General features: G+C 37.1%; 10 protein-coding genes across 25 annotated transcripts in view; 3 read left to right on the top strand and 7 right to left on the bottom strand.

Moving 5' to 3' along the window:
- Window positions 1-2,292, bottom strand: part of gabpb2b (GA binding protein transcription factor subunit beta 2b) — a 6,439-nt gene extending 4,147 nt beyond the window's left edge. The window contains exons 1-5 of the mRNA XM_084087954.1: window positions 2,119-2,292; window positions 1,225-1,332; window positions 950-1,117; window positions 656-850; window positions 357-510 (exon numbers count right to left, since the gene is read on the bottom strand). Of these exons, the coding sequence (XP_083944080.1) occupies window positions 357-510; window positions 656-850; window positions 950-1,117; window positions 1,225-1,332 (625 nt within the window). The 5' untranslated portion in view covers window positions 2,119-2,292. The remainder of the gene's footprint in view (window positions 1-356; window positions 511-655; window positions 851-949; window positions 1,118-1,224; window positions 1,333-2,118) is intronic.
- Window positions 2,293-3,877: 1,585 nt separating this feature from the next.
- cdc42se1 (CDC42 small effector 1) lies at window positions 3,878-16,237 on the top strand. The gene is made up of 5 exons (XM_084087958.1): window positions 3,878-4,015; window positions 5,511-5,841; window positions 10,811-10,915; window positions 15,427-15,506; window positions 15,594-16,237. Exons 2-4 carry the CDS (start codon window positions 5,788-5,790, stop codon window positions 15,493-15,495), a joined length of 228 nt encoding a protein of 75 aa, XP_083944084.1. The 5' UTR covers window positions 3,878-4,015; window positions 5,511-5,787; the 3' UTR covers window positions 15,496-15,506; window positions 15,594-16,237.
- Window positions 16,238-19,166: 2,929 nt separating this feature from the next.
- On the bottom strand, window positions 19,167-29,970 carry bnipl (BCL2 interacting protein like). The gene is made up of 11 exons (XM_084087955.1): window positions 29,868-29,970; window positions 29,676-29,728; window positions 26,017-26,097; window positions 25,865-25,935; window positions 25,420-25,671; window positions 25,100-25,291; window positions 24,929-25,031; window positions 24,684-24,815; window positions 20,544-20,630; window positions 20,330-20,428; window positions 19,167-20,171 (listed from the first exon to the last, which is right to left on the bottom strand). The coding sequence occupies exons 2-11, from the start codon at window positions 29,717-29,719 to the stop codon at window positions 20,147-20,149; spliced, it is 1,086 nt and encodes a 361-aa protein (XP_083944081.1). The 5' UTR covers window positions 29,720-29,728; window positions 29,868-29,970; the 3' UTR covers window positions 19,167-20,146.
- Window positions 29,971-30,560: 590 nt separating this feature from the next.
- On the bottom strand, window positions 30,561-42,159 carry prune (prune exopolyphosphatase). The gene is made up of 8 exons (XM_084087953.1): window positions 41,985-42,159; window positions 38,487-38,591; window positions 38,135-38,337; window positions 37,420-37,604; window positions 37,039-37,197; window positions 36,834-36,928; window positions 33,758-33,916; window positions 30,561-33,338 (listed from the first exon to the last, which is right to left on the bottom strand). Exons 1-8 carry the CDS (start codon window positions 42,021-42,023, stop codon window positions 32,928-32,930), a joined length of 1,356 nt encoding a protein of 451 aa, XP_083944079.1. The 5' UTR covers window positions 42,024-42,159; the 3' UTR covers window positions 30,561-32,927.
- Window positions 42,160-46,279: 4,120 nt separating this feature from the next.
- myo1eb (myosin IEb) lies at window positions 46,280-61,058 on the bottom strand. The gene is made up of 27 exons (XM_084089324.1): window positions 60,702-61,058; window positions 59,301-59,438; window positions 58,056-58,145; window positions 57,628-57,722; window positions 57,435-57,522; window positions 56,674-56,763; window positions 55,628-55,759; window positions 55,241-55,375; window positions 55,005-55,137; window positions 54,674-54,870; window positions 54,255-54,335; window positions 54,065-54,151; window positions 53,894-53,980; window positions 53,627-53,794; window positions 51,865-51,950; window positions 51,460-51,541; window positions 50,989-51,194; window positions 50,743-50,887; window positions 49,780-49,894; window positions 49,439-49,608; window positions 49,110-49,255; window positions 48,756-48,902; window positions 48,483-48,640; window positions 47,809-47,883; window positions 47,526-47,718; window positions 46,860-47,035; window positions 46,280-46,765 (listed from the first exon to the last, which is right to left on the bottom strand). Exons 1-27 carry the CDS (start codon window positions 60,702-60,704, stop codon window positions 46,689-46,691), a joined length of 3,300 nt encoding a protein of 1,099 aa, XP_083945450.1. The 5' UTR covers window positions 60,705-61,058; the 3' UTR covers window positions 46,280-46,688.
- Window positions 61,059-61,513: 455 nt separating this feature from the next.
- pi4kb (phosphatidylinositol 4-kinase, catalytic, beta) lies at window positions 61,514-83,597 on the bottom strand. 3 transcript variants are annotated; one of them, XM_084089141.1, is made up of 13 exons: window positions 83,285-83,430; window positions 79,876-80,900; window positions 73,932-73,976; window positions 72,273-72,344; window positions 71,867-72,094; window positions 71,493-71,720; window positions 71,290-71,399; window positions 70,915-71,019; window positions 70,707-70,830; window positions 68,329-68,594; window positions 68,109-68,241; window positions 63,514-63,634; window positions 61,514-63,397 (listed from the first exon to the last, which is right to left on the bottom strand). In XM_084089141.1, the coding sequence occupies exons 2-13, from the start codon at window positions 80,893-80,895 to the stop codon at window positions 63,216-63,218; spliced, it is 2,634 nt and encodes an 877-aa protein (XP_083945267.1). In that variant the 5' UTR covers window positions 80,896-80,900; window positions 83,285-83,430; the 3' UTR covers window positions 61,514-63,215. The 3 variants fall into 3 exon arrangements, with proteins under 3 accessions (XP_083945267.1, XP_083945268.1, XP_083945269.1); XM_084089142.1 differs by lacking the exon at window positions 72,273-72,344; XM_084089143.1 differs by lacking the exons at window positions 72,273-72,344; window positions 73,932-73,976 and having other exon boundaries at window positions 83,285-83,597.
- A 756-nt stretch (window positions 83,598-84,353) lies between these two features.
- selenbp1 (selenium binding protein 1) lies at window positions 84,354-92,021 on the bottom strand. 3 transcript variants are annotated; one of them, XM_084089037.1, is made up of 12 exons: window positions 91,749-92,021; window positions 90,615-90,671; window positions 89,770-89,882; window positions 89,456-89,641; window positions 88,055-88,175; window positions 87,799-87,981; window positions 87,546-87,727; window positions 87,318-87,396; window positions 86,208-86,329; window positions 85,995-86,087; window positions 85,663-85,781; window positions 84,354-84,797 (listed from the first exon to the last, which is right to left on the bottom strand). In XM_084089037.1, the coding sequence occupies exons 1-12, from the start codon at window positions 91,750-91,752 to the stop codon at window positions 84,635-84,637; spliced, it is 1,422 nt and encodes a 473-aa protein (XP_083945163.1). In that variant the 5' UTR covers window positions 91,753-92,021; the 3' UTR covers window positions 84,354-84,634. The 3 variants fall into 3 exon arrangements, with proteins under 3 accessions (XP_083945163.1, XP_083945162.1, XP_083945164.1); XM_084089036.1 differs by having other exon boundaries at window positions 87,318-87,392; window positions 87,542-87,727; window positions 91,749-91,965; XM_084089038.1 differs by lacking the exon at window positions 91,749-92,021 and adding an exon at window positions 91,025-91,111.
- A 1,499-nt stretch (window positions 92,022-93,520) lies between these two features.
- pogzb (pogo transposable element derived with ZNF domain b) lies at window positions 93,521-105,508 on the bottom strand. 3 transcript variants are annotated; one of them, XM_084089033.1, is made up of 21 exons: window positions 105,367-105,508; window positions 104,792-104,872; window positions 104,495-104,607; window positions 104,211-104,330; window positions 103,705-103,889; window positions 103,507-103,615; window positions 103,162-103,413; window positions 102,691-102,870; window positions 102,497-102,597; window positions 102,123-102,415; window positions 101,825-101,979; window positions 100,582-100,682; window positions 100,342-100,488; window positions 99,945-100,079; window positions 99,634-99,830; window positions 99,400-99,540; window positions 99,201-99,251; window positions 99,014-99,126; window positions 96,075-97,727; window positions 95,810-95,843; window positions 93,521-95,627 (listed from the first exon to the last, which is right to left on the bottom strand). In XM_084089033.1, the coding sequence occupies exons 3-21, from the start codon at window positions 104,601-104,603 to the stop codon at window positions 93,794-93,796; spliced, it is 5,910 nt and encodes a 1,969-aa protein (XP_083945159.1). In that variant the 5' UTR covers window positions 104,604-104,607; window positions 104,792-104,872; window positions 105,367-105,508; the 3' UTR covers window positions 93,521-93,793. The 3 variants fall into 3 exon arrangements, with proteins under 3 accessions (XP_083945159.1, XP_083945161.1, XP_083945160.1); XM_084089035.1 differs by having other exon boundaries at window positions 93,521-95,594; XM_084089034.1 differs by having other exon boundaries at window positions 104,801-104,872.
- A 615-nt stretch (window positions 105,509-106,123) lies between these two features.
- Window positions 106,124-112,414, top strand: LOC311067137 (retinol dehydrogenase 13). Of its 7 annotated transcripts, none has more exons than XM_084088764.1 (8): window positions 106,124-106,473; window positions 106,572-106,642; window positions 107,025-107,159; window positions 107,244-107,435; window positions 109,014-109,175; window positions 109,653-109,772; window positions 110,018-110,189; window positions 110,395-112,414. In XM_084088764.1, the coding sequence occupies exons 2-8, from the start codon at window positions 106,576-106,578 to the stop codon at window positions 110,498-110,500; spliced, it is 954 nt and encodes a 317-aa protein (XP_083944890.1). In that variant the 5' UTR covers window positions 106,124-106,473; window positions 106,572-106,575; the 3' UTR covers window positions 110,501-112,414. The 7 variants fall into 7 exon arrangements, with proteins under 7 accessions (XP_083944890.1, XP_083944887.1, XP_083944885.1 ...); XM_084088761.1 differs by having other exon boundaries at window positions 106,180-106,473; window positions 109,985-110,189; XM_084088759.1 differs by having other exon boundaries at window positions 106,187-106,473; window positions 108,999-109,175; window positions 109,985-110,189.
- Window positions 112,415-127,558: 15,144 nt separating this feature from the next.
- Window positions 127,559-144,179, top strand: part of plekho1b (pleckstrin homology domain containing, family O member 1b) — a 24,638-nt gene continuing 8,017 nt past the window's right edge. For 2 of the 4 annotated variants that reach the window (XR_014603147.1, XM_084088267.1), the window contains exons 1-5: window positions 127,559-128,006; window positions 129,224-129,370; window positions 129,525-129,629; window positions 140,543-140,683; window positions 143,184-143,288. Coding sequence is in view for 2 of the 4 variants with exons in the window: in XM_084088267.1 (XP_083944393.1) it covers window positions 127,980-128,006; window positions 129,224-129,370; window positions 129,525-129,629; window positions 140,543-140,683; window positions 143,184-143,288 (525 nt within the window). In the remaining 2 variants the exon portion in view is untranslated. The remainder of the gene's footprint in view (window positions 128,007-129,223; window positions 129,371-129,524; window positions 129,630-140,542; window positions 140,684-143,183; window positions 143,289-144,179) is intronic. The other 2 variants (XR_014603146.1, XM_084088268.1) reach the window with 1 other exon arrangement.

Here is a 144,179-nt window from a genome sequence, read left to right as displayed (position 1 = left end):
GGTTGAGGTTGATATGTGATTTAGATAGTAATTATTAATAAGTAATGCAATACTTTTTAGACACAGTGATTAGTACAGTAATCTTATTACACTGTTAAAGATGTAATTAGTAGTTAGTAATTAATTACTATTTTTATATTAACTTACCCAACACTGACTAATTTAAAAGAACACTTTTTGTATTTTAACATATTTAAAAATTAAATTTATTCCTTTGATGAATTCCTCATTATAATATGCTGATTTGGTGCATAAGAAACATTTCTTATTATTGTCAATGTTGAAAACAGTTGGGCTGCTTAATATTTTTCTGGAAACAGTGATACTTTTTTTTTAGGATTAGAAAGTTCAAATACCTGTTTTAGCCTTAGAATTGGTGAGAACAATATCAGAGAGATTGACCACTCCAGAGGAGGATATGATGAACTGAGGAGGACTGGCGGTGGCGGGTGACGTGCTGCTTAGGATAGTCCTCTCTGGATTCATGTTCACTTGGTTCTGCATTCCCTCCTAGAATAACAAACAATAAAGTCAAGTTAAGATACTGCAGCTTGATTTCACCCAAGACCATTGTTAAATACACAGCAGCTGGTGACTTTTAGATCGTGCCTTAATATCTAATAGCACAACACATCATTAAAAAGCAAATTTTCACCTGTAACAAGAGCATCAGCTCAGTGTTTCCTCGGTCCACTGCAATGTTAAAAGGCGTCTTGTCAAACTTGCTGAGGGCGTGAGTATCAGCGCTGTATTTGACCAACAGCTCCACGACTCCCCTGTGCCCATGTTCTGTAGCCCAGTGCAAGGCTGTCATTTTCAGCATGTCTTTGGCATTGATGTCTGCTCCACTCTGTCCCAGGTAAGAGCAAAATCAGATATAACAACAATAAAAATTCAGAATGTTAAAATTCAAACAATCCAATACTTTTCTGAGATCATCTGTTCTTACCTTGACCAATAATTCAACGATGCTCGAGTGGCCCTCAGCCGCAGCCATGTGAAGGGGGGTCCGATCGACTTTAGTGCGGGCATCTCTACTCACGCCGGCACGGAGAAGCACCTCAGCGGTGGAGTAGTGCCCATATTGTGCTGCTAAATGAAGCGGCGAGGTTCCCAGCTAAAACATATTCCCATTGTCATAACTGTTATAGTGAAATGCAGATTATAAATAGCAGACAATAGGTCTGCATTTGTAGTATCCTTTGAGCAGCAAATACAACTCACCCAGTCTGTAGTAAAAGGCGCTCCATTGGCCATAAGTGACCTCACTTCATCATCCTGTCCTTTCCGCGCTGCCTCCAACAAACGCTTTCCCAAATCCACAAGCGACATCTAATGATGCAAATATTGATACTGAAAAATTGCTTTATATCTGGACAACCACCTGTTTACAGTCATGGGGTGTTTAACCAGATGTAGTGTTTCAAGAAAATGTCCAAAAGATGTTAATGAAACGGTTTTCCATATTAATCATAAGACTTTATTCCACAGGGATTTCCACAGTGCCAGGAAGCGGGTGTGTACATTAATGTAAGACATAATTCATCATCAATGACAGGACGGGAAATAGTCATCATTTTATAATATGGCAAGTTCCGGGGGAAGTTGATTTCATGCTGGACACTTTTGTTTACAATACCCGTGTGTGGCTGGATGGACATTTTCACACACTTTAAAAAGTCAGGTTAACCGTCAATTATATAGTGTTATTATTTATAACATTATAATAATATAATAACATTATTATAACAAGTTAGATTTCTATCAAATCAAGTCCAACAATGACTATTGTTGCCATATTGGTTGTCTTCAACGTGATTTAATCTACAGTCAATTTTCCGAGATATTAAACTAAGAAATTGGTTTTATGCGCACGCTAATAATCTGACAAGTTTGAAAGTGCACATTTATCCTCTTCAACAAGTTGAGTAAGTTAAGTTACGCTTAAAAGTTTTTAAGTTAGAAAATAGCTGTCCGTATTGACAGGAGATCGTCTGCAGTTACTATATCACCAAAACCATGTCAAATATGTAATTAAAATCTCTTTTAATGACAGTTCATCAAACTCCTGCAGGCAGTTTTTAGTAAACAGAATAAAGCAAAACTTCAGCTGCTCACCTCACCGAAATGTTTCCCGAAGACTATTCCTTTATTATAACACGTTAGACACGGTAAAAACCAGGCGTATGCTTCGGTTATTTAATGCGATTTAGTGTTCTATCATACTTTTCGATACTTTTTGAAAACAAAAATAACATAGATTGACTATTTATCATCAAAGATGGCGCACGAAAGGTACCGGAAGTAGAAATATTTGATTGGTTCTTCTGTGGTAGTGTTTAAAAGTTGAGACGTCTGTAGCGCACCCTACTGCATAACTTTAGATGTTCGTTACACCAGTAGAAAAATGTATATAATCTATTCTCCTTTTTTGGAAGTGAAGAGGTTTATGGAAATTAATTTCCTCCAACTTGTTATTTTACTATTTAAATCTCTCTTTAGGATTGGACTGCTGAGATTGCTATGTTTTTCAATTTAAAAGATTTAAAAGCACTAATTCGGGGTCACGTGCACGTTTGCATTGAAATAAAGTGTGTATTAATCATAATGCATTGTTACATTATGAAAATTTATATATATTTTTTGCCAATGTAGTATTGGCAAACAGCTCGTGCTGTTCATATTTTTTAATAAATATTTTAGATATATGTTTAATTAAAAATACATGTTATGCTATTGTTTAATATCAATAAACACTAATGCATAAAAAAATATTTAATGTGACACTGCATTATGTTTAATACACAATTTAATGCAAAAGCGCACACTGATTTACTGCTTTTAAATAGTGAGAATTGGCAAACTGGGGAATCTCAGCAGTTCTATCCTAAAGACTATGAGAGATTTAAACGCAGTAAATTAACAAGTTGGAGGAAATTAATCTAAATAAACCTCTCAAATTTCACAAGATAATCGACAAATCAGATGAAAAAAAAAATCTATAGATTAAAGAAAGACATGTTTATGTGTTTCTTAAATTGTATGTTTACATACATCAGATATATACAGGAATATACTTTTGTCCTCTGTAGTGGACATTATATTTGAATGAATTTCTCTGACAACTTACATGTCAGTTTTAAGTCTGGGTGTCCTGTAAAGAGCACATTCAGGGCTTTTCAGAGATACCAAATGTTTGGAGGTTTCACCATTACAATAACGTCTTGGTCTTTAAATATAACTGACATCAAATTTAGCACTCTTATGGAATTATGATAATATTTTGTAATTACCATTTAAATCTGACTCATTTTCAATGTATTTGTCATAAATCAACATCTCAGAAAAATGTTATGTGGTTTCTAATCAAAATATGTCTTTCTGTTACAAAACAGGCCATTGATTTTATACATTTCCACTGTAGAGGACACCAGGACTTAAAGCATATTTATCAGCAGCATGTGTACCCACATTTTGCACAAAGTAAAAATATTTCAATTATATATTTCATAAAATAGTTGAGAATCATTTTTATACAAAGTTTGGTTTAAAAAAAATCCTGAAACCTAAAAATTGATTGGTGAATGAAAGAACATTCACCTTTTTATATTTTAAACGAGTCCTGGTGTCCACTACACAGTGGTAGTCCACTACACTAAACTTACACAGCATAATGACATATGAAAAAAAAAAAAAAAAAAAAAAAAAAATATATATATATATATATATATATATATATATATATATATATTAATGTTTCTTTTTCATTTGTTTCTTATGCTCTAACAATGTAATGACATGAAGAAAAAAAATACTAAATTCAACAACTTTTGTCTTCTGGGTCTATATAGTAGCCCATTGGTGGCGCTGATGGTCTCCGTTTTGAAGTATTTCCTCATATTAATGGGGGAAACTTCAACCACACCTCAGTGATCTGGGAAACACAGAGTCATTTGGTCATTTCCACCCTCGGCTCTCCACACAAGAGGCGCTTCACTGGGACTCTCTTTTACATGTAAGGAAGTAAGCATATTTCTTTATATTTTATATCGTATGAGGAAAAATAACTTTTCCCAATACTCTGTTGAACTTTTTTAATTCATTTGAGCCGCTACCATGGCCCGGTGTCGAGCTGGATTGTTGTGCCAAACTTTCAGTAACAGTTCGGTTTGAATAAGAACAGCGCTGGTGTGCTCGAGTAAGAAAGACGAGAAAGATAATTTAGTCAAATTAACTTTAGTCGGATTACTCTCTGACAACTTAATCATCGAGGTGCTGCGAGTTAAAACTTGTCGGGGAAAAAAACCTTTTTTAAACGTTTAGACACTGCGTTAGTGTTTGTCTTAACTTCCACCGGGCTGTTTGTTTTTTCTGCTTGCGGCTGAGTGGTTTGTGACGTTTGTAAACCGTTGTTCCTCGTTTACTGAACTCATTCTAGGTGTGTTTAGTAGCTGTCTGTTTAACAGGTTTTTGCTCATTGTTACACCGATTTTTCCGTGTATTTCGCTTAGTTGTAACGGTTTTGCACTTTAAAGTGTCAGTGCACAAGAAAGCGGTTGTGTGTCTTTAAAAAAAAAAAAATAGTGAACTGCCTTCCTAGACAGCATAAAGGGCCCTATCTATCTAGACAGCACAGCTCAACGTTTAAGACGGTTACAAAGTTTGGATTTATACTATTGTTTGTTTATTAACTAATTCATTAATTTATTATAAACTACCATGGTACTACTGCCATGTGTTTTTTTGTTTGTTTTTTTGTTTTTGTTTTTTTAACATCCACCATACCATGCTATTTTTTTAAATGAATTGGAGTACCATGAAATATTCAGTACAATTGTAGCAAAGTAGGCCTACCATGGTATTACCAAATTATATGTTTGGAAATGTCATGATATTACTGCATGATGGGTGGTACTGCCATACTACTTCATTTTATTTTATGCAAATAGTAGGACCATTCAGATTTTTTAAAGGTTATTTGGATTACTAACACTGCCCGGCCAAAAAAAATGCTTATGAGTCTTTTATTGGTCATTATTGCATTGTGATTAATCAGTGATTACTGATTATTATGTTTCTAGCATGTTAAATATGTTTGGCAACAGTTCTTCTAACCCTAATTGATGGATAGCTTTTCATTTCTTAAAAAGGAAGGAGCATGAAGAATCATTTTCACACATGAATTGGTACCTGTGACTCCAGACCTTAAATTCATTGAAAGTCTTTGGGATGTGCTGGAGTAGACTTTACAGAGTGCTGGACTCTTGCATTGTCAATACAAGGTCTTGATACACCTCTTGATTGAAATAACATCACAATATTTATTTCCGTCAAGAGGTTCATACATTTTTGGTCAAGATCTTGTATTTGTTTTACTGGTTTTATGTGCTTCATTTGTAATCGGTCTTTTTTTATGTGGTATGCTAAATTTATGGTGTGCTTGTATGATGGATCATGTCTACTTCATTAAAATCGTTTCTTTTTTCTTTTTTTTTTCTTTCATTAAACAGATTTGTTTGCAACATCACTGCCTGGCATAAACACCACAGTCCTACAGAATCAACTGGAAATTAGGGCCCCAGAATAACTGAGGGAATTAAGGGGTCTTATATATACTTAAAGCACAGACATCAACAAGGATTCTGTCGGTGATCAGGACAGAGGTTTTTGGGCGTGTCACGGCTTATATCGCTGAGTTTTGAGGATTAGATTCTCTCTCTATCTCGTCTCTAAACGGCCTGCAGGGTGGCGAGAGAGAGGGGGGAATCCAACCGGTGCGCGCCGGAGATGAGTGCGTTCTGGCATAAGATCGGCTGCTGTGTGGTAGCCAAACCTACTCCGGTAAGTGCCTCATTTGGAGAGATTTATAGTTTTTTTTCCCCAGACTTTCATCATAAACCATTTTAATGCAATAAAACCTAGTTTTCAAGAATCTGCATGAGTCACAGGTATTGATACCAGGCTCCTCTTGAGATCAACATCTGGACTAATTTCGTCAATTTGGCCTTCCCCGTGGCTCATGCAATTTTTGTTCACTAATCACGCGAAGAATGACTCATGCTGGTCTAGGACAGAAAAGAAACCTTTCAGCTGATGTGAATGTGACCCAGATAGTCTCAGGAGTTTGTCAGGAGTGCAAATGTGTTTTGGAGAGTGAAGCCAGACGTGAAACCTAGATGGACAAAGAATGCTCTGTCATTGGACGGGTGGATGTGTAGAGGTAGCTTCATGGATCCGAACCACTTCGCATGTGAAGGAAGTCTGATAAATGTGCCCATACATGCATATTTATTATTAGGATTTATGACCAAGAGTTTGGGGTCAGTAAGAGTTTTTAAAGAAATAATACTTTTATTTAGCAATTATGTATTAATTTGATCAAAAGTGACTTTAAAGACATTTACAAATGTTAAAAATGTTTATAATAAATGCTGTTCTTTTGAACTTTTTGTTCATTAAAAATGTAAAAGAAAAATGGATCACAGGTTTCCACAAAAATATTAAAGGGTTAGTTCACCCAAAAATTAAAATTATGTCATTAATGAATCGCCCTCATGTCGTTCCAAGCCCGTAAGACCTCCGTTCATCTTCGGAACACAGCTTAAGATTGAGCCACTGTAGTCACTCGGACTACTTTGATGATGTCTGTATTACCTTTTCTGGACATGGACAGTATACCGTACATACATTTTCAATGGAGGGACAGAAAGCTCTCGGACTAAATCTAAAATTAGCTTAAACTGTGTTCCGAAGATGAACGGAGGTCTTACGGGCTTGGAACGACTGGGTGAACTAACTTTTGGGTGAACTAACCCTTTAAGCAACACAACTGGTTTAAAAATGTATTAAGAAATGTTTCTTGAAGCAAATCAGCATATTAGAATGATTTCTGAAGGATCATGTGACACTGAAGACTGTAATGATAGTAATAATGCTGAAAATTCAGCTTTGCGATAACATAAATTAAGTACAAAACAGCTATTTTAAATTGTAGTAATATTTCACAACATTCCTTTTTTTAACTCTGTTTTTCTGTTTGATTAAATGAATGCTGCCATGGTGAGCTTACCGACCCCAAAATCTTGAACGGTAGTGTATGATGCATCCAATGTATTTTTTTGTTAAATTCGTCATGTGTTCTTAAGTTCACCCAAAAATTTAACTTGTTGTCATTCTCTCACCCTAAGTTTAACATAATGTTGATGCTGCTATTTTTCATACAGTGACCACCATCTGTCAGATTCCAAAATGAACAAAAAGCACCATAAAAGTATTGCATGACTCGCATACTATATTCCAAGTCTTCTAAAGCCATATAGTTTGATGTTACTTTTTATCTAAAAAATGTATTTTCCACTTTAGCTCTAAAATCTCATTTGTGCTTGTGCATATTCAAATGTGGTGGCTCAAAAGATGTGTTGTACCAGGTGTGACCTCAAACGTTATTGATCATGACCTCAAACGTTATTGCTGTGAACAATGACTATATTATCAGTCTGTTCCTCACACAAAATAATCATATGGCTTTAAAAGACTTTGAAAATAGAGCATGAGTTATGCAATATGGATCTCTTTTATGGCGCTTTTATGACAGTCCCTGGCTGTCTACTTTCATTTCATTGGAAAAAGAGAAAGTTTGGACATTCTGCTAAACTTCTCCTTTTGTGTTGCTTGAACAAAACAAAGTAAAGAGTTTGGGAAAAGTGAGTAAATGATGACAGTAATTACATTTTTGGCTGGACTATCCCTTTAACATTCCTGGAAGTAAAAGAATTCCTGTTTTTCTAGTATTCCTGTATTTCTAGAATAGCTATGCATTTGACAAATTATTTGGCTCCATTCAATCTTTGTTAGTCAGTTTGTTTTATCTGGATTGGGGTTCTGAGCCAATGATGAGTGACCCAGGTTTACCATGGTCTCCTGTAACAATGACAGGGGGTTCTGAAGGGAAGCTGGCTCCTCCGAGCTGGGAGTGCTCATTCTTTTCCTCCCTCCTTCCTCTTTTTATTTTTAGGTTCTTGTTTGTTCTATTGTTGGGTGGGGGGGTGGGGTTGGACATCAGTGGGCATCTGTAATACAGACCAGTTCTACTTCCCAGTGCAAGAGCAATTTTCTTAAACTGATTTGGATAAAATGATTACTTTAAGTGTCTCCTTACAACAGATAAGGACATGTGCTATGGGCCATTGGCTATACAGGTTATGAAAGTAAACACCTTTGAAGGATGTCTGGAGTTACACAAGAGTTTTGCATTTATGGAGTTATAACTTTAGGCTGGATGGTTCGTTCTTTCTTAAAACTAATAATTGTATTCTTTCTTATTAAATAATAATTAACAGCAATATGCCTAGTCTAATTAGCACTTTGAGGTAAAAAAATTAATAAAAGGGATCTAGTTTAAAAATAACAATAATAATGCATTTGTTATTATTTATTATTGTAATTGTTGTACATAAACTAAAAGGAAATATCTATAATCATGTTTTATTCATAAGTACCTTCAAGTGCTCGTTGAATTTGTCATATTGACTAATTATTTTAAAGGGGTCATGACATGGATTTTTTTTTTTTTATGTTTCTTGAGGTTCACTTATGTTAATAGTTTTTTTTTTGCACAAAAGCAAACAAACAAATATGTGGATTGTTTTTAACCCTCATTCTGACACTGTCTGAAATGATCTGTTTTTAAGGGGCGACTCCTTTAAGATTTGTCAGTAAACTGCCACTGTTATGATTGGCTAACATCATTGCATAGGAAACAGTCTCAACATCCACTCCATTTGCTAATGCACGTGTGTAAGTGAAGTCAATAGTGAAGCGTAAGTGTTTTGAAAACACCCATAAAAAAGCCTTATGAAATCATTTACTTGCAGATTGCGTTGCAGCTGCTGTCAGATCCAATACATTTGGCTTCTTCATCTTTCAACTAGAGTTAATTTTGTCAGCTTTTTTTATTTATTTAGTCTTAGTCCTGTGTCAAATGTAGTTTTTAGAGGGTTGTACAGCAGTCTGTAATTTTTATTTATTTTTATTTTATTTTTTTTGGACAAAGAGATTTTGGTAAAGTTTTTTTATCTACATTTTAGTCTGGTCTTCTTTCGTCAACGATATTGCATGTTGCACCTTATTGTCATCATCATTGTCTCGTCATGGGGAAAAAAGCTTTTCGACAAACATTTTTCTTGATAGTTTTCATTAACAAAATGAACTCCACTTTCAACAAAAGTTTATTTGCGAGCTCTCCATTACACTCCCCAGTTTACAAAACAAAATGCTCTGAACAAACATATAATTATCTGATGTGATCTGGGACAGCATTAATATAAACCATCCATTTGTTCCTGATGCTGGGATCCTTCTTAAGTCTGTACAGAGATGCAAAATGAGCTGTTTAAACGGGACACGTCAAAGTGAACGTTCTTCACTCTTCTGTTGTCGACAGACTCAAGTGTGTGAATATGTCTGAAACTGAACGTGCATCTGTGTACTATATCCATTGTAGACAGCGTCAGTGATTATAATGGGTTCTATTTGATTTTGATGTGACGCAAAGCTCACTTCAGATGTAGCCAAATGTCAGCCATTAAGCAACTCAATGCCAGTGGGCGGGGCATATGATGCGATTATAACTATTCGTCGAAGTCTGGAGGCAGTCAATTGCAAATGTATTTTCCCTTGTAATGTCACAGATCCTGCAGTATCATTACGAGTCGTTTTTGGAGCCTGATTAAATAAATGCTTTGTTTATAATGAGGAGGACGTTTTAAGCTATGGAACTTGCAGGATGTATAATGTACAAAGATCTCTCATATGTCAGAAGATCAAGGCCATTTTGATTTCTCATGTCATGACCCTTTCTTTAATTACTATTTAGAAATAAATATTTATATTATAAAATAATATTAATAATTACCATTAAAAATAAATATTTATAGCCCTATTTTAGTCAAAATTGTACTTCAAAGTATTTATTACATTTGTCATAGTAAGGATTGTTTAATTAGAATATTACTGTTATTTAGAAAGCACTATTTATGTAATGATAAAAATAATGTTAATGCATTATTATTACTATTATTATTATTATTATTAACATGCATTGCAAATGTATAAATATGTAATCAAAAGCGACTCACTTCTGTGAGTTAGGATGGTTCATACCAATTGTGAATTGTACCAGAGTTTACATGAACCATACACTGACCACCTTTTCAAACAGACTCTGGTGCGGCTTACTTGTACACTTTTTACATCAGTCAAATGAACTGAACACTGACATCAAATGATCTCTGGCCTGTTTCAAAACTATAGTGTGAGTTTTCAGATGAGTCTAGAAGATATATTTGATACTTGACAATATAAATCCAGTGTCATGTGTTGTTAAACGCACTTTCTTCACTGTGGCCAGACAAGTAATGGCATGTATGCCAACACCCCTACTATGGCACATGATCTCATCAAATAATTATTCCGGTTGTTGATACAAGGTTTTGTTTTTAGGTTTACTTATATAATCTCTCTGTAACTTTACCACATGGGCGAGATCTGGGAAACAAAGCAAAGAGAAACTGTTGAGTAAATGGTATAACGTTTGGGGATTTTTAGGATCTTCCGGATGTATCCAGGAATAGATTCCATAGGGAAAATTTAGTGTAATATCATCCAGGCACTGGTGTGGTCACATGACGGGCTTCATTGAGATCACTCACTACACTTATATTTTGAACACCTGTGGCTTAAGTTGTCTGCCAATCATGTGCTTTGTATCTTTCTGCTGGACTTTCTTTAATATAAGCCTTTATGTTCACAGAAGAAGAAACGGAGGAGAATTGACCGTAGCATGATCGGAGAGCCCACAAATTTCGTTCATCTGACACACATAGGCTCTGGTGAAATGGCAGATGGCATGCAGCCGGTAAGACATGTTTTATTGTGTTGGTACAGTGGGACTCACTCATTTGAATGTTTATGACATGGCTATAACACATTTACAATGACAGAATGAATGCTTCTGCATGGATTATTTACTAAACCTCTGGGTCATACCGGGATGTCACAGGCAAATGGGGTTGCTGGAGATTTTTGTACAAATACACCCGCCACCCACTGTCAAACCTTTTGAAAATCCCTGTGGTTTTTCTTTTGCCCTCTTTCCCTGCCAGTTGTCTGAGCATGTCATGTTTAACTCCTTGACATGGATGTTGGACGTTTCCCAATAAAGTGGTCCTCCTGTGCTGCCAAGACTTTCAGTTTTTCTTTAATAAAATTTTTTTACAAATTTTTTTATATACATGTATATTAGTGTTAGTTTTTATTATCATTATCATCTATTATTATTATTATTATTATTATTATTATGTAAAGACATCATAAATATTAAGACATCTAAAAAGCATGGGATCAATAATTTATTTTATGTTTGTAAAAAAACATGACAAAAATATTTTTATTATAATGCAAAGACATCATAAATGTTAATACTTTAAATGTAATGCGATTAGAACCACTACTCTTTCTGTTTAGTTTTTTTTAGGTTGTCTATTATTATTATTATTATTATTATTATTATTATTATTATTATTATTTTAAATGTAAAGGCATCATAAATTTAATGAGCTAGGGGGTAATATATTTGTATTTAGTTTAAGTTTGTAAATATAAATAAATAAATAAAATGATTATTCTGTCTAATAAATCTAATTGACAAAGCATGTGTGGCTGAAAAAAGTAGACATGGTGCTTGTGTAAGATGTGAACCGGAAGTGGGACTCGTGTGAGATCTTAGCTTGTGTTCATTGGGCTGTTGTGTTGTCAAATCAGAAAGTGATGAGTTACCTAATCCTGCAGTTCACAGAGGGACTGAATGTGAATACCTGGGCAGAATCAAGCAGACTGCAACTTGCTCAGAGGAATGTTGGCGGGCGGCCCGTCGGAGCCAGAAAAGAGCTCTTTAAACGAGGAAATGTTCGTCAAGGTCTTTGCAGTGGTCATTGATTGATTTTTAAGTGGTGATCTTTAGCTTCATGCGTGGTTTGCAAAATGTACAGCTCTTAGTTTACTCCACACCTCTTAAGAAATGAGCAGTTTATTCAATGGCAGCTTTAATAGTTTTATCAAAGCAAAGACTGGACCTGTTAACAATACTGTGCTGATAGCTGAATCTTTCAGTGATAAGCGGTATTAGTTGATATCAGCCTTTCATAGTCCATGTGATGCACCGAGTGTTGAACAGGTGATTGACTCGCTGGGTTTTCCCCTTGTGTCTCTGTTCTTTTGTGTTGTGCTGGGAACTTGTGTATAGAATGACCCAGTGAAATGGACTTCCTCCTCGTTCTGCTGTAAGATTCAGTGTTCCTGAGACACATGATGTAACAATGGGTGTGACGCTGTGAAGAGCTCTGTGTGTGAAACAGGCTTGTTGTTGCATGAAGGATGTAGGTTTCTTTTTCAACTCCGCCTTTAGAAGTGTGAACTTCTTTTAGTTTATGCAGCATTTATTGTGCAACAGTATGCCTTATAAACAAAAGCTTCATTTAAAAAGACGGCACAGGGTCATTAGAATAATAATAATAATCATCATCTTTGTTATTAAATATCTTTTTTTCAGATATTAGTGTTTAATGTAGCTGTTTGTGAATGTAAAAAGTCTGCAAAGTTTTAAAGATCAAAGTGCACGACAAATAGGGGTGTGACGGTTAGTATATAACCGTGAGACCGACGGTTATAGTTGAACACCGTCATTACAACTCTATAACCGCCAAAACCGTGTTATTAAAATATTTTTTACAAACATTTTTTATCATAGAGAATGTTTAAATACTAATTAAAAACAATTGTTAACAGTCTGTGTTATTAATGGTCTACGTCGTTTCCAACTGTATTTGATTCTTTGCCAAGTACCCCCTGACCGACCGACCGCCAATCATTTGAGATAGAAATAAAAGCTATGATATAGTGATGTGCCATCATTATGAGATTTATTAAACAAATGAAAAACATTTGCAATAATAAACATTAGCAATGAACATTTGCAATCGGGAGACATGGTTTTTAGCACTTAATGAAGTTTTGTTTTGTAAATCGTCAGACATGATTTTTACCACTTCATTAAGTTTTGCTTTGTAGAAAACCTTTCTTTAAAGCGAATTTCGTTTTGTACAAATTGTATCTTAATTTTAATAAATGTTTCATCAACCAATTGCATGTATTTAATAAATAAAAAGGAGACAAATATAGGAGACAATATAATAACCGTGACATTGAGGCGACGGCGCGCCGCGTTCACTTGCATTGCATTGTGAAGTAGAGCGCATCTCATCGTAAATGAATGAAACTCAGCGTATGCCTATGGCTCATACATTAGCATTAAATATCTTTGCTGCATCCTTTCTAGAACAGACAAGGGCTTTCTTGCGGCTCGCATCAGCAGAGCATTGCATCGTCCATAGACCGCAACACGGATGGCGGGCGGGTGCGGCTTTGAAATCTGGTTAAAAAATGTTGGTGCGGATGATGAGTTATGTGATGCGGTTGCGGAAGAACTAATACCCCATCCGCGTATCTCTATTGATAACAACATTGAACACTACACAAATATTAATTTTATTCAAACTAAGTTGTCCTATAACAGACGAACGTCGCAACCCCCCCCCCCCCGACGGTTATGTTACGAACCGTCACATTTGACTCACGTCATAACCGTCATCACCAATTCTGAAACCGGCACACCCCTAACGACAAATAAAGTTATTGTCTCCTAAAAGAAAGAATCGCTTCTGAACTGCTGAAACAAGTCGTCAACTTTCCTTTACATGCCTACGTAATGATGTAACAAGTTTGCATAAAGCCAGCCAATGGTCTTCATTGGGTCCTCGTGAACAACATCATCTTTGACAGACTCAATGTGTATCGTATTTTCCGGACTATAAGTCGCACTTTTTTTCATAGTTTGGCTGGTCCTGCGACTTATATTCAGGTGCGACTTGTATATCAAAATTAATTCAGACTGAGATGAACAAAGATAAAACATTACCGTCTACAGCCGCGAGAGGGCGCTCTAGTTGGCGGAGTTATTCAGAAGCGACACCATATGAAGAAAATTCAATGGATTCAGTGATGTGGAATGAGATCGCGGGAGCTTGGTGAACTTGTTTACTGGTAACTTGCTTGTTGGACTCCCTGGCTTATGTTAATTTAGCCTATTCAGCCTCCCAGGTATATGTTCTTTATGCTATTGTGTAGCTGAATAACTGTTAATGTGTTGCGTTAACATACCGGACACCTACTCAGCCTGTTGTTCTGTGTGCTACTGTGTAGTTGAATAACTTGCCTTTCCAGATTAAATGTATGTTCTTGGTCTTGGATTTTGTGAAATAAATTTCTAAATAAATGCGACTTATACTCCAGTGTGACTTATATATGTTTTTTTTCTCTTCATGACGCATTTTTTGACTGATGCGACTTATACTCCGGAGCGACTTATAGTCCGGAAAATACGGTAGTTGTTGCTGAAGCATTGAAGAGTTTGGTTTGTGAAGGATGAAGACTTGCACTGGAATTGATACTAGAAACCGAGCACTGAGGAAGCCTCTGGAGCTGAAATTCAGATATGGGCGCTTTGGGCGTTTCATTTATGACACACGCTGTAAGCAGTAGACCAATCACAACAGACTGGGCCGTCTGACCAATCAGAGCAGAGTAGGCTCTTGGAAAGGCAGGGTTTAGAAAGACTGAATCTTCGAACGAAATGTTTTTAGACTTTTTGAGAAATGAGGTGATGTGTACACACATAGGCTCATTATGAAAAAAAACTTTTTTTTTGACATTGGATGCATATTATATCAGACCTCCAAAAAAAAATTAGGAACCTTTAAAACAGCATAATATGGCACTTTAATGTTGGGATCCTTTGGAAGGACTCTTTTATTTGACACAGAATAAGGTTTTGCATTCTGAAATTTACTCTTATTTTCCTAGTACGTCAGACTCTTTTACCTGTTACCTGAGTGTTAAAAATATTCTGTTGAACTGTCATTTTTATGATACTGCTAGAAAACGCTTTTATTCAGAAACATTTTTACATGGAATATTTCCGAATGTTTCACCAGAATGTATTTTAGATTTTCTATCTTAAGTCAAGTTGAAATGTTTTATGTTTTAATATTTCAAATTTTATGGACTGTGATATTGACCTTGTTTGCCATGTATATTGCCTCAATGCTAACATGGCATTAAAAAATAAACCTCAAAACATCATGAGGAATCAAATGGTGCTTTATGACTACTTTAAGACTTTCAATGAAAAATTACTTTACTACTAAAAGAATAGTTGTGTTTATTAAAGTGAACTTCTGTTTGTGGACTTTTCGTTAATAATTATGCATGTTTTCCATGCCGATAACCTAATTGTGTCACTTCCTCTTGCAGTCTGGCCCGATGCAGCAACAAATGAGATCCAAAGTTCCTCACGCTAATGGACGAAACAGCTTGTTATAGCCTTTTGACCTGTGAGTATGAACGCGCACACCTTCCTCTTCCTCTCCATACTCTCGCGTTCACTCAATTTTAACCATGGACCCTAATCTGTTCCCCAGGGTTTTTTTTTTTTGTTTTTTGTTTTTGTTTTTACCCCAAGCTCCTTAAAGTGTCCTCAGCAGAACCTGTCCAGCTAGCTGCACTGAACCAATAAAGAGGAGATACAGAGTGGATTTTGATCACAAAAACAACAGCCTCAGATTGCTGCAGCTACAAACATGGACTCTGCAGGTTTTTTATGTTTTGGATCCTCTGGAATGTTTCACAGGAGACATTTGTTATTAAATTTGGACCGGATTGAATGAGAGCGCCTGACAAAGAGTGTGAATGTGTGACGTGTGCATTTGAGACACTGGCTGTGCTTGCAGTGGAAGAGGAAAGGCTCTTATCGCTTTGACACAGGAGACTATTTGACTGCCTTCCCAAAGTTAGAACTGGCATGTTTGTCATAGTCTGTCATTGATAAGAATGTGCTTTTGTTTTGTAATGGGAATATATGTGCACCTATACCTTTACAGTGTCTCCAGCTGCTTGTCATTAACAGATGCACAAATTGTTGCTGATTAGTGTATGATTAAAAAAAGCCCTTCTGGTATGTGTATAGTAGATGGATATGTAATGAAAATAAGGATTTTTTTTCCTGCAAGTCTGGTATTGCATTTACAAAAGCCAATATGACTGGGTTGTTCCAACCTAACCTTTCTTTTTTGCTGTGGAATTTTTTTTGTTATAAATCTTCATGCACGACAACATCAACACCTAATGACATCATGACTGTTGAGAAAAAAGGCCTGTATGACCTATATTTCCAAGTTTTCTGAAGTTATACATTTGCTTCATGAGATGAACGGACCAAATCATTATTCGCTGATAATAGTCACTTCAAGTGAGCTGTTAAAGGGATAGTTCACCCAAAAAACAATTTGTCATAATTTACTCACCCTCAAGTTGCACCAAACCTGTATGAGTTTCTTTCTTTTGTTGAAGACAAAATATATTTTAAAAAATATAGGTAACCAAACAGTTGATGGACCCCATTGACTTTTTTTTTTCACATACTATGGAAGTCAATGGTGCCCATCAACTGTTTGGTTACCTATATTCTTCAAAATATCTTCTTTTGTCATACAGGTTTGGAGCAACTTAAGGGTGAGTAAATGATAGAATTACATTTTTTGGGTAAACTTTTCCTTTTTACCTGATAATTACTGTTTTCAGAGTCAATAATTTGAGATCATATGGCTTCAGATGACTTGGAATATAAAGCGAGTATTACATTGGGTTTGTGCACCATATTTGTTTTTGGAGGGAAAAAACATGAAAATTCACCACTGTAAAAAAACAAAACAGCAGCAGCATTTGAGTTTGGATTGATGGGAGTGCGAGTAAATATATATATATATATATATATATATATATATATTTTTTTTTTAGGTGAATTATTCCTGATCCCTGTGTATTAGTAAAAGGCTATTACCTGATTATCTGAGTTGAGACTTTGAATGGCAGATACGTTCAGGCTTCCTGCCAATAGAGAGCCACTGCCCTTTGTTATTTAAACATCACATGTAGTCTCACTTTCACACAACAAGCTCCACCTCGCACAAGCTTGAACACACCCTCTCTGTTTCCAGTACTCACACGGCACCTGAATAAATCACTGATTTACACACACACACTTTGAATACTTTCTCGACTTTGTTTTGAATACCGCTCAGTGTAGCACAATGTTGGGCTGAAATGTTAAACGAGATGTTTTTGCTTGTAATTGTGATGTTGTATTTTAAATGCATTGCTTTGCAAGATCCCAGACTGTAATTTACTTTTAGTGTTTGCTGCAATTTGTTTGGAAACTGTGCGTAGCGAAAGCTTTCAGAATGTGCATGCTGCTTTAGAAATCCGATGTTTTGCTGTAATTTTAGTGTGGAGATGCCTGGGCGCTCTAGAAATGCATTTCATTCTTATAAAGTGTAGAGAAACATGCAGAGTTTTGCATCTCAGCCAAAGACCTCAACAGCTCCCTTAACTTAATTATGCATGTTGCTTGCAGGCCTTTTTGCTTTTTGGTTTTGTTTGTATCGTGTGACTGTTTGAAAGCCATGGTGTTTGTGCAAAGCACTCATTATGCCTTTATTGTCCCTTGATACTTTTCCTTTTGTTGTTCCTTCCTCTTTTATTTTATTTTTTAGAAATATCTTTTAGTTTATTAGTCCAGCTGATTGATTGTGATCAAATGGGAGCAGAAATAGTGTTCTGTTTATATGGTATGGTGTCAATGCATCCTTTTGTTGTGCTTTGATATGTAACAATACAGTTGTACAAAGAGCGTTCTGTTGGGTTTTTTTTTTTTTTTTTTTTTTGACACACATAATAATAATAATCCTACTGTCTAAAGGGTATTTTAAAAATAATCTTTGGATAGCTTGAGAGAGGCGGATTAACATTTAAGGAACTGATTTTTATTTTTTACTTATGTAAATAATTGTATAATTTTACTTTGATCTTTGCTTTCTGTCTGCTTGACTTTAATAGAAAATCCAATTTTACATTGTCACATTTGTTCATTTGCAGCCATACTCTGCTCAGATACTTTATCACAAGTTGTATCTGTTCTATTAAACCGTACACTTTAAACATGTCCATGGCTGCAAAAAGGTACACATGCTCGCTTGCAGTTAAACGCTCATAACTAATGCAATAAAAATGGATTCTAACAGGATTTTCTTAATACTACACCGGGTTGTTCCTTGACATTGGTGTTTTCAGCCTTAAATTTATGGGCGAAGAAATCAAAGCTGATCCCTAAAGCGTGTTTTAACATCTACTGTAACTTTCATTAGCAAAGCAGCCTGTGTGAAAGATTGCGCAAAACGCCTACAAAAATCAAACAATGGACCTTTGGCACAAAGAACGGACCACATTGCATTTTAATTTCCCTTTTCTAACAATGGCTTGAAAAACTGTAAAATAGGCTGTCATGGACTGATTGGTGCTGACGTTTTATTGATGAGATATTTCCCTTGGTAAACATGCCTCATTCAATGCATTGTCCCATTTTCACCATTATATTGAATTGATAGTATACAAAATTGAAATAGATACCACAGATTCTTGAGAGTTCAATAAGGTTTCACAGCAGTCATTTAAAAACTGCTTATATTTCATGATTGCAGCTCTCTCACAAAATGGAAAAAAAAAGTTTGCCTAATTATTATTTGGCTATTAAATTCCATTTTTTGTGGCAACAATTTTTTATATGTGGTCTAAAAACGATTGAAACCTTTCAATAGTTCATTCATTCATTGAAATGATTTATTTGCTTTGAGTAATCCAAAACATGAACTTTCTACTAAACATTATTGACTGGTTTATAACATCTGGCACAAAGTGTTACAACAGGAATCTTGTTATTTAACCTTCCAGCACTCTCTCTGTTCCTGTTTGTGATTTCAATGCATAAAGAAAAATGTTTCACCTCTCGGCTACCTCACTTCCTCTCACTGCCAGTCCCGGTTTCCTGAAAGGCGCAAAAACTTTTCCATAGCGACTCAAAAAAAAAAAAAAAAAAATTCCAAACCACTATTTTCTCATTACAATTAATAGTGAATCACAACAGTAAATCACAACAGGTATTTAATATAACCCTTTATTTCCTTAAATATCGTAGAAAAGACATGCATGTAGTATATGTGTGCAGTTTGAAAGCTCAGGTTGTTCAAGTGTGGCCTTGTATAAATATTTGCACATAGGAGTCTATTAAATGAAAGCACATTCAATGGGCCACTTTACAGGCAGCAGCAGCAGCTGAACATTAGAGAACATTTCCTTATTTCAGAAGAAAACCAAGACCGATTATATATGGAACGCGTATAAACTGAACAACGGGTTTCTTACAGCAATATTATACACTTAGTTTGTATTGTAATAGCTCTCTGATTTTGCATTAAAAGTTTGCTAGATTTGCACTGATAACATTTTACAGAATAAAAACAAGTTCAATAAAACAGTCAATACCACTTTACAGAAAAGACGAAAACCTGGACGCTGGATGAAAACAGACAGTAGTTTGAAGTACATATACGAATAATGGTTCATACCGGTTTCAAATAACATACAATGAGATTTTGTAACCATTTAGTGCAAATATTAAAATAGAGCCATTAAACAACCTTATTTAATCTAATATTTACCCTTATACAAGTCAAAAAGGGAATTGTTTTTATTACAATATATTTCTATGGTTGTGTATATTTAACTTTTCACGCTTAAATATAAAAGCTTTTATGAAAGGTGTATTGTGTCATTTTGTATAGTCTGGGAAAACACTGCATGTTTGTTAAATGCGATGACGTAAAGCAGGCTTTCGTGTTGTTGGCGGATCTCTCCTGACCCACCTTGAGGTTTGACACAGCTGTGTCCCTCTGAAGGACAACACGTCTTTGTGTTTCATCAAAGAGTCGTCTGGTAGGAAGCAGTGTTTCTGTCATTAGGGCTTTTGCCCATAAAGCTTGACCTTTAACCTCAGCCAGCTCCCGAGTCCCCAGTGTGTATGTACAGTATAACATAAGTATGTACAGTATGTTCACCCCTCCTGTCTTCCCATCAGACACTTTCACCTGTTCATCTGCTCATCATACCTACAGAACAAAACAAATCACTTACACCAATATCATTTCATTCAGTTAAAACAAACTATTTATTATCAAGAATTAATTTTTATTTATGGATTTATCTAAATTATTTAGACTGGGGTAGAAGCTCAGGAAAATGTATCCGGTGTGATGTGGACACTCACTCTCTGATGCAGTCTGGGATTTGCAACTGGTCCACAGGAACAAACTCTGCCAGTTCATGCAAGCTGTGGATGAAGCGCATCTTCCTGCTAAACTTCTCACTGCAAGCGAGAGAGAAACGGTTCAGGCTGAGGGGTTTCGATATTAATACGAAACGTCTAATAATGATTATGACATCTTGTCCTGTTAGCTGAACGAATGATCATCCGTGCTCACCTGATGAACGGTTTGATGACGGTGATTACCGCTCTCACGTACCAGGCCGGGTGAACCACGAAAAGCCCTTTCAAGTCTTTCCTTAACCTGCAGAGGAAAAGAAAGGAAAGAAAATAAAATATATGTAAGACCTCACTCAGGAAAGCAAAGGAAAATACTTTGTATTACCACATAAAACTATTTTGTTTCCAACATCTGCTTTGGTTCTCCCACTAGAGGAGCTGGTAAAATTCCCTGGATTCATGCGGAACATGAGGACACAAAGGAGCAAACGCTGAGCGTCACCCGGACCCGTGTGAAACCACGAGAGGCAGGCCGTTGAATCATGGGACACGGGCAGAAACTTGGAGACGGCAATTTGTTATTCCACTGGTCTACTAGCCCAAAAAAAAAAAATCACCCACAAATAGAACCAGTTCCACTTTTGTTTTGTTTCTTACATGTTATTTAAGTGTTAGGACTTGTAAGACATTATTCTGAATACTACAAAATACTTTATTCTAGTGCTGTCAAATCGATTAATCGCGATTAAACGCATCTAACATAAAAGTCTTTGTTTGTGTGTGTGTATATATATTATTATACAGTTGTGGTCAGAATTAATGGCACCCCTGGTAAATATGATCAAAAATGGCTGCAAAAAAATAAATCTGAATTGACTATCCTTTTGATCTTTCATTCAAAAAATAATTGAAGGGGGGGGGGGGGGGGGGGGGGGGTCCATTTTTTAGCACACCGGGTTGACTAGGAACATGAAATTGTCCAGCTATGACTTCTTGTTTAAATATGAGGAAACACAAAGGCAAAATTCCCTTAATCATCCATCACAATGAGTAAAACCAAAGAATAAAACAATAAAAGATTGTTGAGCATCACAAAATAGAAAGTGGCTGTAAGAGAATAGCTAAAGAATTGAAAATCCCCATTCTGACCATCAGGATAATAATTAAGAAGTTCCAATCAACTAAAGATGTTACGAATCTGCCAGGAAGAGGACGTGTGTCTATATTGTCTTAATAAACGGTGAGGAGGAAAGTTTGAGTGGCCAAAGACTCTACAAGGATCACAGATGGAGAATTGCAGAGATTACTTGAGTCTTGGGGTCTGAAAGCCTAAAAATATATATCAAACAACCCCTACATCCCCACATGTTGTTTGGGAGGGTTTCAAGAAAAATCCTCCTCGCTCCTCCAGAAATAAACTCCAGCATATTCAGTTGTCAGACACGACTGGATCTTCAAAAGGGTCCGGATTCTGTGGTCAGATGAAACAAAAAAAAAAAGGCTTTTTGGCAGCAAACCCACCAGATGTGTTTGGTGCAAACAGGGATAAAAAGTACCCCATGCCTACGGTTAAATATACTGCTGGATCTTATATGTTGTGGGCCTATTTTTTTGCTGGAGGTCCTGGACTTCTTGTTCAGATACATGGTATTATGGAGTCTAGCAAATACCAACAGATAAAAAATCAAAACCTGTCTGCCTCTGCTAAAATCTTATAATGGGCTGTGGTTGGATCTTCCAGCCGGACAATGATCCAAAACAAACATCAAAATCAACACAAAAATGGGTCACTGAGCACAAAATTAAGCTTCTGCCATGACCGTCCCAGTCCCCTAAACTGAACCCTATAGAAAATGAGTGGGCAAAAAAAAAATCACATTTTTTGAATGAAAGATTTATTTTTTACAGCCATTTTTTATCATATTTACCAGGGGTGCCATTAATTCTGACCACCACTGTATATAGTGTGTTTGTGCGTGTCTGTGCATATACAGTATACATACACACACATGACACATACATATACATATATAAAAATTATAATATATATACACATAATATGTAAACAAAGACTTTTATTCTGATCTATATCTGAGTCCAAAAGTCTGAGACTGTCAGCAAAAATCTGTCCATTTTGCATTTTCAAATTTGAATACAATTAAATTAATTACAATTATCTACTACTAACTACAATTTAATTACAATTAAATACATTTTCTAACTTTAAACTTGTTATATATATATATATATATATATATATATATATATATATATATATATATATATATATATATATATATATATATAAAGTGAATTTCAAGAATTTCACACTTTTTTAAATATTTGGTTGGTCCCCCTTCAAACCAAAGTGCTTTTTGTGCTTCAATGGAAGCAAGAATTTCTGACCTATTATACAAAGGAGCTGACATGGTCAATCAGATTCACTTATTGATAAATATTTTGTATTCTTATTTATCAGCATTTTAGCTTTAAATGCCAGAATTTGAATGCGGTCTCAGAATTTTAGAAGGTCAGTGTTTGCACTAAAACTAGAATCAGAGAGCTAAAATTACAGAACTGTATCACAGGGGTTTCCCTTTAGTTTCCGTGGTATTTACATGGACTTCTTTCAGTTATTTTTTCCTCCTCGATTCTGTGAAGTCATGATTGCTGGTGTTTGTTTGTGTTGTTTTCTGTTGCTGTCTGTACAGCAACGAATGAGTGATCTCAGAGGAAACTTCATGCAATGACGCAATGGAGCCAGTAGGAATGACAAATCGGACTTTCAAGAGCATCCCACACTCCTTAGTTCCTCATTTCCCAAACTGATCTCACATGATAAGCCATAACGACCCTGAATTTCCAGAGCATACAATTTCCTCAAATCAAACATTTATAAGAATGACCTTTACCTGGGAGAGTGAAATACGGCTTTGAAATGGCTATGCCAGAATATAGAGAATTTAAACATGAATTTACAATGGTATTTCTTCGACTGGTCAATAATCACAAAACAACCCCTTTTAGGATCTTGACCCGATCCTGACCACCCTTGTTGATTTTGGGATAATGACTGGCTGACTGTACGTTATCCCTTACATAACCACACAGTGATTTAAAAAAAAATAACATTTCCATTTGCGTGACGTCCATTGAGAACAGCTACACTTGCCATGGAGAGCCGACACAAGAGTTATAAACCTTAAGGAACTAATCCTAAATGAAGTATGCAATCTAAAAATGTCTAAATATAGCAGCAAAAAACAAAAAAAAACATGACAGCTGAGAACAGGTCAAAGGTTATCTTAGGAATGTCTGGTAGAACTCTGATAACATGGCCCTGTACGTACGAGTCCACAGCATTCCTATCATATTTCATACAAGGGGCATTAAGAAAGAGAGAGCAGAGGTGGGATCTCATGTTGAACAGGAACTAAACTAAAGGAAGATGACCACAGTCAGAGCTAAGACACAGACGCCCTCTTCTGGAACTGATGGAAATTTACACTGTAGTTCAGTAGGAGTTTGGTGGATTTCAAAATATACAGGAAAATACAGGAATGTTGTGAAGTATTATTACAATTTAAAATAACTGGTTTCTATTTGAATATATTTTAAAATGTAATTTATTGTGATGCGAAGTTGAATTTTCAATCCAGTCTTCAGTGTCACATGATCGTTCAGAAATCTTTCTAATGTGCTGAGTTATCAACAATGTTGAAAACAATTGTGTTGCTTAATATTTTTGTGCTTGTATAAAACATGTATAATGTGACCAAAGATTTCTGTGATATTAAGGTGTATAATCAAATATACAAGCTTAAAAATTAGTCTTTCTCTTCTGGGAAAACGAACCAAAAATATTGATTTTCATCTCCTGTTCAGGGGAGTATACATATTTTTGTCCAATCAAATGATCTTTAGAATGAGGATGTCCCTTCCCCTAATGCCAATAGCAGTATCAAGATGATTTGTTTTGTTTTTCCAGGCTGTCTCAACCTAAATTCTACTGACTCTCTGTTCTGCCACAACTTCCTGTTTCAAAAGAAAACGTTCATTTCTTGATCAGAAAAACAAGTTTTCATTTCATAATCATAATCAAAATTATAATGTAATAATGTTCTCCACCAGACTTTTTTGTTAGCCACATGAGTGGAGAAAAATAGTATAAACCAATAATATCACTAACAGAAATGGAATCCTGATGCATAAAATCAAGTCCCTCCATTCATAACTTTTGGAAAATTCTAAAAACTACGGAAATTGCATGTCTTATGATGTCGTTTCCTGTTGTCTTTAAGCATAAAATTGTTCAACTTGATGATAAATCACAGTAACTACACAGCGACTAGCTCACCTTCTGTCAATGGACATGTAACACTGTCGGAGCCACTTCATGCCAGGCATCTTATTGCGAGGGGCCATTCCACACAGATACACCAATATGTAATTCTCAGACACCATCAAGTCCAACGTGCCAATAATGTACCTAAAGTACCAAAAAATCATTAAATATGCATTTTCCCAGAATAAACATTCAAGTTCCAAAAAATGATCATTGCTTGTAGAGAAAATCCATACCAAATCATCATCAAGTTTTACCTGAACAGATTTTCCATCACATACTCATAATGTTCTATTGTATTTTCTGGTAGGTAGCAGGCAGTAAAGATGATGATGGCTGTCGATCCGTCCCCATAATACCCTATAAAAGAAGGTCAATTTAGTTTGTAATTAACCATGTTCATCCCATCTTGTCCCACAAAAACTCACCTCCATGGGAGAGAACTTGGAGATACGGCTCCAGAACGCTCATGTTGACTTGGTATTCTTGGCCGCCAATATGGAATCGTCTCCATCGCCGCCCATTGCTGTCCACCTGATCCAAGTCCAAGTGTCCCATCTCTGCGTGCTCCAGTAAACTGGCTTTTCTAATCGCTGCTTTACCCATCCTAGGAAGATCATCTGCAATGACCACAGTACTAATGGTAAACCAGTGCGCTCTGAAGATTGGCCTATCCCATACTTCAGCATGTGATCTCAAAGGAAACAATAAACAACACAACCCTAATGAGAGTCAAAATAATTAATACCTTCCCACTCCAAGTCGTGCATGCTGTCTGGGAAGTTGCAAGACTCGCTGTCTGAGGGGGTCTCTAAGGCCTCTAGGTTAATGTCCATCTCTAGGTCATCCTCAGCGGATGGTGAAAGGGCGGAAGCGTCAAACTCATCTGATTTCATGCTCCGGTCCATAGAGGTTTTGTCCAGTGTTAAACTAAGCGCCGGGGCAACTAGTCGCTTCTTCCTCACAGTATTACCTGTCAGGGCCAGGCTGGTTGGTGGGACTAGTGGAAAAAAAGGAAAAGAGCGGTCAGCCCTGGCAATGGCAAATACTATATATACACATTACTGTTCAAAAGTTTGTGGTCAGTCAGTAAACCTGTTCAAAAGTTTTGAACAGTAGCGTGTATACATACAAGTCCTAAATAATTTAAGAGACATATTTTGGCCAGTAACTAAATGGAAAAATGAAGTTACCAGGCCTGTTTCCCTCAGCTCCAGGGCTTTCCGGTTCATCATCAGGACTCTGTGTGTCCTCAGGAAGGGGCCTACAAAGATCACATTATTTAATCCCATTTGCACTCGAGATGAACATAGATAAGGTGCATGTACCTGTTAGTGCAGATTACCTGGGAAACTCCTCATCCTGCCATTCCTCACGGAGCTCCATGTCGGGGATAAAGGCCGATGTCTTGCCTTTTTCCAAATGTCTGCATGCATGAATTGAAAATGTAAAGTAAGGCACAGGGGCTTCATGATCCATACGCTACAATTTGATTAATTATTAACCATTAAATTCTAAGCATACCAACTTACTCCGCAATTTTGTCAAGATAAAATTCCAGGTTTGTTTGTTTTAATTACAAAACAGGTCAGCACAAGATCCATGTATATAAAGTATTTAATATGCAGCCACTTGCAAATGTTTCAAATTGAATTCCTGCAGTGAATGACAGAACCCGATTTAATCGTTGATGATATATAAATGCGTATATTTGCATCTCATGCAATCATTTTAGCTGCAAAACAAAATATTCAACACCAAATCTGTCTCTCCCAATTCCCTAATCGCTTTATGTTAAAATATAGCATTTGTTTTTTAAACGTTTGGTGAAATAAACCTTTCTAAAGTTATAAAAATAATTATGTTTCTAAAGTTTTCTAAAATAATTAGTTTAAAGTCTGGGTCTTTAAAAACCCATTTTTAAATCCCAATATCTAGATTTCACTTATTCTTTGCTACTCAATGAAATGCAAAACCTGCCTTTTAACAGCATACACTCTCAGAAAAAAAGGTACAAAAGCTGTCACTGTGGCGGTACCACAGCACATTAAAAATAATAATGATAAAAAACCCTCAGTGTATTCATTTCCAAAGTCTAGCAGTACATAAAGTTTTGAAATCTGGACTCATTTTGTCCTGTCTTTGAATAACACTGACATCTGATTGTTGTCAATGATCAATTGATAGTTCACCCAAAATTGTCTGAAAAGGTATGTCATTATTTACTTACCCCCTAAAGTTGTTCCAAACCTGTATGGATTTCTTTCTTCTGCTGAACACAAAATAAGATATTTTGACGAATATGGGTTAGAGTTGATGGGCCCCATGGACTTACATAGTAGGCTATTTTACGGAAGTCAATGGGGCCCATCAACTGTTTAGTTACAGACATTCTTCAAAATATCTTCTTTTGTGTTCAGCAGAAGAAAGAAATTCAAACAAGAACAGGAACATCTTAAATGTGAGTAAATGATGACAGAATTTTTATTTTTGGATGAACTATCCCTTTAAGAGCAGAAGTTACGAATTTTTTTGGAAACAATTTTGAAAAGAGACGGACGGACGGTCAGACCGATAGATGTAAAACTGTAAATGAACATTAAACCGTGTTGGATCAAAACAGCACGTAATAACAGGGCAGTGTAGCCTACACTTGAAACCTCGTTAACGCCCATCACATCGCTCTTTATGGACATATGTAAATAATGACAATGTAAACATGCTGAACTCACCTTTTCAACAAGCACGTAGATGCGTATCAAAAACAAATCCCTTCTTCATTTGACAAAAAAACAAAAAAAGCATTGCCTAAAAACATTAGCCTAAGTGCTATATTTAATGGATGTATTAGGCTATAGGATACTGATGTAAAACTTCGCTATTTACCTTTCCTTTACAACGACAAGGGCGATTCTCTACCCAACTGAAGCAAGCACCTTCATGCCAAACTCAGAATTCAGCCAATCAGAGCGCGTCACACCTGATGACGCAGCCTCCGCACCTGAGAGAGCTGTTAAACGCCCCGCCCACAAATCTACAACACCGTACACCAAGACATCATACCTCACACCTCATGCATCACACCTGTGGCTGTTGAGATTTACGCTGCCTTCACGTTCTATCGGAATTATTGTAAATATCATTTAAAAAATTGGACATGAACAAAATTTCATAATTTAAAAAATTATAAAAGTTAGGAGCTTGCCATAAATGGCTGCATTTAATACATGTGTGATGTGCAAAATTTGGTTTTGTCAACACTGAAAAATGTGACGTTTGAAACCATCATGTATCAAGTTTTTATTTAGGCCTACTCAATATTTCTCAATATTTTAAATAAATATTTGACCTTCATTTTTGTGTCTGTCAGTGTTATTTAGAGGTTATCCGTGAAAATATATCGAGCAATTTTGTAAGACAACGGAAGTAGTAGGAGATGCGCCATATGAATACCTCTAAACTGATCAGATTCATCCCAAATATATACTATTAAATATGTTATATTAATTTTTTTTTCTTCTGGTTCTACTATCCGAAATACTAGGCCTATATATACTGAAAATAGCAGTAGTGAACTGATTTGAACTGAAATGTTCCTGATTTTACCTCAAGCATTTCTTTACGTCACACATGTGGTAATTACACGTGGCATTAATGACCAGAAAATCTAGTTTTGTTTTCAGCTGATTCCAGGCAGTCAGTGAGCCGGTGTGCTCCTGTTGTCAGCAACATAAGAGCTTCTGCTGTAACTGAACCGGTTTCTGATAGCCACTAGCCAGTAACACCAAATTCATTCAGATCTTGATGATAATGTCTTTGCTTCAAACCTGTAATCTTTATACATACACTATTGTCCAGCAAGATTGCTCAGAGATTATACATTATTTCAAACATTACCTGCTCTAACATAATAGGCTGTGCCTCACTGTGTTGTGTGTAATCTCAAATCCAGTGTTGTCAGGCATTATCAGATGGAATTTTAAGAAATATGTAAGGCATTTTTAGGACAATGACTATGACAACTGTGGCAGACAACATGTTACATCCAATGAAGCATGACAGTGTATAGGCTACTGTTTCAGCAATTGTTGTAACTCTTACAAGATTTAGTAAAGTAATCGCCTGTTGTGAAAACCTTTTTGTACCGGCTTGTAAGATGCTTTAGCAACTCATTCTGGAACTTACTGTATTAAGGATACAGGCATTATTAGATTTAGTCATATCACATAAACACTGAGGGCTTTTAATGACACTAAGTTTCATGCATTCTCGTCTTGTCCGGACATGAACATGGAATTCAGTATGGAAATTAACAAGTCAAAAGACCTATTCTGTGAATGACAGAAGCATTATTATTGCATAAAAGCTTTCATATCATCTCCATTTTACACTCTAAAAATGACTGTTTTTTTTTGTTTTTTTTGAAGTGGTGCTGGTGAAAATCAATCATTACAGATTGTTGTAAAAGTACTTTCTGCGTTAACATTATAATATTATAACACTTTACTAAACTGGCATTTTTAACTCATAAAAGCAGCGAAACCCTTGTTATTATAGTGTAAATGTCAGAAAATCTGATGATCCGTCAGGTGACAGGATATGAGAGGTGATGTCTTTCTGTGTGGTTATTAGGTCTCAAATATTAGTCAAGAAGTTTGGCAAAAGTGCCGGAAATCAGTTCAACTGCAACTTCCTTTTTTCTAAAATCCTCTTTTCTAAATAAACAGATACAGAAGTTGTACAAGGATTTCTCTCGTGTCTTACTACTGTCCACTTCACAGCGCAACAGAACAACCAACGACTCGTAAACTCATCTCTGGTTTATCCAGTATGTGCTTATGACCTCTTCTGATGCTTGTTTTGATCTTATAAATGTGTTTGACCATGTAACTGAAACCTTGAGGCCATGTTATCATTATATTGTGTACGAATCCATTACTTTATTAATGTTACTTCAGTATTTAGGGACAGATTTGACAACAGGCAATCTAAATTTTGACTTACCCATTTTGCAGGTATCCTTCCTTCTGGTCTGAGTAAGTCCCCATGTCTAAAGTCTTTAAAAGCAAGTGTCTAGATTAGAAATGCATTCAGTGTACTCAGTTGATGAGCATGACATGAGGTGGTTTATGAGCTTCGCCACAATGGCAGCCAGTTTCAGTGACTGTATCTTGTGTCTTGTGTTAAGGAACTCACCCTGACTGTCAGTACAGGTTTTTCAACATTTCTGACTTCTGCTGACTGAATTGTCTGTCTCCCATTGGTTCAGCTGCTTTGAGCACTTCTGCTCCCCCACAGGGAAGGCTGGGAAGGTGGAGGAAGAAGCCACAAAAAGGCATAACTTCATGGTCCTAATACCCTTGAAGTTACAAGCTTCTCCAAAGGAAAACTGTCTACATATCATTTGATTATTTTATTATTAGGTACATACACTACTTTTCGAAAGTTTGGGGTCAGTAAGATCTTTGTTTTTGAAAAAAATTAAGACTTTTATTCTGTAAGGGTGGATTAAATCAACGAAAAGTGAAAGTAAAGACAATTACATTGTTACAAAAACATTCTGTTTAAAATAAATTCTGTTCTTTAAGGGCTTTCTAATCATCAAAGAATCCTGAAAAAAAGTATCACGGTTTCCACAAAGATATTACACAACACAACTGTTTTTAACATTCATAATAAAAATAAACGTTACTCTGAAGGATCATGTGACTGAAGATTGGAGTAATGGCTGGTGAAAATTCAGCTTTGCCATCACAGGAATAAATTACAAGTAGAAAACTACATTGTTTTTACTCTATTTTTGATCAAATAAATGCAGCCTTGGTGACGATAAAAAATGAGATTGTAATGTAACTACCTTTTTTATAGATAAACCTCACAAACCAAATATGGAGCAATATGAAAATGTTTTATTGATATTGAGTCCAGGAATATTTTGCCTTGGCAATAAAATACGGCACAGAGGATGCGCTCTTGAATATCCTGCTATACAACCCTAGCACATTAATACATTGACATTGAATCAACATTGAATACAACATTATTATGATATTGGCATTATTCAGTGTGCATGCAGCAATCTTCTGCTGTCACCATGTCAAATCTCACCAAACTAACAGTCAGGGTTAATTCACACAGGATACACGACACCTCAAAATACCAACAAACCATCTAATATGTTTCAAGTCCAATATAAACTGATTATTTTGTGTGTGTGAAATCATGACTAAACTAGTAATTTTACTTCTATGAACAAAAAAAAAAAACGCCTTTATATAACTGTCCAATAAAATGCGTCATCATATAAGATTCATCCAATTAGGCCTTTTTAATACCTTAGATTGAGCTTTTGTATTTACTAATATAATGAATACTATCATTATAATGATAGCCCAGTATGAAACGATACTGATTATGAGTGCCAGATGGTGACTGATCTCTAATAACTGTTAATAAGCTGAAGGCCATATGTGACCCTGTACCACAAAACCAGTCACATGGGTAATTTTTTTTAAATTGAGATTTATACATCATCTGAAAGCTGAATAAATAAGCTTTCCATTGATGTTTGTTAGGATAGGACAATATTTGGCCGAGATACAACTATTTGAAAACCTGGAATCTGAGGGAGCAAAAAAATGGAAACATTGAGAAAATCACTTTTAAAGTTGTCCATTTATGGACGAGATTGTGCTGCATTCACTCAAAAATAAATGTTTTATATATTTACGGTAGGGAATTTTCAAAATATCTTCATGAAACATGATCTTTACTTAATATCCTAATGATTTTTGGCATAAAAGAAAAATCGATAATTTTGACCCATACAATGTATTGTTGGCTATTGCCACAAATATACCCGTGCGACTTGTGACTGGTTTTGTGATCCAGGGTCACATATAACAAATCAAAAGGACAGTTCATGATAGCAACCCTTTTTTTAACCCCTACTTTTAAAACCTAAATCATCTAGTAATAGCTTACTAGAAATCAACAAAATACTGAACTTATACATTTTAAAACTCAAGTGATCAAATGCTTAACATGCCTCACACACAAATACAACTGAGGTCTTTGGTTGAATTTGGTAAAATTTAATAGAGTAAAATGCAGGTGCCCTGATTCTAACCAGGAGCAGGTCAGTTAACACCTATAACATGCAAAAGGCCACAGAGGGGTTACACTCACTTTTCATTTACCAACAATCACTCTTTTACAATATTAATGGGGAATCATGACAAGATGTACTAATCCGATGCATCTTCATTTACATCCGCTGTTGCGTGAGATCAATTTAAGATCTATCATTTTGATTTGCTTGTATATGCTTATATACGCACACTGGAAGCCTAGCAGACAAGCAGGCAGCACTGTCAAAACATTTATTTATTATACATGTATATTATATATTTTTATGTATGTGTATATGCAACTAACTTTCAAAGTTTGACACAAATTACAGCCAGCTAAAAAGTAAAACAGTGCATATCGGTATCCAGATGAGATTAAAACTTCTCTTGCCTGCTAGGCTAACACTGTACGAGTACTGTAAATGCCTTTTCCACTCACTTTTACAAATCAAGGAACAAGTCCAAATTATTTTAATGCGGGTTTCAATGCCATGCAACAGATGTGGGTCTGCAGACAAGCTAAAAATAACTTCTATAATACTACAAAGAATGTTAGTGGCAACAAAAGCTGTGATAAATACCACCTTATAATTACTTGTATAATAACGGAAATTAATTCGGAATTAGTTAATTCTATCAATTGTCAGTCGCTAGCTTGCACTGGGTGCATATTGTCGATATTAGATCTGAATAAGTTCACGTTTACCTGGAAATAGATTGGACCACACACCAAAAAAAGAAAAAGGTGTGGGGGAGTCAAAGCCCCAAATTACTCAATCAAAGAGTAATTTAGAAGATCGAATATGAATACTACTGAGACCAATAAATAAATGGGCTAAACCTGAAATTTTACAGTCCTTTTTATGACACCCAAACTTTAAACATCTTATATATGATGCATTTATGTAATGCTCCATTTGAATCATCCTGTACCAGTCCTTAGAAAGTCAACAGAATGGTCTCTTCAGACCGTATCGTACCTTTGTGAGTTAACCAGATCAAAAAAGTGCCATTACATTCTCCTGCCCTGATGCACCACTGCTGTATGTCCACTGCATCCTGAAGACGCAGAGGGACTTCACTTCTCCAGCTCTTAACCAAGACTCTCTTGGACAACAGGTCTTCATCATTGTCCTTCAGGAGACGAGTCCTCCATGCTGGCCATCTTGCTAACTTTCTCCACCAAAACCTCTGGGCTGATTTTTGGTAGGCCATTGTCCAATGGACAACCCTCAACCAGACTGTTCATTGGCGTTGGAGGAAACTGAGTATCGTCCTCAATCCCAGCGTCCTCAGGACATTGCTGTGAGTCACTCTGGTCCTGATAAGAATAATAGTCCAGATCTAGGTCTTCGATGTTCCCACTTTGAGCCACTTTCCTTTCCCTCTCCTTCAGGAAGTCTGTGATTATGGGCATAACCTTCTTACGGGACGCCAGTGTGTTACCCTGTATATAGGCCTTCACGTCCGGATATGGACTGCTCATTGGCTTAAGGTCCAGACTGGGGGTTTTGGCTTTTTCTAGTGCTTTACTCATCTATGAAAAACAATATAGATATCAATTAGAACAGATTAGAACTTATTTTATACACTACATTTCAAAAGTTTGGGGTCGGTAAGATTTTGTCATTTTTTGAATGAAGGCTGCAATTTAGAAAAACTGTTTTCTATTTTAATATATTTTAAAATGTAATTTATTCCTGTGATGGTAAAGCTTTTCAGCATCATTACTCCAGTCTTCAGTGTCACATGATCCTTCAGCAATCATTCTCATATGCTGATTTGGTGCTAAAGAAACTTTTCTCCTTATTATCAGTGTTGAAGACTGCTTAATTATTATTATTTTTTGTGGTAAACAATTTTTTTCAGGATTCTTTGATAAATAGAAAGACTATGATGAATTTATTAGACATCTGTAGGCTCATTTCCCTAATAAGTGTAAAGTGTACTGAGTACCTCTTCTCGGTAGACAGTGCTGGAACTGTAGACGGCGAGCTGTCGGAAGGGCTCCTTGTTGTCTTTGAAAAAGATTGTCATTGCAACCAGCAGGTTGTAGCTGTGTTTGTGGCAGAACTCACAGAGGTCCTGCTGTAGGCCATGCCTCTGAAGAAAATCCTAAAGACAGAACAGCTCTTTTAACATATGAGCATTACATTCACAAACTGATCTGGAGACACACATTTCCAACGCCCAATATTGTTCTTCTGCCGTTTACTGTTTTGACTCCTTTGAATTCCAACATATATCTTTTTTTTTCTGCTGTTAGTAAAATTTTATTATGACTGTATGGTATTTTAAAGAAATAATTTATGACTGAAAACTATAATTTTTAAAATATGCATATCAAACATAATTTCTTTTTATAACACCTCTGATTCTTGTCAATCAATTGGACAAATGTTTCTACATATCTTTAATGGCCACTCACATTATTCCTGACAGTTAAAATAATAAAATAATAAACATTAAATAGATGGAATTATTACTTTGAAGTAATAAAGTGAGATTCTGTGGGTAATGTTTATTTACAAGAGTCATAACTTCTGATTCAGCAACATTCTGTCTTATTATTGTATGTGTACCAACAAGAGGACAGGAGAGTCTGTCACGGAGGTTAACGTCTGGTGTAATCAGTGGGTGTGTGAGACGAGCCGCCCAGCCCTGCGGTGAGTCTGGGTGTGTCTGAATTGGATTCGTTGTGCTCCAGTATTAATGAGGAATTCATGTCATGAGTCATGAGGATGGGCACATGAGCACATGTGCCCACAACAAGAGCTTCTTACTTTTCTGAATCTACATTCCCTCTTTGAGGAACCAAGTACTGAGGCTAAATGCATAGCACAAACACAAGATTCACTTCATTCAAGAGGAAACATGTAATTTGCATGAGATCTTCTAAATTTAAAGTCCTGCCAGAGTGTTTCAGAAAGGCTGCAATTATGCAATGAGATTCCATACATAACTTAAAGGTTACAGAGATTATAGAGATGCACCAATACAATCACCAATGTTTAATTATTGATCAAAATATAAGCTATTGCAATTAGCCACAAGCATGAAACAGCGGATCTTTTGTTTTTGGCCATGAATCAAATGTCACTGTTTACTTGCGCTGTAAGTATTATTAAATATCAAGATGAAATCCAAAGATATTTTTAAGAACACAAGAATACATCCTGCAGGTGCAGCGAACAATTATTATTATTATTTTTTATTTAGGGTTTGACAAGGCAGGACAAAACCCTGAAAAGTATCAAACATAACACATCCTCAAGACAATCTTATGTACCTAATTTAAAAAATGTTTTTTATTAAAACAACAAAAACAAACAAATGGAGTAAAACAGATGCACAGAAAACTGATGAACTGTCCTTGAGTAGTTTAGTAAAAGTACGTATTGTGGCCTCGTCGCGCCTCTCACTCAGTGATGGGAGAGTGGAAGTTGGAACACCTATTATCCGACAGCAACAGTTTTGGACCCTCTCTAACTCATCAGAGACCTTTAGGTAGTCCACCCCATGCTGGGCTAGCGTACTCAAGAACTGGCCATATAAAAGTCAAATATACTTTCATTAAAAACATCACAAGGGAGACCTGCATTTTTAGCAACACGGAGATACTGGATTCTAGGACGCACCTTCGAAATCATGAACTTAAAGGGGACATATCATGCCAAATGCACTTTTTTAGCCCTTAAATGCATTTTGTTGTATATTTGGAGTGTTTAGAAGTACAGAAAATATGAAATTATTCTCTTCAGGTGCTTCGTTGATATCTTTATATTCTGTTTTGGTCATATTTTTCAACCTGTTCCGATTTTTCTGTTATCTATGACGTTTTTTGAACTATTACGTCACAGTATTTGCAGCGGAACTGCCAAATAAGGACATTGACTTCCGGCCCACCACTTCCAGCAATTCGCCATTTTTATTTCTCGCTGCAATTTTGTAGTCCAAGCTAAAGGATGCAGAAGTTACGAGAGGGTAAGTTAAAATGTTCGGTTGTTGGATGTAGTAACCCACACGCTTCATTACACCGTCTAATGTAGATGAACTGCTGCGCTTGTGACAGGGCGCATGTTTAACTGAAAGAACTAACAGAGAGAGAGACCCGGTCGCGCGCACGCTCACTCTCTCTTCAGAGCCAGGCGAAAGTGTAAACAAGACATCACCGTCTCCAAACTAGGCGCTGTCTTGCTCTCTCTCCCTCGCACATATTAATCAAAATAAATCGACACGGTGGTAAAAGGTCGGAAGACCAAAGTTTCATGTGTAAATACAGTACACACCATTGCGATACATCCATATGAAGACGTTGTTCTACAGGTTCGTCGTCTTCATTTTCATCTCGCTCCGGCTCCGACTCTGGCTCGAACATGTAAGGCTGGCTGGACAAGTCTTCCGTTGTTGACATTTTGTTAATAACGTGTGAATAAAAAGTTTCTGTGCCGCTAGATAATCGTATCTCTGCTATCAAACTACAAAAATGGCCGAACGGGGTGGAGTTGAATCACTGCAACCTGGAGAGGGGGCGGGGTATGAAGTGTCTCAATTGTATTTAAAGAGACCGCACCAAAACGAGTTGCTCTCAGACGCACATCAGAAAAGGGGTAGAAAAGGGGCCTGTGGAGCTATAATAATGAGGAATTCAGACCCAAGCATTGCAGTTCCGCTTTATATAGACTACAAATGTATGATTTATATGTAAAAAGGAACAATTTAAAAGCATGATATGTCTCCTTTAATGTGGGCGTCCCACGACAAATCAGAAGAAATTTGAACTCCAACTAATTTGTAATGTTCCATCATAACTTCTTTGTAGGGGTGTAATTAAATCCTTTAAAACATCATTCAAATACAAAACAGCAATTTGATGACATAATTTCAAGAAATATGCAAAGAAAGTGGCAAAATATCAGAATCTGAATATATCTACATAAATATCTGCATAAATATCAGTTTTTGTTAAAAGCTGTATCAACCAAAAACATCCAAATCACCATGAAGTGAAAGATGTCATAACAGTACTGACCTCTAGTGTCATGTAAATGACACTGACAGCCAAGTTCAGATCCCCAGTGGATGCAGCTTTCATGTCTTTCAACAGCATCTGCTCCGTGGAGAGGCCTGAAGTACAGAGCAGTATTGCGAAATTTCTTTTGAACACATGCTTTAAAGTTTTAATGCGTCGACAAGCAGTTTGATTCATTAGCCTACACAATAAAAGATTCTCTCACCTGACACGTCAAACATGGCATTCTGCAGCGACTGAAACAGAGCGCCCCTCGGAGGCAGCTTTGGAAAATGCTTCTCCAAAAAGATGGCGTACTGGCTGTCCTTAGGGGTGACTTTACCTGCCTCAGGTGCCATGTTAACACAGTCTAGGATAATGCTACCTGTCAACACAAGGCAGAAATACATTCTGCAAGTTAACAAGATTTTATCTTTCTGCTGACATCTCACATCTTTATCATATTGCATGTACAAGTCAATCTGCTCCAGCTAAATGCCACTGAAGACCATGCTGAGCCCATCTGATGTCTAACAGTGTCTAGCAGATTGAACAGCAGTCATGCTGACATTCCTCGCTGTGTTTATCATGTCGCCATGACACTCACCGTATAAAAGCTGAGCCACTTGTTGGTCGAGTACCTCAGGTGCTTTTTGGGCAATGAGTTCTGTCACCAACGTGGCACAGGAGCCCACGGTCTCCACGGTGACGGGGCAGGAGGGAGATGAGGGCCTCTGAAGGAGATGATGGTCAATCACTTGTACAACTGCATCCTCCAGCTCACTGTCAGCACTACAGAATAAAACAGATTTATTATAAAAGAACAGACAGACCTAAATCATTTCAGAACTTGGTTGGCATTTGGAGGTAGATATAAATAACCATTATTGTAACAATATTCTGATATTTATTTTTTGTTGCCATTTATTTACATACAATTAGCCATATATTTGTGGTTATTATTATTATTATAGTACATATATGGATATATACATACATATACGGTTTTTCAATGTTTTTGAAAGATGTTTCTTGCAGCATTTGTATTTTATTTTAATTTAATTTAAATTTTTTATTTTTTTTTAATCTTACTGACCACAAACCTTTGAACAGTATATATATATGTATATATATATATATATATATATATATATATATATATATATATATTAAAATGAAAATTCACTATAGAGTTCAAATTCATTAATTAGTTCAAATTTGACTCATTTATCATTTCTTTTTTTTATGTGATTGTGAAGATGGAAGATGAAGCATGGTGCAATATAGCCTATGTATTGAACTGAACAGAACAGAACACTGACCTGGGCAGAACATTATGGTCAACCAGGGTCAGCGTTAGCTGTTTGTTCTTGTGCAGGCCGTGGAGGTCCACCTCGTCCCTGAAAAGCAGGTAGTCCTGCGACAGACCGGTTTCTCTCAGCAGAAAGATGCTGTCAGAGCGCAAGGGAAACTCAGCCCGTGGGATGTTGAGTACAGGCACCGGTAACCTCTTACAATCAAGACTCTACAACAGGTCAACAATAATGATGAACAAAACAATAATCCTCAACCTCCAGTACAGAATTATCACGTCTATTATCTCCAGCACAATTTAAAGCTTTCCAAGAACAACACAGCAGATATGGTTGGCTTATTAGATTGGACATTGCATACCTTTGAAAGAAAGTAGGCGAAGGTCAGGGCCGATACCATGGAGTCCACATCACAAGCTTCATTTCCCATGACGACATGCAGCCCTGGGCTGTTCTTACTACAACCCTGAGAATGAAGGAGAATAATGTCAAAGGCTATTGGACTAATATAGGACAATAATTCATTACGTACAACTGCAAGCCTAGTTCTTCATAACAAGGCTTTGGTGGCCTCTATTAAACTGCAGGCTGAAATACAAAACTAAAATGTCTGTGGTTTTTGTGTATGCACACATATTTACAGCAAGTAAACTACATGACAAGCTGAAAATGTATCCAATAGGCCTTCATCTGACAAACAATGTTTGACTTATAATCAACCAGTCACTCTATATCACTGACAGCCAGTGTGAGGAGTGGTGCAATGTGTCAAAGATAAAACACATTCTGAGGCTTCTCAACAAACATAGACCAGCAGTGTATTCCTTAACAGATGACAACAAAACAGATTTTCTTTTATGTTTAATATTTGTTTTTAAAGTTGTTCTTATAGTACACCCAAAAATGACAATTCTACCATACTATACTCAACTTCTTGTGTTCGAAACCTGTATGACTTTCTTTTATCCATGGAACATAAAAGGAGATGTTGACTGCTTTTTTACATACAATAAAACCATTTAGTGATGAGGGGTTATCAATAAAAGACTAAAAGAAGCTCCATATAAGTAGTGTGTACAACCTACGTACCATGTAGTCAAATGGTATATTTGTGTGAGGAACAGACCTGAAATGTCTTTCTTCCAAGTCAAATCTCATTCGCATATCCACATTTTTAAACTTGCCATGTGAAGACATTTTAATGTCAAATGGCTTTAAATTTTGCATGTCTTGTAACCGATTACATAGCAAGTATGATTAAAGGCCACGTTCACATCACAGTTCAGTTATTTTCAGAAATCACAACCGCATTCTTGGAAAACCTGCGCTGTGTGAACGCAACCGGACTGGACAGCTAGTTGTCTGCCACATCATCCAGTGCGAGAAGGCCGCTCTGCACTGCACAACCACAGCACAGTCTATGTTGAATTTAAATTTCATTTAAATAAAAATTGAAATTGAAATAAAACAAAATCTAAAAACTTACTGTATAGGCAAAATTTCTTATTTTCATTTAGTTTAACTTTACGTGCTAAAACTAAAACTGAAATAAAAAATAATAAAAAACTAGACATATTATAAAAAAATAATAAAAATGTATTACAAAATTACTAAAACTTGAGCTAAAATGAAAAATATCAAAATAAAAATGTATTACAAAATTACTAAAACTTGAGCTAAAATGAAAAATATCAAAATAGAAATTAATTCAAAATATTAATAAAAACTCTAATAAATACTCTAATAATGATAACACTAATAAAATAACACCGGCTTCAGAAGACAGAAGGAATTTACACTACCGTATAAAAGTTTGGGGTCTGTTAGATTTAATGTTTTTGAAAAAAGTTTCTCATGCTCACTAAGGTTGCATTTATTTATTTATTATATTATACATTTATATGAAAATACAGAAGAAAAAAAACTGTAAAATCGTGAAATATTACTACAATTCAAAATAACGGTTTTGTATTTTAATATATTTTAAAATATTATTTATTTCTGTGATGCAAAGCTGAATTTTCAGCATCATTACTCCAGTCTTCAATGTCCCATGATCCTTCAGATACAATATGCTGATTTCATGCTCAAGAATTTTTTTTTATTATAATCAATGTTGAAAACAGTTGTGCTGCTTAATATTTTTAGGGAAACCAAACTTTGTAATACCTCTTTTTCAAGATTTTTTGAGGAATATAAAGTAAACATTTTTTTGCATCATTGCAAACAAAAGGATTAGGCTACTTTCTAAAATAAAAAATACTGACCCCACAATTTTGAACAATAGTGTAGTTATGGACTAGATTTATGTTACTTAAAATACGCTTTCTTTTTTTGGAGCTTGAGAACCCACAACTCCATATCAAAGCCAATTTGCTGAACCACTTGTGAGACGAAGAGCACTTTTAATAGAATTACACTGAATGCATCACCCTGGATTCAACAAAGCCTTTTATATCTCCCCATGATGACTCCTCATCCAGCGTTAATTAGCATTTGGCCTTCTCCATTACTCCAGCCGAATACAGAAGGCATCTGTGACGTCAGCATTAGGCTAAATGATGTACTCTGATCTGGGCAACCAGCTGGGGTTTGTTTTAAATACTGAATGATGGACTGTCAACACAGACTGACTGAGCTCACAGCTGGCACAGACCAGGGGTGAGGCTTGTTTAGGGTGAGCTTTTGGCAAACTCTCTCTCTTCTCATGTGATAATCATCACCAAAAACCTTGTTAGATGGGGAAGTGCAGGGAAAAAAAGGCTTATTCATGCCCATATGTGCACGGCCGGTGGGACAGCACAGGAAGTTAGTCACTGCAATGTGAAATGGACCACGGGATGGTGAGTAAACAGTACAGAACCTGTGGGTCTTGGGTCAGTGTGGAAAGAACTCTAGTGTGCACTCTCTATTTGCAATCTCATGCTTCAGTGCAGACAAAAAGCACTTTAACCACAAGTGCAACAGTATCATTTTTTCAATCATTGACTAAATTAGTTAAAGAACCCATTTCTGCTTACTTCCTTGAGCTGAGAGTCTCAAAGTAAACACACAGGACTTCATACTATCGGCCCAGCAGTTGGTGAGCGCCGGTGTCAGGGTGTTTGGGTTTAAAACAACAGTGTTTAAGGTACAGAGACGCACTGCTGTTGGACAGATGCTGTCAGGAAGGATCATATGCAAAGGACAGTCACAGCAGGTGTTATTGTCTCTGCAAATAGGGCCACCTTCAGTCTTGAAACTGAGCACATTAAGCTGTAAAACTAGAAAAGTGGGAATTTTTCTTATTGACTAAACACACTGGCAGAAAATAGTAAACATATTCTAGATGGATTTGCACCAAACAGCTGAACAAACTGACCTTCTCAAACTGCTAAGCATGGCAAAGCTGTGTGTGTATATATATATATATATACGTGTGTGTGTGTGTATGTCATTGCCTGGTACATGAAATGGTGATATAAAAACACGACAGTTAACTCTTTTTGTATAAAAAATATTATAATAAAACGTGTAATTAATATTGTGTAACAAATGTAAACAAACAAACTTGTGTGCTTTTTCTCTCAATGCATGTGATGTGGTCGTTTCTGTCATTGGCGCATGCGGCCAGGGTCTGTGCACGCGCGTCATACCATATGACTTGTTATGTCAATATCAAGTGTACATCAAACAAAGCATGCATTATTTTTCACACCAAGCTATCATATACGGCAAACATGTTTATGAATGTCTCTCAACATACAGAAAGTGCAAGAACTGGCCACTGGCCATATTTTAAGTGGGTAAAATGGTAGTAGCCAAGCCAGCATACCACGAGCACTACCCACTCTTTAAGCGTACAGTACCATAATCTTACCTTAATCACATCACAACAGCTCCGTAAATATGCCTCCATTGTTACACGGAGCCCGAAGGTTTTTATGTAACGAAAAATCCTGAAGGAGTGTAAAATGTCCTTCAGTGCCTCTGAAATGTGAAGTGTCTCGGCGGTTGACTGTGTGCAAGTTGCCACTCGGAATTCAGAGGTTTGAGCAAGGGACGTTACGTACGCCTCCTCGAGTTACGTCCTGACGTCACATTACGTGCTGAAAAATGTAGTTCTGCGGAGTTACGAAAGCTGAGTGAGTTTGTAGTTTTTAGTCCACGTGTGTTACCTTTAAGACCAACGATACGCTAGTGTACTGACAAAATTGTTTTGATCACTTTTGAAAATGTTTTGAAAACCAAAAATATTTATCACTGAGGATTCATCCTGCACTAAACAGATTTTTGTCCAATCAAATGCTTACTAGAATGATAAGTCCCTCGCTCTAATTACACCTGCTACTGACTAGCTAGTAGACTTGTAGTCAAGACCGCCTAAACCGAGACCAAGACACTACCAAGACCAGAGGGTATCGAGACCAAGACAAGACCAAGACACTACCAAGACCAGAGGGTATCAAGACCAAGACCGAGACCAAGTCGAGACCGGAGGGCAAAAAAAACAGACTAATGTTGAAGCTAAGCAATAACTTGTATGAATTCAAGAACAGCAGCATAGGGTTCAGCCGCAGTTTACATTCAATACATATTAGACGGTATTACTTCAACTACACAGGCAGAACAATACAGAGACAGACCATGTCATGTGTTTGACTGTGAGCGCACTGTAAATGTTTTTGCAGACTGGGTGAGATCAACTATGTGTAGCAATTCACGGCTGTTACTGCACTATTAGAGGACTGAGACTCCCTTAACTTTTGTGTACTGTTGAGGACTGAAATGACTGGTACTGACTGGTTCATCTGACAAAACATCAAACACCTCCAACACCATCTTGCTCCTCCAACAACTGTCTAAAGAATGAGAAATATGTAACCAATTGAAATTATACTTAATGTGTAGATGAAATTGTAACATCAAATTAAAGATACACAGTTATAAACTTGGATTAGGCCTAATGTTTAGTCAACACAATGGAGATATGCAGATGATATTTAAAAGACCATTTATTTAGTCTAACACCATCTTAAATATACTGTAATCAAACAACACACACACGCACGCACACACACACACAGAGATTTCAAAGACACAAATTCATCTAAGCAAATGCCTGCCTATCTCTGCCGATTTCAGAGTCTCCAAATGAATCCATTCTGCAACTTTTAAATACATAATAAAATGTTTAAAAACGAAATTATAGGCTTAAGTGCAGGATCCGAAATTTGGTCGTTTTGTCGCTGTGGTTACACACACACACACACACACACACACCGTTGGCGGTGCGCTCAAAGTCATCTGTCAGTTGTGCAGTTACCCAAAATCTCCTGAATGAAGTTAAAACCCATCATGTCACTGATATGTGTTTTTTAAACCAAGTGATCAAAGTGCTCGTAGCCGCTGCGATCAGTGGCGCGGATAGTGTTTTCTCGTGTGGTTCGCGCACACGCCACACTGTCTTCACTCGGACGCGCGCTACTTGTTCCGTTGCGGATAATAATGTTGCATTATCGAACGTTGTGTCGTCGTGGATATTGTAGTATTGTATTATTGCTAAATCCCCCGACCACTATGTCGGTCTGAGACAGCGAGACAAGACCAAGACCAAAGACTGTCAAGGCCGTGACAAGACCGAGACCACGTAAAAGTGGCCTCGAGACATACATCACTACTAGCAAGTAACTTAGCACATTATGGCTCACGGATGTGATGCAACTAAAAAGCAAAATACATAATAAAATAAAAAAAATAAAAAGGCAATGAACCCTTTAATATGTCCCACTCCATCTTTCTGCGTCATTAGGGCCCAAGCCCTGAAAGGGCGAAGGCCCTATTGCAGGGATAGGCAACTCCGGTCCTGGAGGGCCACTGTCCTGCAGAGTTTAGCTCCAACCCCAATTAAACACACCTGAACAAGGCAATCAGTGTTTTCAGGATTACTAGATAGATACAGGCAGGTGAGTTTTTATCAGGGCTGAAGCTAAACTCTGCAGGACAGTGGCCCTCCAGGACCGGAGTTGCCTATCCCTGCCCTATTGTTTTCGTAAGGATTATATATTTTTTTCTTTTTCTTTTTCTTTTTCTTCATTATTTTTTTTTGTGCCTTTTTGCCACTTTTGGGGCCCTTAACATGCTCAAAAACTCTTGAAACTTTGCACACAGGTCAGAACTCGCGGCCATCAGGGCCGGACTGAAGCTGGTACCCGGGCGTGGCAGGGGGGCTCGACAGCGCCCCCTGGAATGGGGTCCGAAATCTTGGTCCATATATCAAACACGCTTGCATGTAATAATATGAAACTCAGTACACATATAGATCTCATCGGGCCGGACAACTTTCGTGCTCTAAGTTTTACAAAAGCCCAACAGGAAGTCGGTTATTATACGTTGTTTGGAAAACGCATACAATGGAATGTGAAATACTCCTCCTAGGGAATTCATCCGATCGCCGCAAAACTCGGTGTGAATGAAGTCAAGACATTGAGGATGAATTCTTGCGAACAGATTTTTGATATCTCAAACGGTTTGGCCGTGGCGAGGAAACGAATTTATGGCGAATAATGGGACACAGGAAGTGTGTTATAACTTCTGCATACATTATCTGATCTTGCTGAAACTTCAGCAGTGTGTTCGTTGTAAGAGGCCGATCACATGGATGTGACTATTGTGAGTCAAAGTTATAGCACCACCAACTGGCAACAGGAAGTGTGTCACTTTCAAAATGCTTTGAAATCACTTTCTTATTTTTACCCGATTTGCTTAAAACTTTATGTGTATAATGTAGACACACGGCAGATGTAGACCTGTGAAAGGATTATTGATATCTTAGATACTGTTGCCGTGGCAACGCATCAAACTTTAATATTCTTTTCGGATGCTTTTGAGACTCTTCACATGCTTGAAAATGCATGAAACTCGACAGACACATCACATTTATTATACAGTAGACATGTGCAAAGTTTCAGAAATGGGCGTGGTGGAATGGCTCAGTAGCGCCACCTTTAGTCAAAAATGGGGGCTTAGTTTTTCCTAGAATCACAAAACTTGGTAGGTGTATTGTTCTCATCAAGCAGGACACCTTTCTAATTTACAGTCATTACCTCAGACCCACAGGAAGTCAGATATTTTGGTTTGAATGTGGATTTTCTGGAGAATTTTCTCTCTCTCTCTGTGTGTGTGTGTGTGTGTGTGTGTGTGTGTGGGGGGGGGGGGGGGGGGGGGGGGGGGGATTTGTCTATTCCATTTAATCTTTGTTCTTCAAGGTTTCAGGGGCTTTTGGGGCCCTTAACGTGCTCAAAAACTCTTGAAACTTTCCACACAGGTCAGAACCCACGGTCATCAGGGCCGGGCTGAAGCTGGTACCCGGGCGTGGCAGGGGGGCTCAACAGCGCCCCCTTGGACACGGTCTAAAAACTTGGTCCATATATCAAACACGCTTGCATGAATTAATATGAAACTCGGTACACATATAGATCTCATCGGGCGAACAACTTCCGCACTCTAAGTTATTAGCTCCGCCCAACAGGAAGTCGGCTATTATGGGTTGTTTGAAAAATGCATGCTGTGGAATTTAATGTACTCATCCTAGAGAATTCATCCAATCGCCTCCAAACTCGGTCAGCATGAAGTCAAGACATTGAGGATGATAAATTCCGGACGGATTTTTGATATCTCGAACGGTTTGGCCGTGGCGAGGAAACAATGGCGAGAAAAGAGAAACACGAAGTAATATAACTTCTGCATACGTTAACTGATCTTGATGAAACTTCAGCAGTGTGTTCGTGGTAAGAGGCCGATCAGATGGATGTAACTATTGTGAGTCAAAGTTATAGCGCCACCAACTGGCATATATATATATATATATATATATATATATATATATATATATATAAATATATATATATATAAATATAGCTGCGAGCAGCGATGGAGGGCCCAAGCCGGTGACACCGCCACCCCGGTGGCTTTAGTGTAACTAAAGGCACCAGGGTGGCGGTGCCACCGGCTTGGGCCCGCAATCGCTGCTCGCAGCTATATTTATATATATATATTTATATATATATATATATATATATTTAGGAATTTTGTTTATAACGGGAAAAGAATTGTGTTTGTCAAAAAAACTAACAGGCCTTTAAAACCATTTTCATGATGCTTATAATGGAAAAATTAAACAAAAAAGTGTTCCATTTTATTTTCGTTCTATGAGTATCTGAAAACAGCTTTCTGATTTTATACAATTGTACAATATCTGTAAAAAAGTAGCATTTGGATCTTTAAAAATACAACTTCAGTAAAATACAGTACATTAAAATTCTATTCTCCAAAAATAGCATTTAATAACCTATAGTGAAACACAATTATAGTTTTTCTTCTACATCTATGTCTAATATTGCCTTCTATAAAAAATGAATCACATAAAAGTTCATCCGGGTATAAAGAAGGCACCTTTTGCAGTAAACATCTATGCACTTGGGGATATGACTTGGCACCAAGCTGCTTTGATTTAATGCTGATGCTTTGTTCCTCTTGATCTAATTTCTGCAATGAATCACATTTTGTCCAATAGCATGCCAGTTTAAATCTTCTCAACATAGTTGCCAGGAAACATGCCTTCCTTTCCTCGAAGACGGCCAAACCACCAACCTGAGGGGTCTGGAAAGACAGCACATCTTGGGTTAGTGCAGAATTCACTTACCCAATATACCCTGTATAAAGTTCACTTTTAAATGATATAAAAATAGATTACCTTCACGTATGAGTTCTATGATTTCATCTGATTGAAAGCTGAGCTCATCAGTGTCTTGAGCATCATAAGCGTAAAGTGCTCTGCATTGTAGGGTGCGGGGTTTGGGTTTGGGTTTGGGTTTGGGTAGCCCTGACCCTGGGAGAGGCTTGTACTCTTTCGAACGTCTGCGTTGCATCCTGAGAGAAAAGAGCGATTATTTTCTTTGAAAAACTGAAATAACCAGAAACACTAATAATTGGAATAAAATAAAAATAAAAAAAAACTGGTAAAACCTGAAACTAAACTAAAATACATTTCTATGAGTCCAAAACTAACTAAAATAATATAAAAAAATATAATATACATTTTTTTAAAATGATAAAAAAAAAAAAAAAAAATCTAAACATTATTTTTAGTTTAAGGTATCTCTGATAAAACTAAACTAAAATTGAAAAAATATATATAATTAACCTGTGACAGAATTTATTTCCCCCAAAAGTGTTTGAATTGATATTAACTTAATTGTGTCATGTACATAGTTGCCCGTCATGTACTGATCTGTGAAAACTAGTTCCAGCTGAATAGGTTTTCCGATTGTTAAGTCTTCAGTTAGTACGGCTTGGAGGATAAAATATTGATGATTGCTTTTATTGGAGCTTCCTGCTGTCATATGAGCCATCATCTCACCCTGCCACGCCTTGATCAGGAACTTTCATGAAGCCCATATCGGTGTAGATCTGACTCTCGACCTGACTGCGGCGAGATCCCTGGAGTCGGGGAAGGGTGGGCTGATCCTTACTGGACTGCTGACGGAGCAGAGAGTTCCTAACGGCGGGCTGCCCTTGAGTTCCTCTTCCTCGACCAACAGACTTGGGAGCCTCTGAAATTACAATCCATTAAAACATTTTAAAGCCATTTCTAAAACAGTTTAGTAGCAATTTTAGTGCAATATGTCAAATTGTGGTCTTACCACGTGAATTCTGGCCTACATTGCGATTCTGGCTCCCCATGTGCCTGCTCTTTCGGTTGTCACGCCGAGTGGGTCCTGTAGAATTGGTAAATATGTAAAACAAATTTTTTATCAGTTTCCACAGAAATATTCTTAAAATATATTAAAAGAAAACAGTTACTTTAAATTGTAATAATATTTCACAATATCACTGTTTTACTAGCATAAGAGACTTTTTTCACAAACTCAAAATCATACCAACCCAAATATTATATTTATATATATATATATATATATATATATATATATATATATATATATATATATATATATATATATATATATATATATATATATATATATATATATATATTTAAAACAATATTTCTTTACAATCTCAAAATGGTCTGCAAAATGGTTGTCAATGGTGTAAGAGCACTAGATAGTGATTATATGACCCATAAAGATATTACAAAACATTTTGCAAACATGACTAAACGGACAGCACACAATCTATATGAGGATTACCAACATTCTTCAAAATATCTTCTTTTGTGTTCAGCAGAAGAAAGAAATCCATTCGAGTTTGGAACAACTTGAGGGTGAGTAAATGACGACAGAATTTTCATTTTTGAGTGGTACTGTAAGCCACTAAACTAGTTTTACTAAAATACGGAATTTCAACACAGACTCACTTGCGTTTTTAGGCAGACCGGGGCCAATACTGACAATCAATGCCTTGCTGCTCGGCTTCAGAACTGCATCGTCCCCCTGACCCATCTGAAACTGGATCTGTCGAGAGCCAGCAGATGCAAACGGACCCCATCCCCCTTTCTTCACCTTAAATTCAAGTCTGAGTGAGAAATATGTTGAATGTTAGAATTACAAGACCAACATATGAACATATGATACTTTTTCTGAGTATGATGTAATACAGCACATTTCACAGTGAGGGAAACATTGCTCACAGGTTGTTGAACTTGAGCGGCAACTTTTTCCGCGTTTTTTCCTCGTAACGCTTGTACAGCAGACTGAGGAATTCCGTTTTAAAGACAGACTGCAGCACACTGTCATATTGATCCTCGTGCAGTATGAAGAGGTCATCCTGTAGTGTGCTGAGGAAAGAGATCCACCCATCATCATCATCATCATCATGCAATTAAAAAAAAAAGACAAAAACTTGCTTAAATGCTTGCTTGTTTGAAAACATTCCGATTTTTCATTCTGCTGTAATTGTATGATTTATTAGGCATATTGAAGCTGTAATGTAGGGAGAAGACTCAAGTCCAAAAGGTTATCAAGCATATTGCATGATAAAGTACCTAAGAGAGACAGACTGGATCTTCTCCACCTCAATCTTCCTCTTCAAGACCTCCCGGATCTGGCCTTTCTCAGGACCCTGTTTCACCTTCTCGCGTCCAATCAGATAGAGGAACTTAGGGGTGAGAACGAGGTCACGCTTGACAGTCTGTGGGTGTTGAAACAGCATGTGAGTATGTGATCACATGAAACATGTCAGATGAACTACAATGTGCAGAAAGAAACATCTGTTGCTGAGCAGCTTCAGTAAACTAGCACAAAATACTTCTTGACAGTTACCGAGGAAGTGATCCATGAGTTTCAGTGTGTTAAATGGGACTTTGAGTCATACCTTAAATCTGCGGTCGAATTTGACCACCACGTCAGCAAAGTCAATTCTCTCCCTGCGACCCACGAACTGTCGAATCTCCGGGTGGTTGTCCGTGCCGATGTAGTCTCCCATGAAATTACGGTTCAGACTGTTCTTTCGTCTCTCCTTCTTGTTCAACAGGAGGTCAGAGGCTGGAATCAGTAAAGAAGCAATGTGATTTAACATCAGTTTCATCTGATTGTATTCCCAAGGCAGAGGAACAATGAGATCCGGACTCAAACTTAGTCGTCTTTATATATCAAAAAAATGTCTACATTATTATTATGCAGGTATTAAAGTGAAGAATCTGAGTTTGCTCTCACCTTCCTCTCGCATGCGGACATACTTGCGCACAGCGATGTGTTTGCGCCAAGCTTGTTGGATTACCCGAGCATATCCGTTGTATTTTCTTTCCCTCATTTCCTCCAGCAGGAACAACTGTAGATCGACATGTCATGCTTATTTTTCATAGTCATCACTGTGATTTCAGAATATCAACAAAATGCAAAGACAACCACGAAATGACCAAAATAACTTTGAGAAGTGTGTGTGTGTGAACATACAGAGTCTATTCTATATAAACAATGTTTTGGAAAAATAGCCACACAAGAAGCCATTTGAACAACAGCTGAATAATATTGACCTAATATGACTGAATTACATTTAATCTTTTGCACAACGCCAGAGGAATGCATTTAAGGAGCCAAACTGAGTAGTAATTCAATTTGTCCATGACGAAAACGAACAGACCGACCTCTGTAAAAAATTTGTAACAATGGCAACATAGGAAGATAACATGGCCTCAAATGTTCATTTAATGAAACATTTCAGAAAACATCACATCAAATCATATGTTCACATTAATACCTTCAAGTTACTAACTAAATGGGTGGTCACACTTACACTTTTCATGCCACTGACTTGCATTCATACGCATGCAAACGTGGGAGACAGGAAACGCACGCTCGAGCGAAGAAGTTTTGCATTTCGCTGTGTTCCAAATTTCAAGTTTGTTGAACTGTAACCCTGTAAATTGGTATCATGTAAAGACGTGTGACCAATAGCAGATTGATATGCAACAGAGTGGCATTTTAGCTGAATTAAAAGAATTAACATTTTAATTTGCAGGATTGCAGTAAAGTGGAGCACATTTATGATGTATCATTTGTTAAATTTTGCTTTTTTAAAAATGCGCGATGCGAGTGCAATGTCATTTTGCAACTAATGCAGTGTCCGTAGAAATTTCGCGTGCTCAGATTCTAGTGTGACTGTGGTATAATACTTACAGATTCTGGGGCCTTGATGAAGATTTTTGTCTTGCCCAGCTGGTACTGGTCAGAGTCCATGTTGACAGATTTTAAAAGGTGTAGGACACCCTGTTTCTCATCTCCGCGCCACTGGGGCCATGTTTCTTTGGTCAAGATTGCATATCTGAACATAATAGAACAGTTAACAGTTATAAGTGCAACTTATCAAAATCCCCATATACAGCATTCGGCATCTTAACAGGAATTATTAAGTGGGGATTTTACCTATGCAGGAATTTCTTGAAGACACGTCGGAAGGCGTAGCCGGCCCTGCGCACACGGATGTTCTCTCGCAGTCCAAGATATTCCACCTGGTGTTTGACGCGGCTTTCCTCCCAGTCGCGAGCCTTTTTTGTCTCGTTGGGCTTGATGCATCGAATATAGTGAGGGGTGCATTTCATTAACGTCTGGACAAGATTATTTGCTTGTTTCTGTAAGGGGAGAAGAGAGAAAAATCAGACAGAAAATGAACAATAGCATTACAAAAATGTATGAGTATAATATTACATTCATATATAGCACAAAACTAAGTATACACAGGCCTCAAAACACTCGCCAGATGCAAATTGCATGTATGGTTGGCCAGTAACTTTGTTAGGAACTGAAACATAATACATGGTTTAAATCAAATCGTAAGAAGGTTTCTAGTTCAGTTTAAGCGTGCATTTCTTTATTTTTGTAAATCAGTTATTTCACCTTAATCTTTGAACCTGCAGTGGTGGGACGGCCCCTTTTCTCAGCCTCAAGGTTCTCTGGGAACAGATCTTTGATGAAGGCGCTATGGAGATGACCAGAAAAAGGGATTAACCATTTCAAACATCTTTTTTTACAAGCACATGGAAGACATAACCAGAGACTCTAGTGACATAACCAGAGACTCTAGTGAAGTAATACACCACAGAATATCTCTCACAAAATGAACTCATCATCCTCCATAAAAATGCTACACCATATTGATTTTATGATTTATTAATGTGACTTCTTATTTCATTAAAGAATTACAGCAGAACTGCAGATATTCTGCATCGGTGCATGAGTGCATTAGGGGCTTTTAAAAAGCTTCAGCTGACATGGGCTAAAAAAAGCCAAATAACCACTTACAACTCACTGCTCTGCATGAGCTCGATGATGTCATTGAACAGCACATCCCTGTTCCTCTCACAGAAGCCGCTCACATCATAAGACACCTGGAAATAAGGGCTCTTATTACTCTCACCAAGAAGAGAATCAATATCAGTGTGACTCTACTTGCTGGAAGCAATCTCTAAAACACATCTATATTCAGTTATATTTCAATCCATCCATTCTCCAAACTGCTTGTCCTCTGTTATGTGCTGGGCCAAAGAATAATTTGATAAATTATTGCTGTTTTATGGAAAACATCAAGACAAACAAATTTGAAATAAGAGATTCAATCAGTACGTTTAAAGGAGAACTCGGCAACTCTAGCGAACTCTAGTCACTTCTTCGCTGATTTTTCCTTTTGTTGTCGCATGTTTTCCCCACGAGCTCCCCCTACAGCTGTGGGGGGGCGTATATTTCACAACATGGTCGTAAAAAACTCACTTGCGGCAGCCTCCTCCCCCTCTCTACCGCTGCTCATGTGCGTTTGTTTTGATCGGAGCAAGCCAACTGTATCGTGTGGAGCTGTCTACCGAGGTGGGTAATCTGGTAATACATCATACATGCGTGGGTGTTTATGTCGAATTGCCGTAAAGCAATTCGTGTTTCGCGCTCGATCTCGTCCTCGCTTCTCATGAGACTTCCAATTTCTATCTTGCCGGGATGGTAGTCCCCAAGTTGCAAGGTTGGTTTTCCGCCTGGGAACGCTGGGGGGAGCGGGGAAAGTCACCAATATCACCAGAACAGGTTGTTTAACCATCCAAATTAATACTAGACAGTTTTATTAAGTTAAAAAAGTTACCAAGTTCTCCTTTAATTAGTAAAAAGTCAAAGCTATGAGATGCGCACACACTGCATCCACAGTGGGCAGTGTTGTAGCCATACTAGAGAGTTCTACATTAGTCCACTTCCCTATCCGAAAAACCCGAGGTCTGTCTGACCCGAGGGTCCCTCGGACACCGCTTTGGTATTGGCAGTCATGAGTAATCTTAAATCAATACTTTACCTAATGGACCCGAGAATAAGCCTACTTTCTATGTGCAAATAACTAAACCCTCCATTCGAGAGAATAATTGAGGGGATTTGTTTATTAATATTAACTTTAATATAAATGTCCTTGTCATTTGAAGTGCAACAATGTTTGTGAGCATTTTATCTACTTGGAATTGCTCACCCAAGTGGAAAAATGATGTACCGTTGGCAGATATTGATTACAGAAAACCATCTAAATGCAGTTGATGCCACACTAATCAACTAAATCAAATGAACTATAATTAAACCATAACTGTATAGTTTTGTGTTTTTCCTCAAACAAAAATATTTGTGAAAAGAAAACATTTTCAGACATTTTTGACAAACAAAAAATTGTCTTGAAGCAACTTGGCTTATCAACTCATGAATTTCATCTACAAATAAGGTAGAAAAACGGGCATACTTTTAAATCTACATATTGCCATAGGGTCTCGACTGATCTCATTTTATTGGGTCTGTCTCGGGTCGGGTTTGTCTTTTTAAAAAATTAATTTTTGCCTGTCGGGTTAGGGTAAGAAGTGATTGGGGTCAATTCTGGTCGGGTACATATCTTAGGGCTAAACCACACTACTTCCACCCATCAAAAAGATGCTGATTGTGTTTACCATTTACTCCTGAGTTTGAAACTTTATTTCGCTAAAGATGTTTGCTAAATAGACATTTACCAATTTATAGAGCTCTATTTGAACATTTGAAAAGTGTCTCTTACCTTGCCTGCATAGTGGTGCACTATGAAACCCTTGTTCCAGCTGTTGAAATGCTCATGGGTGCCAATTTGTGACTGCAGTTTTTGCAGCAGAGTCTGGTCTGCACCTTCTCCTTTTGCATGCATGGTGGCACACACATCATCCAAGATGCTCATGATGCCAATAGGATTCTGGGTAATTAAGGTGCCCATTAGATGCCATTAGTCGAATGGGTGTTGTTATGCATTAAAACCATTTTGATGCAGAAAACCCTGGAAGTGTAAACTCACCACTTTGGACTCAATTAAATCACATACGACTTTGTTGTTAAAGTACTCAATGGGGGTCCATTTGATTCCCTCCTGCACATACTCTTCCTGCAAAAGAGATAGCGGAAAACATCAGCAAACACTTCCATAGAGGCCTTTTAGTATTGGCTTATTAAAAATCATTATTCTCACCTGCTCCGCTTTTAGTGTGAGCTCAATAAATATCTGCTGCAGTTTTTCATTCACAAAGTTAATGCAGAATTGTTCAAATCCATTTTTCTGGAGAGGAAAAGGCATGAGGTTATTTTAAATGAATGTGAGTAAAAAAAAAGAAAAAGAAAAAGAAAAAGAGATGCATTTAGAAAAATACAACCAAATTCACCTGAAAGATTTCAAAGCCATAGATGTCCAGAACTCCAATGTTTAAATCCTCACGGTCTTTCTGCATTGCCTTGTTTATGACCTGCGAATGAAAGCAACTAATTCAAATGAATTTGCTTTTGCTTTTTGAGACATATACACTACCGAAAAGTTTGGGGTCAGTATACTATTTTAATGTTTTTCAAAGAAGTCTTTAACACTTACCAAGGCTGCAATATTTGATCAAACATACAGTAAAACAGTAATACTGAGAAATATTACAATAAAAAAAAAATTGTTTCATATATTTTAAAATGTAATTAAATTATTAATTTCTTTCAACAAAAAGATCATACTAACCCCAAACTTTTTAACAGTAGTATATACCATACATAAAAACACAAAACCATTTGGTAATTTGAATCTAGCAGATTGACTTACATCAACCAAGTAGTCAAAGAGCCTAGAATACAGTGCTTTAGACAGGGCGTCTCGAGTGAATGAGGCCTGCTCCGTGTTTAAGGTGACCGAAATAGTCTCCGTCTTGCCACCCCACTTGCTGTCCATGATGCGACTGGTCAGTTTGCTCTTTAGACCATCCTGATTGATTCCCAAAAGGTACGATGGGAATGCCAGGACTGCAGCAGAGTGAAAGTGAATTATTTAAATTAGGCAAGATATTTATCCATTTACAATAATAATTTCTTGTTTTGTACTAAATGGAATCATATACACAGACCAGCAAAATGAATAAATGCAAGCATAAACTCACAGTCTTCACTCTCCACCACAGCATAGTTGCCCTCCTCTCTAAAAGTGATGTTTCCAAGATGGAGGATTGACGCCACAATCTGCAGCACAGTATCCTGTGCATCCACAGACAGGCCGACCACAGACATGGCAGCCTAAAAATGTAATATTTATCATTTATCATTATGAGATTGTTTATATTGAATGGCAGGAACACAACCAGATGGTTTGTATTAGGATACAATGCTTTACACCCACCATTGTGTCTTCAAACTCCTTCTTGTCATTGACTTCCTCCACGGTGTAGGTGCTGGACTGGTTTAAGTAGAAGTAGTAATCAGGGGTTGTGACGCCTAAATTCTCTCTCTGCTCCTTGGTGGCTCCTTGCAAGAGCTGAAACGGAAACATTGGAAATAAACCAGTGGTGTCAACAACATACAATACTTTTATGCAATTTAAAAACTAATCTTCAATACGCCCTGATTAAGTAGCATTAGCTACTAGTATGACACAATACAATCCACAATAATGGCCTTGAAATCATACTGTCCAAACATGAAACAACAATTTGCCAACTTGCATTACACATCATTACCTTCAATGACCTTTTCTTGGACATGAGTTTCAATGAGTTCACAGCTTTACCTGGTAGTATATATGGAAATTCCTTTCCCCATGGTTTTGAGACACTACTCTGGATTTTTCCAGGAGGAAGTTGGAGATCTTCCCACCATCAGGTTCTCCTCCTCGGCTGAACTGTATTTCAAAGTATTTTCCCTGAGGTATGAAATAAACACATCATGCAGTGAACTCAAAGCTTGTGCATTACATATTACGAGTGATGACATATAGTACCACTGCAGAAAAGGTAATGAACAGTAAAGCCTACTGAACTACAACGTCACGGCAAACAAGCTATGACATGTTGAGAAACAGCATGCTTCAAATGACATTCTTAAAACTAGACAGCACACCGATTCAAGAGATTGAACAGCAGAGAGGCTAATATGCTCCTTCTAAATAGATTTAAAAAAATAAAAAAAATAATAATATTTAATATAATATATACAATATAATTTGCATATAATTATATATATTCAATATAATTGAAAATTATAATATATATATATACAGTGCAATGCATAAGTGAATACACCCATGCTAAAGTTGACTAAAAAGAGGAATAAAAAATCATATTTTGGAAATTGAACTTAATGCCTTAATTTAAAAAATTAGGAAAAATCCAACCTTTAAGGACACCAATTTTCTTTGTGAATGAATAATGTATCGTAAATAAATAAATGTTCTTCCTTAAAATACATGGTGCATAAGTGAGTACACCCCTATGTTAAATTCCCATAGAGGCAGGCAGATTTTTATTTTTAAGTATTTTTTTTAATTTTTTTTTAGGATACTATGCATCCTGATAAAGTTCCCTTGGCCTTTGGAATTAAAATAGCCCCACATCATCACATAGCATTCACCATACCTAGAGATTGGCATGATTTTATTTCAGTTAGCCTAAAAGCTAGTTTGATTTGCATTGAGAGATGATCTTATGGAAAGTACCCCATGCCAATCTCTAGGTATGGTGAATGCTATGTGATGATGTGGGGCTATTTTAATTCCAAAGGCCAAGGGAACTTTATCAGGATGCATAGTATCCTAAAAAAAAATTTAGCAAGACTTACAAAGCGACTGGAGTTGTTGTTGCGGACGGTTTTGGCATTCCCAAATGCCTCCAGGAGGGGGTTGGACTGGAGAATGATGTCTTTAACATGCTAAACGAGGAAAGAGGAAACCACATGATGTCACAGACAGTTAAAGTATGCCATGTATGATATACACTAAACACTGTTCACTGTTCCATATACTTAATCAGATCTGGTATCGATCTGTTCAGAGTCACAGAGGAACAAAGAGATCACTGTTTCTGATCTCTGATCTCAGATAACAGTCTGGGTGATTTAAAGGGTGCAACATTTCACATAGAAAGAGCACAAAAGGTGAGCAATATTGACAAAAGAAACAACCACACCCATGAGTTCACATGGATTTTGGGTTGAGTTCAATCTGGCTCTTTTTAAGCAAATGCCCATCTAGCGCAGAGATTCACAAACTTTTTTGTCAGCCACACCTGTTTGACCTAAAATACTTACTTGAAGTACCTCCCTGAGGATTTAGGTTTATTTAGCAACACATTTACATGTTCATGGTTCTCTGATGTCGGTAAATGGTGACATGACATGCAAGTCAACAAATAAAACACTTAATCTTTTTTAGTAAGCATTTTATTTATTTATTTTAAACTGTTTTCATTTTATTTTAATAACTATTATAATAATAATTGTATTTAATATACATCATATTTAATGAATTATCAGCTTTCCATCAAACCCCCTGAGGTTCCTCCCAGTTTGGGAAACCCTGTTCTAGCAGATGATAAACTCACCTGAACTTTAGGCCCACCTCCTGAGACTTTCGAGATGTAGCTCATAATGTACTTGGCTGCCACTGTCTTTCCTGCTCCACTCTCTCCGCTGTATTACAGACACATTTAGATCACGTATAATGCAAACATTGGATGCCACACAAATACTTTAAATGCGCCTCATGGTGAGAGCGTCAGATCCTTGATCCCTGACCTGATAATGACACACTGGTTCTCTGAGTCAATCATCATGTTGCGGTACACATTGTCGGCGAGAGCGTAGATGTGGGGGGGATTCTCATACTGTGCCTGAGAAAGACAGAATACATGTGCAGTTTAATACGGCTGTCTTGGAAAATTAAGAGTCACATTTGCATGAAATTGAAGTAGTGACTTTATTCCGTAACCATTAACACCTTCTGATTTGCATATGTGCTTTCTATGATTTAGCCATCCAGGGGAAGATGTTAACAAATACAGATCCGTAGGCAGTCTCTGGAAGCACAATGGGCAAGACTGGACATGCAATAGCATTGCTCTGCTCCGTCTGGCCATGTTTAAATGTCTTATCCTGCAGGAATGATTATTCATCTGAACTTTGATTCCATTTCGTATTCATGTATTTAGATGTGCTGTACTTACGGCTCCCTGATACAGTTCAATCTCACGGTCGGTGAAATATGGCAGCTGTTTAAAGGGGTTCACTGATATCAGCACAGGACCAATGTATGTCTGAGGAGTTGTGGTTATGGCAAAAACAAAAGCTGGTAGGTTGAAAAAAAAGATGGATCACCTGTCGAACACCGATCACTAGAAGCAGTATTGACATAATACTAAATTCAAGAACAATAAGTAACCAGATATTTACTAGGGCTATTATAGTTAACCAAAGCAAAAACTAAAACCATTAAAAAAACATTTTTGTTGCTTGAAATAAAATAAATGTTAACTGAAATAAAATGTAAAAAAAAGTAAATATTTTATTTTCATTTTTTTTTTTATTGCCAAGACATCTCTCATTTTCATTTTGTTTAACTTAATGAACTAAAATAACAAAAAAATATAAATGTACACATTTAAAAAAACCTAAAACTTTTTGACAACTAAATTACTAAAAATAAAATTAAACTTTCAAAATATTAATAAAAACTATAATAGTAATTCAAAATATTAATAAAAACTATAACAGTATCGATAATAGTATATATGACACTGATATTAAAATTTTCTGAGGAAAATATAAGTGGTGCTTGCCAATGCAAAACTCGCCAGGGTGTTGCTATGCAGTTGCTAGGGTGTTCTGCATGGCTGCTAAGTGTTCACTTTTTGGTGTAAGACAATTGAGCCCACCCCAAATCTCTGTAATATTCAGATATGATATACCTGACTCCCTAAATATAGTATTATACTAATAAGGCTGCATTTATTTGATCAAAAATACAGTAAAATATTGTAAAGTATTATTAAAATTTAAAATAACAGTTTTATGTTTTAATATGTTTTTACATTTAAATTATTCTTTGATTGCAAAGCTGAATTTTCAGCAGCCATTACTTCAAAAATCATTCTAATATGCTGATTTGGTGTAACATTTCTAATTATCAAAGTTGAAAAAAGGTGATGATTAATATTTTTGTGGAAACAAATGATTATTTGATGAATATAAAGTTCAAAATAACAGAATATATTTATAATAGAAATATTTTGTAACATTATTCATGTCTTTATTGTTACTTTATCAATGTGATGAATCACTGCTGAATAAAAACATTTCTTTCTTTCACCAAAAAAACTTTAGAAACTCTAAACTTTAGAAAGGTAGTGTATATGCAAGTATGTCGGACCAAATAACCAAATAATTCTTGTACATTATAGACATAAGGATACAAAAATGTAGTCATCCATGTATCTTTTCTTGAGGTTATCTGTGATGGCTTCTTCACTGATCTTGGAGAGGAGGACCATGTCGTCCACACCACTGACCTTCACATTCTGGGTCTGCCAGTGGTATTTCTCTTTGCTCCCCTGTGCGAGAGAGAAAGAGGACAGTTTATTTATTCAAACATCTCTATGGTCACCTGGGATCAAATACTGACACACTGTTGGGTAAATAAAGCTTTAGATGCATCTTACAACTTTAAACATTTGCCGGCACTGCATTAGACAGACGGGCTGGTGTTCAGCAGAATTAATAAGTTGACAAGTTAATTACAGAGTTAATAAATGTAAGAATATACTGATTAACTGAGAGCCAGTGGTAACCATGCACATAGGAGGAAATGACATTTATAAAATACTTTCTGTTAAGAGTGCTTTCATAAGACATTAAATGTTAAAGCCTCTGACACTTTGACAAGACTGGACTATGGCAAAAACAAAACTACTACTGAGCCTTTGAGCTCCTGTATAGATTCGATTCACAAGCATTATTATGGGATAGTTCAACCAAAAATGAACTATTCTATAAAATTCTATGGAAGTCAACGACTACCGTCAACTGTTTGGTTACCAACATTCTTTAAAATATCTTATTTTATGTTCAACAGAACAAAGAAACTCATACAGGTTTGGAACAACTTGAGGGTGAGTAAATGATGACAGAATTATCATTTTTGGGTAAACTATCCCTTTTAAGTCAGGCATATGGTCCAGGTCTACAACAAAACAAAGAAACGTGACAAGACATGTTTCTACTAATCCCCAAGCAATACATTTTAGGCAAAAGCTTAGTCAGGTGTGACAATTAAAATATGTGATAAATATAACAAGAGCATCTCCTCCTTTCATAGGTCAAAAACAGTAAATCTGAGAATATTTGAGCTCCCCACCAACATCCGAATAGAAAAAATAAAATTCCACAAATGTTTTATTTTCAGGCTTGAATTGATTTTGAACTTAAATTACTCTTAAGTTAAGTTATTTATGTTCCCCTGACGAGCAAAACATTTTCCACCTATACAGGTTTTTCAAAAGTTGTTCCTGGACCATTTCTTTAGGCAATACTCGTGAGTTGGGATTCACTCTGACAGAAAAAATAATGGCATAAATGTCTTCAAGCCTAATGAATCTTCATAAATAATCATTTGTTTAGTCGATAATTAAAATCCAACTTATGTTGTGCAGTAGTAGCCATGCCTATCGAACAATCACAACTTTGTGAACAAGATTTAGAGCCAGCGGCAGCTTTTCTATTATTAACTCAACATTTAGAGCCAGCTGCAGCTCTTAATTGACTAACTCTAAATAACAGTTTTAATAAGTAATTTCAAGTTTTTTAAGAGCACTTACCATAATGAATTAAAGGTAGCCTACTTCCTGTATCACACCCTTGATAAACTTCCAGTCCCGTGTTGGACTCCTCGAGGCACTCTTGCAAGCTTCAGGTGAAACTCCAGGATTTAACTAGTCGTCCATTTGATATTCCATCTATAACCTCCGATACAATTTCTTAATTATATCCAAAAGCGTAAACTACTCTGGATATAGTGTTACATGTATCGGAAACACTGTAAAACGATTAAATAATTGGTTCCACGGGTGTTGTCCATGCAGCAGCAAGTGTAGGCAGGTATCGGAGAGTTTTTCCTTCTCTCGGTTGCGGAAGGAATCGCAGATACTCACACATAACGGCGCCACCCCACGATCCTGAACGAATTTACCTGCGCCACAGGTAATCACAGCACACTCCAAGCGCAGGAAAATGAGCCTCTGGGCCAGGGATGTAGCTAGTGAGGTGAAACGATTTTACTGGCTCACAACTCTTTCAAAATGTTATTTATAAAAAGGTAAGGGGTCAAAATGTCTAACTACGACCCTCCTGAGTATCCTTTAACCTGCTGAAACCCATCAGACTTGGATTTAATTTATTTATCGTTTTTCAGTTAACCATAGTTTCCACCAAAATCACTCCAATTTTGGTTATTGTATTATTTTACTAAACACTATCTGTTAGTATTTATCATTTATAAAACATTTTTTGTAAAGGATCCACCTAGACATACACTACACTTGAATTTAAAATAGTGTCATGCACCAATAAATAAATAATTAAAAAGAAATAATATCAATTACTGGGTCTCAAAAGACTTTTTGAAAATATACAATTTGTGGAACGGGAACATTTAATTTATTATACAAAGGAACATTCACAAGGAAGGTTATTCACATGATCTTAATAGCTGGTCCGTTTTACAAGTTTCAAAGGGAAGTTTGACGTTGAAACAATAGAAGTATAAAATAGTAAAGAGAAAAGATAAGCTGTTGAAAACATATACATCGTCTAAATTTGCCCTTCGCTCAGGCAAACAAATGAAAGGAAACTGTGGCTTCTGCGGAAAGGATGAATTAAAACTATTAAGAGAAGAACTGATGTCACAGGGAAAGAAGACGAGGCTCAACACACGCCCCAAATTCTATGAAATTAAAGAACAATAATAATAAAAATGTTTTAAAAAAAAAAACTACAAATTTTACGCAGGGAATTTTATACCTGTACATGTGTAGGAAATAAAAACTAAGAATTAATGTGTTGATTTCTCTCATATTTTTTTATAGCCCTTTCCATTTCTCCTGTGCAACAGATCTGAACTTCTCTCCATTAAAAACAAACAAAAACAAAACTCCAGTGGCTCACAGTCACACATTTAAACATGGCTGCCCACCTCAGAGTGAGGTCAGCGGTAAGAATGCACATCAGAAATTCAGGTTAGCTGTACAAACTAGCTTGCATTGTAACTTGTGCCAAACAAAATGAAATGAAATCCACAGAGAACATGTTGAGAGAGTGTTATTTCATACATGTCGTGTAAGTATATGAAATATTTGTAAAAGGGCAATAAATAGTGTTCATATCTCTCAGTCCACCATATTTCAGTCCAGACTTTTGGAAACTCAAAATAGTTTCTTTATACATTAATTTTGACCTAGAAAACCAACCAGGATATTTGAATTAAGTCCTAATTATTTTATATTAGCTTTTGTATCAATCAATTGTAAGATTAATACTCTCATATGATTGGCAAAGCCACTGGTCTGTGTCTTTGGTGTTTTGACGTTTAACAAATCCATACTGAATTAAAAAGCTTCATTAACCCTATTATGGGCAAAGCGCTCTTCAGGATCAAGTGAGAGGCCTTTAAGCAAATGTTTCACGGCTTAACGGCTCTTTGTGCGGCACTGAGCTGAAGATCTCTTAAACAGTTAATGTAACACTGACTTAAAGCTGAACAATGCAGCAATGTTTACCACCTGATTCCCTCAATTCACAATGCAATTTACAGGCGTAGATACAACATTCTCCTGTTTCCCATCCCACTGTATGTGTGTATGTTGAAATTTTGAATGTTATTCATTCAAAGTATACATCAAAAGTGGTAATGCAACAAAAAAAAGCTGATGATGATGATGATGATGATGATATTGGGTGTTGAAGTCAGTCAGTACACAGGTGAGAGTAAAACCAGAAGTCACTGCAGCTTAGTGTTTAAATGAGGCACTGGAAAGCTGGATAAAATTCGACTCTGGGCATCCAGAGTACTGCAAGATGACAGGACAAAAAGGAAGGGTTTAAACAAAAGGAAAGGCGGTTGGAAAAAAAGACGACAAGGTTACTTCACAGCTCAAGACCTCTTCAGTCAGGATAAAAAAAACTAACAAAAAAGTCCATCTTTAAAGATAATCAGTCTGAAGGGTGCAGAAACACAGGGGTGGTTATGGGAAGCGGGCATTGGGAGTGGTTTTTAGAGTGGTGCAGCCTTTTTTTCCCCCAGTAGCTCTCTAGTCTGTATGCACCCCGCTCGCCGCTCACATGATGCCATTGGTGAGATACTGGAAGCCGTCGTAGAGCTTGGTAGTGATGGAACGCATGGAGTTGTCCACCATCTGCTCCACCAACACCTGCAGCTGCTCTTCCGTCAGGTTCATGTGGAAACGCTCCTTCAGGTTACGGATAGTGCTGGAGCCATGGAAGCAGGGAAGCTGAGAACCTGCAGAACATACAAACAGTTCTGTAACAAAATAAAAGCCAAACGATAAAATGTCCTCGGGTGATTAAAGAAAGGAAAAAAATGCTCCATTCCCTGAAGCTTCAGAATAACAGTACCTTGCTGCATGATTTCTACAATCTGGATGACCTTCTCCATGTGCTTGCGTGCAGCGATGAGGCCTTGGAGCATAAGCATCTTGTAATAGTTGAACATGTCTCCATCCAGACCTCCCATTACCTAAAACAAGAGATGCACAGATATAAAAAAATGTTGACGAATGAGCGTAAGGCTATGCCCTTCTTGTTTTACACTTCATGCACTTGTATTGATTGATAAATAATGATAACAAGAGTGGAGAATGTCATTTTTTTTCTCCACCAACTGGCTCTTTTTTTCTTTCTTTTTTTTTTACTTAAGACTGTGTACCAGGGTTCGAAATGAGGGGGGTCTGGGGGGGTCCTGGACCCTCCATAAGTCATTAGGGACCCCCCATAAGAATTTATTTTTGGATTTTGGGGGGTCCCCGACAAATATATTTTAACATTAAAAATGATTGTGAAAATTCTAGGTCTTTAGTGACGTTTTATATTTATAACAGTAATTAATTTATTTCCTAGCGCGAGGCAGCAATCAGGGCAGCTATTAGCCGAGTGAGTTCCTATACAGCGTCACAGATTGTTGTTGTGGTGCTCCCGCAGACACGCACCGTAGCTGAACGCGGCAAAACGAGACCTCACAAAGAGTGAAATCCTGAATGAAAATCCTGTTAAGTGCTTTGATTATGTTTATATCTCCATAATTGCTTATAGTAAAATATTAGGAGTTCGAGTTCCTATATCAAAAGTTGCATTAACTAGATACCTAGTGTAATGATTAGAAGAGTACGTTTGTCAACGCTAGCTGTATGTGTATGAAGCCAAATGATCTGCCAGCTAACTGCAGACTATGGAAGTTTGTTTCCGCCACAGAGTGAAAAATAAAAAAGGTAATTGCGAATTTTTAATCTCACAATTCTGACTTTTTTTCTCAGAATTACGTGATATAAAGTCGCAATTGCAGGTTATAAAGTCAGAATTCCTGATATAAAGTCGCAATTGTGTGTTATTAAGTCAAAATTGCGTGATATAAAGTCGCAATTGCGTGTTATAAAGTCAGAATTATGAGATATAAACTCGCAAGAAATATACTTGAAATTCTGACTTTTTTTCTCAGAATTGCATGTTTATATCTCACAATTCTGACTTTATAATACGCAATTGGGAGATATAAAGTCAGAATTGCATGATATAAAGTCAGAATTGTGAGGTAAAAAAAATAATAAAAAAAAATCCGTCTTTTTTTCCCCTTAGAATTGGACTTTATATCTCACAATTCTGAGAAAAGATGTCAGAATTGGAGATATAAACTCGCAATTATGTGTTATAAAGTCAGAATTGCGTGATAAAGTCGCAATTATGTGTTATAAAGTCAGAATTGCGTGATAAAGTCGCAATTGCGAGAAAAAAAGTCAGAATTCTGACTTTATATCTCGCAATTCTGACTTTATAACACGCAATTGCGACTTTATTTCACGCAATTCTGACTTTATATCTTGCAATTCTGACTTTATATCTCGCAATTCTGAGAAATAAAGTCAGAATTGCGAGATGTAAACTTGCAATTGTGAGATAAAAAGTCGCAATTATCTTTTAAAATGTTTTATTCTGTGGCGGAAACAAGCTTCCATAGCAGACCTAGCAGCTAGACTAGTTATTCAAAGCTAGCTTAACAACCTACTTGTCCAGTCAGTGATTACGAAAGATAACCAGGACTTAATTCAAGTCTGTGAGTTGATTAAAGTGAATGTGATTTGAGCATGAATGAGTATATACATGAGAGCTTGGTAAGCTATCTAGGAAGCTAATATTATTTATCTTAATTTAGAATCCTGCATCATGGAGAGAAAAAGAGGAAAAATAACTTGTAACTTTGTTGCTCCAGAGTTAGAGGTTTACCTGTTAGATTATAGCCACTTCTCCAGACACCACTACAATACTGGGCCTAAGACCATTATCCCACCTTCAACATTGGTCCATATAATTTTGCCTACAGTATATAGTGTAGCAAGGTAGTCTTCCGAATTTTTAATAATTTAATAATTAAATTTTAGGAGACCCCCCAAGAGTCCTAAGTCATTTCGAACCCTGCTGTATACCATTGTGATTTGCTCTAAACAAGCCTAACAGACAGCGACTGAGAGAGAGAACAAATGAGCGCGTGTGATTACCATCAGTTGAATGAAGCCGGTTTCAGTTGCAACACAGGTAAGTTTAAGATTAACTTGAACAAACTCTGGTTTTTCGGGCTAAAGAAGTTTAACGGGTTTCATTGCAATGGTAATTTACACTACATGGCTGACCATTATTCTGGGTTAGAGATCACAGATCAAAAAAACTGGACCAATCGGCTGTGAGTAAAGTGACATGTATCTGTTTAGAGCAGTTTAGAGTAAAAGAATGAGACAAAAGTGCCCATCTTTTGCTGCTAATTTATATTATATGAACTGTAACTGTATAATTTATATAATTATATTATAATATATTAAAACTAAACCATTAATTTACAATTAATATTAGCATTTGCTTTTAAATATAAATGTATACATAAATGCTTTAAACAGATTAAGCTTACGTGCATTCCTTTTAAGCTCTTTTTGAAACTAATTTATAAGGCCCATTTGTTTGATTCACTTGCATTGATATAGTCAGATATTTTTTTTCAGCTGCCTTCTCAATCTTTCGCTACAGCAGCAGTGTTTATTCCTGCCTTGTAAATTAATTTAATTTCATGATATTTTTTCATAATGATCTCTTAATTTTTTATTGTCCTTCTACAAATGATATACATTTATAAAAATACATTTAGACCACTTAACTATGCAGGATAATCATATTCTGATTGCTATCAGGATATGAGGAGACTTTCAACCAGCATAACAAAAAATATTTCTGTAGAGAATTACCTATTGCACCTTTAAACCTGAGTAGACAGAGAACGTTTATACTGAGCGTTGTGAACCCGGTGAACCTGATTTAAACCAGGTTGGATTTACATGGATTTGTCAACTCTAAATCTACTCTGAAACTCAAGAGTTTGTTCAACTAGCTTCATGCAACAGATCTATGGTCTCTATGGCCACGTACACACTGTAAAGTTTCAGAAGTGGCAACAGCATTTAAATGCGGGAGTGAGTCCCCTAAATTATCGTTCCATGTGTGTACGGAACACGACTCAGTCCCGAAACTGTGATGATTGACACCGTGGTAACTATAGCAACGTTCTGGTGGTATCCACTATTTGACCAAAGAAATATTACAGTGACAAAAGACTCCTTATGTTCAGCAATTTAGTCGATGGAGGAGTTTTGTTTATGTTTGTAAGGCTGCTTCACAGAGCGCGCTATTGCAGTGTTGCCATGTCCACGTATTTTATGCGTTTTGGGGTTGTTGCTTATACAGCAATTGGGTTTATGAAATTATTAAGTGAGCAGGTTATTTCATACTTATTTTCAGCATAAAGCATGTCCATTTATTTCGGGGGTTTTTTTATGGGCTTGTTTGCTTTTTTTTTTTTCACATTAAAATACGTATTTTAACGTGTCATCTCTCATCGTACGTCATTAATAACTAGTTGTTCAGTTCGGTTCTGTACACACTGTATAGAAGTTTTGTAAATGCGGTTGTCACTAGCTGCATTTTTCAGGGGGTTAATTTGAATGTAGAATGCGGTTGTCTCTCCCGTACATTACTAGATTAAGCACTAAAATATGAGTTGACAACCGAATTTATCTGAAGTTTGCATGTGGCCGAGGATGTGAAGCATCAGCTTCAAGTTAAACATAATTTCAACACCGTGTTTCATAATGAATAAATCAGCGTTTTTGAACGTATTAGTTGAATGAACAGTTTAATGGCTCACTCAAAGACAGTCTCTTGCCGCCACCTAGTGGCGTAACAATGTGACCTGCACTGACTGACAGCCTGTCTAGAACATGGAGAAACAAGCAGAGCTGCTGATACTGGTGAAATATCCGCAGTCTTAGAAAGCCTCTTATCCAGTCAGATTCAAGAATCGGAACTGACTGTTATACATATAACAATAGCCCAATGAACTTATTGTCAGGTTTATGTTCTGTTATGTGGACCCTATTTTTGACCTTGTGTTCCGTTTTCTTTCCTTTTTTGTCGTTTCCTTTAGTTCCTGTTTTGTCTTTTTGCCTGCTGACCACATTGTTATTACACTTATGTATATAGCAAAAAAAAAGAAAAGAAAAAAGAAGAAAAAAAGCAATATTGAGCCACTCAAAATCACTGCAAGGGAAATTGCTTCACTGGACAGCCCTAAGAGAGCACGATCAAGTGAAAGACACTGTGATGGAGGGCTGTGAGGGCGCAAATGAAGCAACAATAATTTGTGCAAGCAAGTAAATTATGGTTTAGTAATTTTTTTTAATATGGAATGATAGTTGATGGAATGATATTATAGATGCATCTTGAAAACGAGTGAATTGTTACACTTCTAGTAGACAGCCAATATGGTACTGATTTGATTTATCATGCAAACTTAGCCATATAACCATAAAACCTAGAGCAAAGTCATCATCCTTCTCCAAAATTAGGACAAGAGTACTCCACCAATGATAACTATATCCTATATAAACATAGCTACTTACATCAACAAATTCACTGGTTAGTTTGAAGGCAGACGTCTCAAAGCCTAGGTTTCGTGGAGAGCTGGAAAGGATGAAGCCAAAGTCGATGTGAATGATGTGGCCTTCCGAGTCCAGCAGGATATTTCCATTGTGCCTGAATAACATGAGTGGTTACAACTTATCTGTTATTTAGTTTCCAACATGATTCAGCAATGATTTTACCATTCACATTGTCTCTCACCTGTCCTTGACCTGCAGCAGATAGCAGATGAGACAGTAGCCAGCGCAGCTCTGAACAAAGTTACGCTGAGCAGTAAGGAATTCCTCTGTAGTGTAGTTGCCGTGCTCTTGCCGGAAGTAGTCGAGCAATAAAAGCTGACTCTGTTTCTTCACCTGGTGAATGGACACAGCGTTGACCACTGGCTCAATCATGCCACTGTCTGAAGAGATGACCAGGATCTTGTAGGGCTTGATCCACAAGGGAACCCGTTCCTGCTCCCAGATAATCTGGAAGACCACAAAGATGGTGAGAAGATTCAGTATAGCAACACTGCCTCAGCAAACCTCAATTGACTAAACACTTGTTAATTGTGGAAAATTACAATCACTTTTATTCAGCAAGGAGGCATTAAATTGATCTAAAGTGTCAGTAAAGACATTTACAGTACAATGTTACAAAAGATTTCTACTCCAAATAAATGCTGTTCTTTTGAACTTTCTATTCATCAAAATAATTAATTTTTAATTAATAATTAATTAATTAATAATTAATTAATCAGTTCCCACAAAAATATTAAGCAGCACAAAATTTTCTAAAATTGATGATAAGAAAATGTTTCTTGAGCACAAAATGTGCATATTAGAATGATTTCTGCAGGATCATGTGACATGATGTCTAAATGATGTTTGCTGAAAATTCAGCTTTGCCATCACAGGAATAAATACATTTTATTCAATTTATACACTGAATTTATACTATTCATAACAGTTTATAAAACAGTTATATTAAATTGTAATAGTATTTCACAATATTCCTATTTTTACTGTATTTTTGATCAAATAAATGCTGCTTTGGTAAGCATAAAAAAAACAGTAGTTTACATTAAAGGGTTAGTTCACCCAAAAATGAAAATTCTGTCAGTAATTACTCACCCTCATGTTGTTCCAACCCCGTAAGACCTTCGTTCATCTTCGGAACACAAATTAAGATATTTTTGATTAAATCTGAGAGCTGGCTCACTCCTCCATAGGCTTCTAAGGCATTATAACTTGCTGGCCCAGAAAATGCATTAAAGACATCGTTAATATAGTCCAAGTGACTACAGAGGCTCAATCTTAAGTTTATAAAGCGACGAGAATACTTTTTGTGCGCAAAAACCCCCCCAAAATAACGACTTTATTCCACTATTCATTTCCTTCTCTCTGGGCCTCGAGTTTTTTCACGTAGTGTAACTGCGCAGCGCTTCTGTGTTATACGTCACACGCATCACACACATGACCAGCGTCGGCCAATAGTGAGCCTACGTGTGACGTAACAAAAAGTATTCTCATCGCTTTATAAACTTAAGATTGAGCCACTGTAGTCACTTGGACTATATTAACGATGTCTTTAATGCATTTTCTGGGCCAGCAAGTTATAATGCCTTAGAAGCCTATGGAGAAGTGATCCAGCTCTCAGATTTAATCAAAAATATCTTAATTTGTGTTCCGAAGATGAACGAAGGTCTTACAGGGTTGGAACAACATGATGGTGAGTAATTACTGACAGAATTTTATTTTTTTGGGTGAACATATACATATATATATATATATATATATATATATATATATATTATTTGATATTGTATATTAGTGGATTGTTAATTACTTGTCGATCGTCGTCTGAGTGAAATTAGAATGACCTTTAGCCTACTTTCTTTCCGTGCGCTTCATGCGCCATCTAGTGGCACTGCATAGTACTACAGTAATGTTTTTTCAGTACATATACTTCGAGAAAATGATTGTTTCTAGCCAATTGTGGAAAGTTATTGTTATTACCGTCTTCTCATTGTTATCTTTGTTATTCACAGACCACAACTATATAAATGTCCACCATATGAGACTTTTGAGCAATAAATGCCCTGTGGTCTGACTGTGCTGTCATTTCTGAATACGTATATTCAATTCTGGGAACTGAATCCTGCCTCAGGTGTCCTGACCGACCCACCATTGCGAACACGCACCCACCTGAACTAGTGCACATATAGAACGAAATCCTTTTCACAATATATATATATATATATATATATATATATATATATATATATAAATTTATTTATTTATTTAATTTTTGGAAATGGCTTTGGCTGCAAACCAATTTTGTTTAAATTAAAATTAAAATCACTAAAAACTAAAATAAATCGTTTTAAATGCTACATGAATTTAGGCATCATAACATTACTGGTAAGTGAATTTAGGCATCATAAAATTCTAATGAAAATGTATTTTAAATGTAAAAATAGGGGAAATGAGCAAGCACAATTACATAAACAATACTGGCCAATAACCAATTTGATACAGATATATTGTGCATCCCTAGATCTAACCCTATTTTGAAAGAAAAAATATGATGATAGCAACCTGCAGTTGTTTCAGAACTTGATAGGCGAGAAGCTCTTGTCTCAGGTCATCGCCACATTTCACAATAACAGAAAGTAGACGCCAGTTGGGCAAGTGGCCATAGGGGGAGCCCTCCCTGATCCGTCTATTCAACAGCACAGGAAACACAAATTCAGACTCAACATATGAAGAAAACAATCTACCCTGATGGAGAATGTTGTACACATACCTCACTTTCTCCTCCCACGGTTCCTTTAAGGCTACAGCTGAGGGATCCTCTGGGTCCTTCCTAAATGTGGTGGGGGTGTGGGCGAGTTGCTCAGATAGGCGTCGTCTGAAATAACCAAAACATCTCAGTTAAATTTGAATTTGTCTTTCTTAATGCGAATTCACACTGCATCAACCAACCAACGTCGACAGACGCAGACAATCACCAGATTACAGTACGTCACTTTTCAGACATTCCACAACCCGATAACAAACTCTGACAGACGCCAACACAATATTCCGCCAAAACCCGACGAAGTGTCTATTGACGTCTGTCGGAGAAGTGTGAATTGGCCTTTACTGTATTCGACCACACATACACCGGCTCCAAGTGTACCTGATATCTCCAGCTGCAATAAAAATAGGTTCCTTGCTCTCCTGGCTGGTGATGCTATCTACTGAGAACTGGGAGATGTTGTCACAGCTGTTGGTGTGGATCTCTGGAAGCTTAACAAAAAAAAGAACAGACGTCAGCTCTCTGAGGATAAAGACAACCACAAATTTGTAAAGGATGTTTTGATAGTCACACTTTCTGAGTACCTCCACTTGCAACTCTCCAATGTCATCTACAGACCATGCCTCATCATCGTTATCGTAATTGGGAACCGTGGAGAAGCTGCTGGCACGCTGGTCGGGTGTGATGCCACAATCCGGAAGATTCTCTACGGATCGAGTGCTTCGGATCCGTGTTTCCGGGATCCTCACAGGCACACTCGACGTCTCAAAGTTCTCACATTCCAGAACTTCTACATAGATTAAGTAAGGTGCCTGAAGAAGCACAAAAAGGCAGTTAGCACTGAAATTAGGAAAGAAAGTGTCTTTCAAAACCCAATAGAACAAAACAAAGAAACTCAATATTTTTTCCATTTAAAAAGTCTGGATTCATATCCACATTGATCTGAGCACAACCTCACCTTATCCTTTGAGTTGAGCACGACGGCCTGCGTGTGGGGCACACGCACCACGTGGTGGTCAAAGGCAGCCGTGGGCAACCAGACCCGGGCAGGCAGCTTGTGGTTAAGAAGGGACAGCTCTGAGATGAGCCTCTGGGTCTTCTGTTCTTTAGTTGGCAGAGTGGCCAGTCTCTTCCCGATCCCCATCAGAGACTTAATAAACTCCCTTTGAGGGGTCAGACGCACCGGCTGAGAGCAGAAGATTGAGAGAAGAAAAAAAAAGATGTGGGGAGAAGAGAGAAACATTATTGTACCACACAAAATGAAATGTATGCAAACATATTTGGGCATTTGCAAAGGAATTATTCTACCTAAAAGGGTTGCACAATATACTAGGTACAAAAAATAAAATGGTTTAAAAACGTACCACTGATTTACAATGGTATGATACCAATTTATCACATTTTTTGTTTATGTACTGATTTCCAGCACAGTTTGTCTATTCAGACAGGAAACAAAAAACAAAGTTAAATGCGATGTGTCCTTTTATCCCATTTCAAAATACTCCTATCCCAGCTAAATGCCATATTATATAGATATTTCAATTATTATTGGTTTTCAATTATTAATGTTCACATTATGCAAATATGTAAATCTATCACAGTCTGATTTAGTATCAATACTTTAGTATAAGAGCTGGTATCGTACCAAAGCCTAAAATTTGGTTTTGAACCGACAGTACAACCAAATAAAACCAATCACTGAATTTCTAAGGATGTATGAGTTATTGCATTTTATTATTCAGCACAGGAGTGTGTGGAGCAGTGCTCAAAACTGCTAAATATCTGCATGCATGATCGGTACAGCATTCTAAACTCAAAAGTGAAGCATGGGTGTAAAAATAAATCAGAAATGTTAAGAGAGAGTAGAGTGTTTTAGCAACAGCTGACCACAGGGTAGAGCAAGTGAGTCATGAATGAATAGCATCACCTGAAATGAGGAAAAATTATTAACACAAATACATAACATCAAAGGACAGGAAAATGTGGAGAAAGACTCATCAAACTCCTCCACATGTGCAACCTATGGTCTATAGATGTCAAAATAATACATGGAATCCATGTAGAAGGGGTTACAAAAACAAATGTCAAGGTCCTAAAATTATTTTTCATACAACTAAGAATACCATTTAATCCTTTGCAAATATGCAAAAGAAAACCCAAAACACCAGTGGAAAGAATTCAATCCACCAAATTAAAACACTTTACAGAGAATTCTCCTTTGCCCAGGTTTACATAGTCTCTGTAAGAAACCACAGGTCTTGCAGTAGATCACAGAACCCAAAACAAATTGAATTGTCCCATATTTATTGACTTTATTAGTCAAAAAAGTATACACTTATACATTGATTGATTTAATAAGAGAATGTCACATCCAAAAAATTAATTACAGCTAAAACGGAAAAGAACAACCACACAAAGAAGTGTTTGCAAGCATGCCATCAGTTAACCAATGAAGATGTATTGCTCATATTAACTTTTCATTACTTTTTATTTGAGAAAGGCCCAAATCCTACATCCACTTATGTTACATACAATATCAAACATAACTAGTAACTAGCTTTCATTATTAAATTGTAGTGATTACTGCAATTAAACTATAATTTAACACTGTTCCCAAATGTTATTGTAATAAAAGAAAAAAGTATTTAAAAAAGAAAGAAAAATCTGGTTTTAAACTATTCAGACACCAAATGTCCCAAATTTAGGTAATAGGGTTGCAAAAAAAACCTTGCACTACAATAAAAAAGAAAAAAAGAAAATGACATATCGTATATATTTAGTTTTGTCTCCAGAGGTTTACAAAATATTTTGATTTTAAAGAACCTCATTGAAAAAAGGGGAAAAATATCCCTATTTTCATGTGAAGTGCCAATATTATGCCCAGTTTGTGATGTTTGATGGCATGATTGCAAATCTTTAAGGCACACATTTGAAGGAATCTGTGGAGTCAACCCAGCCTGCAACAGACACAGCCATCATCCCACTACGCACAGAGGAGCGTTATTAGACGGTGAGAGACTTACTGTACCAGCCTCTAGCTCGAGACTGTCGGAGCTGGAGCTCAGATCCTGGGAAAAGGAAGAGGGAGGGAGGGGGGAGTTACAGTGCAAGAGCAGGGGAGGGTGGAGCAGGGTCAGAACAAGACAAAAACACATCTCAAGGTTACACTCATCCCATCTGTTTGAGCAGCAGGGCCTGGCCATGACTCCGCAGCAGGGCTATAAAATATACTGTGTCATATTTATCTCTGGCTGATGATGTGACTCTTGAAAGCCGCTCTGATTAAACCCATGTAAAGCACCACGATTGTGGTGAGGACAAGCTGAAGGATTACAGCAGGCACTCACACACATACACACTCCTCCGACAAGGCCAGGGCTTACAGCTGGATTAGTTTTATCATCTAAATATTAACATAAAACCTGCATGATTTAGAAGACCAACCATAAAGCATTATCATCATGGTGTACTGCCAAGCGAACACTCCCCATGATCTTTGATCACACCGATTACTATTTTCCAAAAAAGCTGTTGATCACAGCCAATCAGGAGATACGTAATGTTTAATGTACTGTAATGAGAATCAGCAGTTTTTACAGTGAGTGTGGTAAGGCCACAGGAATAACTGTCACTAGTCATGGCTGGTTAGGACATGAACATGAAAGAGAGCGTGGAATCACGTTAATGTATCACACCACGCCAGGTTAAAATGCAGAGCTAAGCATGAAACTTTTACTAATATGCTACTAACATTGAAACTACTATTATCCTATTGGGATGTGGATATGATACACAGATAAACACGTTGTGCTTACGGCACTTTTCATTATTGCATTAACCTCCAGACTGCATAAATTAATCATGCTTTTACTCACGACACAAGCCGTGTTCTTGCTCACTAACACACAACAGTGAAGAAGCCCCAAACAAAAAATTGATTACTTCCTCCTAGATACTAAAGCAGTAAACCACAAAAGTCTGTGAGTTACAGTGGTTTGGCCAATGTTAAGGTGCGTTGACAAGAACAATGTCAAATATGATTCAAACGTTCAATTCATAATAGCATTTATCAATATAATGTAACCAAATATAATATTTTAATATGATACACTACCCTTCAAATGTTTGGGATCAGTACGATTTTGTATTTAATCAAAAATGCAGTAAAATTAGTGAAACATAATATTACAATTTAAAATAACTGTTCTTTATTTTAAAATATATTCCTGTAATGGCAAAGCCTGAAAGTCTTCAGTGTCACATGATCCTTCAGAAATCATTCTAATATGCTGATTTGGTTTATCATCATCATGTTGAAAACAGCAGCTTAACATGTGGATAACTTGTGGAAACTAATTTAATTTTCAGGATTCTTTGAAGAATAGAAAGTTAGAAAGTAAAAAAAACCCATTTATTTTAAAATATTCTTTCACCCAAAAAAATTCCCCCACATCGTATGACCACTGGACACCTAAGCTGCTTGCCGCCCACTTGAAACTCAACGGATCTGCACTCGTAATTACAAACCTGCGTTGGACACCAATAAACATACTTTGCATTTAACTGGCATTGACCGAACTCCAGGGTCGTGTAACAGCTGGTCGAACAACTGTCGTGTCTCAGTTCTCAGGGAGTATCAAGCAGCTGTCATGTTTAGTTGTACCACATCCAACAAACAAAGTCAATTTACATTTCAGTCTTGTTTACAAGATGTGGTCAAGCATCCTGTGTAGACAACTCTTGCACAGGCAAGCACCACTTAGATAATGTAAAGTCTTGGGGAAAAAAACAAGAATCAAGGTTACAAAGTGAAACTTACTATGGAATTAAATGGTAAAAACTAAAGCATATAATTTCATATAATTATAACCTATAATTTTAGCACTTGATTTATTGTATTTACTTGTGAATTATTTGATCTGTAAAGTTGTTCTTTTTATGGTAATTTTAATGTTTTAGGCATTACATTGTCATGGCAACAAAGTTATAAAAATGGAAATAACTTGTGGCTATGTTATTACTGAGTATTTTACTCTTTACAATTTGACCCTATTCACTTCTATTGTCCTCACTGTAACTCAGGTTTCTGGTCTGTGTACTGGATGAATTGACATTGTGAAAGAGTTGTCTGGTCAAACAGGGGTCCAAATTCCACACGATGACACACAATGGACTTTCTCTAATGGAAAACCTCTCTCCTGAAAAGCTTTCAAAAAAGAGGGAGATGATAAGACTTGTTTTATCTTTCTAGAATAAATCTTCACTGTTTGGAGAAATCCAGCAACTGAAATATTTACATGATTAGGTTGAAAAACCACAGCTTAAATGTGCAAATAAATCACAGTGGATCTGTTTAACTTATGATTAACTTGAGACCCGAACAGCACACGTTGCTAAACTCATTTAATCCTTGCCAATTTAAACATTCAAGTCCTGTGCTTGAACAGACAAATTCACACAAAAATGATGTCAACACGCCCATGATGGCGAGTATTCTAGCAAACATAGTCGATTATGTCTTAAAGGGATAGTTCACCCAAAAATGAAAATTATCCCATGATTTACTCACCCTCAAGCCATCTAGGTGCATCTTTTTTCAGGCGAACACAATCGGAGTTATATTAAAAAATATCACTGCTCTTCCAAGCTTTATAAAGGTAGTGAACGGCGGTCCTGAATTTGAAGTCCAAAAAAGTGCATCCATCATCATAAAAGTAATCCATACGACTCAGGGGGGTTAAATAAAGTATTTATTTTGTTCTGTTGCTTGTTTGATTGATTATTTTTTCCTATTTTCTGTATTTTTATTTGACAGTAGTTAGTTCCCCTGAACATCGCACATACCAAACCGTACCGAAACCGTGACAAAAACCAAACCATGAGTAATTTAAACCGTTACACCCCTACAATATAGCATTTCTGTATTTTTTATTTTCATCATTCAGCTGTTCTTTCTCAAAAAAAGGCCATCAAGCCTTTGAGCAGCACTATACTGATTAATGTTTATTCGGCTTAATGCAATTCCCATCAGACACCTCTACACTTCACATGGTGGAGATAAAAGCAAAGAGTGGCATTCCTACGTTAACACCTTCTGCTCTCAAAAGAAGTTTGCTGAAGTGTGTAAACAGTGTGGAGGAGTTGTGGAGCAATGCATTTCATAATCGCTGATCTTTACTCCATTTACCAGTGGAGCGGCTCACAGCCATGTGAATGGCAACATCGCCGTTGCCAAAGCAGCAAATGCTGCACCAAGATCACATTCGAGGAAGAAGGAAGGTAAGAAACTGTTGCTGCAGGAAGATAAAAGAGGAAGGCGAGTGATCATGTGCACATCACTGAACGTCAGAACAGAGGGCGTGCTGTACGACAAGGTTGAAATCTGAAGGGAGCTCTAAAGTTACACTTCAGAATAGAACTTGATCCAAGGTAGGTTCTTACATAACGTTCTGCCATACAGTTTCACTGACACAATACAATGGTTGGGAAATACAAATGGCAATGGGCACGACTATACTAACAAACAGTTTCCATCTAAAAGGTGAAAAGCTGCTACTTAAGCTTTGACACATATTGGCAAGACCAACTAAACAGTCATTTTGACATTAATAGCATTAGGTAATAATTTTGTCTAATGGGTTAATATGGTTGGCAAGGACAAGCTAAGGGTTTTCAGTATACACAAGTGCAAAAATCACACTGATACACAGCAGTGAATTAATTTCCTAGTCTACATATGAAAATGTCTTTCGAATACAAACCATAAACCCTTCTCAGAAAATAATTAAAGAGTGTATTATGGTGCATTGCTACATTGTAATTACTCTCCACTCCCTTTGACAACACCGATTAGCCTACTAATAAGGGGGAAATGCACAATCTGAAGTTCAAAGTCATCACAAGTCTTCCTGTTTGACAGAGAAAACCATACACTACTAATACTAGTGATCGATACACTACCATTTGGGGTTCCTATTTATAATCTTATAAAGATTTCTATTTCAAATAAATAGTTTTCTTTTGAACTTTCTATTTATCAAAGTATCCTGAAAAAAGCATCACATGGTTACCACAAGATTATCTATTTGAAAAAATAACAGTTTTCAACATTGATAATAAGAAATGTTTCTTGAGCAGCATATTAGAATGATTTCTGAAGAATCATGTGAAACTGAAGACTGGAGAAATAATGTCTGCTGAAAATTCAACTTTGCATCACAGGGATAAATTACATTTTAAAATATATAAAAATAGAAGTTATTGTAAATTGCAATAATATTTCATAATACTACTGTTTTACTTTTTTGATCAAACAAATGCAACCTTGGTAAGCATAAGAGACTTTTTTCAAAAACATTGTTACATTTTTTTTATATATTTGTGTCTATATTTGTGTAACAATACTTCACCTGTCTAGCAGTTCCAAAATCTACTTGCAGCTCTCAATGAAGATTTTTCACGTGTTTTGAGTAAATACTGTGTTTCAGCAATTTTTTTGTGTATGTCTCATCTGCTATTATTAAAATTTACTTTTAGCCACCTGGAATCTTCCATGATACAACAATAATCCGATGCATGTGGTACAAACTGATCTGATCTGTCTGCCACACTGACCTCGGATCTAATCCTAGAGCTGTGATTCGCAACGTGGCAATTATTAACAGCGTGAGAAGTGATTTGTTAGTGGCATGACATTTAGTCCTGAGGACTATTATCATGACTGTGCAAACGAACACAAAGAGAGAGTGGGCGTCGTCTTAACAGTAGAGCTGAAGAGATCATCATTCTTCTGGAAATCAGGCAGTAGTGGTAGTTAATTATTTTCTGATAGCAAAAACAAAAATCTATTCATCTCCCTGTTGGCTTCAGCCTTTACTGGGATTAGCACTGAAAAATTAATATTCGTAACTGCCATGTGACAGACCAACTCAAGCGCAGTAGGACGACACAGCTCTGTTCCAAAACCTAGTGAGCTACGTAGACAACATTTTAAAGTCTTGATGAAACGCAAGTACGGACAGATCTTTTCTTCAATATTGTGACGTACATCAGAGTAAAAAGGATAATCGAAAAAAAAGTAGGGTGGAGATTTGTTTCAATCCATGGGTTGTTGATTGGATAAAAGCAGCTCTGAATGTGAGCTTGCAGTTGATTGTAAGAAAGGGGCAGGGACTGAGCAGACTAAATATGGTAAAAGTCTGTTGTTTCACCAGAAGATCAAGTTATGACATTTTGATAAATAAAAAAAATGAAACATTGCATTGTTCACTATAAGATCAATAACATGCATTTAGAAATAGAGAATTTCATTTCATGCCAACTTTAAGGCATCACAGGCGTACTCCTGACACCAAGTCTGTTCTGAAAAGGCTGCCTTATAACTTGTTTTGGCCAAATTGTAAGTCACCATCACAACAGTATCAGTGAAAACATTAATATAAAAAGTCAGATGATATCAAGAAGAACATTGACAATATGTTTTTTTCATGTTAAAAAAACTGTAATTGAAAAAAATCTGTATTATGCTTATTAGATGCTAACATAAAAGTTTATGAGAATCCATTGTAAACTGACTCTCCTATGCTTTTACATAAAGAGTGTTGTTTGTCAAAGTTTGAGTTGTTTGTCGAAGATTGTGCCAAATCAGTCATTTAAGTTAGGATGCTGCCTAGGAAGACAGCATTGTGTTTAAAATAGTAGCTCATCCATCGGTCATTAAAGTAACTACATGAAATTTGATTTATTTTACAGAGCTTGTCTGAGTGTCAGCTTTACATCGACACGCCTTTTTCAGCGCAGTCATAGAAACCACACAAATCTGGGCTGTTTGCCTTCCTCGTTTGCATGAAACAGCTGAGAAACACCATCTGTGGGAGGTGGAAGCGACGGCCAGAGGCTGATCAACTAAAATCAGCTTACGTGTAAACTAACTAGGCAAGCAAGCATGTGACATCACAGGTGTCTCACCTCATCCTGGCTGGTCTCTACTTTGGGGTTGCTGGCGGTCCTCTTCAAGTTGCTGCTGAGGCTGATGCTGACCGTGGCGTCAGATTTGGAGCGTTGGTGGGTGCGTTTGGATGGCGAGAGGCTGTGTTCGCTCATGCCCTGGCCGTGGTGGAGAGGTGGGGGGCAGGTGGGGGGAGGCTGCGGCACCTCCCTGCGCATGCGCTGGCTGGAGGGCTTGAGCTCGTCTGACAGGATGAGTTTGCGCAGTTTGGTGCCACGGGAGTAGCGCTGCGTGGAGATGTGCATGTCAGAGGAGTAGGCCCCCAGCAGCCAGGCGCACTGCAGGGAGAAATTTATGCTCTGCCGGCAGCGGTGCACCACATAGGGCTTGATGGCATCGCCGACATCCTCGTCCATGTGGATGTACATATTGAGCAACTGGGGCAAGTAGAAGTCTACTTCTTCATTCCGGAAGCTGAAGAGCCGATTGCCGATGTAGGCTTGCACGCCGGGCTCCTTGGAATTGTAAAGATAGGAGATGGCCATGGAGATGTCGAACAGCTTGGATTCGAAGAGCCGCAGGAGCCAGGACTGCTTGGAGGAGTTGTTCTTCTGACGACGACGCACGCTCTTCACGGGCTCCACTTCCTCCGTGGTGATCTTAGGAGGTTTTCCTCCATTGGTGGACTCGGGGTGCGCTGTACCGTTCACCAAAACTGGCTCTGAAGTGGCTGAAGATACCTCTCCATCAGGCTTCAGGAACTTTACTTTTTGAAGGACCTCCTGGCAGGCTTTTTTCGCCACCTCGGTATCGATGACCAGGCTGAGTTCGCCCACTCCCTCTGATATGACATCTAGAGTGGGGCTGGAGGTGGGCAGGCCTTCGCTGGTGCTCGGGCTGGAGCTGGTGAGGGCACGAGGGCCAGAAGAGGGAGACGAGGGCAGGGACAGTGAGGAGGTACTGGATGTGGAGGAGGTGGATGGGCTCTTCTGTAGTTCCTCAAGCCGGGCGGGAGAGAGCTCCAGCTCTGTGTCACCCATGGCCACTGCAAAACACAAAAAGACACACAATCAGCAAGCTTGACAAAGCAGAAAACATGATGACGTTCAATGCATTTAAACTGCTGTAATGTGACGTTTATGAGTGAAATAGGAAATTTAGTATAATAATGTGGGGCAGGACATCAAGATTTGATTGGATCATGTGAAACGTTATATTAAGATAAATTGATTACTATTTTCCCAGACTGCATTTGTCCCTTAGTTATGTCAGCAGAAAAGTTATTACAGTGGCAGAAAAAGATATTACTCACACTACAAAAAGGAGTCATTAAGTTTTTTTTTTGTTTTTTTATTACCTCTTTAATTCAGCAAAGAGGCATTAAATTGATGAAAAGGGACATTTGTAACATAACATAATAGACTTGTATTTCAAATATATGCTGTTATTTTCAACAAAGAATCCTGAAAAAAAAAACTCAGTTTCCACAAAAATATGAGCGTTTTCAGCGTTGATAATAATAAGAAATGTTTCTTGAGCACCAAATCAGCATATTATAATGATTTCTGAAGGATCATGTGACTATGAAGACTGGAGTAACGATGCTGATAAATTCAGCTTTGCCACCACAGGAATGACTTACATTTTAAAATATATTAAAATAGAACACTTTTTAAAAAAAAAGATATATATATATATACATATACATATACATATATATATATATATATATATATATATATATATACACAATAACTCAGAGGAACAGGCTTTACTAACAGCCACTTCCTCAGGGTCATGGCGTCCCACTGATCCACAGCTACGGAGGACAGCGCCATAATCCGCCTCCAGCAGATTACCTCACCATTACCAGCAGGCCAATATCAGATAAAGTGAAGCATCAGTCTCAGATTCCACAAAGCTGCTACATTATAAAACCCATTGTGCTTTAAAACATATCATTCTTTCAGAAAGACGCAGTTCACCAGAAAAGGTCATGAACTTAATGAAGATGTACCCCTGGTTCCACTTTCATGTTGTTAGTGGTAATGATGGAAAGTCATCAAGTTAACAATGGAAATTCAGATGAGTTCGATTGATTAGTTTAGCTTGATGAAAGAGAAATCAGCATGAGCAAAAGTGGTTGCTCTTAGATCACCGAAATGTAAGAACAGAAACTATAACAGAAGAAATGAAAACTGATTCTGAAAGTGATGAGATTAAAGCACATGTCAACTGGTGGAGACTGAGTCATCTTTGACGGAGATGCCAGCTCTCCTCTCACACATCACATGTTGAATCCAACTCGGATAGTTTACTCTGAACTGACAGTTTGTGTGTTGTTCTAGCTTGCCAGCTCTTTCTCCAAATTAAATTCTGCACAACTGAAAACAAAAACAAAAAAACCCTACAAGCGTAAAATGGTAACAGTTGAAACACTGATTCACACAATCAAACCACAAGCACAGGACAGGACTTTATTTCTTGGTATCAAACGGTTTCACTGAACCTCTCAGATTGCAATGGAAAAAGTAAATTCAATCAGCCTTTGCCCTGAAATGTGAGAGCAGGACAGTGTGAAACAGTGATCTACAGAAACACATAACATGTAGATCATGAATGATCAGTCTCAAGAGACACCCACAACACTTTCCACAATCCAAAGCCATTATCGAACTATTTGATGAAACACTTGAGCAACTAGATAACAAGACTGTAACAACATAAAAAAACCATGAAATCTAACATTCTTCAGATCAAGCACACTGAAACAAAATCAACAAACTTAGAGCCAAGCCAATAGCAATAGGTAGCTATAATTTGGGACCGAAGTGATGCATTAGTTGTCCCAAACAGGACATAAAGATCTAGATAAACTAAAATGATAATGGTGAACTGGTTAATCAACTTGCCATAAAAATATTATCAATGTTATTTCCTTTCGTAGTCAATTGGGAGTACAAGCACATCAAGCTAAATATGTGCAGTTATGGATGCCAAACCTCGTAATAACGCCCATATTTACACTCTGATATGTTTTATAATCATAATATTGCCTGTTTTTTCTTACTTCAGACGCTAAAAAGTAAGCAGTCTATCATTCAGTTGACTTTTGCACTCAAGTTAGCATCTGAGCATGTTTAGCTGAGACCTTTAAAAGACACGTAAACAACTTTTCTCTCTTGTAGGGCTCAAGCTCATTTTTTAAATGAAAAACAGTGTTACAGTAAGTGTGCTGGACTTGAGAATAACTTAACAATTACATTATTACATAGTTCAACTGTTATTAAGGCCTGAATGGATCAGCCTCATAAAAACACAAACGGATGCTAACTTACACTTAGCCAAGCAGCTAACGCAACGTCTCTACTTTATAACGTTCTCCTACTTTTGAACCGACCCAAGCGATCGTGCTTTCATGTGACTTACCTCAAAATAATCCGGGTGAATGTATAAATAATCGGTTTATCTGTGTTTTAACTGCCCCATTTGGGAGGTGCGGTTCTCCTGTTGCTGAATAGCCGGTGTTGTTCGCTCAGAAAGTGAGTGGGGAGATGACACACGCAGAGGCTGCCCACATCAACTGCCTGATTCCAGCATACACACTTTTACATCCTGTGGCTCAAAACACTAGGCAGCATTCCGGGCCGTTTATGCAATGCCCACAAATGTTATCTAGGTAGGAAGCTCTCTAGGCTAGGGGACACAGACACAGTGCGTGTGATAAATATTTTTCATGCCTGCTCTTTTTTTATAGGATGTTTATGTTGAAACGTTTTGCTCAACATTTAAGAGCAAGAAGAAAGAACATTAACAACAATAATACTAATAAGGATAATAAATTAATTGAAAAGTAATATATTATATATATTTATTTAAACACACACATATATAAAGTAATTATTAATTTTTAAAAGTCAAATTTAAATACATTTTCACTAGCACAATCATTACTACTGCAGATTTCATCTGGTTGTGTCAGTGGATGACATTTCAGTTGATACTTATATTTATTACTAACCATTTTACCTATTCCTTCTATTTATTGTTGTACTTATTCATGTTACAGTACTTTGTTAAAAAAAAAAGTCTGCTTGTTTACAAAATAATATGTGTCCTTATCTGCAGACTTTAAGAAATAACTTTTCTTTCTTGTATTGTATGAATGGCAATAAACCTAAAACTTAACTAGCCCAAGTACTAAAAGAACTCATTGAAAATTGTTTGCGCTGTTGTATTTATTCTCTTAATAAGATGTAAAAATATTCACAGTTGTTATATGTCCATATAGAGTTTCTAAACACAGAAAACAAAAATACAACATAATTGATTGCTTTATGTTAGAACATATTCGAAACCGGATACTTCAAAATATGTGCCCTTACAGCAATGGTGAGTGTGTCCTCTCTCTGTGCACCTGCATCACGTGTTTAAAATCTGCTTTGCAATTCTAATGATTTGGAAAGCCCTTACAACAACAAATCACAAAACCTTTGAGTTCATTGGGATACATAATGTGTATTTAAAACAATAGTAGAAAGAGTACAAAGACAATCAAAATAGGTTTTTGTAGTTGAGATGTCATTTACAACATAATTCACTCTTGGAATCGCTAAAAGACACATAATATGATTAAGGATTTGGTCCATACATAGACTGAACTTATGTGCCATACATAGACATAAACATGATTGAAAAATGATGATACATCTCCATTCAATGGTGAGAATATGGGAATAGTAATTCTGCTCCTAGGAACATGATGGCTTGGCCCTAATTTCATAACCAGATATCAGAAGTGCAGTCTCCACCAGGATATCTGAGCTCATGAGCAAGAGCAGGACCTTCTGGCTCTGCTCCGAAATCCACAAGGAAATTCTCGTTGAGCTTCAGGCCGCCTTTATCTGTGTCCACGTCAATCTGCATCATGACGGACCCCTCCCTAAAGTGAAATAAGAGCATAATGAACAAATCAACAATTTAAAACATCTAGATGGAACACAAGGGTCTTCAGCTGCATTTTTAAAGTTCAAACTGCTTTGAAAGTTTGACGGGGAAAAAACTGACATCACAAGATAATGAAAACCAGTCACAATCTAATGTTTAATGATGTGAGAATGAAAAACAATATATTGACTTTTTATGTCTATTGAGCCTTTACAAGCCTATAATGCTTGACCTGTACAAATGGAAGCTTGTTTCTGCCACAGAATTTAAAAAAAAGGAATTGTTTCTTTTCTTTTTATCTCACAATTCTTACTTTTTATCTCAGAATTGTGAGATAAAAACTTGCAATTACCTATTTAATTTTTTAATTGCATGGAAAAAACAAGCTTTCATACCTATATTTATATTTTATCTCTCAGAATTGCGACTTTATTTTAAAAAGTCTTTAAAAAGTCAGAATTGCGAGTTTATATCTCTCAATTAATTCTGAGAAAAAAAGAATAAAAAATCAAATCAATCACAGAATCAAAAAAACTGAAAAGGTAATTGCAACTTTTTAATCACAATTCTGTGAAATAAAGTCAGAATTTATACCTCGCAATTCTGATTTTTTCCCTCAGAATTGTGAGATATACAGAACTTCAATTGAGTTATAAAGTTAGAATTACACGTTTATATCTCGTAAATCTGACATTATTTCTCAGAATTGTGAGATAAAAAGTAGCAATTACTTTAAATTTTTTATTCTGTGGCGAAAACAAGCTTTCAACAGAAGAAAAAAAATATTATTATTATTATTATTACTTACACAAAATACTCAAATGATATTTCTAAAAAATATATATATTTTTTTGTCTCACTTGACAAGGTCAGGGTAGAACTGCTTGTCCCAGGCACTGTATAAAGAAGTGGTGACATACAGTCGTTTTCCATCCAAGCTCAGCTGAAGCATCTGAGGACCTCCCTGTACCCGCTTTCCCTGATGAGGAAAAGAACATTTTAACCAAGCAAATTATGTGCTCTAATTGCTCTGTTTAGCTCTGTATGACCTAATGATTTGGAGGACATTAAGCTGGGTCATCTGTCAATTAGTTAGTTGCCAACAGCTTTAGGCTGTTTTCCTCTGCTTAAATGTCTAACTCAAATATATACACAGAGCTCACATGAAGCATACTTGGAAATGAAAAGGTACCTTCAGTATCCGTGGGGTTGGCTGGCTGTCCAGTTCTTTGTCCTCCAATACTTTCACTGGTCCATCTTTCAAAATACTGCCGCCAAGGAAGACCTCAAAACAGCATTTCATGAATTAAAAATGCAAGTTTTGCTGTTTTGACACTTTATTCGTCGTTCACATGATTCTATAAATGAAGACAAATCTTGATCCTGCTAATCGAAGTTGTCTTACCTGACCAACCATACGTGGATTCCTCCTGTCGGTGACATCATACTGTCGAATGTCTCCATGCAACCAGTTACTGAAGTAGAGGAAGCGATCATCCAATGAAATCAAGATATCAGTAATGAGACCTATTGCAAAAAAAAAAAATCCTTGAGTAACGGTGTCTTATATTTTTTAACTTTTTGACATTGGTTGTCAAACTGGGATCCAGAGAAAATCCAAAAGGGGGAAAACACTGAAAGAAAGAAAAAGTTTTACTAAATGTATTTTCATATATTAAATGTTTATTGCAACATGTTTTAAACATTTACTAAATTTCATTTTATTACAATTTTATTCTTTTAAAAACTAGTCCAAAATTGAGAAATAAATCCCATAAAATATATATATATAAAAAAAATTTAATCAGTAAAAAAAGAAAGAAGAAAGTATTATACATCCTACATTACACTAAAATATATAGAAAAAAATACACACAATCTCCAGACAATATTTTACTATTTTCAGTTTTTGCCATTCTAGCAGATTGTTAAACTGGGGTCCAAGGAAAATTTACTAATGTTAGATATCAGGATTCAAGATTTTTTTTTACGTTTATTACATTTCATTTTGCAGATTCATTCATTTAAAACAGATTAATTTAAAAACTAGTTACAAAAAAAAATTAATAACTATAATCATAACTATTTTATTGACAGCCCAAGTTTTTAACAGTCAGATTACATCACATTAATAATACAAAGAAAAAAACCCACAAATTAATATTCTCCATACAATATTTTAATAATTTCTTTAGACTTTAGTACAATGACAATAAAAGCCAATTATTTAATTTATGTATAATATTACTTTTTTTTTTTTTTTTCACAGAGTATATATGGGTTTTTATACACAAAAATATATAGCCGCCTTTGTTTTAGAAAGGGGGTCCTCTGCAATATTTTGGGGTTATTGATCTTCTAGAGTATATTTATGTTTCTTTTTTTTTTCTTTTCTCTGTTCAGTTGTGTTTTTTTGGAAATCACATTGTGCATAAGAATTTGTTCCTAGTATTTCCATTAATTAAAAAAATGAAACAAAAAAACTATACTATAGTACATTTCTAAAAGCACTTACCTGGCATTTCAGGAAGAGCCCAACCTTCTACTTTTTTACTAGGAACTTTGATGACTTTCTCTGCAGCCCAGTCCCCTTTCTGTAAAACAAAATTTGAAGCTAAAAATATGACTTGCCTAAAAACTGAAAAAAATAAAAAAATAAATAAGGCCTTTAACGTTCATGTTTTAGCCTTTATAAAAAGGCTAGATACGATTTTAAGTGTGAAAGGGTTTTTTATGTACTTGCCGGAGTCTTGTAGAAGCGGTAGACGGTGCTCTGAAGCGCACAGCCCACGAATCCTTCAGCCGCAGCAGGGTCGTGCAGGAACCGGATCTCTAGAGGAATAGCACCCTCTTCCCCCAGATCCAGAGTCTGAATCCGCTTGTGTGTGGTCCAGTCCCACACATGGAGGCGCTGCCCATAGTGACCTGCAAACAGATCCGATCATCACTCCCAGTCGGCTGCAATGCATCAAGCATACTGTTGAACGTACACATACCAGCTTTGACATCTGCAGGGTTGAAGCCATTTCCCAAAGCTTTAGGTGCTCCCCACTCAGTGCTGATCATGACATTGTGGCGAGGCTGGTACCAGAAGTCATAACCAAACGGTGCTGCTTCACCTGGCTGCTCCCAGTTTCCAATGACTTCAAAAGTCTCGCCATCCAGCAACACAAAACCACCTTACAATGAACACAAACAAAAAGTAAGCCTAGTTTGTATTGTAAATACAGTGAGGTAAACACAGCACCTTACCCTTGCCATTGCCAGAGGGATCACCCATGGTACTGATCATGATTTGGCCACTGCCTAAGCAGTGAGAAGTGTGGGGGTTGGCAAGGCCGCATTTCCAGAACAGATCTGTAGGCTCGACTATCTGGAGAAGGACAGAGATGGAAAGAATTCACGAATTTGGCAAGAGCAAAACATTCTCAGAGTCAACAGTCATGTATTAAGGGGCGGTCACTCTTGATGTTAAGCATTGTGTTGTAGCTGTTAAAAAAAATGACTTCGGACCCCAATCAATAAAGGCAACAGGACATTCTGGGCTTCTAAAATCAAATCAAACTGTTAAAATGCACTCTAGTTTGCTGTTGTACTGCAAAACTTTCTTCTTAACTTAAAGGAATAGTTCACCCAAAAATGAAAATTAACGAGTTTGTCATTTATCCCATAATTTACACACCCTCAAGCCATCCTAGATGTATATGACTTTCTTTTTTTTGCCGAACACAATCAAAGTTATTTAAAATAATATCCTGGCTTTTCCCAGTTTTGTAATGGCATTGAATAGTGCCCAAGCTTTTGAAGCCCCAAAAAGAACATCCATCCATCATAAATTAATCCATACAACTGCAGTGGGTTAATAAATGCCTTCTGAAGCGAAGAGTTTTTTGGTAAGAAAAATATCCATATTAAAACTTTATAAACTATAATCACTGGTTTCCAGCAACCGCCACACACACGTTCACAAGTCTATTCTCAATTAAGCTTACACTACGTCCTATGTCGGGTCAGAGGTCACACTTCTGCCGGAACTTGACTCTCTCGTGAACACACATGAAGCCAGTGATTCTAAAGTTTTAAATATGGATATTTTTCTTACAAAAACCCATAGCTTCGCTTCAGAAGGCATTTATTAACCGACTGAAGTCGTATGGATTACATGATGGATGGATGCGCTTTTTGGAGCTTCAAAAACTCTGGCACCATTCAATGCCATTACAAAGATGGGAAGAGCCAGGATATTATTTAATATAACTCTGAAGAAAGTCATATACACCTAAGGTGGCCTAAGGATAAGTCAATTATGGGATCATTTTCATTTTTGGCTGAACTATTCCTTTAATAGAGCTTTTAAATCAAGATGATATGAATTCACTTAAAATGTTTTGTTTGATGTTCACCCAAGTGGTTCATCATTTAGATTGTGACGTCCATTGGACAAACTTTTTTCATGATACAAATTAGCTGGTCTGAGTTTACCAAACTTGAAGTATTAAGTACTTTAGCAAGCAGTAAAAGATCAAAATCTCAAACAGTCATTTAAGTAACTCTCCTTCTGAGTTTTTACTACTTCAAATTACTAACCCATATGTTTACTAAGTTAACACCATCAAAATATGTGTATTCTTATATAGACAGACTCTTGTGAACCTTGTGAAGCCGTGGAGCCCGAGGATCCGTCCCTACATCGACGACGTAGATACGGGAGGAGATCAGGGAAGGTAGAATGAGACGATTGCGTCTTTTGGAGGAATCATCATAACAACTGCTGCAGGCGTTCCAACCAGAATGATGTAATTCATCCTTCAGATTGGGCATGGGCAACCTATGAATCACCTAGACCATCACAAAATGGAGAAAATGTTACTAAATTAACAGTTATACTAGCAAATAATTAAAGCAAATGTGTTGCTGCCACACTCTGATCTAAAACAGTTTTAGTTTTGAATCATATTTGCTTTTACCTTGCAAAAATTGGGAGATTTTGGATTGATATCAACAGTTGCAAGATAATCGGGTTTCTGGATGTCTGTGTTGCGATAAATGCATGGCAGGTAGACGATCTCTTCTCGAGGACCTGTTGGAAGAATTTATTTTTAAGTTTAGAGTTTAAACATTTATTGATCTTTCTTTCCTATAATTTATTAATTAATTAATTTCCGAAAGGGTGTACTATTTGTGTCTAAAACATTTGATGAATTGCACTTAATATCTGCTATTAAGAGTTTTGCAAGCTTAAATAAACAAATAAAAATAAATAATATATTTATTCCATTTTAAAAATGAATGTGATTATGGTGTTTTTTTATAAGTTTAGAAGACATTTAGAAGTTTATTCTAAAATGCAAAGAATTGAAAATAATAGTAATAAAAAAGCTCTGTAAACACTTGCATTTTTTCCAAGACTATATGTGTGACCAATCGGGTAATCAAAAGTTCTATACACACTTGCAGTCTTCATGCCTACTTGAACACTTGGGCCAAATACAGGAAATACGTCATGTAAGTAGACAAGTGGACATTGAACAAGTGCGAACACCACCAGTGGGGGATTTGGACGGGGCAAATGTGAGGGAAATCAGAAGACAAACCAAACAATGCAAAACAATGCCAATCTACAAGTAAGGGGGACCTCTGGTGGTAGGGAGGAGGAGCTGCCAGATCAGATGATGACAGTAAATCTCTAATAGTGCAAACGTCACGCTACCTTTTAGTGACTTGCAACTATGAAGGAGTAACTCATGTTAATATACTCTACCAACCTATTCATTCACACAATATGTTGCCTTGTGCTTTTAAAGCAACTCACCTTTCATAGCATCCAGAGGGGTTTTATATCCCGGGCCACATCCTGAACAAGTTGAAGCTGTAAGCAGACATCAAATGTCAGATCTCAAATATCACAATGTGAGTTACACTCAAACTCTAAAAAAATGAAAGCAGGCCAGACTCAACTCAATGCAATCTGGGAAGTATACACCCAACTTTGCTTGTTATAGCATTTCATCCGTAATAAAAATCTGAGAGATTGAATAAAAGCATAAAGTTTAAAAAATATATATTATTTCAAAGTGAAAAATATTTGCCTGCATGGTGCACCACCATATGAGTATGAGTCCGTTACAGTGTACATTCTTAAAAGGCATGAATGATGCCTAGCCAAGTGAACTATTGGAATACATTTTACTGTTATGTAGACGTTTAAAAAAATGCACGTACAAATACAAACCACCTACAACAACAGATGGCCAATGTCACGAACTAGGAGACAACGTGTCTTGCCAAGAATTGTTCAACATCCTTCCCTTGATAGCCAGACAAATGTTTATGGGTTAGAAAGATCAGCCTCCTTACTGAACAACTATCTCTGACTGAAAAGTGTTGTGGAAAATTTCCACTGGAAATAAAGCAAAATTTTAACTTTTTTTTAAAGGTCTGTCTTAAATTATGTCAATTCCTTGTGGAGTCTAATGAGGCACCAATAAGAAATATGTTGTATACGTTTTTTATTATTTTTTATTATTTGTATTAACATAATTAGGCCTACTTCTGTATTGCACTACTGCACGAGATCAATTAATAAAGTAAAACTATAAGAATTCAGTTTGCTGTAAACACCGAACAACGTTAATGCGCAGCACCATCCGCAATGTTAAAAACAACAACAACAACAACTTCGATTTTGTTTACATGGGCTTTAAAGTCTTCAACATGCCTCGGTAAAAATGTTAAAACGCAACTTCAATATTGCACGAAATCGACCTTAATGACTTTGACAGGTATACGTAAGCCTATATAATTGAAAAGAATCTGAAGCAACACTTTCCTCCAAACTGGAGCTATTGCGTACTAAACATGAGAATGAAAATGTCGAATGCTTGAAATAAAGTGTAATCAACAATTCTGCAATAGGCAAACGTGCATTAGAAGTGAATTAACTTACCCATGCTGCTGCTTGCACAGGCTGAAACTCACTGACTGGATAAAGCGCGTCGAACGTGCAGAAAGACTTTATAACTGTTGGATTAACTCTTTCAGCGATAACACCACTGGGACTGAGAGATAAAAACCCCACACCAATTCAAATGTCGTTTGCACCCGTCCCTGGAAATCAGCACGCAAACAGGAAATTCACCCCCTCTCTTGTGTATTTGCTCTATGGAATAATGCCGCGTTCCAGGCAACCTGTAACCCGTTGTTTTTCCAACTCGTAACTGGGAGTACATCGATCTAGTACGAGTTCACGGGTGGGAAGTCACGGGTTTGACTGCCGTTCCAGTGCACTTTCACGGGTATAAGGTTGGAAAAACACGGGTTACAGGTTGCCTGGAACGCGGCCTAACTTTCTCACACAGTTGTAGCCTACACAAGAGAAAAGCAACTATGCAGCTGCTATAGGCTAATCTTTTCCACGGCCGAAAACAAATTACAAAACTATTAATGATTGTTAGAAATTCGTTTTTTTTTTTTTTTTTTAGTGAATGTTAAATCTACGGCTTACATCTACATTCCAAATCGGTTTCTGAAATTTAATTAAGGTAGCAAGGGTGCATAAATGTAATTCAAATGTCAAAGCATTTAAACTACTTATAACGTTACATTCAATTATATTGAATTATTTAACTTTAATTTAATGGGCCACAGTGGATGAACATTACAGACAGCAAATTACATTTCAAAGAATGGTTAAATTTACCTTAAATGTAGAATTCAATGTTTATTTTCAATTTACCTGAAAACAATTTGGTAGAAAATTTGTGGTGCTGTATCCCACAAAATGTGAAAAAAATAAAATAAATAAAAAAGCAAAAAGGGGGAAAAGAGTGGTCTTTCTGCACAGACTGAGTTTATTTAAAGTTTATTCATGAGGAATTGTCAAAGAATGCCAAGTCACACACGTAACACTTTTTTCTATTAAATTATCCATTTTAGGCTATATAACCCCCAGTTATATAAACTCCCACTTACCTTCGTAATCAGACTATGTTTACATGGAGTCTCACCATTCAGTACATCACATGTATATTACATACAAAATTGTTGCAGCAAACAGAGATGAAATCAAAGCACCTTTACAAACATGGAAGGGCACCAATAAAGTGCTACAGAACATCTTTGAATTGAATGTCAATGGATGTCACCTGGAGTGTACTTACACCATCCTGTGGGTGCTACGGTAAATTCAGATGCTGAAAGTAATACTGAATATACATTCACTGATACTACTCCATTCACTGCTGCTGCAATACCAATGCCAAGACTCTTCAGCATGTATCATGGTTTATGCGATCTGTAAGTAGATAAATAACTAAAATGGAAGAGTCTGTTTAGTCCAACTAACATAGCAATCTGGACTTTAGTACAGCCACATATGGTAATCGTGTTGCATCTCGAACAGACACTGTAAAGCTATGCAATAAAGTTGTATTGTTCAGTAATGGCCTATCCAAATAATAATAAATTATCGCTAAATTAAAGAATATTAATTTGTACTTTTTGTATTTGCTTGATTTTACATTTTTAAGTGTCTTTTTTTTTTTTAATCGCCTGCCACTGCAGGCCTCAATCTGGCTTGATGAATTGAAATTTCTCTCCTTACAGTTTCAAAATGACAAACATAAGCAGATGTAAAAACACTGATTTACTTACAGAGGATGTAGAATCTAAACACGTAATATCTGTCCATAGACACAAAAAAAAAAGCCTAACACTGTGGAAGATATTAGATTGTTTTATACAAGTGAATAAACAAAAAGCCAACAAAAAAACCAACAGTAGAAAACTTAAGTCAATCATGCAATGTTTTATCTGTAAATCTATACATTATTTAGGGTAAAAAAGAAAAAGATTTTCAAATGTTTTTACATTTTCACTCCACCACATAATAAGTTGTAAATTAAATATCCATAGTCACATTCAGCCCAAAATAAGTATGTCTGACCCAAATCCCTCTATTTACCTTCACATTGTCTCTTAGTAGATCAAATATCACCTGTTTGCAGAGTCTGTATGGCAAGCACTGGGATCCAGAGCGGATTCTGAGAAATGATCTTGTTCAGAGTTGTGTGAAGGGGTCTCAGATTCAGGGGATGAATGTGAAAAATCTGTGGACTCACTTGCAATTTCCAAACATTCATCAGTTTTTTCCTTTTGTTGTTCTGTCTTTTTTATCTCAATTGGCGTTGGGTCTTCATCCTTCATTTGATCGACTTCATTTTCTGTATCGTCTTGGTCTAGTGTCAGATCAATTTTCTCAGTTACCTGGTTCACTTGGTCTACAGTATGTGTGTCCATTGGCTCTTCTTCTGACTCAAGATCTACTACTTCTGACTCCAGATCTACTATTTCAGGTTCAAGCATGGCCTCCGACAGCATATTTAACAGCTCTAATGGAGTACCAGGCAAATTTGTATGTGCTTCCTGATCAGGAAGCAGACGGGCCAAGCAGAACGAGTGCTGAATAAATTCAGGCCTACCAGAGAAGCAAGACATGGCCTCTTCCAACCAAGATACGAGAAGCTGCACAAGGTCTTCAGACTTAACCCCAGATGCACCATCACTAGGTTGTTGTGCCCAACGAGCAATAAATAACCTTTGCAGCACAGGGCGTACGCACATCTCTAAAGGTTGATGTCGGCCTGTACACCCAGCCGGAACGGTGGCGAGGAATGCTTTGGTGCTACTGCTTGCGGATATGACGTTCTCAGATGTTTGGCTATGATGGCTATCCATAACCAGCAGGGCTTCGTTCGCATTTTGCGAGTCCAGATGCTTCTTCCACACTTTGGTGGCCCAAACGTCCAGCTCTTCCGATGCACTGAAACCTTCCTCTTTGGCCATTAGTAGGATTGAGTCTGGTGGGCTTCTGCTCAGCATGCTTGCAGCATGACTTGTGAAGAGAGCTGCAGGTAGCATTGTACCGTTTGCAAGCATTGCAATGTAAATCTTTACAAAAGGCTTACCAGAACCAGTAAACTGAAAAGCAGTCTCTCTGCTTATCCTGGTATTCTCCTTCAGCATGTTGAAGTCTACAAAAACAGATAGCTGGTCCATAGCACCAATGACACACTGTGGGACGTTGTTTGTCTTTATTTGACTGTGGACCAACTCTGTGAAGTGGCGACAGTTTTCCTCCATGGCATTAGGGAGTTCCCGATGTACTATGAAAGAGGTATCCAAGCCCAATTTGTGCTGCATCATGAAGCTCACGGCCCACTCGTAAGAAATACGGAAAGAATTGCTCTCATTGGTTTGGGTTTGAAGCTCTGAAGCTTTTTCAAACAGTTTCGCCTCACTGATAGGACGCTGCTGTTCCCGTTGGGTCAGAACCCACTCCACTAGATGATCAACGGCCTCTCCACAGCTCCTGCTGCAGCATTCATTTAATTGATTCTCTTTGGCTTGAAGCCATGACTTAATGAGCTGAGGTTTGGTGTCCATTTCTTTAGCTGCTTTCTGGATCCCGGAGCACAGCGCAAGGAGTAGTATTCGACGCTGATGAATAGACAGAGTCTCCTCTCTGTTTTTCACAGGTTGTGAAAGCATATTGGTTACCGTTCCCTCTACTTTATGTTTTGCCACTGTTTGATGTGGCATGTCCTCATCGCTTTCAGTCGTTTCAGAGACTGAGTCAGTGTCTTCCTCTTCTAGAGGGGCCATTTCCTGATCCACGTCTTCATCCAGACTAGCATTGGCAACACGTGAAAAAGTTTTGACGTCCACTGAAGCTCTGTGCAGGCCTCTTTCCAACATTTCAGTTCGATATTTAAGTCCAGGCTCCGTGCCTTCCCTGGAAGGGAAATAGTGCGTCACTTTCCAGGGTCTGTATAACATGAAAAATGTTGAAACTTAAAGTTTGCGAATTAAAAATAAAGAAGCCTTTGCACATTACATTTACATTTCAAATTTCAAGGGTTTTAGAATTTATCTATTGCAGGTTGCAATTTTGAATCCAACAATTATTTCAGTTTGTCAGAGAACAACTTTGGTTTCCAGTATACGTACCTCTTAGAATCAATAAATCCAACTTTAGCGTTACCTGTACAGGAAAAAAAAATTAACATGAATTATAATAATCTAAGACAATAAATGTAAACAATGTGTTTATCTTCCATGTTAAAAATATGTAATACAATGCATTATCACTTTAATGCATGCCAATTAAAAAGCTGTTTGAAAACTGTATTGTTTAATTATGTGCAACATCTGAATAGAAAACAAACATTCAGAAATAGACTGATATTTAGTGTCAGAATTTGAGCTTTATAACCTTGGTAATTAGGTGAGAAACCATGGAAGTCCCAGAAGCAGCAAGAACGTTTGCACAGATTCACAAGGCATGCTGTGCAGCCATATACACTCTCATGACGCTCGTTTTTCAGGTTGCAAACTTTACATCTCCTTGTCCTACGAGTAATTTTGGCTAATCGATGTCTGACCCCTTCTTGAGTCTCCAGATTTTCTTTTTTAACAATCTGTTGCTCAGGCATGCTATCGTGGACTTGGTTCTGGCGAGCATATCTTTCGGCACACTTGGCCAGCTGGTACCCCAGACGTTTACGGTAGATGGCCTGGGAAAAGTGACCCCCCGGAAACCACCCTGGTGGGTTGTCTTTGCGGGTCTCTCGTAGGACAATGAAAGAGTTGATGATGCTCAAGTTGACAAGAAACCAGAAGAGACGCCGCCAATTGGTGTCAAGAACCAGCCCGCCGAGTTGGTTGCACGTCAGCAGCTGGTTACAGATGTCCACACCACGCATGTTGTCCTGGAGCAACTTAAAGGCCTGGGGTCTTTCAATGGCGCAAAGCTCACCGATCTTAGTGGGAGATCTCCTCCACACCACGTCTGGCTGGCCTGCAACAGCATTAGTGGAGAGACATACCAGCTGCTTGTTATCTTTCCATCTGGTGGCAAGGAGTGGGGTGAGTTCATTCTGTTGGAAATCACCTGGATTGTTCAGTGGAGGTTCATCCCAAAACTCCTTGGGCAAAATTGGACTTTGGGGCAGGACGGAGCTAGAGCAGTATATACCAATGTCATACAGCTCCCGCATGAGTGGCACAGACACAAGTGAGCTGGACAAGAAAATGTGGTGATGTTTACCCTCAAAACCCTCTATGAGTTGAGGTACAACTAATTTTCCCAAGTCTTTGTTTTTCTCCTGTTGTGTTAAAACCAGCAGTTTATGACAGTAGCCGGACTTTGAGTCACACAGTAGCCATATCCTCGGCTGGGAATTTCTACTCTTCTCCTGAGCGATTCCTTTGTCATGGCTTGGTAGAAAAGCTTGATCGACTGTCAGACACTTATTTGGCCTGTAGGCCTCCCGCATACTTGTCTGCAGGATGCTCAGCATTGGCTGAAAAAAGGACAACTTGTCAGCACTCTGGTTGTCGTTCTCCACAAGCATGCTGCTCATTCGGATGTGAGTTCTGATCTGCTTGAAGCGTTTGACTGACATGGTCCTGTAAAAGAGCTCACATATTCTGGAGCCATAGCGGCCATGGTGATGGTCCCAGGACCAGTACAACTCTGGCTCAACCTGGCCTTGAAGCCCCATGAGGATAGAGAGACCAAAGAAGCCTTTGACTTCCTCAATGGACACGGAGTTCCAGGAAGGATCCCCCTGCCCCAAAGAGCAGCAATAAGTAGCATAAGAATTGGTCTCAAAAACGATCTGCTCAAAAAGGATGTCGGGAAAAAGAAGCTGGAAGTAGTCGAGGACATCACTATTTCGGGCCATTATATGCTGTGGGCCACAACTGTCCATGAATTCTGGCACAGTTCCTTCCTCTTTGGGCACAATCCACTGCTTCATGGACAACCAGTCAGGCTGTGTCCCAACATCACTAGCTTCATCCCCTTGTGGACCCTCCACCTCCTCCTCAACCTGGCAGAACTCAATATCTGTCTCCAAACACTCTGTAGGGGAGGGGAGGGATTATAGGAACACAGAGTTAGTCTTCTCCTTGGAGTCTCTACCATCACCAATAATCCATTTTATAACACCATGCTCAATGTATATGTGGTTCTGATAGGTCAGTTAGCTTTTGAAAAAAGAAAACAATAAGCAGCTCAGAAGCAGCAGATAATTTCCCGATGGATAGTCCTTGTCGTTATTCATTTGTCATGTTTCTAAATTAACCCATTTTAGGGTTTTTTTTTGTACTCCTCCTGATATTCTCCAGTTCAGGTGGTGTGCAGGTTTTGTGTAAATACTCATTTACTCATCCAGAGTGCTCTTGCAAAGGCTTGCCAGTAAGTCCTGCAAAGTCACACCAAGTACAAAAGGCCCACGTTTGTCCATTTTGACAATGGACAGCTTGAGTTCATACCCCACACGTGTGATTGCTGTGCATCACATACTGCGGGCTATTACTCAAGACTTTGCAAAAGTTTTTAAGCATATCTGTAATGTTTGAGTTTAGCTAAGTATGCATGGAAAAATTATCCTTCTTTATTGTAGGTGTCTATCAACTGGACAAATAACATTCAGCCTGTGAATGTATATACAGTGCTATGCAGGGTGTCAATCAAGCCGCAAGTTTAACAGTTTGCAAGTTTGCATATGTACGATGTTAAGATTCTCTGATGTAAGAAAACAGCTGTCAGAGAGTTTGATCCAATTACAAAGTTCTGAACGAACTGATGTAATTACCACACGCTGTTTAATTAAGCCTGTAGATATGGATAAGACAAAAAGGTGTTGCATGTATAAATAGCAGATGTCGTACATTTTACTGAAAAAGCTATTCCGGCAGTTCTACAGCAATTTAACAGGTCTTACATTGTGAATAAAACTTGTATTATATTGATATTACAAAATAATTTTACAGATCAAGGAAAAAAAAACAACTTTTATTTATTCCCAAAAGTTTACACATGCATTTGGCACTTGACAAGCATTCATTTTGGACCCTGTTGTTTAGTAGATGTAATTTACAGTTATAAGTTGTACTAACAAGATTCAAGTAGCAGTGTATGTCATGATACTATTAATTTAGTTCCAAGGTATTTTTACTTTTGTGTCTACACTGTATTAGTACTATAATCATGCAATTAATGACACCTACAATAAAGTTGGATGCCTTCTAACTACAGAAGTAAGATAGCAGAGAAAGAAAAACAAGCATGCAGTAAGACACAACATTTTCTAAAGACTCAGGAAAAACATGTATTAATGTTCTATTGAGTTGGAGTACACCCACCTTTATGAGTGAAGATGCAGTGGGAGTGATTAAAGAACTTAATGAGATGTTTGGCCATCATATTCCCCAGAGCAGTGGAGTATTCACAACCCGCACAGCTCAGCTTCACGCCGCTACAAAAGAGCAACAAATTACCTGTTTCAGATTTTGTAAAATAGAACTTAAAATCTAAAGATTAATATATTACCTTGGCGGCCCCTTTTTAGAAGCTTTTGGGACTCTTCCAGGAACGTGATTGCTGAAATAAAAAAATGTATTGCAATCAGTATATTGACATGACTGCCTGGCATACCAAACTAAACTTCAAACTCTAATTTCAAGTGGCACAGTTTTTTAATTTACAAAGGTGCAAGAGGATGTAAAGAAACATATATGACTTGATTTACTTGATCATGTGGTTTGCATAAGCACGAGAACAGCATGTGCTGTAGAAGCAGAGTGAGCAGTGAACATAAGTAGGATAGTGATTCGCAAAGTCTGGAATGTCAAAAGTGCACTCCACACACTTATGTCTGCCCAGTAGTGCCCTGGAGAGAGGAAGACCAAAAGTACATAATTCAAAATTCTGATATCCAGTCGAAATGGTTTGATGAATCCGTTCAAATTAAACATAAGCTTACCTCTGCTCTTGGAACTTGGACAAGAAGTCAAACGTCTTGCTGACCTTTTTCTTCACAGGTCCATGTCGTTGTGATTGCTGGTCACCACTACAATTTGATGTTTGTGAAGTGCTAACACTATTCTTCTGAGAGTTAGTGGATGCTTTTGATGCCTGACCTGGTGACTTCTTCATCCCAACATATGCCCTAATGGTCACCTAGAAACAAACAGATGACATATAAAGCAATATATATTTTTGCAATAGTTGAACTTGCTCTCAAACAAACAAACAAACAAACAGACAGACAGACAAACAAACAAAATATTTTACTTTTGTCCCAGGCTGGAGTCCTTCCAATTCACAAGGCTTTCGGAAAGTCCTGTGATGATTGATTTTATGCTCAACTTTGTCTTTTGTGAACAAGAACTGGAGACGACATTTGTTACAGTGGTAAACTGTTGATTTCTGGAGAGAAAAAACAAAACAGTCACATAATGGTTCAAAATGTCTGTTGAGTCAAGCAATAATGGACATAGCACATGCGCATCTTTCTTTGCAAAATATTCAAACAATGCATCCTTATAGGCCCCTTCACTATTTAATTAACCATAAAGACTTTGCAAAAGCAGCAAATAGTCTGCAAAGGAGAATGTGTTGAAAATATTTATACATGCAATTATTATTTCTTTTTATTATATTATAATTTATTCTCATAACTTATGCTCACCTGATGACGAATATAGTGCTGCTGGTAACTGGTGGAATGCTTGAAAACTTTGAGGCAGTACTGGCACAGAAGGTGGCGGGTATCCTCATGCCAGGTACGAAAGTGGTTAAATACATCCGAGTAGAGGGAGGAGCGGTATTCACACACCTGAAAGTGTCAAGGCATTATAGATGCTGAGACACTCCTCATATTATAAAGATGGGTAATAAGGTTCATGCAGGTCAATTTCACTTCATTTACCTGGCACACATAAGGCATCTCTCCAGGTTTGTGGGTGTTCTTCATGTGCTGCAGGAACACTGGCTCACTCTCAAAGGACCACTCACATATCTTACACTTGGCTGAACAGAAAGCATAACAATCACTAAATCAGCTGATAAACTGAATTTACTTCAGTTTACAGTCTGTAGCAAACCAGCAAAAAAGTCAGGCAAACAGGCAGCATCTGAATACAATACGTGTTAAAGTTAAATGTGTTAACATTAAAAATACATTTGTTGCCCCAGTCACCTCTTCAGTCTTCATGTTTGAATTTAGTCAAATATACTACTGCACATGGCAAAAGTGTGTCTGTTGAAAACACTTTATCTGCATAGGCTCTAACCAGCATAACCAGTCTTGCAAGGTCGTTTTTTTTTGTTTTTTTTTTGAAAAAAGAAAAGAAATCTGACTCCAACAGGTTGCCAACTAAGTGTGGGATGATGAACAAACTCTAAAAGCTTTATCTGTGTCTGTATGACCTGTTTCACTGTAAAGAAAAGCTGCTATTGTTTCTTGTGCACAAGAATATTATGGAACAAGAAAATAACCGTTTAAAACACACACACACACACACACACACACACACACTGCTTCCCAGAAATAATGGTTGGCAACAAGGTGGTGGGAGACACAAATGTGAAATCCAATTTTGTGAGTACATTTGTATAAATTTCATTGATGAAAATACAACATCACAGCCCATCTACATGTTTAACTGGAATAACATACAGACTGAATGTTGTGAACATCATTAGATAATTCTGGAAAACAAACAAATACAGTTGTATCTAAACATTAATGTACACTACCGGGTCAGTGAGATTTTTTTGAAAAAATAATAATACTTATATTCAGCAAGCATATTATTCTTCAAAGAATCCTGAAAATATTCCACGACAATACTGTGATTGTAATAATAATAAATGTTTCTTGACCATCAAATCAGCATATTAGAATGATTTCAGAAGGATCGTGTGACACTGAAGCCTGGAGTAATGATGCTGAAAATTCAGCTTTGCCATCACAGAAATAAAATACATTTTGAACATATATTACAATATGAAACAGATATTTTAAATTGTAATAATATTTCACAATATTACTGTTTTTTATTATGTTTTGATCGAATAAATGCAGCCTTGTTAGCATACGTTTCCTTTTAAAAAAGATTTTTTAAAAATCATATAGAGCCCTAACTTTATTATACTGGAAAAGCTCTTACTAGACGACTCAATGGAAGTGTGGACGCTCTCCAGGTGGCATTGAAGACGAAATGGTGTGGGAAAGCGGCGGAAACAGTGCTGGCAGGACGTGTGCGTGTCCATCTCCCCATTTTGCTGCTCCAACTCAACATGGTACCTCATATGGTTCATAAGCCTGCAATGAGAATAAGCACTTACTAAATGCAGCATTCTAGTATATGAAAACACCTTCTGTCCAAGTTTAGAAGAAGCACTGGGAAACATATAATCTGCAAGTAGACAGATATATCCATAATTCTTGACTGTCCATCAACATACCTAACATTATTTTTCAGTCTCTTGTTACAGGAAAGGCATTTGAACGATAATGGTTCCTTTGAGTTGTCCATTGGTACATAGACTCGATTCCCCTCAAATGTGCCGTAGTAGAAATCATCCACCAGCATGACAAGTCTGGGCGGAGTATCTCCAGTCTTTGTCGGTGGGCTATCCAGCTTGACACTAGGCACAACAGAGAGGGTCTTAGGTGTTGTGGCTGGTGTGGCTTGTGTGTTCACAGCAGTTGCTGTACTGCTTGTTTCGGGCGTCTGGACAAGAGCTGGGCAGCAGAACTAAAAGGGGAATAATAATTAATTGGCAACTTTTTAGGTGACCAGACACATATATAGTATCTGCAAAAAGTATATACTTACACACATATGACTCCGTAGAGCCTCGATCATTTTGAACTGAGCTCCACAACGAGGACACAAATGAGTGATCGTTGATGGTGTTGTATGGGTAACAGGGATTGCTACAAAGAAAGAAAAGTGTTTGGAATTTATCAGCATGGCTTTACTCTAGTATGAAACTGATGCATTAACAAAAAAGAGAACAGCAAACTTACTTTGGACAACATTATGTGTCATGACAGGAACAGCAGAGGAAACAATAGGGCCGTTATTGGTTTTTTGATTGCTCATGACAACAAATGTCTGTGCTTGAGCCCCACCGGGAAGGTTAACAGATTTCACAAGGCTCATTATGTTTTGCATGTCCAAGGGTCCATTTCCTGGCTTTATTGTCACTGTAAATAGGAATAAACCCAATTTTAAAACAGATCACTGCAGTCCTGGATGCTGATTGGTCAATACAGTGTAATAAAATAAATATTACCATCTGTAATAAATACTCATTTACATGAATTTATCTTGTAGCAGATGATGGTGCTTAATGAATTTGGGTGGTAATTTTTTTTAATCAAAATTTGTCCCTAGTTTTTCAATTATTTTTTCATACCGTCACTGTTTCTTAAAAAAGCTAAAATCTTTGTCTAAAAAACATAAATATAGTTTAGTTCTCAACAGGAGCATCTTACATATTTTAGTAGTGGTTCGTGCTGTTGAGGGCCGAGTAATGGTTGTGGAGGACATGGTGGCCAGAGAATTGACTGCAGGTGGGGCGACCGCTGTTGTGGTACGAATAGTGAGAGTAGCAGGGATTTGCATCGTGCTGAAAGTGCTAGGCGTTTGGGCCCTGTTTGCGACCGGCGCTCCGGCCCTTATCTGAGCTGGCTGGGTAATTATTTGGGTTCCTCCAACAGCTGGTTTAAATATTTGTGTCCCAGGTGCTGAAAAGACATAAAAAGGAAACATTGTTAAATCAATGAGCAAATCAAACCCTGTAAAACTAAAACTGAAGTCTAAGGCGCACTTTGACATACCTTGGACTAAAGTAATGGGTCGAACAGTCTGGCCTTGTTGGACATTCAGCACCAAACTCATTGGGGCCTGGCCGGGCTGGCCAGGATGGATATTCTGCACAGGAAGACCCTGTATCATACACAATAGGAAACATTTTGATCAACAAATTTTGAGATAACCAGAAATGAGCTGGGATCTATGAGGTGGGATGGCAGCACCTGTGTGGTAAAGTAAAACGGCTGGCTGTTGGTGGCATTGGCAATAGAAGATGTGCCAGGCAGGAGAACCTGCGACAGAGCCACAGTGCCCAGCCCTCCTCCTCCTGATGTTAAAAAGACCTGCTGCCCTTGCATTGCTTTAGGAATGTCCGCCGGCACAGCAGCAGGAACCATGCGTTGAGTCACTGAAAGAATAAATAACTGAGTAAAGAAGTAGTGCAGCTAAAATGCTGCCAATCAAGATAGTGGCGATGGCCCTGGTGTACCATTATTATAGTTTACACAACTTTTGTGCTCACAGATCATACAAAACACTTTTATAATAATTGATTTTGTATCATTTTTTTAAATGGAAAAAGAGCAGCCAAGATAGTATTTATAATTAGTTTGTGTTTAACAGAATGGAGCATGTCATACGGGTTTGGAACAACATGAGGATGAGTAAATAATGACACAATATTCCTTTAATAGGCAAAATGACTGATAATATGGACCAGGATACTCACATGTATTTGTGATCAGCGGAACCGCGTTTGCCGTATTTACTACGGGTGGCAGGTTCTGGATCACCACAGTCTTAGGCTCAGCTGGAATATCAACCACCGTCATGGCAGGAGTGGAAGACACTAAACAACAGTGAAGAAGGACAGCTTTTAGATAGCACAATGATATTAAAATAATTATTAAAATACAAATCTTTCTTAATTACACAAAGAATCTCTGGAATATGTGTGATCTAAACATACATTTAACTATAAATAATACAAAAAGAATATATAAAATTACCCACCAGTGGGAGTACTACTTTCAGCATTTCCCTCTGAATCATCCATTGAATTTTGCTGTTGCCATGGCTCCAGCTCCTCCTCCTCACACTCCATAAACAAATCCGCGTCCATGTTTCTGAAACATAAAGTGTTTATTGAGCTAAACGGTTAACGTGCTTTTACAATCTACATGAAAAAAACCCCATAAATGTTATTGCTGTCCATGGTATTTAGTGTATAAATAAATCATAAGTCGGGAAATTTTAGGGCTTCATTTTAGATTTTGACAGGTGAATGACGTCTGAAGTGAAGACCCTCACAATATTCACCGGGCTCTGACAGCATTCAGGTCCGACCAGTATCAACGTCAAGCCGGGTGGCGTTTACAAAACCGCCTCATTCTGCAAATTACATAAATAAATAAAAGAGTGAGTAAACCACATTTTGTGCTCACATATATTATATATAACAAATCTGTAATAAAATGGGTTAGATATTCAGTGTTCTGCCGTATCACTTCAGGAAAGCCTTCAATAAATTGTCTAAGTACGCGCAATGTGATTTCATCCAACTGAAAGAGGCGAAGAGAAAAGTAGTTCCTGTGCCCTTTCATCCAATGCGTGAGACTAGATGGTTTGAGAGACCTAAATAAAAGCATGAGCCTTAGATGTGTATAATAACAATAAATGTGGATTAAAATCTAAAGTAGGTTGGAACGAGTGACAGCGCGATGTTTATTACAATTACTCGGTCACAAATTATGCAGCAACCACCTCGCGCGCTAAGTGCGCACTCCGCATACTGTCCCCTGCGCACATAATGAACGACGATCATCTAATGTGTGGATTAAAGCGCGAATATAACGAATATTGTCGAATTTATAAATAATACTTACCGGATTATAGTCTATATGGAAATATGTTCAATGTGATATATTGAAAGCACACAAAGCCAGCCGGTACGTCACAGACGAGACGAATAAATGCGCTAAATGGGCAGAGGTTCTGCTCTTTCTGCGGCAGCGATTGGTTGATGCGTGCAAAACGCCACTTCCTGTTTTAGATTCGGACATCTGATTGGCTGTAATCTCTGAAATAAGGAGGAGTGGTTACTGGAACAAGAAAATGGCTTCCTTCCTTGCAACGACAACATTTTACACTATCTAACCAACTGCTGGCTTAATAGTGGCAAGCAGACAGTGTTTGGATTTTATTCAACACGTTGCTGGTGTTTTGCAGATAAACTATCAAGACCATCATAGACTGGTGCTTTCTGAACTGAATTCATGATTTTAAATTATTGATCACTTAAAAAATCTTCCATATAAAAATATTGCCTATAAATATTAATATACACTCCCCTTACAAGTAAAGCACTGATAAATAGGTTAGGAACCAAAAAGCAAAAACCAGTACTTTTTAGAACCGGTTCCAACCGGTTCTAAAACTGGAAATATATTGATGAGATTCGGTTTCATTAACGGTTCTCAAACGTGCGTCCTTCCGCCAATGTGGATGGAACATCCCATTGCAGTATTTTCTTCACTTCTATTCCAATTTACTGCAAAGTCGCTACTAAATAATTCAGAACGAAAAAAACGAGTGGTGATGTCCGATTCAAGAACAAACGACTCTTAAGAGTCGATTCTTTTTAGTTCATCAAACAGTGCGACCAGTGTAGTCGGATGAAATGACTCTTCTGAACCGATTCTTTTTAGTGAATCAAAAACAACTCAGAAGAAGCGGTAATCTGACTGAACCAATAACTTTATTGTTTTATGTTGTACTTTATTTGAACATAAATAAATTATTTCAAAATATCCACCGCAAAATGTCCCAGGTCTGTACTCTCAGCGCTGAATATTATTAAAACCACTATCTGACTAGTGACTATTAGGCTATTCATCAGAAACTGATGCTGAGTTAAACGTTTCATAACGTTTCAAATCTGCTGCTAAATGATGAGACGCGCGTAATCAGCCAGGTTACGAAACGGACAGCAGGTAAGGCCACTAAGCTGCCTGTAAGACCTATATATAGCATTTTGCACAGGACACAATGTAGCCTAACATTCCAGTGTTATTCTTCATTTTGTACACAGGTACATGATGGACCAAGTCACATCATATGATCGAGTGAACTATGGCATCGTCCTCGGGCTGACGTCGATCAGTAAGTTACGTGCATTATTTGACATCTTTAGAACCTTTAAGAATTAAAATAATCTCTCTCTCTCTTTTAAAAAAACTTTTATTTATCAAAGAAAAAATCCTGAAAAAAAATGTATAGAGGTTTGCTCAAAAATTTTAAGCAACACAACTGTTTAATTTTTATAATAAGAAATGTTGCATGCCAAATCAGCATATTAGAATAATATCTGAAAGATCATGTGACACTGACGATTGGAGTAATGGCTGCTGAAAATTGCTGAAAAACAATATTTTAAATTGTAATAATATTTCACATATTTTTACTGTACTTGATTAAATGCAGCCTTGATGAGCATAAGAGACTTTCATTAAACACTGTGTATGTAATGCCATCTCCCATACAGGCATTATGCTGCTGCGAAAATGGATAGCTGGTGGTGTCTGCAAAAGCTTTGCTCGTTTGGATGGAAAGACAGTTGTGATCACTGGTGCCAACACTGGGATTGGCAAGGAAACTGCAAAAGATATGGCTCGTAGAGGTATGACACATTACCTACGTCCTCATCTATTATTCTCTTACTTCCAGTGTATAAGTCTGTATATATGCTAATGTGTGCATATAGGGGCTCGGGTAATTATGGCCTGCCGGGACTTGACACGTGCTGAGAAAGCTGCAGAATATATTCGGCGCTCCACAGGAAATGGCAATGTAGTCATCAGACACTTAAATCTAGCCTCTCTCTATTCTGTCCGAGAATTTTCCAAAGAGTTCATATCCACAGAAGAACGACTGGATATACTCATCAACAATGCAGGTGAGTAAGATTTCACAAGAATGAAGCAAGCAATACAGAGACAGATTTGAAAGGGGACCTATTATGCCCCTTTTTACATGCCCCTGTTTTCATGCATGTATCTTAAAATGAGCTGCTGCTCTCCACCCTGCTTTCCAGAAGAGGGTGAAGCCTTTACAGCTCTTGCTTGTAATACTCTGCCAAAAACGAAAACATCTGTTTGGTTTTGATTATCATCTCTATTGCGGTTACGCTCACGTGACATTGCAGTTCTTCATCATCATGAAAGTTTATTATCTGCGTGCGTTTTAAAGCCATATCAGTCTAAATTTCTGATATGGTTATCTGAGCGCACGCGTACATATCGCTGGATGTCAGACGGCACGTATTAAACTAAGTTCTTTTTTCTCATGTTATTGCACTTAAACTGTCAAATACATTCAAGGTTGTGTCAAACAAAGTTCACATAAACACAGTCGGTTATGTCTGTGAACGTAAACAGCAAGTAAAGAAATCGCATGTGTATATTAGATTAGAATTAAAGTCAAAGCAGAGTAATATACAGTACCTACTGCTATTTATGCTGTTAATATGAATCAAACAACAAAAGAAAAACAGAAAATCACTCACTGCTCTTGACTGAATAACTTTAGTAGCTTTAATAAGAAAACATTTCTGACTTGAATGCTGCTGTTAAAGGAGAACTCCGGTCAATTTTAACATTGAGCTCATTTTTTTGTAAATTTGGAGTGCTGTCAGTACAGAGAACAACAACAAAAATCGGTGTTGCCTACACCGTGTTATCCTCTTTTTAAAATTTGCACCCTGTTGACTTCAATGGGGCAAGTTTTAAACCTGCTTTTAGCCTCTTAACATCCTTGATGTGTCATTACAAGTGCCCAGCCATGTGAGTGATTCCTTCAGAGTGAACACGGTGAATCTGACTGCAGTAGATGTGAAAGATATGAATAAAAGTGATGTTAATTCAGCCAGCGCACATACCTGTATTTACTTCCTGTTTTCGGTCGAAGTCCACAGTAATCGATTGTCGAGTTCACGCGCATAGGTTTAGTTACCTATGATCACGCGCGTGAACTCGACAATCTGGGCACTTGTAATGACACATCAAGGATGTTAAGAGGCTAAAAGCAGGTTTAAAACTTGCCCCATTGAAGTCAACAGGGTGTAAATTTTAAAAAGAGGATAACACGGTGTAGGCAACACCAATTTTTGTCGTTGTTCTCTGTATTGACAGCACTCCAAATTTACAAAAAAATGAGCTCAATGTTAAAATTGACCGGAGTTCTCCTTTAAATGCTCTGGCGAGGAGATAAACATGGCGGACTGTGTACAGGTCACTCAGGGCGGGGTCTATGCTAAGGAGTCCGTCAGCAATCGTGGGCATATGTGACGTCACAAATGCTAGACTCTGGAAACGGCATATTCTGAGACACTGCTTATGATTTATGGGGATAAAAAAAAAGTGTAGGTGGATTTTTACCATTATTGGGGGTAGTTGTGTAAAACCAATTTTGTAATTTTGTTGTGTAAAAGTGAATTTTGCATAATAGGTCCCCTTTAAAGTTTTTTTTCTGACAGGTGTGATGATGTGTCCAAAGTTGATCACAGAGGATGGCTTTGAAACACAGCTGGCTGTCAATCACTTGGGACATTTTCTTCTGACCAATCTACTATTAGGAGTGCTAAAGAGATCCTCCCCCAGCCGTGTAGTGAATGTGTCCAGTGTTGTACATGTTGGTGGTAATTTTCAAAAATTCACTAATTTTCAAAAGTTACAAAAAAAACAGTAATATTGTGAAATCTTTATATATCACTTATATTTCTATTTTCTATTTTAATATATTTCAAATTTTAATTTATTCCTGTGATGGAATTTTGGGAATTTGAATTTTTAGCATCATTATTCTAGTCTTCTGTGTCACACGATCCTTCAGAAATCATTCTAATATGCTGATTTGCTGCTCAAGGAACATTTCTTCTTATTATCAATGTTGAAAAAAGTTGTGCAGATTAGTATTTTTGTGGAAACCTTTTTTTAATCATGATTCTTTGATTAATAGAAAGTTAAATTGAATGCATTCTTGCTGAAAAAAGTATTTATTTCTTTACAAATTAAAATCTTTTGAACAGTAGTGTAGATGTTAAAGTAAAATACGATAAAACAACAGAACATTTTTAGTCCAATAAATATCCTTATTTGTCACTGTTTTCATATAGGTAAGATTGAATTTGATGACCTTTTCTTTGACAAAAGGCCTTACAGTCCTCTGGACAGCTATAAACAGAGTAAGCTGGCCAATGTGCTTTTCTCCAAAGAACTTGCACGAAGAATGAAAGGTAAGATACTACTACAGTTTTTGGTATAGCAAACAAGTTTGAAATCTAACAAACAAACTAACAAAAGCTGTTTGTTTATTTTAAGCAAAAAGTAGACAATATTCTATGTTTTATTGTTACGTCATTGTTGATTTTGTCACATACTGTTTCAGTGGCCGTGTTAAATCAAGTTTGCAACCAGTTGCTTTGTATATAAATGGATGATTCCATAGGTACAGGAGTTTCCTCATTCTGCCTGCATCCAGGAGTGATTCGAACAGAGCTGAGTCGTCATGTTCTGTTATGGTACCCGATGCTGAAGACTATACTGTCTTTGCCCAGTATGCTGCTGATGAAAACTCCCTGGCAGGGCGCACAGACCTCTATCTACTGCGCTGTCACTGAAGGCTTAGAGAGGAAGTCTGGCTGCTACTTCAGGTAAACGCAATACTCTGTCAATTGCCAAAGCATTGACCAGCATTTTGTTCAAACACAATTTGCAAGCAAAAAAGTTTCACTCTGATATACATCACAATAGGGAAGAAAAGACAATCGCAACTTCCGTTTCATGCCGACTTTTAAAGACTTGGCAAGACAACTAGATCAACTCAGACTGGTTTCTGTGCATCTGTGTTTTGTGCAGTGATTGTGCTGAAAAAGACCCTGCTCCAGAAGGAAAAGATGACGCAGTGGCAAGAAGGTTGTGGGAGGAAAGTGTTCTACTGGTCGGACTGAACAACCAGCACTGACACTCTTCCTGATTGCAAGTGCTCCCCCTAGTGGTGATATCTGTGACCCAAAACTTACTATAGCAGAACCACATGGCAGAGCTAGTGCCAAGGCAAATTACATGATTTGCATTGAGAGATGCATATTTGCCAGCATTGTTTGTTTTGTTTTCTTCTTCTTTAATTTTTGGAACAGGATTTCCAAGAAAAAAAAGCACATTCTGTGGCTGTGTTTTCTTTGATCACATTCTTATCAATTAGAAGTGGACCGCTTTAGAGAAAGAACAAGAAGCAAATCGTGCTCTGTTTGTTAACCATCCAACAATGAGTTGTGCTTTTTTTATTAAATCTTTGTTCTCAGGATTCATTCTTGATGACATGATGGTGCCCAGCACATTCTAGCACATTTTATCAGAACAAAGTCCTGTACGATTCTTTAAAAAGAAACGAGAGGTACATTGTGTCCAGTATGTACATACCTAATTACGTATATAGATTATGTTTGTTATAATTTATATACAATTTAACCACTAGATGGCGTTAAATATGTGTTTTTGGAAACATGGCATGCTATGCATTTCCCTCTACTTGAATTATGATACAACAAGCCTGCATCCTTCCACAATGTAACACTGCAGGTCAATTGAAAACTAAAGGAAAATATGGTTTGGAAAGATGCAGTGCAGATCACATGATCACTCTGTGATGTGGTTGTAGGTTACATTTTCAATTATGTAACAAGGACATGCACTCAAATCAATATAAAACAGCACAACTCCCATTTTTTTCTCTTTATTGAATTTTGCATTCCGATATATATTAAAATATAAAAACAGTTATTTTAAATTACAATAATATATCACAATGTTATGTTTACGTTATAATGTTTTTATTGTATTTTTGATCAAATAAATGACCTCAAACCCAAAACTTTTAAATAGCAATGTATGTGTAAAAAAGCTGCTGTATAAAGCCAAACAATGTGGAAATAATTGTCTGATTGAGACTGAAAAAACATTGCTGATGAGTTCACTGCCAGCAAATAACAAATCTTCCTCTTCAATTGAGCCTCTGTCCCTGAGAAAGTTTCCTGTGTGAAATTTGCTTCCAAACAGCTGAGTCATTTTCCTGTATTCAGTTCTTTGTATGCTTATTACTGGAAACAAGTGATAATAATAACGTGCGCAGTGTGGCTGACAGTGGCACACAGAACCACTTTTACACCTCGACAGGACAGAGATGTTTCATGTAAACATAATTAGTCCAAAAAAAAAAAGATTTATCAAGGCATGACAATGCACGACACCCTCAGTCATTTCTGAGTGCCTTGCAACAGATAAAGATGAAATCCAATTAAAAACCTATTGCCGGGCCATTCAAACCATCCAACTCCCAGCGCAATTTAGCTTGTAGCATTAGCACATCATTATTTTATGGTCGACACAGAGCATAGTTCACTAAACTCATTCCATCATATCCAGCACCATAATGCTTGTCAAGAGCTGAACCCAATCAATGAGCGTTCTGCATGTGTGGCCCCTGTGGGCAATGCCTGGCGCCTGCTCGTCTCCACTGGCTTCATACAAGAGGAAGAGCATTAAACAGAGATGTGCTGATTCTCTTTTATATTATAAGAAAAGAAAAAGCAGCATTAAACTAAAACCTATTGTTCATATGAACAAAATAACGAATCTGTATCTTTCAGACTTGAATATCCATAATGTGCTGATATCATCAGATGCGGATGTATTACAGCATGTCATTCCCGCAGGTCGCACTGAGTATAATTTACATGTAACCAATATAAATGTTGTATTCAAATGTGATGTGGTCTGAGCTTATTTTTAGGGGAATTCTTTCAACGGCTCTTGTATCTGTTGCCATATTGTCTGGAAGTGTATTTTTTGCCATGGAATAAACATATAAAAAAGGTAATTGTGACTTTTTAATCACGAAATTCTGACTTTTTTCTCACAATTGCGAGTTTATATCTTGCAATTCTTTATACCTGCCCTTGTGAAAAATAAATATACCAAAATGCATGTGAAATACATTTATTTTATGCCAACTACTACAAATACATTTAAATATCTACTTAATATGAATACCCTACAGTTGTACTTTTGGTGTAATAAACTGTTATACTTAAAGTCTTTAGTTATCCATAAGTAGTGCTGAGGTGCAACTAAAGATATAAATAAGTATATTTGATTGTGCTAAAGTGGAACTATTGCAAGTATACTTTCGGTACACTTTAATTATCTTGCATTTAAAGACTGATATTATACAGTGATCATACTATCCTTACTAATAAAGATATAAAAACACATTTTAGGCTTAATATCATTTTTTTTTTTTTTTTAAGTAAGTCAAAATTCTGATGTACTTCAAGTCAAAATGGCTGTGTTCTTCTAAAAGTACGTCATTGTGACAATCTCTATTTGTTTTGCCCCAGGGGTTAATGTTGTGCTCAACCCCCTATCCATTGTGCCTTGATGAGGCTTTTGGGAAGATTTGTGGGAAATGGGAGGGCCGTAGTAAAACCTCATTGGAGACCAGCTGAGCTTTGAAACGATCATAAAAGCTACATCTTCCTGAGTCAGTGTTCTTGGCTCCAAGAGCTTAGGGGTCACGGCAACTGCTGACCCGTTCGCTTGACTCGACTGTTAGGGGCCCCATTAAAGTCAGCCCTTCACTAGCTCTGAGGGAATTTGATTCAGCTTAACCGCCGTGGTTTTCTGGCCAACTTAGTGCTGGAATGCAGCAGACCCAATAATAATGGTACATGAAGAGGTCTTTCATTTGAAAGAATGGACTAGTGTACAGGACTCCATTCCAGGCAAGCCAGTTTGATTTGCAGTCCCTTAGGGGTTATTGTCTCCCAGTACACACACACACACACACGCATGCTACCTCTACAGCTATTTGAATCATGGGGTGCCAGCACAAAGGGAACTACTGACAGAAATAGCCTAGGGACAAGAGGGAGGCATGAAGAATATCACTCTTTTACTCACAGATTAACTGTTTTTATCTCGAGAGATAATCAGTTCAGCGAGAACTGGCATGCATAACAGTCCATTGAAACTTGAGAGCTCATCTCCCTGATCTTGGATTCGACCGCAGTAAACATGCTGCAACTGTGAGAGAAGGTGGAGATGTGGAGGGGCAGTGGGCCAGGGGCGAGAACAGGTGAGGGAGAGTGAAATCTGAGGCCACCAGTTATCATCAACAGCTGATGGGATACCACAGTCGTTCCCAGTCTGCTTACTCAGCACGACACCCCCTACAAACACACATGTAGGGATTTTAAGTCTTGTGAGGTTACTGATGTGTGTGTGTGTGTGTGCGCATGTTTGTACTTGTTTTGCTATAGTTGTCAGGGGCAACATCTCTGAAAATGTCCTCTCATAAACTATACCTCTTAACATTGACTATTTTGGCATTTTATAAACTTTCAAAATGAATGCAATGTACGTTGCTTTGGATAAAATGCCAAATGCATAAAACAAAGTTTAATAAATAAATATTTGTAGTAGGAGGTTCTCAATATGCAAACAAGGTTGATTGTGTGTCTGCCTAATACAGTGGATATAAAAAGTCTACGCCCCTGTTAAAACAAGGTTCAGTGGCATTGCATGGTTGTAATTTTTTACATATAACATGCAAATTTAATGATTTGTTTATACGTCAAATACAAACAGCTGTTTCAACCGGACTTCAGACTTTTGGTTACACTTTCGATGGTCCACTTTAGACATTCTACTAAAACTGCATGTCAACTAACTATCATTAGAGTATTTGTAGACTGTTAGGGTTAGGGTTTGATTTTAGGGCTCAGGTTAGTAGAATAAGTTGACATGTAGTTGCAAAGTTACTTATAGTCAGTAGAATGTCTTTTGGAGGACCATCGAATTAAATTGAGAGCAGATATTAAGCAGATAGTCTTCTAATACTCTAATAAGAGTTAGTTGACATGAAGTTGCAAAGTTACTTATAGTTAGTAGAATGTCTAAAGTGGACCATCGAAATATCCACTCTATCGACTGAATTAAAAAAAAAAAACAATATGGTCAAATATTTGAAATACTACTATGGTATATATAAGCTGTTAAACCTGAAAACTTCCAGATGAGAGGGATCTTCCTCAAACGTCCTTCTTCTGTGCTGTTCCTTGTGAGGATAGGTTACACAGAACAAGAGCGTAATCATACCAAGCACCGCAGCAGCTTCTCACATGCCCTGAATCTGCAGTGGTCTGATGGGAGTTTAAGCTGCTCGGCACATCAGGGCTGCTGTGTAATTAATGCTGATCTCTAACGGAAGCTTGCAGCTGCTTGGGTACAGTAATCGCTGCAGTTATACAGATACATGGACATGCTCACAAATATCGTGTGAGTGATATAGAAACAGCTGGCTGCTTTTATAAATGCAGGTCAGTAAGCCTTGACACACATACACACAAGGTTTCATGATATCTGGGTGTTGCGCTGTTGAACTTTTGAACTCCTTGATGAAACTAACTGATGTCCCACAACCGGCTGTCTCAGACACATGGAAAGTGTAAGGCACTGAACTCACAAGACACAGAATACTTTAATGTTTTTGAAAGAAATAATCACTTTTACTATTCAACTGTTTTCTGAGTTTGAGGTGCACGACTTGAAAAATGCTTATGCTCACCAATGCTACATTTAATTAATCAAATTACAGTAAAAAACAATATGTTAATGTGTTAACATTAATAATGTTAATGTGTTAATAATTTAAAATGTAATGATGTCTCTGAGGTCAAAGCTGAATTTTCAGCATCATACTCCAGTCTTCAGTGTCACATGATCCTTCTGAAATTATTATAATATGCTGATTTGCTGCTCAAAAAAAACATTTCTTATTATTATCAATGTTGAAAACAGTTGTGGAAATGGTGAAACAGTTTTTCTATAATAATTATATTTGCACTGTGACATTTTCATGATAATTAAGTACATTTTCCATTCAAATTCTCAATCTGTAACAAGATTATACTTTACAAAGGTCCTTTATAATTAAAATAATTTAATATTATTATAATATTATTACATTATTCACATTATGTTAACGAATTTTTTTGCATTTCATAATTTTTTGTTTTTGAGATTACTGTATGCCGACTATTGTTGTTTTGGATGAGTGATCTTCATTTATAAAGGCCTGGTAACAGTGCTTTATTTTTCCTGGCATTATGATCAATACTGATGCATTTTTAATCCTATCCATTTAGACCTAATCAACCCCACAGACATCTTTCAAATGGAACAGGAAGAAAACCTCCTGACTGTAAATTTACATTACTTTATTGTGATAATTAGGAGACCAATCCTTACAATAATATTGTAACCACTAACTACTATAGTAACTACCAATTTAACAATTAAAATCAGTGCTGTGGCTTTTTAAGTAGTGCTGATTGCTCAATTAGAGCTGTATTAGAGCTGCACCACTGTTTAATCATCAGTAGTTTAGACTAGCCCTAATTATGAAACTTACGTGCAAGTTTTCCCACTGTTTAAATGATACCATGTGGATTGTTCAGGGGAGGAATGCCATTACTTAGCCTATATAAGTTATCAGATTTATGAATTTCACCTTGTGGTCAGTAAAACAGGTAAAAAATCTTGTAGACTGAGCTTAGGGACCAGAACTAGTGACCGACTAGACAGAGCATTGCTAGCAACCATATAGCAACATGCTAACAGACTCAAAACACATTAACAACCACCCAGCTAACATGTTCTTAAAAACATTATTCATAAATAATGTTTTCGTTCTAAAGTTTTGAGAACATTATTAAAGACCAGATGACTTTGAACAAATGTTCTATTAACATTACTTGAATAATGTTTGTTCAGAACCTTTCCAGAATGTTAGCCAAACAATGTTCCCTGTTAGCTGACACGGGCAAACACATACTTCAGATCATCTAAAATGCCATTCAGTTTTCTTTCACCTTTTCATTGAAAAACTGAGGAAGAAAGATATATTTGCTAGGGATCTGAGGCTCTCATTAATTTATTAACATTTTAACATATTTTTAAAAATAATGATTAGTACCTGTACATACAAATTTTCAAATTAATGATCAATCAACATAGACATTTAAATGACATTTTTCTTTTACATATTTCCTTTGTACCACACAAGTGACTAAAAACTACAGAGACTAAAAATGGTGCATTTACATTTACAAACTGAATCAAAATAATGCTTTCTCATCCATATTTTTCCAGAATCATAAAAAAATCAATCTGAAATGTTACATTTTATGTTTCATTACAACATCAGATGTTCGCTGAAAGTCACTGTGACATTGATGCATGATCACAGGCCTTGTAATGAGTGAGAGAGAAGGCTGTATTGATCTCGAGAGCTTCGATTGCATTATCTAACCTAATGTAGCCGGCAGACATTTTCAAGTGACTACACTGTGCTCTAAATGGAAAAACACAAAACAGTGTCTGTCTGTGATGGAGAAAGATCATATGTCACACAACAGCGCTGTGCTGCAGTGGAGCAGGTCAATATCTAAAACCCAGTGACCTGGTTTGAACTGACTGGACATGGTGGTGTCTAATATTATTGCATAACTGGCAGAGTCAAGTTATGTTTTGTGTTTGGATATACAAAACATTGCATGTTGAGTAAATGAAAATGATTTTTATTACCTTTAGCCAATTGTAAAACAGATGCTTGGCTAAATCCAGCGTTCCATGGTGGCACGTGAAGGGGTCTGTGAAGATAATCAACATATTCTTACCTTTTCATGACATTAAAGGGATAGTTCACCCAAAGATGAAAATTCTGTCTTCATTTACTCGCCCTCAAGTAGTTCCAAACCTGTATGAGTTTCTTTCTTCTGTTGAATACAAAAGAAGATATTTTGAAGAATGTTGGTAACCACTAACCAGACAGTTGATGGAAGCCATTGACTTCCATAGTATTTTTTCCTACTATGTAGATCAATGGCTATTGCCAACTGTTTGATTCCCAACATTCTTCAAAATATCTTCTTTTTTGTTCAACAGAAGAAAGAAACAGGGAGCTTGAAGGTGAGTAAATGATGACAAAATTTACATTTTTGGGTGAATATCCCTTTTTAAGTATTTGAGCTGTAAATAAATGAATGATCTGAAATTGATCATAGAGTGTCTTGCTTTTTGATATTTGACATGTTCAGAGTCTGTGTGTGTGTGTGTGTGGGGGGGGGGGGGGGGGGGGGACCCCTGCTCTAAAGGATGAGTGAGAAGACACCGCTCCCTTTTTAAAGCTTATAAATAATGTGCAATCCAATAAAAGATGCTTAAATAATGAATGAGGGCACTCAGATCACACATAAACCTCAGACAAACCTGTGATGCTAAAATACAGTCCTAAAATGACACTCTGTTGCAAAGGATGCACTGTGGACTTTGATTTTGACTCCACATCCTCATTAAAGCCTGAAGAAAATATAATAGAAAATGCAGAGAACCATAAAATAAATAAATCGGATGCTGATGTCATAAAATGTTGATAGACATTTTACAAAAAAAATAATAATAATAATGTTGTTATGCAGAAAATGGGTTTCTAAAAAAAAATCTGATGCCGATGTCATAAAGTTTTGATAAACCTTTTACAAGAAAGCAGTCCTTTCTAATTTTGAAATGTGCTTGTATGGAAAGGTGATATTATTTCTAGAATACCACATGATCTGTCAAAGGTTCAATAATTCCTTGATAGTACGCACTGCTCAGTGATGCAAAGCATGCAGAAATCTGGATGGTTAAGAGAGAGAAGCAACACACCTGTGTGCATTTCCGCTATTTCCTGAAACCACTGAGACTTGGAAAATGAAACTGCAGCTATTCTTCTGTTGTTCTGAATGGCGCAGACATATTTTAAAGAAAGATAGCAGGCGGGAGAGAGTGTCACTAAAGGTCCCTGACGTTGATGTGCTTTATAATTGATAGGTCTCCAGAGTTGAATTTCACAGCTAGCATTACAAGACCCGGTTGTATCTCCTTCAGCTATTGTCAGAGCAGAAGCAATCCATCTTTTGTCCAAAACATTCTCTCTAAAAGACACTAAAAGCTTCTCTTGCACCAAAATTTTATATCTGGAACATTTATCATTAGAAAATTGAATTAACAACAGATTGGGCTTGTTTTTGAACATTCTGATATATCTGGACTGTCCGTCGTAATGTGACACTTTACATTGCTAATGACACTTTGTCCTCAGAAGTGCTCTTTGCAGGTTTTCGTTTTACCTGGAATGGGGTATTACAGTAACGTTTCTTTTTCTGAGACTAACAGCAAAAAGTTTTAGTTACTTAAAAACAAAATAAAATAATAGCATTTGTGGTAACACTTTAGAACAGGGATGGGCAATCAGAGTTTAGTTCCAAATCTAATCAAACACTGCTGAAATAATGTATGCATATTTTATATTCAATAAAGACAAGCATCTGAAACTAACTTGACTCTTTTTTTAATGAATTTATGAGCCCTATACGCACATCTCAGATGTGGTTAACCCCAGGTGTGTTCCTATTTTTTTAAGTCCCCACTACAACAAAATATACAACAATTGTTCCTACTGTCACATGAACAAGCTTATAGTTTTCCTCATGATTACTAGGAAGCTACAGGCAGGTTAGTTTTGATCAGGGTTGGAGTTAAACTCTGCAGAACAGTGGCCCTCCAGGAACCAAAGTTGCCCATTCTTGCTTTAGAATAATGGTCCGTCATTAATAGGTAAATAACTATACAGGAAGAGATGAGTAGTTCTACATTAACACTTCATTAAATAATATGGAACTAATATGTTCCTGCAGAGTGGCTAGTTGATTAGTGATGCATTTAATGACCATGTTCATAAAAAATAAAAAAATAAAAATTGTGATTAGTAATTCTTTAACAACTCAGCTACTCAGACTGAGATAGTTCCTTATTAGGTAATCAATATTTACTGAATGAAATTACCCTCATTAAGAAATATTTGCTATGACAAATTTTAAAGAATTATCAATTAATTAATCACAACATTAATGTGTTTGAGACATAAGCAACTGACTTTAAAAAAAATTGTTTTTACAATGAACATGGTCATACATCACTAGTTAGTCAAGTAGCCACTTTGCAGAAACTATAGTGATCTGGACCATATTAGTTACATATTAGTAAATAGTAGTTAAAGTGTTAGAACTACTTATTAGTCATGCATTACTTCCTGCATAGTTACCTATTAATGACGGACAATTATTCTAAAGTGTTACCACATTTGTTATTTTATACAGCTTGCAGGCCCAAAAGAAATATTGTTTAAAATCCCACAATGAATAAAATGCTGCATCATTTTATTTAGAATTTTCTTTACAGATTTTATAAACAAGGTAAAAAGTGTACCAGTGTGGTTTCAGGGCACACAGAGCAGTAAATATGGTTGCATTATTGGCTTGATTTATGAAGTCAACAGTGTTGTGGGTAACACAATACAAGTAACGCAAGTTATGTAATCAGATTACTTTTTTCAAGTAACTAGTAAAGTAACACATTACTTTTAAACTTACAACAAAATATCTGAGTTACTTTTTCAAAAAAGTAACGCAACTTACCGTTTTGCCTTTTACTGACTGACACCTCTCCAGTCCCCATGTTGAGAGAAATCAGGAGTAAGTGCAGAGGCGTTGTGTGCGCTGGGTAAAACATGATGGCTATTGTAGTTCTAAATGTGAGCAGGCATCTCACTTGCACAAAAACAGATTCAATATTCCTCAAAAGGAATAAAAATAGAAAAACAGTGAAGTGCAAACTCAGAAGATTGTGCAAATATGTTAAATAACACATATACTGTATACTTTATTTAATCTTGTCTTAGCTGCTGAACTTCAAAGATCCAATTGAACCATAAATAAGCTGATTTAGGCCTATATAAACATCATATGTGACCCTGGACCACAAAACCAGTCACATGGGTCAATTTTTTGAAATTGAGGTGTATGCATCATCTGAAAGCTGAATAAATATTCTTTCCATTGATGTATGGTTTGCTATGATAGAACAATATTTGGCCGAGATACAACTATTTGAAAATCTGGAATCTGAGGCTGCAAGAAAATCGAAACATTGAGAAATTGTCCAAAAAGTTGTCCATTTATGTACGCGATTGTGCTGCATTCACTCATAAAAATAAATGTTTATATATTTTCTGTAGGAAATTTACTAAATATCTTCATGGAACATGATCTTTACTTAATAGCCTATTGATTTTTGACATAAAAGAAAAATCGATAATTTTGACCCATTCAATGTATTGTTGGCTATTGCCACAAATATACCCGTGCAACTTGTGAGTAGTTTTGTGATCCAGGGTCACATATTTGTTTCATATTTTTTTATTTCTGAAGATTGTTTTTTTGTTATTAAAAACAAACAAGCAAGCCCTGCCCAAAGGAGCAAGTAACACAAAAGTAATGTAAAGTATTACTTTGTAACACAATTAGTTACTTTTTTAAAGGAGTAACGTATTGTAATGCATTACTTTTAAAAGTAACTTTGCCCAACACTGGAAGCCAAACACAGAAAGAATGCTCTGTGCCTCTGAAAGAGAGCATCAGCTTTTATAGCACAGTAGACTGTTATGCCCTCCCAAATCCACCTGTTTTCATTCATAATCCCAATGAAGCTGGGACATTTGCTCAAGAGTCCATTCTCCATGAGATTAGCATTGCATGACCCGCTGATGTAATGAATGGAGTGAAACAACATGCTGTTGTGGTACATTCTGGAACTAAATGTAGAAGCAGCTGCTCTTTTGTATGCAACATCACTCATATTGTTCCTTCTCTGTGCAATTTGGAATCATTTCAATCCATCAATTCAAGTGCCTGGCGGAAAAGAGAATAAGAAATGGACTTAACCCTGACCCTGGTTATGTTTTCGATAATAAAGTGCTACTGTTTTGCAGAGCATTTTAAAGTGGCGAAATCAGATCCTCTGTGTCTGATATTTCCTGAAAATGTTAGTGGGACGACACGTCTGAGAACGGATACAGTTCCACAACTCACTCTACACTAACATTTTACTACTTGGTCACTCAAAGGTTGACGAGTAGATTCATCAGTGTGAAGGAGATGAGGTTTCACTGAATGTTTTATTGACTAGTGTAAGGTAACAATACAAACGACAGAGAGCCAACAGTGAACTGATGGGTATAGCTTTATGTTTGCTGTGGTGGCATCACATCTTCTCAAACGAATATGCAAATAAAGGAATATAATTAAAGTAAATGAATAAAACACAAAGTCAGTCACCTGACTTTGTATTATTTTAAAACAAATGAAGTATTAATGTAGCATCACAATTATTATTGCACTTAGTTAGGAATTTGAACAAACCCATGTTTATTCAAAGTCTAAAAATGAATCATCAGGCCATAACTGTTGCGGAGTGGTGTGCTTTTACTTTTCAAAGCAAAGAATGCATGTTGTCCTGTCCAGACTGAAACAACAAGATAATTAGGTTGGAACAGCTTTTATTATTGCGGCTACTTTTCTGTCGAATCAGCCCTGTGGTATGAGGATGTGGGATGGTGTGTCTTGATTGTCTGATTGTGTCAGCACAGTTGAAACGCCACTTCAAAATTTAAGGCTTTTATTTCACATTCCACATTCACTCTGGGCCGCAATAAACCTTCTAAAACCATCCCCAAAACTCATGCCTTCAAACTTAAGTATATGTTTCTGTCCTGTGCAAATGGCCAATGAGACGTGGTTAGAGTTACCAAACATTTAGCTTCATTTGGATGAATATAACGTATGAGAACAACATAATCACAGGAGAGGAGCCCATTGTCTCCTCATAAGCAACACAGCTATGCAATTATAATTTAAGCACCTGTGATTAAAGAATTAAAGGGATAGTTTACCTAAAAATGAAAATTCTGTTAGAATTTACTCACCCCCAAACCTAAAAAATACTGGGTTAAAAACAACCCAGTTTGGGTCATTTTGGCAACCCTGCGCTGGGTTAAAAAGGGACGTACCCAGTGCTGGGTTGTTTTGGGTTAAAAGTTTAGCCCAGCATGCTGGGCTGTTTTTTATGTTTTAAAATGACTAAAAATAAACCCAAAATGGGTTGGAAATTTAAACCAGATATCTTGGTCATTTTAAAATCACTTTTACACACACAGAATGACTATATACACTCACCTAAAGGATTATTAGGAACACCTGTTCAATTTCTCATTAATGCAATTATCTAATCAACCAATCACATGGCAGTTGCTTCAATGCATTTAGGGGTGTGGTCCTGGTCAAGACAATCTTCTGAACTCCAAACTGAATGTCAGAATGGGAAAGAAAGGTGATTTAAGCAATTTTGAGCATGGCATGGTTGTTGGTGCCAGACGGGCCGGTCTGAGTATTTCACAATCTGCTCAGTTACTGGGATTTTCACGCACAACCATTTCTAGGGTTTACAAAGAATGGTGTGAAAAGGGAAAAACATCCAGTATGCGGCAGTCCTGTGGGCGAAAATGCCTTGTTGATGCTACAGGTCAGAGGAGAATGGGCCGACTGATTCAAGCTGATAGAAGAGCAACTTTGACTGAAATAACCACTCGTTACAACCGAGGTATGCAGCAAAGCATTTGTGAAGCCACAACACGCACAACCTTGAGGCGGATGGGCTATAACAGCAGAAGACCCCACTGGGTACCACTCATCTCCACTACAAATAGGAAAAAGAGGCTACAATTTGCACGAGCTCACCAAAATTGGACAGTTGAAGACTGGAAAAATGTTGCCTGGTCTGATGAGTCTCGATTTCTGTTGAGACATTCAGATGGTAGAGTCAGAATTTGGCGTAAACAGAATGAGAACATGGATCCATCATGCTTTGTTACCACTGTGCAGGCTGGTGGTGGTGGTGTAATGGTGTGGGGGATGTTTTCTTGGCACACTTTAGGCCCCTTAGTGCCAGTTGGGCATCGTTTAAATGCCACTGCCTACCTGAGCATTGTTTCTGACCATGTCCATCCCTTTATGACCACCATGTACCCATCCTCTGATGGCTACTTCCAGCAGGATAATGCACCATGTCACAAAGCTCGAATCATTTCAAATTGGTTTCTTGAACATGACAACGAGTTCACTGTACTAAAATGGCCCCCACAGTCACCAGATCTCAACCCAATAGAGCATCTTTGGGATGTGGTGGAACAGGAGCTTCGTGCCCTGGATGTGCATCCCACAAATCTCCATCAACTGCAAGATGCTATCCTATCAATATGGGCCAACATTTCTAAAGAATGCTTTCAGCACCTTGTTGAATCAATGCCACGTAGAATTAAGGCAGTTCTGAAGGCGAAAGGGGGTCAAACACAGTATTAGTATGGTGTTCCTAATAATCCTTTAGGTGAGTGTATGTTAAAAACAAGAACAAGGGCAAACAAAGTAACAACAACGTGCACATAAAAATAAATGCAAATTAAGAATGAAAGAATGGCAAATTAACAGCTACACACAGTTTATACAGTTAAATGTTTTTTTCATCAGTTCAATGAACATTGTTGAATATATAATTTGAATATAACTGTTAAGACCAGATTTGACAGATTTTGTTTTAACTCTGTCTCATATCATTCCAGTGTCTTTAATGGTATTTTGTGCTATTTAATTGGTCTCTCGTTGCTGAGGTCAAACTGAAACATTATCTCTACTTCAAGCAGCATAGCAACATCTGGCCATTATACAGTTGGTCGCTTAGATCAATTTCTTATCAGCATCTGTCATGTGATTCCACTAAGACTACATTACTACACACTCATCCGTTTCTTCTCAAATCTGGAGACAGGTTGGATTCTTCTTCTACTCTCTATAGATTTTTTTGTTATTGTTGCTTTCTACACCAATGAAGACCATGACCTTTAAATATTAGCTGTTTAAAAGTCACTCCACCAATTATAAATGATGTCTGTATTGTGGCCTATACTTTGGTGGATAAACCAAGGCCAGCTGCGCCCCCATAATCTACTGTACAAACGACTGTTCATCTCCACCCAAGAATATGTTGTGTCTCTTCCCAACATGATATTTGATGGTCAATACACTGCTGTCCAATAAAGATCCATATAAAAACCAGCCAATTACACAAACTTAACCTTGAAATCAATATAGATTTTAGCACTCGATGGCAAATGAGAATGCTACTCTGAAACACAAGGCTGTATATATATAAACTATAAATGTGTTCAATCACAATATAGAGGGACAAAGTCTGAGTGTGTGTCAGAACAGAACACTTGAACTGATCAAGTATGATAAAATAAAGTGACATTCATTTTAGGACAGAGATGATTAGCAGTACAAAATGTCTAGTACTTCACATGGACAGTTTACCCTGATGAAAAGTGACCTCAAGTCTGGCTGTTTATGTTTCCTCTTATTTTCGGCAGCAGTTGAAAGCCTTACGTGAAGCAACTGTATAAGCTGATTTCCGCTGCGGTTGTGCAAGAGCTCTGTTTAAACTGGGACAGCGGCGCTGCTTAATTCTACTTCAGTGCTGGATTAGCGTGTGTCATTACAATGATGCCACTGTAAGATTACCTGGGTTTATGAAGACCAGCATTAACTAAAAAATGGGCATTTATACTGTACATGCAAGGATTAGAAAACTATTTCACATAAAATGGCGAAATGTGGAAAGAAAGTTTATTGTGTTAAAGATGGATTCTAGATGGATTTGCTGAAAGCCTCTTGTTTGACCAAGCAGAAGGATTGTGTGGTGAATACCGATCTTAAGGAATGAACTCTTACAGCAATGCTCACAAAAAGGATATTCATTTACTAAATGGCAAATGACAGCATTGAGAATTCAGAGTGAATTATCTTTACACTTACAAGTCTCACCAGCCAGTAAATAAGAAGAGATGAACATGGCCTGGTATACAAGCTGCCTTAGCTTCCTGTTTTTGCTCTCATTACTCACTTAATATGTGGATTTTTTATATAAGGGGACTTACATAAATGTGTCAGACTCTGTTTAACATATAAACAGCCGTTCACCCTGTGTCATACGCCTGACAAACAGACGCTCTGACTGACCCATTTTGACCCCTTAAATGCCCTAACTGTAATCCGTGATATGATAACCATGTTCTCAGCTTGACTTAAATTTTGGATCATAATATCTCAGTCATATAAGGCTGTATAACATGTTTGTGTATGCAATTATGATTATATATAGAACGTTAATCCAGTTATTACCTTTTCAGGTAGCCTAATCTCTCCTGGCTTAACGACAAAAAACATTTAGCAGTGAATTCCTTACTGTTGAAGTAATGAAGAAAATAATATATAAGGATATGGCATTTCAGACCCAAGCTTATCAAAGCAGTCTTCATTACTATATACTATTTTTAAACTCTTAAGAAGGACTATGATGGTTTTAAGACGACAGGTGGATGTGTTTATATTGCTGCTGAGTTACATCACTTTATGGGAGCCTTATCCCAACACCTCACCGGATGCTTGCCGTTGGAACTGCAAAATGTTCCTTTTAATCTGTAGGTGAAAGAATTCATCATTTACTGTATATTTTATATCAAAGGGGATTAAAAAAATTAAAAATATAAATATATAAAATCATTACATTTGTTTTTTACATATACATATTAAAATTGGATAACACTTTATTTTAAGGTGACATAGTTACACATGTACTACATGTACTTACTAAGGTAATAACATAAATAATGCATAATTACAAGCAACTAACCCTAAACCAAACCTTAACCCTTTCTCTTTAAATACATGTAGTTAATTAATATTACTCATTTGAGTAAGTACAATGTAACTATATCACCTTAAAATAAAGTATATCCTAAAATTGTAAAAACTGAAATAGAATATATCTTACCTGACCCTTAAAAATGACTTATGTCAATTGAAACCTAATGCAGTAAAGTTGCTTCAGTCATATTAAATAATAATATTAATTACTTCCATTACTTTGAGGAACACTGGGGAAAAAACACATTTATGACTTATAAAACCATTCATTTAGATATTACCACAACATGTAGAAACACTCTGAAAACAATGAATGTGAAGAAAATCCTTCAAAATATAAATTTGCTGCTGTGTACCAATCATAATTGCTCAGATTGATTTTCTTTCCTCTTAATTGACATGGTGACACCCAAGAAAGATATGGTTAGATTTTTCTCTAACCTCCAGCCTCTATCACCATGTCATCCATTTTTTTTGTGTCATGTCAATTAGTTCAACAAATCCATGAGGCAAATATTGCTCCATAATAAAAAAAAGTTACCTTTTTGACTTAGTAGGCCTATCATTATTTCTTAACACGTCATTATTGATATTTTTATAATAATAATATCGTCACCTTTCTAAAATAATTGCCTAAGTCATTTTTTCAGGTTTCTCAGAAAACACAAAAACGGAACCAATAATTGAATATCATCACCTTCCTAAAATAATTGCCTAAGTCATTTTTCAGGTTTCTCAGAAAACACAAAAAAATTAAAAATAACTTCAGAGGTTCGTTCTTCTTGATGCAGCTCCCATCTTGAAAAGCTTGTAAAATTGCCTTTTAAAATTGCTTGTAAAATCTTTTGACTTAGGCCAAATAAAACGGCCTAAGTCACACTCTTGACATAGGCCATTATACTACAGGGGTAGAAATGCATGATCTGTTCAACTGAGGATGTGGGGATTTTACCAGAGGTGGCCAGCATCATGAGGAGATGACTTATGCAAAAAAATAATTTTTGCCAAAAAATGACTTAGGCAATTATTTTAGGAAGGTGACGATATATAATGCTATATGCATAATATTTTAGCTAGCCTACAATATAGGCAAATACTGTGTTAGACAATGTAAAATTATAGCACAAATATTGCACATTCCAATATAGGCAAATACTGTGTTAGACAATGTAAAATTATAGCACAAATATTGCACATTCCTTTCAGTATGGTAAGTCCCCCTCTCTCTTTCCAGTGACATCACTGTGGTGTCCATAGGTGGAGCTGTCGAGGACAAAGAGAGGGACCACACAGCCTCAAGTTCTCCAGCTCACTCACACAACTCTACGAAAGACACACATGACGGCAGGAGATCAACCCATACGAAACGATCATGATGTCGATGCCACCATCACAGACTTATATGCTGCTCTAGAAAGCACATTTCTCAGATCTGTCTTCGTGACCACTGAGAAAAAGCCATTGGATGATAATCTGCGCGGATCTGGAGGACACTGAATGGGAGTAAATAGACAAGAGGCGTAAGAAACAAACGGGGGAGCGACTCATTCAGCAGCGCCGTGCTTTTCTTTGAGTGTAACGTTTCGAGTCCACGCCAGGATTTTGTTTCGTTGCACACAGCACATTGTGCACGGAAGGATCTGGATTTAGCGGAGGGAGAGTCGGAAAGCTCCGTTTTATTGAGTCATGAAGAAGAACAGTTCAACAAAGCGGGTAAGACATCGAGTCCACTCTATTGTCAATGAGGAGCGCCGAGCCTTTGTGCACTAGTGTGAAACACTGCAGCACGAACACTTCAGTTTACTAAAACACAACGTTTAAAAACATTTTCCAACGTAGCACATGCATTATAATTGTTTTATTCTGGTTGTAAATTTTAAAGTCGACATGAAATTTTTCTGCACGCCCTTTTTGGAAGTTGTTGACCAGGCTTATAATAGTGAAAGGAGTAAGTTTTTTGTTTTAATTCTTCGGAATATATATATATATATATATATATATATATATATATATATATATATATATATATATATATATATTAACAAATCATCCATTCTAAAAACCCGAAGGAAAATTCCCAAGGGAAGCATGGCTTGAAAATGCTAATTCTCTTCTGGGTTTTAGATCTACAAACTGAACACTTAACATGCACTATTAATGAGTCGATTAAATTACTGTCCAAAACGACTAAAAAGCATAATAAATGGCGCCTCCAATATTTCCAGACTAGAATAGCAGGCAAAGAATGGGCATGTTTCATCTGAAGTAGCTACAGTGATCATACTATCCTTACTAATAATGAGATTAAAACATTTTAGGCTTAATATTAAGAAATGTGCATTGTGCGATAAAGAAGTACTCCAAATAAAGTTTAATTATAATATTTATATCAGTAAATATGTTAATGGATTTGTACTAAGTATGAAATAAATGTATTTTAAATACATACTGATAGCATACAGCTGAGGAGCATTTAAACATTTTTTAGAATAAAGGCATAACCAAATTATGGATGTTATGTTTGTTTGTGCACTCTCTGAGTTTAACACAACAGACAACAGCTTTTTCTTTCCATTATTTTGCATGATTTAATCTTATCATACTCAGTTCAGATGGCAAGATCCCAACTCAGGCAAAATATCGAGGAAACACTGGTGTGTGTATGTGCTTGTGCTGTGTGAGAAAAGCGAGTAAGCGTCAGGAGGAATGTGATATGATCTACATGACAAAGACATTGTCTTTAAGAAAGTATCCCCCTTGCTAGAGATTATGGCGGTCTCAAAAACTTGTGAACTGCCTTCCTAGACGGCATAATGTGCATCATAGATTTATGAAGGCCCAAAAATGCTTTGAAACAGACAATTAGACCATAACTCACTGGGAACCTTAAGTCTCACTGACATGCTTCTGTTTTCTCTCTGTAAACGCAGGGCCCTCAGGAAGCCAATCAACAGCCTGTGCAGCCTGACAAAACTGGCTGGATTCGCAAGTTCTGTGGCAAAGGAATTTTCAGGGAAATTTGGAAAAACAGATTTGTTTTACTGAAAGGAGACCAACTCTACATTTCTGAAAAAGAGGTAAGTTTTGGACGAAACCTTTTTCCTGTTCATGCTTTTCTCCACATCATCATCATTTGACTGATGAGATGCTACTTGTGTAACATTCTTACAATGATATTCAGTACTGCTTTCAGTAAAGTGTGTGTGAGAAAGTGTGTAAAATGTGTTCCAGTTGCTTGGAGGCATGGACGAGTTACATGACATGCCCTCATCCTCGAAAACCATGAACAAAACTACACAACGTAAAAGAAAATATGATCCAGACTACAATATAAGGGTATACTTCCAATGCAGATAAACATGGTTTGTACTGACCACAATGTATTAAAATTCAGGAGACAAGAAGAAACCCATCACTCAATGGCACACTCATGGTACACCATGGTAATAATAATAATAATAATAATAATACATGTTATTGTTTTCCGATTAATGATGAAAGTAGGCAGATTACATAACTTTGAGTTCATGTGTATAATGGGTCTGTGATCATTCATTTGTTTTTTCAACTAGAGAGTCAGGCTATTCAAATGCATGCATTTAATGTTAACAAATAATTTACAAATATCTAGTGTGATTCAAGTCAAACCGCATGAGGTCTTTAGCATAACATATGCAGAGGTAAAAAATCATATTGATTGCCCTGATTATAATGATGAATGTTCTGTTGATGGTATGTTGTGACGTACAGGAAGTTATTTGCCTCTAGTTCTATTTATGAAATCACATGAGTTCCTCTGGTTGTTCCTCTCATGAGCTGCACAGAAATAAAAAGATAGTTCAGTCAAAAATAAAAGGTTCTGTCATCATTTGCTCATGTCTTTCGAAACCCGTGTGGCTTTCTTTCTTCATTGGAAATGAGAAGTTTAGCAGAACGAAAGCTCCAAAAAGCACCATAAAAGATTATCAAATTAAAATCATTATATTTCACTGTATGAAAAGCAGCAGTTTGAACTTTCTACACTACAAACAAACTCCTTTTGTGTTCCACGGAAGGAAAAAGTCACACAGATTTGGAAAGACATGAGGGGGAGTAAATGATAGAACTGTGATTTTTGGGTGAACTATCCTTTAATATCCTGCTCTATTCAGGTCAATTGCAGACACTGTTCTGGAATTAGAGCTGTGATTGTGATGAAAGGCCAAGCATGACAATATAAACATGTTAACATTCAATTAGCAGACTGTCATTTCCCAAGTTCCATGCAACACAGACTGTCAGCATGTGCATGTTAGTGGTTTAACAAGTTCAGTAAGCATGAAGGAACAGGAAAATAAAGGCCCTTTATTCTGGAGCGAGGCTGATTTACTGCAGTGTGGGAGGACGAAGGGAAGGAAAGCAGGATTGAGGTTGAGTCATGGTCATGCAGAAGACTGTTTGCTGTGCTCAGCATCAGATCAAACAATGCCGAGGCAGCATATGGGCTGTGGCTCACAGCTCAGAGGGAGGATTGACCCTTTTAGTGCTTAACAGACTGAGGTTTCATCATGCTGTCGTCTAGATGTTTCTCTCCAGCTGTCTAGACAGACAACAGATTTTAATGATCTGATGTTGTTGTTTTTGGTATCGTGTTTCCTAAAAGATAAATGCCAAAATGATTCCCATATTTATATGGTAATCTGAATATTGAGCTTGAGCTCCCCCAAAAATGAAACCTTCATTTCATTCCAAAAGCATATGACTTTTTTCTTCTGCAGAACACAATAGGAGAATATTTGAAGAAATTGTAATGAATAGTTTCAATAACAATAGTTATGTCATGGCAACTCTCGGAGTGTTTGGCATGGTAATGGATGTGACATTGTTGATATGTTTGGTCTTGGTGGAATAGATCTGCTGCGTTGCTGCTGTTGGTCATTGCTGCTGCTGCAGAGCAAGTACAGGACTTGCTACTGCCAATACATGCATGACGCTGCTGTGAGCAAGTAAGACATTTTGCAACTCTGCGATATAACATACATGAATTACCCGTAGCAGATTACAGGTGGAGCTGGGGAAGGTGGAGGGTTTTTGGAAGCACACTGCAAACTGCTACAGCATATGTATTTGAAAGTTGATCAGCGAGCTCATTGTCTACTGATACAGCAGGAACCAATCAGCTGTGCCCTCTAGAGAATGATGTGATTGCTAGCAGGTTGAGTATCAGCATGCACCATCTAGAGTTTCATGATTGAACTTTGTATTTTGTCAGTGAATAGGACTTCAAAAGTACCAAAAAATATCAGAAAAGGATTAATTGTAAATTCATTTTCAAAAATGTATCATGGAAACTAGTTTTTGTCAAAATACCACAGTTAGCTACAACAAAGTTGTAGTAACTTAATACTACTTTCCTCAGCAAAAAATAAATTAAACTGACAGAAACAGTAACTTTAGAAACTATGGTTACCATCTTACATTTAGGGTACGTTTACACGACAACAATATGCTTAAAACAGAGACGTTTTTTTTTTAGTTTTCTGCATACAGCCAACACCTTGTCAAAACAATCCCCATTCACACGGATCCGCGAAAACGACTAAAAATGCTGTATTCTGCTGCCAGGCCATTAGATGCGATGAAACACTATAGACTGAATATGGAAAACGCATGTGCAAAACGTCTTTGTTTTCACAGATTTGCGTTTTTGTTGTTTACATGGAGACGTACAAAAACGTACACTTTGAATCCCGTTTTCAAACGTTTCAGGCACACAAAACGCTGTTGTCGTGTAAATGAACGGCCAAATGCATAAATTTTTTAAAACGCTGTTGTGTAAACAGTTTTTGGGATTTTATGATGAAAATGTCAGTGATACATGCCTATGCAAAACTAGCTGCCATGCTACTAGGGAGCTGTATTTTTTTTTACTGCATTGATGTGTGGTTGCTTGGAGGTTACATAAAGTCGCAATGAAACAAAAGTAGCGGCAGATCTTTTCTTCCATATTGTGACACATCCGAGTGAACAAACAATCAGAAAAAATATACGGCGGTACTTGGTTCTTTCGAATGACTTTCTTTAAGTTAAAATGACTTAAACATTCAAGTTAATTGTACTTAAAAATTCTTTACAAAAGGCAGCAACCTTTTTTTTTTTACAGTGTACCAGGTATAAATTTAAGTCAAATTGCTTTGAAAAGTATAAGCATACCTCTCCTCAATAAACTGCACAATTTGAGGTATCTGCAGAGTTAGAGGTTTTGTTGAAATCCCTAAACCTAGGTATGAGAAATTGTAATAGCAAGCACCGCTGGCCATTCATTGTATGGGATTCTGCTTAAATCAAATTGACATATTTCAGTCAGATGATAGTAAACTGAAGGGTGGCAGTAAGCTGAGAATGTGTCCTGCAAAACTCTCCCAGAACAGATGTCATGCGAGTGTTGTTTGGGGTCAGATTCCTGGGCGTCGATGTGGCAGATGTAGGGAGAGTGCACAGATACTAAGAGAGATTTGTCCCACTCACCCTGGACTGTCTTCACATTCACACACTTATCCTGGTACATTTCTCTCTCACGACAGCCAATCAACACAAACTCTGATTTTGCAGTTTAAACAAAGCCCAATTTCATGTCTCTGTAAAACTGTTTCTTCCGATTACCCTAAATGGCATCAACCAGAGCTTCCACACAAAAAAAGAAAAAGATAAGAGCTGCCTGTGTCTTCTGTTTGCCTACTCAAGCCCAAATAAGGAAGTTGTGATCTTTGACATATATTGTTCTTCTGCTTTTTGGAGTCACAAGTATAGATGATAGACGTGGGTATAATGGTCACAACCTATTCTGGATTTGACACTTCCTCTTTCACAAAGTTCTTTTCCCCTTTGCTTTCCTTAAAGCTACAATATGTAATTTTTTTCGTCGCTAGGGGTTGCTAACCTCTTACAATAACAAAGGCGTAGGTTGATGACGCATAAGCGGAATTATGGAACTTGTCGTCATGCTGATGGATCTAATAATGTTTATGGATGAGTGAATACATTGATGTTTTTAACATGACTGTGGTATGAAGCAGGGCGCGATTGCTAATGAGAGACATATATCAGCGCCACAAACGAGTCCCGCGGATATAAAGGAATAAGGACATTTCATTCTACCGAACTACCCCAAAGTGCAGAATTACTACTCACACAGGTCAGTTTATTAGACTAATTAAACTTGTGAGGTAACGCAGCGCTGTTTCACTTGGTCTACACTATCACACTAAACTGCATTTGAGTGTGTTGAAAGTTACAGTGTTATTCTACGTGTTAGTTTGTTGGCTGTATGAGACTAGCAGTAAGCTAGATCAACATTAGAATAACATACTGATCATATTCTAACATTTCATCATGTTGAGCTATATAACATTGATTAGTTTTATGTACATTTGCTCACGTCTAATAAAGTACATGCAAGAGCGGCGTCTCTGTCAAGTCGAAGTTTGTCGCGGATGTGGAGCTCTCGGCATCTCGAAAACGCCACGCCGATATTGGTCCTCGTTTTAGTTCTCCTTTTGTCCCAAAGTCTGCTTGCCATGGTCTATAATGTTTGAACGAAACAACAACAGCGTGCCGCTAGACATAACGCAGTTGTCCACGTCTGTCGCCATGGTTACTATGGCAGTACAAGCAGAAACCAGGGCTATCGTGGATATTACATCATTATAGGTGACAATGACCAGGGATGAACCATTATTTAAAATTGGAATTTCTCTGAAATTAAAAATCTTTGGGAACTTTTGGGATATTGTAAGTACACAACTGCAGGAAATATATCACACTGTGCAAGTGATTTTTGGATATTTTATTTCAAAAATCTTACATATTGTACCTTTAAAAGGCGCCACTGAAACTGCATTGAAATCATAGCCCTTCCATTTAGGTGATTCATAATCAGTATCCACCCTAAAAAGAAACAGATCATGTTATATTGCATTTACAGTTTGATTCAAGCACTTTACTTAATCAAATGCTTGAATTAGTTCATGCATCCCATTTATCTAAATTCAGTTTACTTGTCATATTTGTACATATGTATTGCTTTTCCTAATAAAGAGATCTGCAGATGGGCTGCATTATTCTAGCACTGTGAATTGATGTAAATAGAAAATGTCATGAAATGATGAGTTCATGCAGTGCAATAGTAAAAGTAACATGTTTGCAGATACATATGCCATACGTATGTAAATAATCAAGGAAAGATGTGTGAAGTTTTCCTTTTACAATTGCGGTCAGTCATCGTTCTCTAAGGTAATGGGGTGCAGTCGTTCAGCTACATTAACACAAGTGGAGTCGCAAATGAAATCGAAGGATGAATCATTTCACACGTCAGGGCCTGGCACGGCTCTGACTCACTTACTGGAAAGTGAGATCGCTGGAGGTTGTCATGCCCTGTATAGTCATCAAAGCATTTCTTCTCTGTCTGGTTTCTTTAGGTGGTTTCTTTAAGGGATCTTGGTCACATTGTGTTAGATGATTATCAATGCAATTGCAAGTTGTTCCAAAGATTTTGAATGGGTGTCAGGGAGAAATTCCTGTTGCAGGCTGGTTTTACCCTGGAACAACAGTGTGCTAAATAGCATCAGGACGTTCAAAATCAGAAGCTTGTTGGACTGAAATTATAAACTCTACAACAGTGGTTCTCAACTGATGGGTCATGACCAAGCGGCAACCTCCCTGTCTCTCTCTTGAAACCAACACGGAAGTGAATTAAATGGCAATTCATCAACTGGCCGCTTGAGGCTGGCTGCAAAAGTGATTCAAATCTGCATCTCCCCCATGTTAAAATACCCAACTTTACAGCAGAAAAAAAACATGTTTACAGCCTGGAGCAAAAAGTGACTTTGGTCTATAATGACAACTGTGAGGGGGGTGATTTTTTTTATAACTCATCCGTTTAAATTATATTAAGCCTTAAATTTCTTCATAATTAAGGGTGTGTCCACTTTTGAGTGACAGGTGGATTCCCGCTGCTGTGGTCATTAGTCATCATTAGCCGTTTGTCTGCTGTCTGTTAGCCGTCACGTTACCTCAGCTAATTGTCTGACTGTAAAAATAAATAAATTCGGGAGTGACACACTGCCGACGGCGACGGTCGGCTACGCCCACTTTAGGCTTTCTTAGTGTGAAGAACATTTGAATAATCTAAAGAACCCTTTTCCACTACAAAGAACCTTTTGTGCATTGGGAATGTTCCATGGATGTCAAAGGTTCTTCATGGAACCATCTATGCCAATAAAGAACCTTTATTTTTAAGAGCGTAAACAATTTTGGCAATTTTGTGCTGGGTCGCCAATTGTGAAGCAAAACCAGTTGAAAACAACTTTGCTAGAAGTCATAAAAAGTTTTGCAAAGTTTGTTTGCAGTTGCTGATGTCAACTTCCCCTTCTCTCACCTGACTGAGCCAACATGCTGGATTTAACCCTTTGAGATCTCTTCAGCAGCTTTTATATCATATAAAGCAGGATTGATTGTATCATTCACATAGTTCCACTTAAACACTTTGCAATGAATTTTTCATGTGTGGGCCGATGGGACACATTGCCAGGGAGTATTCATTTCAAATTCCTCTTCAGGGTATTTGGCTTCTCTTATACACCCTCTCAGCTGCAATGCTTTGTGACCCTAATGGACGTTTATGAAAGGTAAGACCGGTTAATAAAGAAAGTAAATGGCTAAATTCAATTCAGACAGTCCTTTGAATGACATGATATATGAGATGATGACTGTTTGTCCCTGAATTGTCCACCTGCCCTCAAATCGAAATGAAAGGACACCTGAAATGCTCCATAATACAGTTTATTTGTTGAATAACATGACTATGAATACACTTTGGAAACGATGCTGGTGAGCAAATGTTTCACATAACAAATAAACAGCAAACTTTAAAAAGATTTTTTCCAGGTTCGATACAAGTTAAGTTCTAACTTTCTGCCATGTTGGCGATAAACAGAAAATAATTTTGACTCATCCCTCAATCAAAAAAAGAAAACAAAAGTGATGGTAAATACTTTTATATTGTTAAAACATTTTATTTATTCTATTCCAACTTTCTGAAATCCTGAAAAAATGTATTACAGTTTGCACAAAAATATTAAGCAAGACAATTGTTGTCAACACTGATAATAACAAGAAATATTTCTTGAGCACCAAATCAGCATATTAAGAGTGATTTCTTGAGGATCATGTGAGTTATGGGTGCTGACCCCAAACTTTGGATTGGTAGTGTATGTATATTTTTTATTTTAAAATGGACAATAATGAAATTCTATGGTCAAAGGAGAATTTTATTTTAGTTTAAAAAATGTATTATATGAGATGTAAAGTTGTTAATCATCCTTTTTTTCTTGATATAATCAATTTCCTTCCTACATTGTTTTCATAAAATTTCTGTTTTCTCTCTGAAACACTTCTGAAACACTTCACTTCAACACCTATCAATGTAAACACGAATGCGTCAAAATGATTTTCTGTGGTATTCAACAGCGCGCCACAGATGTTGTTTGTATAGCTTACTTTTGAGCCCGGAACATTTCTCTAACATCACACACAACAAAAATATTGTTTACAGCTACAGCTTTAGTTACAGAGATTACAGAGAACATTTCAGACAGCCTGGCAAGACTACTACTTTTTCCTCCCTTCGTTCTGCCGATTTTCTCTAAGTGTTTTTTGGTTGTTTAGGATGCCATTTTTGGCCATTCACACTCTGTCTCCTCTGCAAAGGGATGCATCTTTTTAAAAAGTGTAATGCACACAGTATAGATGACGCTCTTTATTTACAGTTAAAATGGTCACTAATACAAAAATTGGCTTGCTGCTGGTGCATCTGCCAGTTCCTTTTTTAAAGTGGTGGTTTCAAATGCTATAAAGTCCAAATAGGGCATAAACAAGACATGGTGTTAGATTCATATACAATCACTCAATTAGACTCAGGAGAGATACGCCTACTCAGTTTAAAGGAGCAAAGAGCAAAACAACAAAAGTAGTATTGTAGTTCACATTCATTCAATGAATTTGACCAGTGAAGTTTTTTGTTTCAGTAGGATCTCAGATTACAGTCTTTTACTGAGCCAGATGTGTTGTCAGATAAATCAGGGTCATTTTACACACAATCTTTGTGAAATAAATGTCCTTTAATGTGGTATCACACTTTTTTTTTTTTACTCATATACACATATTTTCCACCTTTCTTCTATACCTCCTTTTAATTCACTATATAGTGCATCAGAAGTCACTACAGCAAACTGCAGAATGATCTTGAATCTAGTTGTATTTAAAAGTTTTCAATGTCCGGTATTGAGTGCAAATGTACTGTGCCCCGACTGTCCTCTCCTGGAAAAAAGGAATGGATCAGATTGCTAGTTAATTGCCGCCTTTGTACTGCTGGAACAGTAGATGTACTATTTGTACAGCCATTCCCTGTCGTGACACCCCATAGTGCACTGGGTGTGATGCCAATACTCTTAAGTACTGCACTGTAGAGCGGCTCTGTAGTACAGCACACTACCAGATGTGGCCTTGCGTGGACAGAGCTTTATTTGTCTTTAGAAGAGCACTAATGGAAATTGATTGTGACTTAATGAGATCGTTTGGCAGGTGATACCAAATCAGACCATGGTGTTCACTGTGAATCTGGGTTAAAAGGTTCTTCCACGCCTAATGATGTTTTCGAGCTACGTTTTGACGTCTGTCCCAGTTAAAAGTCAGATTGGTCATCCAGATGTCCTTAACTTTTGTGGCTGCACCAACTAGACCGAAACACTGAGCTCAATCATTGTATACTTTTAAAATGCTGTGCCATTTTGTAAAGTGACTTAAGCTGTAAATACTGTAGGGATTGACAATATAATCAGTACATTTTGAGTAATGATGCACCAAAATGACAATTCTTGTTTGAAACAAGACATCTGGACATCCTGTACAGAAACCAAAAGTAAAATAGTCATTTTAAATTTGCCTTTGTAAGCAAATAATATGTTTGAATGATTTATGGAAAGCACACCACTGCACATACAGAGACAGTATGTCACATCTAGGGGTGTGCCGGTTTCAGAATTGGTGATGACATCATCTATGGACGATGCAATGCTCTGCTGATGCGAGCCGCAAGAAAGCCTTTGTCTGTTCTAGAAAGGATGCAGCAAAGATATTTAATGCTAATGTATGAGGCATAGGCCTACGCTGAGTTTAATTCATTTACGATGAGATGCGCTCTAGTTCACAATGCGATGCAAGTGAACGCGGCGCACCGGCGCCTCCATGTCACGGTTATTATATTGTCTGCTATATTTGCTTTTTATTTATTAAATACATGTAATTGGTTGATGAAACATTTATTAAAATTAAGATACAATTTGTACAAAACGAAAATCGCTTTAAAGAAAGGCTTTTAACAATGCAATGCAAGTGAACGCAGCACGCTGGCGCCTCAATGTCACGGTTATTATATTGTCTGCTATATTTGCTTTTTATTTATTAAATACATGTAATTGGTTGATGAAACATTTATTAAAATTAATATACAATTTATACAAAACGAAATTCGCTTTAAAGAAAGGCTTTCTACAAAGAAAAACTTAATGAAGTGGTAAAAATCATGTCTGACGATTTACAAAACAAAACTTGCTTGGTACTTGGCAAAGAATCAAATACAGTTGGAAACGATGTAGACCAGGGGTTTTCAAAGTGGGGGCCGCAGCAAGTTGAAAAAAAAAAAAGTTAAAAAAAGTTAAAAAATAAATATTTGCTAATATGAGTATTGTTATGAAAAAACATTATAATAATTTGTTGCATAGCCTATCTGATATCTGATTGATTGGCTAGTGACAAGAATTGGCCGATTTTCACGTGATTTTCAGTCTGACATATGCCGATTCAAATGCACTCGGGCACCGCATGAATAACATCGCGCAACATCAACATCACACATGCACACAGAACGCACATGTAGGAAACCTTGTGAATTACGGCCGTTTCAGATCGCGAGCGGCGCGTGAGCAGCGCGAATTTTTTTCGGCGTGCATGTTCAGTGAGTGCATTCACACCGCGAGCTGGAGCAGCGCGTGAGCGTCAAGCAGGAGCGTCGCATGAGCAGCAGTGAAGCGGAGGGTTTCGACGCCGAGTCTATTTTTGTAGCGCTGCTCACGCTCAGTTAAAGTGAAAGCACACTTTTGATGGACAAAATAAATATGATTTCACTCAAAAAAATGCACATAATTTGCATGTATAGTGTGTTTTAACAAGGAGTAGGCTATGTCAGAAAAGAAAATGAAGACAAAAATATTTATAGAGTATCCATTTAAACTTGTTTTTATTAACCAGTTTGGGTAAAAGTGGTGTTTTATTTTATATATATATATATATATATATATATATATATATATATATATATATATATATATATATATATATATAAAATAAATATTTGTGTGTGCTGTAAAGTGGTTAGAAAAAATGAAATCAGAATCGGCTTAAATCTGTATCGGCAGGTCAAACTCAATGAAAAATCGCAATCTGCCTTGAAAATTGTAATCGGTGCATCTCATCTTTCTGATTGGCTGGTATCAAACACCATCACATAATCTGATGTTCACCTAGATGTTTTATTTATTTATTTCTACATGTGCCGTGCCGTAGTATTGTCGATGGGTTCAATACGGGGGGCCTTGGCCAGAACCTAGTGGTATTTGGGGGGCCTTGGCATGGAAAAGTTTGGGAACCCCTGACGTAGACCATTAATGACACAGACTGTTAACAATTGTTTTTAATTAGTATTTAAACATTCTCTATGATAAAAAATGTTTGTAAAAAATATTTTAATAACACGGTTTTGGTGGTTATAGAGATCTAATGACGGTGTTCAACTATAACCGTCGGTCTCACGGTTATATACTAACCGTCACACCCCTAGTCACATCAACTGTAAGCGCAACCTTTGTCAATTTATCATCCATTCATAATTATGAAATGTACTGAAACTTTTTATATATATATATATATATATATATATATATATATGTATAATTAACAATAATGTTTTTAGACATTACTAAAATAGCTATTATAATGATGGTTCTTCTGAAAAAAATAAAATAAAAGTAATAATAATAATAAAAAAAATCACCCTTTTAATTTATTTACGAACAAATACTTAAATATTGAGATATTTGTATTGAATATATATTTAAAGCACAATATTGACACCAAATCTGTACTTTATCCCACAGGTCAAAGATGAGAAGAAAATCCAGGAGGTGGTGGATCTCACCGACTACGAGAGGTCTGAGGAACTTCGCAAGGCCAAAAGCAGGAGCAAAAAGAACCACAGCAAGTTCACGCTTCTGCGTTCACGGCAGCCAGGCAACACGGTCAGTCACTACAGGAAGTTGGGTTTGTCAGTAGAGGATAATAGCTAAAGGGTTTAGCCCAGTCAGGGCTGGTTTATTAGTCAGTTTGCAGTCATGAAAAGCAATCATATGTTGCACAACTCAGATATGTGTCTCTACATTCAGACAAATGAGCAAAAGGAGAATAACAGAGACTAAAATAGGTGCTCTTAACTGGTTATTCAGCCATACAGACAGTATTCAAACTGCTTCTGTAATCTATTATATGAATAGGACAATTCAAGAGACAATCCTGTTTCTAAATGCGGTTAGAACACTGACTTTTGTTAATGCAGCCATTCAGACTCGAGTCTAAGACATGTCGATGTTAGTCTAAGAAAATATTAGACAATAAATCATACTCCAGCATGTTAGTCTCCCAGCACAAACTTGGCCCGACCTCTGTAGTCATCCAATCCTGTGTAATTGGCTTTCAGTAAGAACGGCTCAGCTTATTGCTTTCACTAGCAAACCACAGGCCACCACAAATATCCTTTATCCTTTAGACCAACACAAATAGTACATCTTACCAATTGAGTTAAAGCTCCAAGTTTCTTAAAGGTAAAGTGTGTCTATCCATCCATCCATCCATCCATCCATCCATCCATCCATCCATCCATCGATATCCATCCACCTACCCATCCATCCATCCATCCCTCCCTCCCTCCCACCCATCCATCCATCCATCCATCCATCCATCCATCCATCCATCCCTTTATCCCTTTATCCCTTTATATTTTAATTTAACCTCATCTGAAATATTTTATCAGTAAAAGGAAGTTTCCTTTTAGAAGTCTGCTTTAGTTATTGATTGTTGATTTTTTTTCTGCCAGTCTAGACTCTGCTGCACATTTGCAGGATTTCTGACAGCTAGGAGAAACAGACTGTAAGGGGTTACGTCTGACCAATCCTTTAAAATCCAGCACCGAGACAAGGGGTTAATCCCTAGGAAAAAACATGGAGGGTCTTAGGAAAATCCAGCAGCACCCAACCTCCAAAACACACCCCTTCACACACAGAAACACACCACTACATGGTTAATAAGTCCTTCTGCCCCACATACAACAGCTGTTCCATATGCAGCTCAACAGGGGAGACACCCTACTACATGACCTCATGAAAATCATCATCTTTCTGCTTTTTTCTCTCGCCTGCCTCTTTTTTTGCACCCTTAAAAACTTGCTTCCACAAGTAAGATTCAGCACCTAATTTTAATTATTACCAAATAATTCAAAGGCCTTACAGGAACAGTATTCTTTGTGCACTTTTGTAGTATAATGCACATTGCAGCATTATATTATATATAGCTAGTCTTAGTTACAATTATTTAAAATGACATTTTTGCACCCTCCCTGACACCAAGCTGAATTAACCAAGCTGTTTTTGCTGCTGTAAGCATTCACCTAGCAACCATCCAAAACACCCATGAAACCACTTAACAACAGACTACAATATTCTGAACACCTTAAAAATCACATAATAATGCCTGAGCAACCAACCATCTGCAGACCGACAGCAAGTTTTGCACTGGAAAAGTACAACCAATGTAAACAAATGTTGATTATTTTATCTCAAATAATTTATGTTTTTAAAAGAAGTCTCTGTAACACTTTAATTTGATGGTCCCCTTTAGACATTCTGTTGACTATAAGTAATGTTTATTCAGTTCATTAAAGTATTACAGTAGTTATTGTATATGTATATTAGTTATTATATCTGCTAACACTTAATGTTCTGCTCCACCAACATACACTGACTGTAAGTAACTTTGCAGGTCAACTTGTTCTACTAACCTGAACCCCTTAATCTACTCACCTTAACCCTAACAGTCTATTAATACTGAACTAAAACTCTAATGAGAGTTAGTTGACATGTAGGTGCAGTGTTACTTCTTATAGTCAACAGAATGTCTAAAGGGGATCATCAAAATAAAGTGTAACAGAAGTCTCTTATGCTCACTAAGGCTGCACTAATTTATTTATTTTATTTTTATCAGCGATGATTTCAAATGATATGTCTTTTTTAATTGTCAAAGTGTTGTGTCAACAACAGTACAAATACGTAGCATTGGGTGCATAGCAGAGTCTTATCTACACAGCTGCAGCATCAACAGAAGGGCCGCCTGTCTGTCACGGCTCCAGCAGACTGTGTTGGGAAGACTTTCAGTGTTGTTGCCTAATATGGTGGTTTCTGCCTCACACTGTTGCTGCATCAGCTGTCTATAGACAGAGCCATATGGCTGTACCTGCTCATTTATGCTTGGCTCACTACATGTTTGTGTCCACCTAGCACAAGACTGAAGAAATTTTCACCATGTTTGTAGGCGTAAAAATGAAAAGCCAGCAGGGTTCAGGGCAACACTGGTCATACATCAAACTGTACAGTTACTCTATAAACTGCACTGGCCTTTATGTTTGTATTTGGATAAATGATCTTCTCAAAAAAGACATGTTTTAAAGTATTTTTCATCCTCAAAATGCAGGTTCCAAATCTGGTGTTTTTGGCCGTCAGTCCAGAAGAGAAGGAGTCATGGATCAATGCTTTAAATGCAGCGATCACCAGGGCCAAGAATCGCATATTGGATGAGGTAAGCTAGACATTCTTATGTCTTTGCATATAACAGTGCTGCTTGTTTAAAAAAAACCCGCCAGCGTTAAAAAAAAAAAAAGCTGATTTTTGATCATTTTCACAAAACTTTCATGGCCCCCACAATATTTTGTTGAATCAAGTTCTTAGCATGCAATTTAATCAAAATACTTTTATTCTAGCTTCATGTATTCTTTAATAATCAACAGTTGAATGCATGTTTCATAAAAAAAAAAAAAACTGAGAAAAATCAAATTTTTTCAAAGACTACAGCATTCATAAACAATGCTTTTATCGTTTGTTTCTGCTTCTTTTTCAAATGTGTTTTGAAAGAAAATCCCATCAATGGCAGGAAAAGAGTTAAGCATTTTCAACCAGAGCGAAAGTTAGTAATGCACCGACCATATGACAGCATACTTCCATTAGTTATGTTTCTTGACGTAGGATTAAGGATGTGAACTAGCCCCTAAACACAAAGTAATAAATTCGTCCAACATCGTTTGTGCTACAGATATCAATGACAGAAGAAAAGTGTGCTAGACTTAGGCTGTGTCCGAAATCGCCCCCTATACCCTTAAATAGGGCACTATTTGAGGGGACAGCCATTTGTAGTGGTGTCCGAAACCATAGTGGACGATACTGAGTGTACTCATTCAATCCCACAATACACCGCAATAACGAGTGTACAACTGATGTATGCTCAATGGCTAGATAGTACTCATAATGCAGTGTAAGAGTCGCGCGTCAAATTAATTTCCACGTCTAATTAGAAGATGGTACCGCAGCTGAATCATCCATCCATTTTCCAAACCACTGGTCCAATGTGGTTATCATCCAATGTGGTTAGCATTATCATACAGGTATTAATTCCTTTTTAATTGATTATTAGATT

Source organism: Abramis brama (genome assembly GCF_963993115.1).
Source record: "Abramis brama genome assembly, chromosome: 17".
In the NCBI taxonomy this organism is placed as follows: Eukaryota; Metazoa; Chordata; class Actinopteri; order Cypriniformes; family Leuciscidae; genus Abramis; species Abramis brama.
This window is presented reverse-complemented; position numbering and strand designations above follow the sequence as displayed.

Coding starts and splice junctions, on each gene's coding strand:
- cdc42se1 (XM_084087958.1), top strand. CDS start 5,788: ATGAGTGCGTTCTGGCATAAGATCGGCTGCTGTGTGGTAGCCAAACCT. Junction 5,842..10,810: donor TGGTAGCCAAACCTACTCCG/GTAAGTGCCTCA, acceptor TTATGTTCACAG/AAGAAGAAACGGAGGAGAAT. Junction 10,916..15,426: donor TGGCAGATGGCATGCAGCCG/GTAAGACATGTT, acceptor TTCCTCTTGCAG/TCTGGCCCGATGCAGCAACA.
- bnipl (XM_084087955.1), bottom strand. CDS start 29,719: ATGGGGACTTACTCAGACCAGAAGGAAGGATACCTGCAAAATGG. Junction 25,672..25,864: donor AGCTGAGGGAAACAGGCCTG/GTAACTTCATTT, acceptor TTTTTCCACTAG/TCCCACCAACCAGCCTGGCC. Junction 25,032..25,099: donor CCAAGTTCTCTCCCATGGAG/GTGAGTTTTTGT, acceptor CTTCTTTTATAG/GGTATTATGGGGACGGATCG.
- prune (XM_084087953.1), bottom strand. CDS start 42,023: ATGGAGGCATATTTACGGAGCTGTTGTGATGTGATTAAG. Junction 38,592..41,984: donor GCTGTTGTGATGTGATTAAG/GTAAGATTATGG, acceptor CTTCATTCTCAG/GGTTGTAGTAAGAACAGCCC. Junction 33,339..33,757: donor GCACTGTCTACCGAGAAGAG/GTACTCAGTACA, acceptor TGTTTTTCATAG/ATGAGTAAAGCACTAGAAAA.
- myo1eb (XM_084089324.1), bottom strand. Junction 51,542..51,864: donor CTCATGCAGAGCAGTGAGTT/GTAAGTGGTTAT, acceptor TCATCTCCATAG/CGCCTTCATCAAAGATCTGT. Junction 47,036..47,525: donor CCTGATCAAGGCGTGGCAGG/GTGAGATGATGG, acceptor CTTTTCTCTCAG/GATGCAACGCAGACGTTCGA.
- pi4kb (XM_084089141.1), bottom strand. CDS start 80,895: ATGGGTGACACAGAGCTGGAGCTCTCTCCCGCCCGGCTTGAGGAACTA. Junction 68,595..70,706: donor AAGTTCTGAAACAACTGCAG/GTTGCTATCATC, acceptor GTGGTCTTCCAG/ATTATCTGGGAGCAGGAACG. Junction 68,242..68,328: donor CTGCTGCAGGTCAAGGACAG/GTGAGAGACAAT, acceptor CATGTTATTCAG/GCACAATGGAAATATCCTGC.
- selenbp1 (XM_084089037.1), bottom strand. Junction 87,982..88,054: donor TCCCTCTGGCAATGGCAAGG/GTAAGGTGCTGT, acceptor GTTCATTGTAAG/GTGGTTTTGTGTTGCTGGAT. Junction 87,728..87,798: donor CCCTGCAGATGTCAAAGCTG/GTATGTGTACGT, acceptor ATCTGTTTGCAG/GTCACTATGGGCAGCGCCTC.
- pogzb (XM_084089033.1), bottom strand. CDS start 104,603: ATGGACGCGGATTTGTTTATGGAGTGTGAGGAGGAGGAGCTGGAGCCA. Junction 104,331..104,494: donor TGAAAGTAGTACTCCCACTG/GTGGGTAATTTT, acceptor ACTGTTGTTTAG/TGTCTTCCACTCCTGCCATG. Junction 102,871..103,161: donor ACGAACCACTACTAAAATAT/GTAAGATGCTCC, acceptor TCCTATTTACAG/TGACAATAAAGCCAGGAAAT.
- LOC311067137 (XM_084088759.1), top strand. CDS start 106,576: ATGATGGACCAAGTCACATCATATGATCGAGTGAACTATGGCATCGTC. Junction 106,643..107,024: donor CCTCGGGCTGACGTCGATCA/GTAAGTTACGTG, acceptor TCTCCCATACAG/GCATTATGCTGCTGCGAAAA. Junction 107,160..107,243: donor AAAAGATATGGCTCGTAGAG/GTATGACACATT, acceptor GTGTGCATATAG/GGGCTCGGGTAATTATGGCC.